The sequence below is a fragment of the Populus alba genome, chromosome 2 (genome assembly GCF_005239225.2).
Source record: "Populus alba chromosome 2, ASM523922v2, whole genome shotgun sequence".
NCBI classification, from domain to species: Eukaryota; Viridiplantae; Streptophyta; class Magnoliopsida; order Malpighiales; family Salicaceae; genus Populus; species Populus alba.
In genome coordinates this window covers 10,647,783-10,757,209 of record NC_133285.1, presented here as the reverse complement: position 1 = coordinate 10,757,209, position 109,427 = coordinate 10,647,783, and the positions used below count along the sequence as shown (strand labels likewise).

The 109,427-nt window shown below is 34.5% G+C and overlaps 12 protein-coding genes and 1 pseudogene across 35 annotated transcripts; 7 read left to right on the top strand and 6 right to left on the bottom strand.

The window, feature by feature from the left end:
* Positions 1–6,460: 6,460 nt before the first annotated feature.
* Positions 6,461–8,747, top strand: LOC118044465 (mannan endo-1,4-beta-mannosidase 4). The gene is made up of 5 exons (XM_035052749.2): positions 6,461–6,879; positions 6,979–7,173; positions 7,619–7,738; positions 8,051–8,247; positions 8,337–8,747. The coding sequence occupies exons 1-5, from the start codon at positions 6,532–6,534 to the stop codon at positions 8,689–8,691; spliced, it is 1,215 nt and encodes a 404-aa protein (XP_034908640.1). The 5' UTR covers positions 6,461–6,531; the 3' UTR covers positions 8,692–8,747.
* Positions 8,748–10,064: 1,317 nt separating this feature from the next.
* Positions 10,065–23,199, bottom strand: LOC118044464 (uncharacterized). Its single transcript, XM_035052748.2, has 19 exons — positions 22,771–23,199; positions 22,301–22,432; positions 21,736–21,807; positions 21,216–21,286; positions 21,003–21,102; positions 20,808–20,906; positions 19,418–19,544; positions 17,438–17,571; positions 17,250–17,309; positions 16,903–17,138; positions 15,701–16,130; positions 14,567–14,890; positions 13,799–14,401; positions 13,477–13,650; positions 12,994–13,224; positions 12,621–12,904; positions 11,344–11,631; positions 10,917–11,039; positions 10,065–10,521 (listed from the first exon to the last, which is right to left on the bottom strand). Exons 1-19 carry the CDS (start codon positions 22,927–22,929, stop codon positions 10,389–10,391), a joined length of 3,780 nt encoding a protein of 1,259 aa, XP_034908639.1. The 5' UTR covers positions 22,930–23,199; the 3' UTR covers positions 10,065–10,388.
* Positions 23,200–26,011: 2,812 nt separating this feature from the next.
* LOC118044462 (cathepsin B-like protease 2) lies at positions 26,012–29,212 on the bottom strand. Of its 2 annotated transcripts, XM_035052747.2 has the most exons (11): positions 29,006–29,212; positions 28,376–28,429; positions 28,212–28,292; positions 27,902–28,058; positions 27,797–27,801; positions 27,635–27,709; positions 27,432–27,557; positions 27,008–27,226; positions 26,588–26,701; positions 26,469–26,504; positions 26,012–26,378 (listed from the first exon to the last, which is right to left on the bottom strand). In XM_035052747.2, the coding sequence occupies exons 1-11, from the start codon at positions 29,075–29,077 to the stop codon at positions 26,244–26,246; spliced, it is 1,074 nt and encodes a 357-aa protein (XP_034908638.1). In that variant the 5' UTR covers positions 29,078–29,212; the 3' UTR covers positions 26,012–26,243. The 2 variants fall into 2 exon arrangements, with proteins under 2 accessions (XP_034908638.1, XP_073263877.1); XM_073407776.1 differs by lacking the exon at positions 27,797–27,801 and having other exon boundaries at positions 27,635–27,713; positions 27,850–28,058.
* Positions 29,213–30,788: 1,576 nt separating this feature from the next.
* Positions 30,789–34,248, bottom strand: LOC118044461 (cathepsin B-like protease 3). Of its 2 annotated transcripts, XM_035052746.2 has the most exons (11): positions 33,959–34,247; positions 33,197–33,250; positions 33,016–33,096; positions 32,651–32,807; positions 32,531–32,535; positions 32,367–32,441; positions 32,140–32,265; positions 31,767–31,985; positions 31,310–31,423; positions 31,180–31,215; positions 30,789–31,086 (listed from the first exon to the last, which is right to left on the bottom strand). In XM_035052746.2, exons 1-11 carry the CDS (start codon positions 34,025–34,027, stop codon positions 30,952–30,954), a joined length of 1,071 nt encoding a protein of 356 aa, XP_034908637.1. In that variant the 5' UTR covers positions 34,028–34,247; the 3' UTR covers positions 30,789–30,951. The 2 variants fall into 2 exon arrangements, with proteins under 2 accessions (XP_034908637.1, XP_073263700.1); XM_073407599.1 differs by lacking the exon at positions 32,531–32,535 and having other exon boundaries at positions 32,592–32,807; positions 33,959–34,248.
* Positions 34,249–39,155: 4,907 nt separating this feature from the next.
* On the bottom strand, positions 39,156–46,514 carry LOC118044426 (GEM-like protein 1). The gene is made up of 4 exons (XM_073407598.1): positions 46,038–46,514; positions 45,833–45,934; positions 39,904–40,178; positions 39,156–39,513 (listed from the first exon to the last, which is right to left on the bottom strand). The coding sequence occupies exons 1-4, from the start codon at positions 46,120–46,122 to the stop codon at positions 39,352–39,354; spliced, it is 624 nt and encodes a 207-aa protein (XP_073263699.1). The 5' UTR covers positions 46,123–46,514; the 3' UTR covers positions 39,156–39,351.
* Positions 46,515–51,431: 4,917 nt separating this feature from the next.
* Positions 51,432–54,615, top strand: LOC118044460 (uncharacterized). 2 transcript variants are annotated; one of them, XM_035052745.2, is made up of 2 exons: positions 51,432–51,716; positions 52,539–54,615. In XM_035052745.2, exon 2 carries the CDS (start codon positions 52,628–52,630, stop codon positions 54,461–54,463), a length of 1,836 nt encoding a protein of 611 aa, XP_034908636.1. In that variant the 5' UTR covers positions 51,432–51,716; positions 52,539–52,627; the 3' UTR covers positions 54,464–54,615. The 2 variants fall into 2 exon arrangements, with proteins under 2 accessions (XP_034908636.1, XP_034908635.1); XM_035052744.2 differs by having other exon boundaries at positions 51,433–51,749.
* Positions 54,616–56,916: 2,301 nt separating this feature from the next.
* LOC118044455 (uncharacterized) lies at positions 56,917–63,909 on the top strand. Of its 4 annotated transcripts, XM_035052736.2 has the most exons (14): positions 56,920–57,494; positions 57,599–57,913; positions 58,142–58,321; positions 58,422–58,557; positions 58,851–59,185; positions 59,912–60,041; positions 60,286–60,414; positions 60,537–60,581; positions 61,568–61,644; positions 61,949–62,045; positions 62,154–62,243; positions 62,550–62,603; positions 63,309–63,374; positions 63,452–63,909. In XM_035052736.2, the coding sequence occupies exons 1-14, from the start codon at positions 57,112–57,114 to the stop codon at positions 63,605–63,607; spliced, it is 2,193 nt and encodes a 730-aa protein (XP_034908627.1). In that variant the 5' UTR covers positions 56,920–57,111; the 3' UTR covers positions 63,608–63,909. The 4 variants fall into 4 exon arrangements, 3 of the variants coding, with proteins under 3 accessions (XP_034908629.1, XP_034908628.1, XP_034908627.1); XM_035052738.2 differs by lacking the exon at positions 63,452–63,909 and having other exon boundaries at positions 56,917–57,494; positions 63,294–63,374; XM_035052737.2 differs by lacking the exon at positions 60,286–60,414 and having other exon boundaries at positions 56,918–57,494.
* A 421-nt stretch (positions 63,910–64,330) lies between these two features.
* LOC118044459 (probable plastid-lipid-associated protein 10, chloroplastic) lies at positions 64,331–67,667 on the bottom strand. Its single transcript, XM_035052742.2, has 8 exons — positions 67,396–67,667; positions 67,174–67,287; positions 66,890–67,024; positions 66,351–66,446; positions 65,636–65,716; positions 65,348–65,434; positions 64,918–64,982; positions 64,331–64,837 (listed from the first exon to the last, which is right to left on the bottom strand). Exons 1-8 carry the CDS (start codon positions 67,555–67,557, stop codon positions 64,720–64,722), a joined length of 858 nt encoding a protein of 285 aa, XP_034908633.1. The 5' UTR covers positions 67,558–67,667; the 3' UTR covers positions 64,331–64,719.
* A 41-nt stretch (positions 67,668–67,708) lies between these two features.
* On the top strand, positions 67,709–81,708 carry LOC118044457 (uncharacterized). Of its 7 annotated transcripts, XR_004686787.2 has the most exons (11): positions 67,709–68,144; positions 68,207–68,260; positions 68,367–68,450; positions 68,632–68,757; positions 69,044–69,111; positions 69,271–69,340; positions 69,469–69,534; positions 69,609–69,689; positions 69,804–69,919; positions 81,233–81,280; positions 81,449–81,708. XR_004686787.2 is itself a non-coding variant. In XM_035052741.2 (9 exons), exons 1-9 carry the CDS (start codon positions 67,851–67,853, stop codon positions 69,843–69,845), a joined length of 882 nt encoding a protein of 293 aa, XP_034908632.1. In that variant the 5' UTR covers positions 67,709–67,850; the 3' UTR covers positions 69,846–70,285. The 7 variants fall into 7 exon arrangements, 2 of the variants coding, with proteins under 2 accessions (XP_034908632.1, XP_034908631.1); XR_004686789.2 differs by lacking the exon at positions 81,233–81,280 and having other exon boundaries at positions 81,449–81,707; XR_004686790.2 differs by lacking the exons at positions 81,233–81,280; positions 81,449–81,708 and adding an exon at positions 73,550–73,849.
* Positions 79,478–80,617, top strand: LOC118044456 (UNC93-like protein 1; annotated as a pseudogene).
* Positions 81,709–83,055: 1,347 nt separating the features above from the next.
* Positions 83,056–89,023, bottom strand: LOC118044454 (uncharacterized). 2 transcript variants are annotated; one of them, XM_035052735.2, is made up of 4 exons: positions 88,713–89,023; positions 87,142–87,695; positions 83,939–84,850; positions 83,056–83,658 (listed from the first exon to the last, which is right to left on the bottom strand). In XM_035052735.2, exons 1-4 carry the CDS (start codon positions 88,878–88,880, stop codon positions 83,373–83,375), a joined length of 1,920 nt encoding a protein of 639 aa, XP_034908626.1. In that variant the 5' UTR covers positions 88,881–89,023; the 3' UTR covers positions 83,056–83,372. The 2 variants fall into 2 exon arrangements, with proteins under 2 accessions (XP_034908626.1, XP_034908625.1); XM_035052734.2 differs by having other exon boundaries at positions 87,142–87,701; positions 88,713–89,022.
* An 812-nt stretch (positions 89,024–89,835) lies between these two features.
* On the top strand, positions 89,836–94,470 carry LOC118044453 (translocase of chloroplast 33, chloroplastic). Of its 2 annotated transcripts, none has more exons than XM_035052732.2 (8): positions 89,836–90,000; positions 90,181–90,282; positions 90,390–90,497; positions 90,599–90,723; positions 90,872–91,136; positions 93,725–93,793; positions 93,878–94,039; positions 94,141–94,470. In XM_035052732.2, exons 2-8 carry the CDS (start codon positions 90,187–90,189, stop codon positions 94,207–94,209), a joined length of 894 nt encoding a protein of 297 aa, XP_034908623.1. In that variant the 5' UTR covers positions 89,836–90,000; positions 90,181–90,186; the 3' UTR covers positions 94,210–94,470. The 2 variants fall into 2 exon arrangements, with proteins under 2 accessions (XP_034908623.1, XP_034908624.1); XM_035052733.2 differs by having other exon boundaries at positions 89,844–90,000; positions 90,151–90,282.
* A 2,112-nt stretch (positions 94,471–96,582) lies between these two features.
* On the top strand, positions 96,583–105,322 carry LOC118044452 (probable inactive purple acid phosphatase 29). 10 transcript variants are annotated; one of them, XR_012169063.1, is made up of 5 exons: positions 96,583–97,084; positions 102,072–102,466; positions 102,664–103,114; positions 103,823–104,090; positions 105,060–105,322. XR_012169063.1 is itself a non-coding variant. In XM_035052729.2 (5 exons), exons 1-5 carry the CDS (start codon positions 96,790–96,792, stop codon positions 100,043–100,045), a joined length of 1,236 nt encoding a protein of 411 aa, XP_034908620.1. In that variant the 5' UTR covers positions 96,588–96,789; the 3' UTR covers positions 100,046–100,273. The 10 variants fall into 10 exon arrangements, 5 of the variants coding, with proteins under 5 accessions (XP_034908620.1, XP_034908619.1, XP_034908621.1 ...); XR_012169062.1 differs by having other exon boundaries at positions 96,584–97,084; positions 103,823–104,004; XM_035052729.2 differs by lacking the exons at positions 102,072–102,466; positions 102,664–103,114; positions 103,823–104,090; positions 105,060–105,322 and adding exons at positions 97,331–97,725; positions 97,923–98,373; positions 98,764–98,820; positions 100,008–100,273 and having other exon boundaries at positions 96,588–97,084.
* The last annotated feature ends 4,105 nt before the right edge of the window (positions 105,323–109,427 follow it).

Sequence of the window (109,427 nt, the reverse complement as noted above, 5' to 3'; positions counted from 1 at the left end):
TTATGCACAGCGGTTCAGGTACTAATAATTATATTTAAGATAAAAAAAATATATATAATAATTCTTGTGACCTGTTTTGTTTCTGATTAAGGTCTGAAAGTATTGTTGTAAAGTAATTTAATGGAGACTGAACCATTGGGCTCCTCTAATAAGATGAAGGACAGAGAGGTTCTTAGAGAATTCCAATCACGCCAATGCAATTACAGATTAATAAACTAGATTAATATATTAATTTAATTATTTGCTAATCCTGGCAGCCCTAATCGGGTATTTTTAATTAGTAGCACAAAAACAAAATGGTAGAATAACACAAGTAGAAAAAATATTAGCAAAATAATATAATTTCATATTTATTATGTTTCTTAGTCGCAAAACACGACATGTAAAGAAATTGTGATTGAAAAAAATATATATAGTTGATGTCATGTTTGAAAACCATGATATCAATCAAACTACAAATAACCCTTAAATTAAAAACATAAATGATACTTGAACTATTTATCAAACTTTATCTAATTCATAACTCTAACTAATGCCTAAACCGTACTAACCACTAACCCATAAATGAATGAATGAAAAAAAAAAACCTAACTCTAAGCCAAACCCTAAACACTCATTAACCATAACCCAAACCTCAAACATGCAAGACACTTAATCATTAAAAACTATCACTAATCTAAATCTTAAACACTAACCCTAATTTACACTAAATAGTCATTCAAACCCTAAATCCTAACCCTAACCATAACAAATCCCTAATCTCAAACCTTAAATCCAAACTCCAAACCATTAAGCCTAAAATGTGAATTTCAAAATTAAAAACTGCAACTTATCATCAAAATTTCTTTTGGATTTACGGTGAAATAAATAATAACTATATTTTGTAGCCTATTTTATTTTTCTTGTATATAAGGTGAATTGCATAAAAACTACATTTTGTGAATATTTTTTTTCTTATAATTTATGTGGTTTTGAAGTAGCTTATAATAGAATTTCTTTTGGAATTTTGGTGAATTGCATAATAACTATAAATTTTGTCTTGCTATCATTTCATGTAAATAAATTTTTATCAAGCATATCATAATAAAAATTTATTTTGGGTTTAGGGTGAATTGCATAATAACTATAAATTTTGTTCTGCTGTCATTTCATGTAAATAAATTTTTATCAAGCATATTATAATAAGAAATTATGTTGGGTTTAGGGTGAATTGCATAATAACTACAGTTTTCTCTCTCTTTTTTTTCTTGCAATTTACTTGATTTATGACACATGTTTAATAGTTATTGGGTCTGTTAATAACGCAACACATCAATTTTCACTTCTTTTACCTGTAAATACAAAATCTCAACAATATTCAAGTTAAAACTAAACTCACCAAACTATCCTACTATCATTACATGATGACTTATAATATTTTGATTTCTAATTCTAGTATTCCAAATTAAATTTGAAAAAATATATATTTGAATTTAAACTTGACTATCCCAAAAGAATTACAAAAAAACAATATTAAAAATATATTAAAACACATAAAATAAATCTAAAATTCATAATTAACAAAATTACACAATATAAACTCATAATTAACAAAATAACACAACATTAAATATCGATAACATATAAGCAAGTTTATCTATATGCGCCCACATCGTTTGCTAGATGTGTCGGATTCATCACTAATATGGTTGCTTCCTATCCAAGAGACCTCGTTCTTGACCACAACATCATCAAGACTCAATGTCTCTTCAAAGTATGCAAGTGCAGTGTTGTAAATAGTGAGCCAACAAGATGTATAATAATATCCTTGGTTTGCTTCATCAAGATCCCGAAGCATAGAGGAAGCCTCTTGATCCTTTCGTAACAACAAGTCAATCTAATATTAATTAAATAAATGCATTGAAGGCTCCATAAATAAACATGACATTTCAACATATATTAATTCCAAAAAGTTATGATTACTTATGGTGTTTTAAATCAACTACACATATTGCTTGTATTACAAGTTTTCCTCTTAAGAAACCTGATTGAGGTCTAGTATGATGACTTGACATGTTCACTACAAGAAAATTAGGAAATATAAGCAAAAATAGTGATGAAGAATAATTTGTCGATAATTTCTAATAGAAATAATGACAAAATATTTTCCATTGATAATTTATGATGGAAATAACAACATGATAGAAAAATATAAGAAAATCAATTAAAATTCCATCGAGAATTTGATACATCACTAATACCAATGGAACTTTCATTGGTGATTTTAAATGAATTAAAACCTAACAATTCCTCCCTTGTTTCTTCTTTTTCATTTGCTAAAAAATATAGTAGCAACCCCCTCTTCAAATCTTTTTAAACTCTGACATCCTCTTGCAAATCCGATCACCCAACCCACTAGAGTCAACCAACATTTGTCAATAGCATCGGTTTTCATCTCTTGGTTTTAGTTTTTTTTTTTTATCACCACCAAGTTAGTAAACCCACCCTTTTTTTTTTTTGTGTAACTCATTTATGTTTTAAGTTAATTTATTAAAACTTGTTCGTAGTATTTGTTGTTTTCTTGTATATTTAAGTGTTTTATAGTTTTTCCCTAGATGATATTATATTAATGAATGATTTGTATGTTTAAGTTTATTTGGGATTTTGATAAATTGATTTTTATTTGTCATTTGATAAAATTAAGTTTAAATGTGTATCGTAGTTGCGTTATAATTGAAGAATTAATGGCAACTAATTATATTTTATAAATTTTATTGTTAAATTGAAAATCTAGAGAAAAATGATTTTTGTGGAATTGTTAATAATTAAATTGTATTAATTTAAGTTGAATAATTTTGGATTGAATAAATGATGGATAATTAAAATTATTTTTTATAGAATTGATAATAATTAAAATATATTAATCTAAGTTGAATAAAGTTAAATTAAATAAACTTTTAAATTTAAGCCAACCTGCCAAACCCGTGGCCCAAGCAGTGTCGTAGGTCGAACCCAGGTGGATTTAATAACTATGTTTGGGAGATTCTTACTACTCAAGAAACAAAAAGAATCTAAGAGAATCTATGCTCAAATTAAATAAAAGAAATGTCAAAATAAATCTAACATCAACTTTTTTAAAATAGTATAAAGTGTATCATTGGCAACAATAAAGTCAACATCAAATTTGCAAGTAGTTAAAGGCTTGTCATTCAAATGTAGAAGTTATGAGGCTAACAACTAACATAGAGATTCCTAAGGTTTCGCTTCAATAAAATAAAATTCTCTAGACATAACATTTTGATATGTATTTAATCATTGATATGTTTTAAAATAATACACACTCGGGATCTTAGTAGTATGAAACATACTAGTGTGCACCTTTTATATTTAAAGGATGAAGATATTGTAGCAAAAACTCAGCATGATTTACAAAAAATCCAACCCAAAGAATTTGACTAGATTATCATCTTTTGATTGGTATATGATCTTTTTAAACATGGGTTTAAGCTTGTCATTTTGAACCATTTCTTCTAGAATTTTGTATTTTTTATTGTCTACGATATCAAAACAACTTTATAATGACCACCACTTATGTTTGTACAATCAAACACTAGCTCTAACAATTGCTCTTTCTTAACTTGGAAAAAATATCTTTTCTCTTCCATTACCCTTAATGTAATGAGATGGAAAACATAGAAAACTCTCTTTTCCCCTAACATTTAGGCATTGTTGATGGTTTGTATGTCCACTAATGGGTTCCATATAACATAAAGCAAAACCACCTTTGAAGCATCGATCAGATTTATCCATTTAGAGCAAGCTCTGGTTATTGTGAGCAACACTTTTGCTTCACTATTTGCATTGTTAAAATGTTTAATTAATGTTTGATGTTCATATACTTTAAGCTTTCCATGCATGTATAATACATCTTTTCCTTGGATCCATACGAAATTTGACTTAAGCTGTTTGATTACCATGTAAAGGAGGATTATGATTAAAAGGTATTGAATTGATTTAGATGTGATGTTTCATTGCGCAATAAATTTGAACTTGTGTAGGAAATTTGTTAGTGCTCTATATTGCAATATTATATTTACATTTTTTGGATAATGTTTTATGTTTTTAAAAGATTTGTTCATTGTTCAATAATTCCACAAGTGTTTTTCTTATTGTGGTTGTGGGTTTAATGTGAGCAATTATTGGCTTGAAGATGTTTGATGTCGTTGTTGTTGTATATTTAGGTTGGCTAGGGGATTATAACAGCTAATAACAAAATAGTAAAAACACTGAAAAAATTATTAATAAAGAGCTCCATTCCATCAATAATTTTGCACCTATATCATCAGAAATTTATAGAATGTTTAGGCATATTTTACTGAATAAACAACTAGAAATTCTATTAGATATTAATTTTTGATGAACTTACTAACAAAAAATAAGCAGTAAAATCTGATTTATTAGCCCAAATAATTCGTTGATATTTCCATTGATAATAGAAGTTAGAGAAGGAATGACAATCCCTAACGAGCACCTTGTCAACAGCAGGTTTCCATAAAAAATCTCATCGATAATTAAAACACAGATTAATTTTTTTCCTAAACACTAACAGAATAATTCATCGTTGTTTTTTAATTTTCTTGTAGTGGTTGCACCCATATATCAAACCATTTATTCCTCCTCTTTAATCACAAGATGCATATTTGTAAATATCACTTATATCAATGTTAAATGACAAGTGTTATAAATAATTGAACTTCCATATCACCCAATAAGGGCAATGTAACTCAACCATCTAAGAATAAACTAACAATACCACTATTGTCTAGATATCCATTTCATTAGTGTAGACTGCAGGAGCAACTGTCAATTGATCTTTGTATGGAGTCCGCTTTACTGATAATATAAGTGTTCAAATTATAAACGTTAGTAATAGTTAAATGTTATGTTGAATTACAAAATAAATTATTTAACACATACCTAGAAAGATTGTTGTCTATTTAGCTTGCTCTGATAAAACAACATAACATGTGTGAGATTATTTTCACATCCTCTAATCCCACATCACCTAACATTACAAATAACAAATTTGATTAATTTTGAATATAGTCACAATATAGGTAATTTAATTACATACATTAACTAAATAAATGATTACTTGTGTCTTAATGATAGTGGTAGTGTAAACCCTAATTTCTGAATCATCATAATTGGCTTCATCAAAAGTTGGGGACAATCCACATGAAGATGCTCCAATGACCATCATTGTTTGAAAAACCAATAGAGTGATATTTTAAATTTATTACAAAGATTTGAAATGTAGTGCAAAATTTGTCATAATTCCATACCTGTAAAAGTAGCAAATATTTTTCAACCTGTTTTGCCCCCTTCATGCAAGGAGTGCATTATTATATGTACAAGCATGTCAGCACAATAAAGCTCCAAATATAGATAGGAATCACATCAAACTCCGAAAGAAACATTAGATAAATGAGAGGCACATAATTCTCGCTGAGATTTGTGAATAAGATATTTGACAAACATAAGCAATATGTATGCTCTAACATACTTGCAATGACTTCAAATCATCATACTAAGATTCATAAATATTTAATATAGTCAAATCATAAGTTAATGAATACTTGTACAAGAACTCATTGTCAACATGATTTAGGGGAGTATCGAGTATCATCTCAAGCTATTTCAGACTTAAGCTACCCTTTTAAATTCATTAGGAGAGGGTGCGGTTCTAAATGCACTTGCATAATTCATGAAAAGATGTTTTAGAGAGAGAAGAGGGATGATAATCGGTGTGGGTGTTTTTGTGAGGAAAGAAGAAGAAAGGCTAGGTTTAAATTTCACAACATGTTATAATTTAGAATCATGATATGTTATGTTACCGCGATCCAGAATCTCGACATCCTAGAAATGTTGTGTTTTCTTAATTGCGACAAGCATAAATTGTACTATTTTGTTAAAAAAAAAATTTAAAACAATGTTATTCTACCATACTTTTTTAATTAATAGTGTGTCCTCCTGCGAGAAGCACACCACCATTAGGTTGGACTGGAGATACATTAGTATATTATATTATATGGATTATCACAGTATGAATAATATAAACTTCCTACTACAAAAAAGCATATAATTAAACCCTTTTTTTTTTTCAATAGACAAAGAAAAGATTTAGGGCGTATTAATCTTCTTGTTCCCTTTTTCCGTAAAAAGCATATAATTAAACCTTGCACTTAAAATATCGTATCTTAATTAAAGGAATATATATTTTTCTTAAGGGGCATATATATGGTATTAACTTAGATCTTTAAATTTCTTTTGTGGGCTACGCGCTTGAATACCAATTTCAGTTTTCCTAGTGGAAAATAAAATAAAATAAACCATTCAGTTTCTTTACAGGCATGCTGCCATAGTGTCTTTAAAAACCCTACGCAATCAGCCTACCAACCCGCAGCCCGTCCCACGCACATTCCCCCCTTTCTTTTTCTTTAGTGTGTAGAACATTGACGCCAGGTCCTGCGTTTTCTAATCATCAGCAAGATGAAGTGGTTGAACAGTTTCTTTTCAATGGCCCTTTTGGTAATCTTCCACCATGGACAATATTGTTGCCAGGCTGATCAATCTTCTCCAACTCATCACTGTGTTTTTGCTAAAACAAATGGAACCCATTTTGTAGTGAACAATAAGGCTCTATACTTAAATGGCTTCAATGCATTTTGGATGATGTACATGTCATCTGATCCATCCACGAGGAGCAAAGTCACATCTGCATTCCGGCAAGCCTCCGAGTATGGCATGAATATTGCTAGAACTTGGGCTTTCAGCGATGGTGGAAATGATAAGCCCCTCCAGATTTCTCCAGGTATCTACAACGAGGACATGTTCAAGGTATACTTTTCCTCGTTTCTTGATTTTCCTACAGTTAATTCTTCTCGAGCTGTTGCATGACGAATAATTATATATGTTCTTACTATTCTTTCTTTCCAGGGATTGGACTTCGTGGTATCAGAAGCTAGGAAATATGGGATTTATCTGATACTGAGCTTGGTGAATAACTTCAAAGATTATGGGGGCAGATCACAATATGTTGAGTGGGCAAGGGAACGTGATCAGCAGTTGAGTGATGACGACGAGTTCTATACAAACTCTGTTGTCAAAGAATACTACAAGAACCATGTCGAGGTAACTCATTCATCAGCACTGTACCCTCCTTTACATTAGCCATCATCTTTCCATGGACAAATCTTCTTAATTTGTCGTTTCATTTACACAGTTATTGTCACTATTAGAATTATTAATTTATACACATCTAAAGCGTTTCTTTCAAAAGCGCATTTAATTTGATGTTAAAACATCTTCCATGTCTATTTATCTCTGTTCAAGGAAATGCATGAATGTCTCTGACTTGAGGGCATAATGTTTTCAATTACTGATAGCTAATTAAAAACAGTGGCAGATGATTAATGGATAGAATTAATGTGATTAAATTCTTGAAACAAGGTTAACCCTTTTGACTTGGTAAAACCATCGCTAGCTTATAGTGTCAGAGTCACGGTTATCTTGGTTTTAGCAACTGTTGACCCTAGCTTTCAATCTCTCTTGCCGCTAAAAAACAGTATCTGTGCAGGCAGTGCTCACGAGGATCAACTCGATAACAGGAGTTGCATATAAAGACGATCCCACCATTTTTGCATGGGAACTGATAAACGAACCTCGTTCAAATGACACTTCTGGAAAGCTAATCCAGGTATATCTAATTTCTTTCATTTCTACTCTCAAGATGATCACAGTATTAAGATCAAACAACTTATATCGAGAAAAAAAACAACCCAACAAATGACAATCTCTCTTAGGATGAAAGAAATTCATGATTCAACAGTGTAATCATTCAAAACTAGGAATGAAAGGAGCAATAGAAATGCTTGGAAGCTCACGCTATTCGCTTAATGTCACCATTGCTAATCTCCATTTGTTCCTATTTTGAGCTCTACGTGTGCGTTATGACTATATACTAAAAGGGGATAACGATGCACAGTCTCTGTTACGGTGATTATTGCAGGAATGGGTCAATGAAATGGCAGCACACGTTAAATCCATTGATAATTACCATCTTCTTCAAATAGGGCTAGAAGGGTTTTACGGTGACTCGAAGAAGGAATCAAATCCTGGCAGCTACCTCTTTGGCACTGACTTCATCTCCAACAACCAAATCCCGCAAATTGATTTTGCCACCATTCATCTCTACCCTGAGCAATGGTAATCGCCTTCTCCATCATTTACTCAGTACTGTTCTTCATCAAGAATTATAACTATTCTCGAGTCTTACTAGATTAATGCAATGGCAGGTTGCAAAACTCAAGCGAAGACGAGCAAGCTTCGTTTGTGGATAGATGGATCCAAGCCCATGTCCAAGACTCTAGTTCAGTGCTTAGAAAACCACTCGTTATAGGAGAGTTTGGCAAGTCTTCAAAGCTTCCTGGAAATAGCCTGCAGAAAAGGGACACTTATTTTGTGAAAATCTACAGCGATATATACGATAGTGTTAGAAGAGGAGGCCCATTTACTGGTGGGCTCTTCTGGCAACTCATGGCCGAGGGAATGGAGAGCTGGGGTGACGGCTACGAGGTTGTCTTGGAGGAGTCTCCCTCAACTGCCAATATCATTGATCTACAGTCTCGCAAGTTACAATCTCTCACGTAGATCTATTGCTTTTGGGACTGGAATTTACAATATTTTTGTCCATACTACATTGTATAATAAATTCACTACATCAATTAATTTTTTTTTAAACTAATTTACAGGCTGGCGTTGGTCAGATAAAAAAAAAATTTTGAACAAAAGAAAAATATTTAGGTTATTAGGAATGATTTACCATTGTTGTTAAATTCATCCCAACAACTTAATTTTAAAATCTCTCAACTTGATATTTTATATAACCCGTGTTTAAAATTAAACCTTATAAGACTTATTCCAACATGATCTAGTTGATTTGATAGATTCCAAGGCAACCCGGACATAAAGTAAAAGGCATGGTTATATTTTAAAAAATTTAAGATGATATTTTTTTTTTTACGTATTGAGAAATTAACATATTAAATCGAGTTAAGTTTCATAATTTTATCTACCAAACTTATGACCCGAGTCATGAACTTCATTGGGCTTATAACTTTATTTTTTTAAACTATTTTTTATTTAATTATATAATAATAGAAATATATACTTGTAAAATTAAGTACAAACCAAATGTTAGAATATTTATTTAAAACTGTAATAATTTTATAAAAAACAAACTGAATCAAATTATAAAGATTAATTTAAAATTAATTAAATATTAATGGATAAAATTTAAAATAAAATAAAATAAAATAAAAACCTCAATATAGGCCTACCACCATTGAATTGAATGATGAAATTTTAGAATAAAATAAAGGAGAAAACAGATTGAAAAAAAAAAAAAAAAGGGAATTGAAGGAAAAAAAGAATGAAAGGTTCATGTGATCTGTTTCACTGTACAGCTTTACCCCAATTGTTTAAATGTATAGTGCAGAATAATTCTTGTCACCGTTTTCATAACGGCCAGAATCATCGCATTAAAATCTTGCGAATTTGTTCTTTGAACAGAAATATCTCGAGGTTTTGAGCTGAGTGATCCGCCCATGTGAAATCACTCTCTCAACTTACTAAGATTGTATTTACACTTTAAAATATTTCTTTACCTTTAAATAATTTTTTTTATTTTAAAAAAATTATTTTAATATCAATACATTAAAACAATTTAAAAACACTAAAAATAAATTAATTTAAATAAAAAAAAAAATATTTTTTAAAAAACATAATCGAAACAGGCATGCATACATGAAATAAATTACACATTTGAAAGGAATGCGTAAGGTAGTGTTTAAAGATCATCCATGTCCTTGTGCACTCTTCTAACAATAACCCATTTTTTAAAAGACGTTGGCTTTGCTTTCGTGCCGTGATAATTTTCGATATCCTTTCAATGACTTATGTTATATTAAAAAGATATCTATATCATCCAATCCATTACACAAGGCACACAATAGCAATGGAACTGAGAAAAAAACAAAAAAGCACAGGTCTATTATATTATTTTCTATATTAAACCTGTTTACCTCCCATTTCCCCTCTCAATCAAATTTCAACAAGCCAAACCTGACAAGGATCAAACATGAACAGATTTGTCATATAGAGGCCAAAGCCCCACGCCTATGTATTGTTTGTTCATGAATCAGTTCTAAGACTCGTGTTCTTTTACTGTTCTCAGCAAGCTTGCAACGGAGAGGAACAACAAGGAGTAAGAGAAGGCTATTAGCAAAGAAACTACGCATGACTAGCTGTACAAAAATACATTTGCAGAGAATCTTAAATGCCTGGAATTATTTGTCGATCCTGAGATTATTACATAGATTTCTTAGTTCAGGCCTTGAATCCATCCATGATGTGAATTTCGTTTCACTTGCTTTCGTGGAGTACAGGTATGATCTGAATGTGATCAGATTGAAGTACCTCCTGAAAAAATGTGCAGAAACAATTGGTCATAAAATGCCATACGCTCTATAGAATTGCTAGAAGGAGCCATGAAGCCACCCACTGCAGTGTTCATAAAAAAGAAATAAAAGAAATAATCGTAATAATAAAATAAAAATAAAAATAAAAATAAAGAGCATCTCTCTCGAGGGAAAACAGCCTTTCCCATAGACAGGACAATTTCAATCCAACTTGGTCCAAGTTACCAAACCATAATGGAATATCATGCAAGTGCAAAACTTGTGGCTTTCTATGTCAACTAATGAAAAGCAACAAGGACCAGGCAGATCAAGCATATCCACCAAAGGAAAAGGAGGGTTGCAACAATCTACTTAGCATACGTTCTAAGATTAAATTGCCAAGGTATATCAACTAACCTTAAAGCCTTAATGCCCATATCCAAGAGGCATGCACGGTGCTCATCGTCACTATCGGGAAACTTCCAAAGTTCCTTGATGTAATAATGAATATCATCACGCAAATGTCCTGCACCTGCACACCTTGAGAAAAAGAAGGTTGGTTTCAGCACGACAGATCAAATCATGGCAAAGGGGACCAGCTAATCAGAAAACGTAGGAAACAACTAAAACAAAACATAACTTCACACGACAAAATGACCCATAGTTGTAAGGATTTTTCATTCCAAATTGACAGAGGAGAGCAAGCCAATCAGTAACACATCGTCACCTTCTGCTTTTCCCAAAGTTATGGAGAATTATGCCTCCACGACTATCATTTAATCATGCATTTAGTTATTGCCTCTGTTTTCATATGAAGAAGGAACTAAAATAAAAATGGACATACTTTTCAATTATAATGTCAACATCTGCTTTGCTCTTCGGGCCATGAATGAGAACTCTTGTAAGACTAAGTATGTCACGGTAATCTCCCATCCTCAGTGCTTCTTCATCAGACAATTCAGAAGGTAAGTTTGCTTCAGACAAAGAAGATGAACGTCTGCTACTAACCAATGTTTGTGAAATCTTTGATGTCAACTTTGCTTCTGCATCAAGTTTAATACAAATAATTGCCATTGCATAGCCAACACCTCCAAACCCTGTGTGTGAAACAAAAAGGTAGCTCCCAGCACAGCTACAAACAAAATTTAACTAGATTTATAAAATATCTCTGCAATCAAGTACAATTTTTATAAAAAGGCTATATTTAGAATAATGCCAAAAGAATATCCCGGATAATGCCGGCAATCCTTGTACAGAACATAAATTGTGGAAAGCCCAAGTGTCAAAACTCCAATTAACACTAAATATAAAAGACATCTGCTTCCATAAACACCCAACTAAACTAAACCTCAGTACCAACCTATTTGTCATGGGCTACATAAATCAAAATCTGTTACAAGGAAATAAACTGTCGGGATGCTAAGAGTGTGTTTCCACCCAAGCACTTGCAAATAGTTTTGGAAAAGGAAGTTGCTTACTATTGTTTAACTCAAAAAGATAGTTGTCAAGAACTGCAGACTGCTTGAAGTTCTGATTTATCTAAATTCTTTGTAATACTCAGTAAAGTAACATATGCTACTAATTGACAGCTGATTGCTTTCTTTCATTATGACTTTGCCATCATTTAGAACGAACCAGATCCATCACAATCAATATCATAATGTCCAGAAACAAGGAACGGTCTCATATTTGACAAAATTGGGGGGACAACTTACATTATTGCCAAAGATCAATAAATAAGTTACCATTTCCAAAGTCTGCAAAGTAATATGTTTTACTTAAGGTTTTCAGTAACCTTTGGACTAGAAATAACAAGAACAATTGGAGAAACAAAAGGGCACAATTATGAAGTGATATCCACCATGGATGAAACAAAATTTGTAACTTGGCAGTACTACTCTTTTTTGTTATTAAAGCAGGTGCTTGAGAGAATTTTTTTTTAAAAAATGTCATTGGTGCTGCCAGAGAGACCTAAACAGCAGTCTGAACCCCAGAAAAAATAACCATCTTCCAAGTTCCACTTAATACAGTTATCAAATACTTGATAGAAACATTGCAACCACATCTATAACTAAATTGACAAATTGTGGTTAATAAGGAACAGAGAATTTCGGCACTTACTCGTCTTTACAATATTGTATTGCATCAACATCAGAAGCTAGAGCCTCCCTCTCACTGGCTAATGGAATCCTCCTATATGTCATGTCATAACCCTCATCCTTTAGACCAGCATACACTTCGGCAGGTGTCTTCACATCATCTGCAGAGATGTTCTCCCAATATCCTATGATACAGGACTGATTTGTTGCTGGATCATATTCTTCACGATGTAAAAGAAATCGACCACCAGACCGTCTAATCTCAGATACTATATCTTCTTTTAGTCGAGCCTCCATGAGTTCTAACTGCATAAAAGTTGAAAGAAAGGAAGTTAGAAACATACTTCGCTTAATAGATAGCTTTTTGAGGCAAAAGAAATTCAACGACGACGGACCACTGGACCAGTTATTCCAACATGCTTGAGTGTGTCAACAGGTTTATTTAGCTCCCTGGGGACAAATGGTGTGCCATTGATGTAAACAGCTGCTTCTTCTCTGAGATCAGTCAATATCACTTTCTGAGCCAAAGATCCTCCTATCTTGGGCTTGGCTTTCAAATATTCCAGCACCTCTTTGGCACCAGCAATCGTTGGAGTTGCCATGCTATACACAGGGTAGCCATCCACCTGATGCATAAGAAACATTGGGTTTAAAAACAGGAATTTTCATCAGAATGTAAGGACCTCTCCCTTTGTATTCACACTTTCCACAGAAACTTGTTTGTCAGTGTGTACGAGTGTGAGTTTGTGTGTCTGTGATCTGAATTAGCGAAAGGAAAATGCAAAATAAAACAAAATATATTTAAAAATAAAATAGGAGTGTCAAAAAGGATATTCCACCAAGGGTCCATCATCGATATAATCCAGATGTGGGCATACCTTGTAAACATTTGGTGCTCCATGAATTTGTATGTGGCTAGAAGTCCGCTGACCAGGAAAGAAATACATTTTGAGTATAGAACCTTTACCCAAAACCGAACCATTACGAACCCTGACAGTGGCCTCCATTACTGCATCTCCATGCTGAGATTCCTGTGGTGTTCTCAACCCCTCCTGCTTGTGATAATAATAATAATTAAAAAAAAAAAAAAACACAAATGCCGAGGTTACCATAATGATAAAGAGGAAATCCATAACATAAAGAAAAAATGCAGTCAAAAAGCCCTAGAGTTTCCGAGTCCAAAGGAATAAGAAAATATACCGGGACAGTGAAAAAACGGCCTGGCCTCAATCGAATGCTCCATTTTATTGCTTGGACTTCAGGTCTTTGATGCAACCAACTCTTAAATGTCATCCTTGATTCTCCTTGTCCACAAAACCCATCAAATGCTTCACTTCCTAGATATGCTGCAAAGGCAATTAAACGGAAGTACCTCTCCAAGTATTCAGCACCACGGCTCAATGCCACTCTCCTAACTCTTGGCTCAACATGTTGTTGATTGACCACCTTCCTGTATTGCAGAACAGCTTGGCGTATGTTCTGCAGAGCAGAACATCTATCAATAATAGCATCTAAGGCCTCTCGGCATTCCATACCATTATCAAATAATCTTGTTATCTTCCACAGCAGCAGGATATCATCAATGCCAAAAGCACGACCTTGTTCCATATCAGTTTTTACACTGCCAATGTCGAAGGTGGTTGCAGCAGTGTCACCTCCAGTTTCTTCACCGCTTGAGCTTCCACTTTCCACCTCTTCATGGTTCATATCATCAGCTAAGACTCTAATTGGTCTCCCATAATCTATTCTAAGTTTCAGAAGGCAAGCAATCACAGTGCCAGTCGTAGTCCTTCCCCTTCCCATCTGTGTTTATTAAAGTGGCATTCAGGCAAAGGACAAAAGAAAAAAAAAAAAAAGAGTTAGCACAATTTAAAAATATAAAAAACAACGGGAAGCAGTTCCATAGAAATTAATGAAGAACATCCATTCACATGTCCAACAACAGCGGTGCAAGAAAGAAATTTTAACCTGGCAATTGAAAACGAAAGCAGTATCCTTGGAAGCAGAAGCAATATTCATCGCCAAGGTGTCAAAGTCAGAACTTTTAGGAGCTTTACCATCAGTGATTGGAACACGGGCATACTTAATGGGAAAACCATCAGTGTCTAAGCATTTAAACACTTCAAGGGGGGTCTTAATAGAATCAGAATTTACATGCTCCCAGGCATCAAAGATTTGACCATCATCCGTTTCATGAATGACCATTATAGCACCTCCATAGCGTTCAGCTTCTCGCAAGATATCTTCTTTCAGTCGAGCCTCCATCCTCTCCACTCTCTCACGACCAATTCCCTGAATGTGGTCATCATAATATCGACTTTATTAAACATGGGTGAAGAGAACCATGAAAAAAAAAAGAGCAAAGTTAACACAAAATGGAAAAAAGTTGGTCCACCTCAAAATGAAATATAGCCCGATTCTAGAAAACATATGCCAGGCACAGTATCTTATGCATCCATCATATGAACATAATTAGTTAATTTTGAAACCCAAGCAGAAGTCATGAATTTTTAACAGTTCGTAAAAGCTTTTCCTCAATTATAAAAAGGAATGTATAGCAATTATCCAGAACTCCAACTAATGTTCCATCTTGACAAAATTCATGGGATTCCATCGGGGAGCCTCCCAGATGAGTGTGAGGCAAGATTATGTCTGCCTCAATGAATGATCTTTTGACATGTGTGTGCTATATCCATCAAGAAAAGAGAGCTAAGTAGCCAGTATTTACAAGGGAAATCTTTTTTAACAAGAGATCTAATAACAGACAATAAAAAATGGAAAGGTTATATTGATCTTGGTTTCTATGAATAAGATATTGAAGGACATTCATACCAGGAAAAGACTATCAAGGTCATTATTGTTAATTCATCATGGGTCAAGTTAGTCAACTAGCATCATTGCATGATCAATCCACTCCTTCTTTCAAAAACGCTTGGAATGGTTTTTCTATTCAGATAAATTATATTTGTGCGTGCTATGATGCTAATGATAGTTATTCGGTTGAATGAAAGAACTAGTAAAGATCTACTATCTGCCACATGCACCTCCACTTCAATAAGGCTGATGAGTTGGTAATCTATGTGAAAGTAAGAGAATCCTTACCGTGTATTCCAGCATGTTTTTAAATGGTCTTTCAACCTCACGGAGCACAAATGGCTCTCCATTTATGTAGATAACAGGTTCTTCTCTCATATTATGCCAGAAAACTGGGCAACCACCTTTAGAGCTGCCAATCCTCTGAATGACAGAAAGAATACCATCAATTGTAGGATTTGCAACTCCATAAACTGGAAAACCAGGAACTTCTCTAAAATTAGGTGCACCATCCACTCTCTCTGGTAAACTAGGGTTTTGACAGCCAGGACAGTGGTCACTTTTTAAAACAGTCTGACTTCCAAGAACCTCCCCATTTCTCAAGGCTGCAACTACACCCATCTCATGAGGTCGGCCATCAGTAGATTCAGCAATCCTCATTGGAGATGGCTTAGGACTCGCATATCCAAGAGCACCCATTGGGTTTCTCCTGAGCAACCTGCAACAAGGATGGTTAAAGCAAAATAAGTTCCAAATGATCTATGGTCTGCAGACATGTATTGATATATATGAGGTTGCATTCTAATTGGAAAAGAGTAGTTGACATAACTATACCAAAACCTGGACATGGAATGTAAAGCAAGTGCCAAAGTAATGGTGTTGAAATATATGTTTGACCAGATTGAGTTTGCTTGCCTGTAGATGAATCTATATACTGTTACAAATATAATAAGTAAACAAGTTTCCTGAAGAGGAGCTTAGAAAAATGATATCCTTCAGCAAAGGGTTCAGTCTCATAACTGTCCTACAAGCACCGGTTGACTTTAATTGTTATACATTTTTGTTTTTAAGTGTCCAACATAAGTATTTTATTCAAGGTTATGTGGCCTTGTAAATGTGTGATTGGGACAAACACTTTAATGTCCACAAAAAATATCAGTAGATGTTGTGCCAAGATATGACAAAAACATAGTTCAAGATAAGTAACCAAGGCGAAATGATATCACACAATAGGCTTATGGGGGAGAATATCACTGGAACACAATTTTCAGGCACATTAAACTTCCTAAGCTTACATATATAGAAACAACATATCATGGAGAAGAGATTGAAGCACCCAACAGTTTAACAAATTGGAAAGGCAACAGAATTGTCAGTACTCATGCATACAAATCACAACCTTCACTCTTTCAATTTGATATGTTAGAAACATAGAATACAAGTCTGATATTTCCATAAAACAAACCAAAACCAGCACCACATATCTTTACCTACGAATAATGCTGTAAAGTTCTGGCCGAGCTCGCATCCAGTCTGCAAAACTGCTATGACCAAAAGAACTAGAACGGAGAGCATCCCTCTCAGAGTGTATATAAACAGCAAAACATATGAGGGAGTAATATCTTTCCAAGTATTCCACAAAAAATGAAAGTGATGCCTCTCGCTTCATCTCATCCGATTGACGAAGAGTACTATTGCGATAATTGGCAATTGCTTCACGTAAGTTCTGTAGTTCAAACACTTCATTTAGGTGAAATATAATGAAAAACAGAAGCAAAATCCCATTCTTCTTACAAATATATACCTTACCAGATCAGGATATATTATAGAGCCATACCTGCATGGAGGCACACTTGTCAATGACTTTATCAACTTGTTTTTTCCCTTCAACACCACCCTAATGCATGTCACTAATTAATTAAATTTCAAAAAATGTCAAGTGCTTCCAAGGACAATGAAAGCACTAACAAAATAAATAAATACCAAAAGAGAAGTAAAAAACCAACTAAAGCTATTATTAACTACCTCCAAAACCCGGATCAAACTTCTTATGACAGCATATTCTCCCCTGAGAAGTGCCTCCTCTGAGTTTGGCAAATTTTCATTGACATTCAAACCAAAGTCAAAAATTCTCCCCACTGAATTGGTTCGCTGAATGCCTATTTTCACATGACATGATGACAAAGACAACATCAATAACTATCATGATTAAAACATTTAAACTCACACCTTTCAACAAAATCAATTACTATAAAAATTATAATTGAAATTCATTTTAAAAAGGAAAGTTTATCAACAAATCATTTGAAGCAATCTGTTTATATATCCAATCAGGGCTCGTATTTACTGGGTTCTCATCAACATATGCATGACCATTCTCTCATATTTCACACCAAAGCTGAAAAATCGCAAGGAATGCCACATTCCAACCTGATCTTAGACTGGGTAGTACTTTAAATAGTAGATAACGGATAACTTTAAAGCAACATCATTTTTCCTGTATCATTTCAAGTTCTAGTCCACCATCCTAGATTGTCAATCTATTTCTTCTCTATGTTAGCACACTGCTCTTGGCAGTTCCTAAGAAATCCCCATACAGTCAGTAGATTTTAGAATTAGAGCATAAATGATATTCTTTAAAGAACAAAATTTAAAAAGTATCCTCATCTATGACTGTATGCATATGTGGAAAGTGAAGAGATGGACTGAAAACCACACTCTCTCATATTGTGGTAAAGATAATTAATTACAGCAGTATAAGGTCAATTTGCTCCATCAAATAGGATTTCAAGTTTGAAGTATTTTAAGTAAAGGAGATCTCATATGGAGAATATGGAGATAGAATTTGCGGGAGATGACATATGAATGACAAATCAATCTGCTTTTCCATACACACAACAGCAACCAAGCCCTCAATCCCAAACTACTTGAGGTCATGGATCCTTATGCACCATTTCTAGTGACCGTACACCAAATCCACCTCAAATCTGCTCCTCAATAAATGAGGGCTCAAATTTGCCATTGCTTTATAGTAGAACCTAGGAAGAGTATTCTCTAGCATGCCATTAGAATAATTTTAACAGCATTGGAGCATGAAATCTTTTCAGTTTTTTTTTCTTGAGGAACATTTGATAAATATTCATAATCAAGTACCTTCATGCCTTTATATATCTCTTTATTGACAAATCATAAACTTTTTTAACTTATTTTAAAAAAAGAACTCAGAATTCAAGTTATCAAAGATTTAAAAATATTCACATTGAGGGAATTTTTAATTTTTAGCATAGAGAATCAACCGCAATATATCAATTTTCAATACAATGGGATGGAGAGAGCATATGCATTGTCCAAGTCTGTGGTTAGTTTGGGATTTGGAACTGTTGTAAACAGCAATGCATCTGTGCTATAAAGGCTCCTGCACATCCCAATCCTCCACATAAATGCAAGAGGCATTAACCAACTAGGTCAGGTTTACAAGTTTTGATGAAACAGATTATGAGTGGGGAGCTCTGGCTAATGTCTTTGAACAAGTTTCTCCATCTCCATATACACTTACATATCTTGGAACAAGTTTTTCCACCTACATACTTCAACCTGGTAAAAGAAGGATCTAAATTTGCTGACTTTTTAAATTGAGTTGATATGATACTAATGAAAAGGAAAACTGAAGTTATGGAACCTTCAGCCTTTTTCCCAAAAATACAATCAAAAAACAAATATAACAATGGATTGATCCTCCCTACACTGACCACCCTTACATGGAAGTACATGGAATAAAAGGAAAATCAGTGAAAACTATTCAATGAAAAGGAGAAAAAACAGCTAGAAAAAAAAAGGAGAATGGCCAACATAAAACTCATCTTATAACATTGAAATTCAACCAGACAACCAAGATCAAGAACTGAGGTAACATGCAAGATACAAGTTAAATTATGTTGAAAAGAATGCTGACAGATGGGATATTCAATAGATTGCAAGAGAAGTAGAAAAAAGAGAGCATGTTACCAGAGTCTCCATTCCGATTGAGGTATACCAAAGTTGCTATAACCATCCCAGTTGTAGTCCTTCCACGCCCCATTTGACAGTTAAATATTATATCTGTATTCAAGTCTGTCTGATAAATTCTATCAACCTGAAACAAAGAAAGCAGGCAAATGTCTTTTAGAAAAACTTAATACTGATCATACTTAAACAAACATCTGAAACAAATTTTTTGCAGAGTTGGATATCCATGGTTCATGTTTGGAACAACAGCATGCATCATTGCATTTAAACATAAAAAGGAATTTGGCAGCATATTGTTTGTAAAAAATATTCTCTCATTTGTCTTCAAAAATTGATATTTTGAAGACACAAGGTATTCTGAAATTCCACTGTTCTGACTATGATATCTTCTTTCACGTACTCGTTCAAGGTTGAGGATGCCAGATAAATTTCTCAGTAGGCATGGAGCTATGGTACAGCAGTTCATTTCCAAATTGGAATCCAGTTTCTGATAGATCCTGGTTCAGTTTAAGGCTTCAGGATAGGTAGAATTGCCATCAAGAGAAAATCTAATGTTCAAGGAGACAACAAATTGTAGGCTAGCACAAGTAGTTAAGACTTGGACTAGGGTATGGACTGGTCATGGATTCAAGTCTTCACTTGGATATTTTTTGAAATTTTAACACGCATAGACAATCATGAGTAGAGCCTCTTCCTAAAAATAAACAACACAGGCCCATATCATGTCAAGATCAGGCATGACCGAGCACAGCCTGTCCTAAGCAATGGCCCAAAGGAACTCAAAATACCCCACTAGTAAATATATGAAAAAAGAGAAGAGCAAGAGAAAGACAGTGGAGCATATCCAAATGGATTGTTATTTTCTGAAAGATATGGTGGCAAGGAAATAATTGCAATGTCCATTTCAATCAAACAGCCAACTGTACCATGTGATCCCAAATGCAGAAGTCGTTTTTAGCATACCTAACATGTGGGGTATCTGATATCTTTGCTCCTGTATGACTATAGTTCTGAAGTACTATCATTTATTAAAAGGTAACAAAGTTTTTCATATGTTTGCGGACATAAAATACAACCTTCTACACACAAATAACAACTGGACAGTCCTTGACAATCACTTTAGATTAAGGCAACAAAAGGTTGAGTTCGAAATTTTCATTTCCAAGTTATGCACTTGAATTCAACAAGGTCATAGAAACGTCGCCTAAGTTACAAGTAATCTACATGTGCATTTGATAAAAATAAGAAGTGAAGCAAAATTCCTCTGTAAACAAATAATTGATAGTTGAATTGACAAGGAATCTAACGAAACAATTATACGTGCAGTTGATTTTAAAAAAAGAAAGAAAGATTAGTAGGTTCTAAATAAGATCCCAAAGATGAAACTCACTAAGATATCAAAATCCTGCTCCTCTGGTGATTTTTCATCTGTTATAGGAACTCGTTCATAATCATACAGATGTCCTTCTAGTTGCAAATCCTCATACACCTTCACAATGGAATCAAGTTGCAACAATAAGTTAGAAAATCAGTAGATTAATTGTGTTTAGTTATTCCACAAGCAGAATAAGCTCCATGATTATGCCTCTACTGGTGTCTTCACAGAATCACATGAGACTGGTTCCCATTGGTCCACCATCTGACCATTTGGCAGTTCATCGGTAACATGTATCTTATTTCCATATCTGTAAATGAAATACGCAACTATTTATTATAGTTCAGACCAATAGTCACCTAAGGTAAAAATGAAGTATCATTAGAAACCAATGATAACACAGCATTCAGCCACAGTAAATACCTTGCAGCTTCCATCAGAATATCCTCTTTCAACCGAGCTTCCATTTCTTCAACCCTGGACCTGTTTATTCCCTGTTTGAGCACAGAAGGTCACTATCAAGTTTATACAACAAATATAAAGTAGTACTTGTTTGCATGACTGCTGTTGTCAACCATGTGAATTTACACACATACAGGTTAGTATGCAAAGGCTATGAACTGCTTGAGAGAACATATTATCTGCACTAAACATCCTCATTCACAGAAAATCAAACATGAATGAGAGATTCTGTAAACCACGTTGAATTAAATCAAACGATCCTGAATGTTAGAGAGGGAATTTGTTTTAACTGAGAAAATCCTCACATTTACATCACCAAGGAAACCATTTTAGTTTTAAAGCTACAAGAGAGCACAAAAATTCAACAATACAATACGGAAATTTTAGAAGGTAAACATGAGATACAAGTGGTAAGAAAAGATATATCAGAATAAAGTAAAAGCAAGTTGAAAAAAACAAAAATCCTTTACAAGTAGCGTACCGTATATTCAAGATTGGAGAAAGGCCTCTCCACATCACGCAAGACAAAGGGACGTCCGTTAATGTACACCAACTGTTTCAATGGAAAAAAAAAAAAAAACAATATGACAACTGTAACACGTGGATGAAGAGGATGTTTGGGGTTGTGGTGCAACATGTGTGATGATTTTTTGAAAATTGTTTTTGTTTAAAATTAATGTTTTTTATGTTTTTAAATTATTTTGATGTATTAATATTAAAGATAAATTTTTAAAAATATATATTATTTTATTATATTTTCAACTAAAATCAGTTTAAAAAAAATTGAAAGTACATTCACAAGCACCACAGGTATAAGGGGAAAAGGCCTAGAAACATCCGACAGTTATTGACATAAATTTTGACATGATTTTAATCATTATGTTGCTTCTGCTAGCATTTTCAGCACTAATTATCCATTTTAGTTAATAAAAAAATAAGCAACAAGCAATAATCATAGTCCATTGTATTAATTAAGCACAGCAGAAAGAACGACAAGGAGAAAAAAAACAGTGGGGGTGCGGGTGCATATTGGCAAATAGCAGTACCGGTTCTTCACGAAGGTTAAACCATAAAACTTGTGCTTGCTTCCCATCTTTCCGACCTCTTATGTGCTTAATAACATTACGACATCCTTCTATTGTTGGAATCGCAACACCGTGAACAGGTAACGATTCCGCCTATCAAAGCAACCACAAATAAGTCAAAAATCATAATGATGATGATAATTATTAATGACAAATTCATTAATTTAAGAGAGTATAATCAATCAAATACAGTGATCAATGCCTTTTGGTTTACAGGATCAGCAGACAAACAAGGCTCTTAAAAATATGGCCATGCTTCACTTTATAATTCTATAAGCAAGCAAGCTGTTAACGGAAAGCCCGGGGGAGGGGGATGCTTATATGAAAAAAGAGAAGGATATATGCATCTGAATCGGGGAATTTCAAATGTTTTAATCAAAATAGAAAGGGAAAGCGAGATTAGTGGTAAGAAGAAAGTGGAGAAAGAGAACCTGACGATAATTGGGAGCGCCGTCGATTTGAGGAGTTAAGCGCTTATTTTGACAGCCAGGGAAATGGTCGCTCTTAAGAATGGTCTTCTTTCCCAGCACTGATCCACCTCTCAGTTTCATCACCTTCTCTGGTTCTTTTTGTACCGCCGCCATCGACATGTCTCCTTTTTTCCTTTATATTAATCTTTTATTCTACGCTGTCATCGCTACTCTCCTCAGCTCTCTTTCTCTGTACTGCAAGCTAGTAAATAATTTGAAAATGCCAAACCCGTCCAAAATGCCCACACCACGCAACAATATTGTAGTGCCAGGCAAGGCAGCTGAATATAACAAGAGAAGAGAAGAACAGAATTCGTTGTAGAGAGAGAGAGAGAGAGAGAGGATAGGCTTTGCAAAGAGAAAGGGAAGTAGAAGGGGAGGTCATGCGAGATATAAAGAGATAGAGATATAGATCGTTTAAATAAAATATTTAATACAGAAATTTATTATTATTATTATTATTAGTAAAGAGCAAGTAACCAAGGCAACAACGACAACAAACTCACTTACTCAGGTGGTGTCATTTATGATATGATACGCCACGAATGAATTGGATTTCTTGAGTTAGTGGTTGATTTTAATATGTTTTTTTATGTAATTCATTAAAAATAATATTTTTTTATTTTAAAAAATAATTTTTTGTATCATCAAATCAAAATAATTTAAAAACAATAAAAGAAATTAATTCAAAATAAAAAAAATAATTTAGTAAAAAGTAAAGCATGACCATAAATATAAATGATATTCTAGAGTTTATTTGGGGTTGCCGTGTAATCCATTTTTTATGATTTAAAATATATATATATATATATATATATATATATATATATATATATTTTAAAATGCACTGCATGTACGCAAATACAAACGGCACCTGTTGTCTTTTTTTCGTGCTGTGTGGTCTGGTGGGGTAGAGTGAGTGAATGGAAAACTGCTCTTCAAAAGGGGCGACGCCCTGAGGTCAGGTCTAGATTTTCATCCTCTACAGAACGTGAAAGGCGTGTGTTCTTTTGATACTTCGAGATCTCTTTTCTGCTATCTGATTTGCTAGAGAGAGAGAGAGGGAAAGGGTAGGTAATTTTAGGATATTGTTTTCATTGGCTGGCGGGATGCCAAACCGCCAATCACAAGTCGCCACGTAACGCTCATATTGGTTTCGGATGATCCTGTGCCCCCTTGGAATTCTTGTTAATCTCTGTCTACTGTGTTCCTGTTGTATGGATGGAACGGACTTTATAAATAAAGAAAGCTTTCTGAAAATGATATGATAATTCAGACGTGAGGAAAGTGACAATATATCATATCAGTTATAATCCCATGGCCCTTCCCGGCAATACAGGGATTTTATTCTTATTTTTTTTATGGGAAAGAAAAGGGAAGGATTAAGGATTTTCTAGGAAGAACAAACAAGGTCCTTTGCCACGCCCAACAAGCAACTTTCATTGATTGCATAAATTAATTGAATCATAACAAAGCATATTGATGAGTCAACATTTTTTATTATAGATTTTTATAAATAAAAATCATTTTAAAAACAAAATAGGTATTAAGAGCGGACCCAATAAAAACTTAGGTATAATAGTTAATTAAGTCCAAAATAATGCAAGTCTCATAAGCATATCAGACCCAAAACATTTAGGTTTAACAATCAACTAAACCCAAAATAAAAAGTGTTTAGCAACCATACCAGATCCAAAATAACTAGGTTTGAGAGTTAATCATGTTTATGACAACATGGGTCTAGCAAATATGTTAAACTCGAAACATTTAGGTTCAACCATTACTAAGTTCTCATATTATATGCTTGATCCTAGAGTATCTTCTAAAATAAAAAAATATTAAAAGTATAACAAACCATCATGCCTTTCCCATCTAGAATAATCATTCATATTGATATAATGATTTCATTATATTTATAGGTTTATGCAAGGTCTCTTAATAAATATACTATACTTACTATCTTATTAATGATATATAACGGATATTTTTTTTTTCTATTAATGTCACCGAAAGCAAAACACTTTCCAGTTCTTTCCTTCTCTGAAAACAACAAGATTCAAGAGATATAAATGCCTCATTAATCATCTAGATAAGGGTTCAAAACTTTTATTTCTTAAGATAAATTCATAGATTTCAGAATATTAACCAACTTAAAATTCAAGAACAAATTAAAAAAATTTAAATTTTTTTTGCTTTAAATTAAATTTTTTTATATATATTTTTGAATTATATTGATATACTGATATCAAAAATAATATTTTTTTAAAAAAATTATTACAAATAATAATTCTTTAATATTTTAAAAAATAGCCACTAGTTTAATATCAAACAATCTTACCATGGGCTGTTTGCATTATCTTCTGAATGGTATTTTTGCTCTATCTTTCATCACCTATCTTTTTATAAAATAATATTAATAACAATTATTACCAGTGATAATTCGTAATCTTAAATTATCATTTGGTTGACATGATGAAGTGGAAAAACTATAATTAACTTTTGTAGATGTGGATGACACACGGCTCACAAAAAGAAACGTGCAGAAAAACAAAAGTGATATGACATGCAAAAGGCGCACTCGGACCATGATCGAGATGGTACTAGTCATCATCCTGGACATCTACACCGTTGAATGATTCGATGTCTTTACCTTTATTACATAATCGATGCTATGAAGACATGCTATCCAACAGAATCTCCTCTTCTTTCTCAGTCCTTGCTGCGCTCCACACCAACTCCGCGACCGCATTCTGATCACATGGAAAACGTTATGCCATTCGCTACAGTTAACAGCAGCATAATAAACAAGACATGGCAAGCTAGATTTTCATTCCAGACAAATAAAAACCAGAGCAATCCTCATTCCAGACACGGGAATGAAGTGCAACAACAACCAGTGTCATTCCCTTGAACAGCAATGCATCTTGCCATAGAGGAGCTTGTAAGAAATAGATTCAACTTTCTAAATCATACCTGCTGTTGTTATAGCAGCACAGCTACTATGGAGGCATTTTGCTGCTGATGAAAATATAATTCTTTCTCAAGCAATTTCATATGCTATATACCAACATAAACAGTGTCATCCCATCCTCTAAGGTGGATTACGAACCTCCTTGAGTTTTCATTGTTAACATATAGAAGCAGATTACCCAATAAACCTGGAAATGTCTAGCAGCGGATGATGGAGGCAGAAGATGGGATGTGATACACGCCAAGAAGGTGAATCTTATGTTATCAGTAAATATCAGGGGATACAATATCTACGTACTGTTTGATTCTCACACAAATAGCAAATTTCAACTAAGATAACAGTTTACATGGATGCATGTACCTGGTTTCGTCCTATGCATACAGCGAAAGCCCATTTCTAATCACAAGAATCCAATATTGATACATAAATTACAGCACTTCGAGATATAATAATTAGTCTGATATCATGCCGAAGCATCCTCACGAGCATCTATACTCACAACCTCTCTAACAAGATTCCTGGTTGAGGGCAAACCAGCAACCACATCTCCTTCAATACCACACTCATTTGTTCCCCTTCTAATCTTGAAGTAACCATCCTGTCATTTAAAAAAATTTGTGCTTCAGCATTCAAGAAGAAACATTTTGTGTTCAGTTTATTTAACGTGAGAGTTTTGACAGGAACTTACATCACCCCAGCCTCTATTCCACTGGTTGGCAAGAAGCTGCAAAAGGAGAGTAATTATAATGTCATGGAAAACTAATGGCTATTAAATCTGGGGAAAAAGAGAAAAGCAGTCCCACATACCCAATAAGCTTCCCCGTCTTCAGAAGTTCCCCAGCCAATAAGCTTAACAGCATGGCCTCCCATCATGCCGCCAGTTATGTGCTTGTAGACTCCCGATTTATAATGAGCAAAATCCTGTAAAATGGTGAGCAGTCTATTACACAATCAAATAAGACATAATTCCTATGTTTTCTGTCCTACTGCAATTGCACATAACCAATTTGTAATTATAGGCAGCTTGTGTCTTGCATATATGATTAGTAATAGTAAAAGTAGAGAAGGAGTTCCGTATTTTAAGCAACCAAAGATATCATACCCTCAGAGGTTGTTCCTCCACACAAATAAATAGTTCAAAGTTTCTTCAGAGTATTAAGTTATTCTCAACCACGTCAAAAGTTAAGCGAATGCAAGTAAAAAATAATGAAACAGGCACATTTTCACCTCATAAACAGTGAAGGCCACCTCAACTGGCCCATTCTTATAAATTTCTGCCATGATACTGTCGGGATCAGAATCAATTCTGTACGGCTTGACACCATAGTGCTTTGACTTCTTCCAGAGCTGGTTCTTATTGACACACTTCCGCGCGCACTTTGGCGTGGGATATCCAGGCTCACAACCAGGGTGAGAACAGCCAATATCATCAAAGTATGGATCACACTGCCAGATGAAAAATGTGTTCACCATTGGAATGAGTATATCAGCCATGGTCAGAAGCCATCAGACTAAAGCAATAACATTTTGTAAGACATAAGGTAATGTATATTAGGTATGGCCAAAGAGTGATAACCCTTAATTTTCTATTCAGCAACCATCATTGTTGAAAAAATCTGACTTATTAATGGGCAATGACATAAACTAGTACCTCCTCCGTAACAACACCATGGTGGACAAAGTATCTCCACGCAGAAATCGGATACCCCCCGTTACAACCACTTCCACACAAAAAGCCACAGCATGCTAAGAGATCATTGACTGACAGAGAGATGTTCTGCAATAAAACACTATAATATTTATGATGGACAGTATGAAAAAAGTCAACTTCAATCACAAAACTCGGTTACATACCATGCCATAATGGATACAAAATCGATCAGATAGCGATTCAACAGCACCAAATGCCCAGCAGGATCCACAATGACCCTGGTTTATCAAAGTCCAAACATGATGAAAACCAGTACGAATTATTTATATGATTTGATTAAAGGATAAATAGCAACATAAAGTTACCTGATCTTCAATTTGGAAATTGGTCCGCCATTTGCCATATAAAATAGAGAAGAATCAGCACCATGAAGACAACCATGAAAATTAGAAAGCAAGAAAGAAAATGACCTAGAATTTTTCCAATGGTACTGCACTGTGGCCAAGCTGTTCTGGCATCGAATTCTTCTGGCAATCTCAAGGATTTCGGATGACTTATTACAGGAATTCCCCTCAGCTCCTCTTTTGGTGTTGGTTTGACTCCAAGAAGATACTTGAATTGGGCAACCTGTGCATAAAAGATGAAATATTAGCAATTAAAAAGAAAAACACCTATATCCACCTATATGTAAATAAAAAAAAGAAAAGAAGGAAGGGAAGTCTAAGAACTATATCAATCAATTATATATAAAAAAAAATGTCCTGTCAGTTAAATACTCACAGTGTAATTGGAAAAATGATGGTTCATGGTAGCTTTCCATCCAGCTTTGGGATTTCCATTGACTTTTTTAAGTATTGAATCCTGCATTGTCGAGCAAAACCAAAAGGAGAGAAACATTCAACACAAAAGGACTTCATATAAGACCAGCTAAAGAAAGGAAGTACCTGAAGAATCCTGGAGTTCAGCTTGAGATCGGAGACTGGTTCCACTGCAATAACCTGTAGACAGTCGCATTGCTTAACCAATCCAACACTAAAATAGTAACTTCCGAAATTCAACACATAAAGACGGGACATCCAACAACGGGAGCAAAATACATTAATATCCAGAAAAAAAAAATAGTTCGCAGATTCCAATAAAATAAAAGGCCTCAAGAATATAATCAAAATTGTTCGGTAAGCAAATTGTCATGATGAAGATTTATTTCTTTATTAAAAAAAATCAATCAATTTTAGAAATCGTCTCATCCATCCTCATAATCTTCAGAGATTGAGGTTTGTTTCTCTGCAGGTGAAGATGGTGCGATTTGACATCACAATTTCTGCTTCTTCTTCTTTTTCTTCTTTTTTCTACCTCATTGTTAGGGGATACGGTCATTTGTTGTTGTTGTTTCTATGTAATCGAGAAACACAACTTAAGCTTGATCATATCTATCAGGTTCTCTAACAAGTGTAAAATCTGATATCCACCAAGATTGGAAATATAATTTTGTACAAAGATGAATATTAAAACTGAAAAGAAGATGATCGGGTTTCCCATAATTATTATTATTTTGAGAAAAAAGAAGTTTGTACCTGAGACGGAAAGGTAAAGATGGCACCGATGAGAAGCAACAGCAGAGTGGAAAAGCAGAGACTAGTTTCCATTTGCTCGTCTTCCTCTGTCGTGTCTGGCGAAGGAAGGAGAAGATAGAAATATCCGTCAGTTGTTCGGTGCCGAATAAAGATGGACCATGCGCCCTTGACCCTTCTTTTTGGATCTGGGACGCCAGCACAGATTGATTGAAAAGCCCAAAACCACACACACACTTGTATATATAACCGCTTAAAGTGCACTTGTATAATCCTCTTGAAAAAACTTAGAAAATTAAATTTTTAAAAAAATAATTTTTGCCAGTGTTTGGGCCGTTGTATTACCAAATATTACTTTGTAAGAGTTTTGGCACGTGTTGTAAATTATATTTTTTAAATTTTAAAAAAAAAATTATTAATTTTTTTTTATGTTTTTAGATCTTTATAATGTGCTGATAGCAAAAATAATTTTTTAAAAATTAAAAAAATATTTATTATTTTAATATATTTCTAAGCAAAAAATATTTTAAACCATAATCGCTATTATAATTTCAAACGAATCCTAAAAGATCATGGGGTCAATAGTTTTAATTGAGCTACATGATGAATAACTTCAATTAAGAAAATTTAAATGAGGAATAAAAAACTTTGGTTTTGAAATTTAATATTATTTTTTGTTTTGAAAAAGTAAAGGATGAAAAGATTTTTATTCTTTTATTTAATTTTGGTTTTCAATTTTCATTTATTTATTTATAGATTAATATCTATGCATATGATACCATCTAAATCACTGATCTCTTGAAATAAACTATGTTAATAGACATCTTGCACTGTAAGTAACGTGTTTGAATGGAGAGACAATATACGACCGATAACTAAAAGTACAATATCTCAAGCGGCCAAAATTGAAGTTTATGGACTAATATGACAAGATTTTCAAATCTTGGGTGACCAAGGAGAAGAATCTAAGATCTATTAGTTAGCGATGTTTGTATGGTCCCTCTATTTTCAATTTTATCTTAGTTTGGTCATTATATTATTTTGAGGAAGTTACATTAAGTCTTCTATAGTTTTTATTATTTTTTTGTTTTACTTTTTGTATTTTAAAAATTACACTTTATATTCTAAACTCTAATAGCTTTATAACACTTTCAAAGAATAATTTTTTGGCATGTGCTACTTTGTCAAAAAAAAATTAGCCAGGCATCCTACTATACAAAAATTCTTCATAGACTATATTGATTATGATACGATCCATGCAATTGTTGGACAATCATATTAGGTTTTTGATTTAATATTTTTTAATATGCAGTTTTATTTTAATAAAAATAATTTTTAATTTAACTATAGGATCAAGTTAAATTTTTATTAAAAAATTTCAGAAGTTGTACTTTATTTCAAGTTAGAAATGTAGATTTCAAAAAGACATCACGATATAAAGCATAAAATTGTTTTATGACTTTCGTTATTTGTTTTCATATTATTTGTGAACTTATACAAAGAGAGAATCCATAGATAATGTAGTTTTTGTGTTTATGTTGCATCATATAAAGGTAAGTTTATCTTCTTCTTTTTATTTTAAATTGACTAAAGATAAAATATAATTTCTCAAAACACAGAAAAACAATCAAATTATTGCAGGCTAATTTTCCCTATTATTATTGTTTTGTCCTAATGTCATTCTCCAACTCGTAATTCCTGTAATCATTTGGTCCGTTCATGATGAGCCAAAATAAGAGCGTAGACACTCTGTTATACAACAGGGATACAGTTAGAACAAAAAATAGAAGGATCAAACTATAGCATCTTTCACATATTATTTCAATCAAATTGAGTACTGTTGAAGAAAGCATCCCTCATGCAGCTGAGAGCAAACTATAGCATAATTTATCGCTAAAGCACATGATTCGAACATAAATCACATCAATTTGAAAAGGGATAATCCATGATCACGCCGAAGCATGCTCATGGGCATCGATCTTGGCAACTTCTCTGACAAGGTTCCTGGTTGAAGGCAAACCAGCAACAACATCCTCTTCAATACCACACTCATTTGTTCCTCTTTTGATTTTAAAGTAACCATCCTGTCATTCAAAATGAAATTGCAAGTTAGCGTTTGAGAAAACTTTTATGACAGTAATTCAACACGGAGAGAAATTCTGATCAAAAGAACCTACATCACCCCAGCCTCTATTCCACTGGTTAGCAAGAAGCTGCGACAAAAAGAGAGGACATCATTATACTGATATTATATGAGAAACAATGGACATTGAATCTGGAGAAAGAAATGGTTTTATTAACACATACCCAATAATCCTCCCCGTCATCAGAAGTCCCCCACCCGATAAGCTTAACAGCATGGCCTCCCATGACATCACCTGTTATGTGCTTGTAAACTCCTGATTTGTAATGAGCAAAATCCTGTACAATGGTAAACGGATTATTTCAATTAAATAAGTGTACAAGGTGTATTTCCCAGGAACATCTATCTTCATGCAATTTGCGTATAACTTTTTCTATGGGCATAATTTGCATATACTTGTATGATAAATTAATAATGCATTCGGCACGCATGAATGAAGGTGCAAGTACAGCTAAAAACGAGATTCTTATGAGATCAAGTGTTAGCAAACTCCCACTGATGTTATCCCTGCTTGTCTAAAACTCAGAATTTCTTCAACTTAATAAGCAAGCTATAGTTTAAGCACTGCAAAAGAATCAAGTGCATCAAGTGTCAGCTAAAGAGAATGAACTGAGTTTTTACCTCATAAACAGTGAAGGCCACCTCTACTGGTCCGTTCATGGAAACTTCAGCCATGATGCTGTGGGGATCAGAAGCAATTCTATATGCATTAACACTGAAGTGCTTGGACTCTGCCCAGAGCTTGTTCTTATCAGCACATTTTCTTTCACATTTTGGAGTAGGAAATCCTGGCTCGCAACCAGGGTGAGAACAGCCAATATCATCAAAGTATGGATCACACTGCCAGATGAAATTTTTGATAAAGAACATCATGATAATGGAACAGATTGGGCATGATCAAAATGGGGTGCCCTCTCAGTATCTAGTTAAGCAATCTAAACTAAGAGGAAAGATATCAAGGGTCAAGGTAGTATGCAAAGCTAGAAACTAGTACCTCCTCAGTGACAACACCAGATTGGACAAAGTATCTCCATGCATCAATTGGATAACCCCCATCACAACCATCACCACACATCCAGCCACAGCAAGCTAAGAGGTCATTGACGGATAGAGAGAGGTTCTGCAATAAAAGGACATGTGTGATTATATTGGAACAGCATAATTAGTCAATGTTTTTTGTTCAAATATAAATAACTAACTTGAATCACAAGATTAAGTTACCATGCCATAATGGATGCAAAAACGATCTGATAGCGATTCAACAGCACCAAATGCCCAACAGGATCCACAGTGACCCTGGATTATCAGATTTGAAATGTGTTGAGAACTGGTAAGGTTTATTTAGACAAAAACCAAGAGAAAGAAAGAAAAACATTTTTTTTTACCTGATCTATCATTTTGAAGTTGATCCAGCATTTGCCATACAAAGGAGCAAAGCATCAGCACCTTGAAAATTAAGTAGACAAAAACAGAGAACCATGCAATGCAAACAGGTAGCAACTGACCAAGAATTCTTCCAATGGTGCTACAATGTGGCCAAGCGGTTCTTGCATCAAATTCTTTCGGTAATTTCATGGATTTTGGATGTCTTACTAGAGGAACACCTCTTAGTTCCTTTCCGGGTGTTGGTTTGACTCCAAGAAGGTACTTGAATTCCCCAACCTGTGCAGCAAAGAAACTGGAAATGTTAACTATCAGGAATACAGGATTAGAGTAAACCTAAATATAAATGAACGAAACAATATAAAAGAGGACCTAAAACAATCTGTCTCTCACTCTCCCATGAACCAACAAGAGAAATTATTAGAAAGCACAAGAAAAATACTGAATAATTCCTCAATGACCAAGGTCTTTCCAGATGAACACTCACAGAGTAATTGGAAAATTGAGGGTTCATGGTAGCTTCCCATCCAGCATTGGGATTTTCATTGACCTTCTGAACTATTGAATCCTGAACAATCATAGTGAAAGCACAAGAAACATAAATAATTTGCAAGCAAAAGAATCATTCAAATTGCCAAAGAAAAAAAAAAATCTGCTAAACAAAACACCTGAAGGATCCTAGAATTGAGTTTGAGCTTGGAAACTGGTTCCACCGCAATAACCTGTTGACCAGATTACATTCGATAAATTCAAACTTAGAATAGTAACCTTCAAGAATCAAAACACAAAGAAAGGAAACTAGTTCAAGATAATACTGTGCAATAAACAAACATAACAACCTCCTACTCATTCGTATTCACAAGATCAAATTTTTGTATCGATTCCTCCTTTAAAGATGCTTTTATTACATGTTCTCACTTTTGCATATGTTTGACTAGTAAAGCCCCATGAAACAACTCGAACTAGAAACCAAAAATCAATAGCAGATCTAACCTCTTCATTAACTTAATCGGCGGGTTGAAAATGAAACACTTGCAGAAATATTAATAAAAAAAGTGTCTAGAAGTAAGAGATTATGGAGTTGAAAGCAATCAATCCTCAGACTGAGGCCTAGGTTTGTCCGAGGAAAGACCCGATGACTGTGCAATTAACTAACTATCAAAACTCCGTGTGTCTGTCACTGCTTCATCCATCTGTACTACAACAGATTTCCTTCTCTATTTCCATATAATCCAAAAATAGTAACTTCCACATAATCACTATCGAATTCAAATTTAACATGTTCAAAAGAGTAGTTCAATCAACCGCCAAATTTGGGAATAAAAATCCGAACAGGCACAGATGCATCTCTAGTAGAACATAAAAGGCTGAAACGTAGAAGATCGGATTTTAACATGAAGGAGAAGAGCTTGCGACTGGTAAGCAAGTACCTGAGAGTGGAAGGTAAAGAGAGCAGCGACGAGTAAGAAGAGAGTGCCATGATACAGAGCACTTGCCATTGCCTGCTTGCTGGAGAAGAGAAGAAAATGGAAATACCCACGAAGAAGTAGATAGGTACGTGACAGATGAAGAAAGCCGTGATCACTTTATGAGGGTATGTGGATGACCCTAAATATGGGAGGAAAGGTGAGAGTAAACGAGAGAATGGGAAGGTGGTGAAGAAAGCCAATCGAACTGGGGAAGCAAGGAATCTTTCTTGGCTTTTTGTGCAGCTCGGCTGCGCGCTTATGTCAACAGTGATGGCAAATGCCGTATTAAAATGATTTTTTCTAATTTTTCTAAAAACATTTTTAATATTAGTATATTAAAAAATAAAAAAAAGATTAATTTAAAAAAAAATCAATTTTTTATATAAAAACCCTCATTCCCATAAGGCTCGACGATCGGTGCCCACCGCTTGCAACTTTATCCTTTCCAGTATGGGGACGTCATCTGTTAGTTACAAGTTATGACAGGCTGTGGATGAATCCCATCCCATCTTTTTGTTAATTAATGATGTATTTTAATAATTTTTCTCTCATTCCCGGATAGATAGTGATATTCATTTTAGTTGTATGAGAAGGAAGTTAGTTAGGTGGCTCGCCGTGGGCCATTAGTTAGTTTGGATTTTTTTTTAATGTAAAAAAACAAATATTTAAAAGATGATAAATGAGCAAAAGAAATCCGAAACCTGATTAATAAAATTAGTTAATTTAATAATATAATTATAAAAAAAAATGGTATTAAAAAACAAAAAAAATTAATAACTAATAAAAAATTAAAGGTTTATTAATGTTATGAAAATATACCTTCTAAATATTTTTAAAATATCTAACGATTTTATTTGATAATAAAATAAAAGTTAAATAAAAATTGTATAATCTTAAAAGAAAAATAAAAAAAATCCAAAACTTAATTACCAGCCAAAAAAAATTGAAAGACGAACTGAAAATTAGGGCTTTTCCGCATTTTGTCTTAAAGAGGACCTAAGCTAGACAATGCTTTTCTCTTTAATTAAAAATCAATTTTAAAAAATAACAAAGAAAAAATTATTTAAGTTAGCATGCTAAATTCATGGCCCGATCATAAAATGAAGATAAGCTCGCACAAAAGAAACTAAATAAAACTATGAACGTCAACTTTCAAGCAAACTAAATTATAAAAAGATAAAAAAAATCAATTAAAAAAAATAAAAAAAATCGAGTCAATCAGGGTTAACTTAACTAACCTGTGTGGGTTAGAATATGAAATTGGGATAAACCACAAAAACAAAAGCAGAAAAATCACAAAGTTGAAGGTCCATAACCTAATATTAAATAATGAAATAAAATTTTTTTTAAAAAAAAGGCGTACAAAAAACCAAAGTTAAATTGGATTACTTTCCAAACTTTTATCACGGGCTTTGAGACTAAAATTATTCTATAAAAGGCAAATACTAAAAAATCACAAGGAAAAATCCCTAATCATCCAAAATTCAAAATAAATAGTAATTAAAGAATGAAGACCAAATTGGATACAAAAAACCAATGAAATAAAATATTGAGAGATGAAATTGAGAGAAAAATCAAGAAAATAATTAAACATAGAAAAATAGCAATAAAAAAAATAACAACCAAACTGAATATAAAAATTAAAAGAAATAAAATGATGAAGTGCGAAATTGAAAAACAACAAATCAAGAAAAAGGATTAAAACAAAAAAAAAATAACAATCTAAAGAAAGAGGAACATATTAGATGTAAAAAATTAAATGAAATAAATGTTGAGGAAAATAATTGAAAAAAAAAAATTTAAAAGTCTTAAAAGGAAAGAAATAGAAATCAAAATAACAAGGATTAAAATTGATACAAATACAAATTGAAAGGATATATTTGATTTTCGAAAGTGTTGATATAAAATCCGATATGATAAGAGAAAAAAGATAGGACAAGAAAAAAAATCCATTAAAAATCAATTATATCTTTGTCATAAACACATGCTTGATCTCCAGGAATAGAATGTTGTGAATCTTCTAATATCATTATGGAATATGGCGTTTGATTGCTAAGAAAAGACATATGCATCACCTAAAAAGCACAAGATCCTCTCACTTATTAGGATGTGTGTAGCATGTGCTTCCCACTTTTTATTTTTATTTTTATTTATTTTTGTTAAAAGACTAAAGTGACTCCTATTTAAATTGAGTGTAACTAGAAAATATAATGAAAAGACGAAGATAACCTTGGGTGATTTTTTTTGCTTTTAATGGAAATAAATTCATTTTATTGTGTAATTAAAGCGTTAAAAGACTAAAAAGCTCTTGTACCTCAGTTTTATTTTTTTTAAAAGGATATTTAAGTCATTTTATTATACACCTAAAATGTAAAAAAAATTGATTTATGGCTAATCAACATGATAATGACAAATAAATATCATGAAAAAGACATTTTCCCTAATAGCTTATTAAATGATTTTGTTTGAGATTGGAAAAACCTTTGTTTTACTATGTGAATCTATAGTAAAATATGAGTATGTGCACAATAAATCTCTTATCTCTTAATTTTTTTTTTAACTTAGTTTAACCTAATAGATAAACTTGCTAATCTATCAAATCCAAAACTTTCCTAGATTACAATGCTTTACAAATTAGTTTGGATATTAACTTGATTAAATATAGGTAACTTAAAGGATAAACGCACGATATAATTGACCACCCCAAAATCCAAATGAAAACTAGCAAAGTCAACTCTAAGCAATTGTTTTTTTTTTTTTTAGTTTTTATATAAAATAATATTATTTTATTAAAAAATGAAATGATATCATTACAAGGTTGACATAGATTGACTTGGATTAACCTAACAATCCAATATCCTAGCACTTATGCAAAATGATTAAATCAAAATTAATAAAAATAAATGATTATTATTAAAATTATAAAAATAAAAACACGAGTATTGAATGGGTTAATTGTCAATTGATAAAGAATATGACTAGATAGGCAGCACATATTATCTCATGAATTGGGTTAGATTTTTCTTAAAAAAAAAAAAAGCTCCAATCATGATGATAGTGTTTTTAAAGGAGTAAAAAGGATTCGAAACCCGAGTCATTGAGTCAAGTAGGTTCAATAAGATTAATTAATTTAATAATATGATTATAAAAAAATCAATGACAATAAAAAAATCTTATTCGATAAAAAAACAAAAATTGAATGAGAACTAGATAACCTCAAAAAAAATAATTTAAAAGCTTAATCACCAACAAATCAAACATTAAAAGAAAAATTAAAAACAAAAAAATCGATTTTAAAAAAAGACAAAAAAAACCTGACTCTAATCAACATGTCAAACTTACAACTCATTTGCGAGGCCGACATAACCCTGTACAAAATAAAATGAATAAAACTATAGAGGTCAAATTTATAGCAAACCAAATAATAAAATGCAAAATTAGAAAAATAATCAATTAAAAAAAGCGTTGAAAAAAAACCTAAGTCAACTGAAGCTAACTCAATTAACCCATAACCTAGTATAAGAGATTGAGATAACCTCATAGAAATAAAATAAAAAAAATCATGAAGCTGAAAGTCTAATAACCTAATTTTAAAGGATGAAATTAATTTTTTGTAATTAACCTAAGAAAAATATTAAAGTCAAATCAAGTCAATTTTTTGAAACTCATGATCCATGTTATGAAACTAGGTTACTTTATTGAAGACAAGTCCATAAAAATCACAAAACAAAATTCCCAACCATCCAAAATTAAAAAAAAAAAAAATCAAATAGCAATCGAAATAATAAGAATCAAATTTGGTATAAAAATTAAATAAAATAGAACAATGAGGGATGGAATTGAAAAATAACACAAATCAAGAGAAGAAAAAAAAAATAACGATCGAAAGAATGGAGACCAAATTTGGGATAAAAATTAAATGAAATAATATGATAAGGGATGAGATTGAAAAATAAAATAAATTAATAAAAAAATAATAAAAAAAGAGAGAAGACCAAATTTAATAGAGAAACAAAATTAAAGAAGGCTAAAATTGAAAAACAATTTCAATTCTATAAATTATTTCAAATATAAAAAACATAGACCAAATTCTAAGGAGAATTAAATTGAAGGGCTGATTTGATAAATTGAAGAGTTTGGTGCAGGATTCAAATGATAGAAATAAAAAAAATAGTAAAAAAAGAGAAGAAAAGTCCATCAAACACATTTCAGCACTGTCCTAAAAGCTAGTATTTGGCTAACGGGTGACCACTGCTTGAAAAGTATAGGAACCACTTATGTGTTGAAGTGTGCATGGTACACATTAACTATTTTTTTTTAATAATATTTATAATTATAAATTACTAAATTGCTTCTCAATGCACAATTATAACAAACAACAACAACAATAATAATAATACAAAAAAGCTCTGAAAGATTATTAAATTTTGCTTTTAGAAGTATTTCCAACATTTTATTATTCTTAAGAAATAAATAGACTAAAAAACTTCTGAGTGCTAATTTTTTTTAAAAGGTAATTAAATTATTTTAATATATTAAAAGAAGTGAGAAAGTGAGAAGATCATTTACCTCCACGAAATTGATAAACGAAACATTATAGAAATACTATTTTATCCTCCAATTCTCTTTTCATTGAATGTTATCTAGGAGGACAAACAATGAAATGTCAGTGCGTGCATAGAGCTCTTCTAGTTTTTTTTTTTTTAATCTGTAATTTGTTTATCTTTTACTGGACTGAGAACTTCTATTTGTGAACGGAGGAGCCTATAAAATCAAGCATGATTTTTTAAAAATAATATGTTGATGTTAAAAATGATTTTTAAAAAATAAAAAAATATCATTAACATGTATTTCGACATGAAAAACTATTTAAAAAGCAATCGTTACCATACTACCAAATACGTTCATGAAAGTTTTAGAGGCGTAAGTTCCAATATTGAATGCGGCGTTGTTTTTCCTTGGAAAGTGCATACCTCTGCTAACGTGCAAGCTCTCTGATTTATTATAGAAGGAGAAATATCAGTTCATGAGCATTTTCCCTCTTTGTAGGCGCTTTGCTAGAACGACAAAGCTTCTGGAGAAAGAAACTGGAAAGAAGGAACGAGAAAACTTCTGGACAAAGAAACTGGAAAGCAGGAAATATCAAGAAACTATACTCTCAAAACCATCAATCATCATATTAGGAGACTAGTGGGTTTCTAAGCAAATTCCCAACACGCAAGACGGACTAAAATTTTCCAGTTCAACATTCATTGCCATCGATAACCAAGCCTGTATTATTTCAGTTAATTTAAAAGCACTAATCTTCTGTCATATTTGTTAGGTATTGCCCTAGATGAGTCGCGAGACTGCTGTCAAGCCTCGCATAATTGCTTCAGTGCCTTGTCATATGATATGAACCCCATGAACCAGAACTCATGACCATCCTTTGTTACAATCTGGATGTACTTTTCGGAATGGTTCGCTCTGTTTGAAGAAGGATTCACTGCTCTCAATCGATCAAGCTGCACCACAACCTACAGATATACATGTTGTGACAGTTGAACAATATCAGAAAATACTATCTGTAAAAGGAGAATCCATCAGCTGCTTGCTAAAACTTTGAATCAAAATTATTAAGAACGGGCAACCAAATAAGAGGGCCCAGTTCAAAGTGCTCAAACAATTGTTAAAGCCTTGCAAAGAAATAGCTGTTGGGTGAGTTCAAAATTAATCATTTCTCGATTTCAAGTAGTCAACGAAACTTGTAATGATTTTGAATCGCGACGTGAGAGTTTTGTTTAAGGCTACTCAAGTAGTAGGACATGGAAAAACTCATGTTTTTCTCAAAATTTAACAGCTTAGATTGCAGAAATGAGACACCGATTAGCGAGTGCATTGCTAAGAAATGAAGTAGATGGTAATACCTTGTAATACATCCATTGCTGCTGTCCTGTGGAGGAATAATAACAGAAGGGATACTCGCTGCAAAAGGCCACCTTTTTGGAGGATACATAAAGCGTCCCGATCACAGGTCCAGTTGAAGTCGATATATAGCAAGCATATGCATTCAAGAGCTTCTCTCCGGGCAAGACCTCAAATGTCTGCTGGAACACCTTATCATGCCCTCCTTCAGCAAGTACCTTTGTCCCTTGAGCAATCCTTGCAATCGCTGCATCGGCTAGGCTAGGACTAACCTTGACTGTTGTTTTCAGAAAACAAGATTACATATTATAATCTAAACGACAGCATCCATAATTGAGAATTAGAACCAAGTAATTTGCATTACACAATAAATTGTGGCTTTTATATTTTTGGCATGGTTCTCAAAGCCAAGACATTCTATCTATTCCCTCTGTTTCCCTTTTTCTCTTCTTATTAGTCTATGTTTTTCCTCGTAGCCATTCTATGAAGACATGCCTCAACATCCAACTATCCTCACAATTCCAGAAAAAAATAAAACGAAGTTAAGAAGAGGGTTCCTCCACTTGATTTCTCGACAAAGGCCAAAAAAGCATCTTAATTTTGCAGTCAAGAACAAGCTACCTTGTCGGCTCAGCTTATATTTGATCCTATCTACAAAAGACCAGGTGAAGGATCAGCTAAGCGATCCACCCATTAATCACCGTGCTTAAGTGCTTGATTGTAAGCAGTTGGGAAATTAAAAACAAAAACAATTTACCTGGAAAAAATAACCAAGGGAACGTTCTTGTAGAAAAGAAGGAACAGAGAATATGATAACAGAGTTGCTGCTGTGGAATTTGCGGTGTAATCTTTATTATGTAATGTGTCATATATATATACAACGCAGCAGCAGAGGCGTGAGTAGAAGTGGAATAGAAGTCTATGATTACAAAGGAAACTAACAATCTAACTGTCAATATTTATCTTATAAGGACTGTTTATCTTTTTCCTAAAAGCATTGGTATAATTAATCCTTTACGTATCAGATAACTGTTGCTAACTAATCGGCTAATATTCAGCCTTCTTCCAATACTCCCCCTCAAGCTGGATCAAGGGGATTAATTGATCCAAGCTTGGACAACAGTCGGTGAAAATGAGCAGAGGTCAAGGATTTTGTGAACACATCAGCAAGTTGATCATGGCTGCGGACGTAATGAGTTTGGATAATCTGAGACTGAACTTGTTGACGAATAAAATGGCAATCAACTTCAATGTGTTTTGTTCTTTCGTGAAACACAGGATTGGCTGCAATATGCATGGCAGCTTGGTTGTCACAAAACAAGGTCATAGGGATGCTACTTGGAAAACCCAGTTCAGATAGGAGACCTTTAAGCCAAATTAACTCACAAGCAGCTGATGCCATGGCACGGTATTCAGCTTCGGCACTAGAACGTGCAATGACATGTTGTTTCTTGCTACGCCAAGAGACAAGATTACCACCAACAAACATACAATAGCCAGTGGTTGACTTGCGATCAATAGCATTGCCAGCCCAATCTGAATCACTGTATCCGGTTATCTGAGTGTGATCGTTTTTGGCCATGACAATTCCACGTCCAATAGAACCCTTCAGATAGCGTAGGATGCGCTTGACAATACTCAGATGGAAAGTAGTAGGTGCATGCATGAATTGGCTAACAAGGCTAACTGCGTAGGCTATATCAGGTCGCGTAATGGTAAGGTAAATGAGCTTACCCACAAGATGCTGGTAGTGATTAATGGATTGAAGGGGTTCACTATTTTTGGCAAGCTGCAATTTACTGTCCAATGGAGTAGGGGCAGGCTTGGCATCCATCATCTCAGCATCTTTGAGTAAATCAAGAACATACTTGCGTTGATTAAGAAATAATCCTTTATGAGAAGCTGCCATTTCTATTCCAAGAAAATACTTCAATCTGCCAAGATCTGTAATTGAAAAGTGATGTTGTAAGGTGGCTTTGAGGCGTGATATAGCCTCACTGTTATTTCCTGAAATAATAAGATCATCAACGTAGATAAGAACCACCAATGTTTCCTTAGGTCCAAGATGAACAAATAAGGATGAATCCACATTACTTCTTTTGAAATTAAGCTCTTCAAGAACAGCACTTAATTGAGCATGCCAAGCACGTGAAGACTGCTTCAAACCATAAAGTGATTTGTGAAGTCGGCACGCTAAGGTAGGATCTGAAGCTTGAGGGTGGCCAGGAGGCAATTTCATGTAGACTTCTTCCTCAAGGTTCCCATGCAAGAAGGCATTTTTTTACGTCCATCTGACACATTAACCATCCTTTGTTTACGGCAACTGATAATAAAAACACGAACAGTGTTCATCTTTGCAACAGGAGCAAAGGTTTCCTTGTAATCCACTCCAAAGGTTTGAGTAAATCCCTGAGCTACAAGACGTGCCTTATGTCTGTCAATGGTGCCATCAGATTTAAACTTTGTTTTATACACCCATCGGCTGCCAACAACATGTTTTCCTTTGGGAAGTTTGACAATACTCCAGGTTTGATTCTGAGCAAGAGCTAGGAGTTCATCATTCATGGCATGTTTCCATTCATCTTGAGTATTAGCTTCCTGAAAATTTCGTGGCTCTTGAACATTAGATATAGCAGAAAGATATGCAGTATGATCAGGGGAGAGTTGTTCATATGTAAGGGAATTTGAAATAGGATGTCTTGCTGCAAATGTGACAAAATCTTGCATTTTAATTGGCGGAGCACGATTACGAACTGGATTTTTACGAGTCTGTGGCAAAGGAATAACATGAGTCTCCAATTCAGATTGCTTATTTAGGGAATCACCCTCAAGATTAGCCATAATAGGATTAGCAACCCTTGTGCTAGAAGAAGGTCCTGTAGTAGACACAGGGATACTGCTATCGGGATTTGCATTGGGTTCAGAGTCTTCATGATCTTTTTCAGATTCTGAAATAATTTGACCGAAGCTCTCTGTACCTGAGGGCTCATCAATGGTTGATGATGGGGTGTTGCTAGTCGCGGGAGGTAAGATTGAGGGAGATACCGTGTCTGCAGGAGCTGGATATGGAAGAGGAAAAATATCTTTTGAAGATGTCTCCTGATTTTTCTCATCATAGTATGGAATAGTTTCTTCAAATTGAACATCTCTTGATATGAATAGTTTCCGGGAATGAGGGTGATAGCATTTATATCCCTTCTTGGTTGAAGAATATCCCAGGAAAATACACTTAGCGGCCCTTGCGTCAAGTTTATCACGATTTGAAGCCTGAATATGCACAAAAACATGTGCAACCGAACACCTTTAAATGTGATATATCAGGTGATTGTTTCTGCAAAACTTCAAGTGGTGATTTAAAAAACAACACTCGGCTAGGTAGCCGATTAATAATATATGCAGCAGATAATACTCCTTGAGACCAAAAAGTTTTGGGAACATGCATTTGTATCATCAAGGCTCGAGTTTTTTTCTAGCAGATCTCTATTTTTGCGTTCAGCTACCCCATTTTGTTGGGGTGTACCAACACAGCTAGACTGATGTAAAATGCCATGAGAAGCTAGATACTGTGTCATTTTTTGAGACATGTATTCGGTGCCATTATCAGATCTAAGAATTTTAAGTTTCTTAGAAAATTGAGTTATGACTAGCATATGAAAATCCTTAAAAACATCAATAACCTCACTTTTGAATTTTAAAAGATATATCCATGTTACACGAGAAAAATCATCAACGAAAGTAACAAAATACTTGTAGCCATCAAAGGATTCAATAGTTGGTCCCCAAACATCAGAGTGTACAAGTTCAAACATCTCATTTGCTCTAGACATAGAGGGTGAAAAGGGCAGTCTGGTGGATTTTGATAGATGACATGTATCACAAGTGATGTTTCTAGCATCTAGACTGGGCATTAATTTTGTAAGAACATTCTCGGAAGGATGGGCTAAACGTTGATGCCATAAAACTTGATCCTGACTAAGGGAAGAAAGAGCAGAAATTTGAGGACGTTTAGAATCATTTGAAAAATAATAAAGCCCTTGAAAAAAGAAACCTTCACCAATCATCCTCTCGGTGGCGCGGTCCTGAAAAAGAACTCGGTGAGAATCAAATATAACACGACAATTTAGTGTTTTGGTGACCTTGCCAATGGAAAGCAATTGGAATGGAAAAGATGGAACATATAAAACCAAAGACTCAATATTTTCAGAGAGCAACTTAATTTTCCCTTTACCTTCGACAGGGACATGTTTTCCATTTGCAACAGAAATATGCGTTGGAGTAGTGATTTTTTCGAAAAGGTGTAAGCTAGTCATTTTTATTTGTTATGTGATCAGAGGCACCCGAATCAATGACCCAAAAATTATGTACAGTACTAGCAACTAAAGCAGTTTTAAAAGCAGTCAAAATACCTTCTAAATTCTCTTGGGATAGATGATCAGAGTTTGCCAGGAAACCAGCAAACTTACCAAGAATAGCTGTAGAATCAGAATTGCTTGAGGCTGTCAAGCTAGCATCACCCTTTTCCTTAAGATAATTGGCAAAATCATTAAGAAGAGCAGACGGGTTGGTAGAAAAGTTCACTACATTACTTGGAGAAGAATCATCAGTAGAGCGAGCAGCAATGTGAGCTTTATATCCATAACCCTTTTGAAGCCCCTTTTCCTTTTCAAAGTCAGGTTTTAATTCTGGATGAAGAATCCAACACCGCCCGATTGTGTGTCCAAGATTATGACAATGAGTGCACTTCAAATCTGGTCGTTTTCCTTTGTAAGATTTATTACTTTTCATCTGTCTGGTAACTGCGTATGCACGGGTTTCTGGCAAGGTGATTCTTGGCTCTGGATTCATGATTTTTCTGCGAGCTTCCTCTCGCTGTATTGTAGCACATACATTTGCAAGGGATGGAAGATCAGAGTTCATTAGAATTCGACTTCGAAGGTCTTCATAATCTGGACCAAGACTGGATAGTAATTGGAATATCTTGTCTTCCTCATCTCGTTTTTTCAATACTGCAATATCAACAGTAAGAGGTCGATATAATGCAAGTTCACTCCACATACCTTTTAGAATTCCAAGTAGTTGCACATAAGTCTTGCCATCTTGCTGCAGATTAGCAAGATCTCTTTTGATTTGAAAAACACGAGCTGCATTGTTTTGATTTCCATACATCTCCTTCACAGCCTCCCATAGGTCCATTGAAGATTCTGAATAACTAAAAATTTCAGCAATATTATTCTCCATAGAATTAAGTAACCAAGACATGACAAGTTGATCCTTGCATTGCCATGCTTCATAGTTCTGCGAGGAAGGGTCAGGGGTCTTGATATGGCCATTAACATAGCCAAGTTTGGACCTTCCACCAAGAGCAATTGTTACAGCTCTTGACCAAGGAAGATAGTTGAGTTCATTCAACAAAACTGAACCAAGACGTTGGTTTGTATTACTTTGTTCTCCTTCTGATGTGTTAGAATATATGTTGATGTCATCAGCACCAATATATTTAGAAGAGTCTTCCATAGAAAACTTTAAGTGAAATGCAGGTCAATCGAAACCTGCTCTGATACCATGTAGAAAAGAAGGAACAGAGAATATGATAACAGAGTTGCTGCTGTGGAATTTGCGGTGTAATCTTTATTATGTAATGTGTCATATATATATACAACGCAGCAGCAGAGGCGTGAGTAGAAGTGGAATAGAAGTCTATGATTACAAAGGAAACTAACAATCTAACTGTCAATATTTATCTTATAAGGACTGTTTATCTTTTTCCTAAAAGCATTGGTATAATTAATCCTTTACGTATCAGATAACTGTTGCTAACTAATCGGCTAATATTCAGCCTTCTTCCAATAGTTCTCCTACTTATTTATCTGTTTACATCAGACAAGCTCACAGTGATTGAAGGTAACATGAAGAGGGGAAAGGAAAACTCACGGTGATGCCAGATATTATCAGCATAAACCTCTGCTTTCCTAGTGGCAAGCTCAACCGTTTTCCCACACCGATTCAAAGCATCACGTATCTTCCCCGTCGATCCTGAAAGAAAGCATACCAAAATATAATATAAACAATTTAGATTACAAGTAAAAACAAACACCATAAAGGCATTCATGAACTCTAAACTCGAGATCAGACTTACTGTTGCCATTTGTCCCGTATCCATTAGTAGTAGCCGGAGGAACAGTCGCGGACTGGAGGTAAGGATTGTTGTTGCTGTAGTCCATGTTGTGTTGAGGATGCGGATGGGGATTCACTGTGTTGCCTCGGTGTTGCAGTGGTGTATAAATTATAAGGCAGCGAGACAGGTTCCTCACTTTTCCTCTCCACCGCCCAAACGTCACTTCAGTTTTAGCTCCACGCCATTATTCTCGATGGGAACATGCATGGTCGGCCGATTTATTATAGTCCGCCTGTAAATATAATAACAGTAAACCGAATACAGTTATTCTTCCTGTCTTGGGTCAAAGTCGTTGGCTTTAGGAACATGAACTCAGTCGGACAGAATTATGATAATAGCGATGGTATCTTTTTTCGGCAAAAGCCAGTGTGAAAATGAAATTATGCTCTTGCTTCTTGGTTGTGGAGCGAGTTGAAATTCGGTTGACTCGATTCATCTTCGGGGGATATTGTTCTTAAGCTGTAAATGTGATCCTATCGAATTTATTCGCATAATCATGAACGGAATATATGTTAATTAATTATATTGTGAAGAGGGAAGCTTTCGGTTGGATAAGCTTGTGATGACATTGTTGAGAAAGGATTCGTATTTCTACTTGGTCTAGGATCTCTGAATACAGAGAATTAAGCTCTTATTCGTGTCACCAAGTAATGAAAACTACAGTTACTTTACCTAACAAAAAAATATATTATCAGAGAAAAATATATACATGATAACTTTGATTTCACACATGAAAAAAAATTCAGAAAAGTATCTGCTAAAACTTGCCAATAAAAAAAATATACTCCACCTAATAAAAAAATGTTTTAGAAGATTTGGTTCTAGCAATCTGCATATTGCTTCATTAAAAAATATATTCTCAAATTATATGTAGACATGTATATACATGGCAAAAGAAATATAGAAAAAAACAATTTTAAGTTTAAGTCGATCAATATAGGGATAAAGGTTGTTAAAATCACGATTTGACTCATAAAATCGTATAATTTTACAAGCTAATATAGATTTAATGAGCTAAATCGTTTATAAAACTCAAAATAGGTAAAATTAGATGAAATCACATAAAATCACGATTTCACCATCAATTTAATAATTACATCACATAAAATAAAATTGCGATTGCTATTACAGTATCCAGCAACTATTAGCATTTCTTATTGCTATTACAAAACAAAAGCAAAAATTGCAAAATCATGATTCTTTCATACTTTCAATGTTCAACTTTTATAAATAAATTGAAATTGAAATCCCTAAATTTCTAAATCTTCAGTCTTTTTAATTTTTTTCTTTTAGCCTTTCACGGTCCAACAATCAACCACCACTAATAGCCTTTTTCTTTTTTATTTTCCATCGTCAATGGTGTCCTCTTCTTTTTTTATTTGCTAGATAAAAAAAGAATTTATATTTAAAATTCTTATTTGAGTAGTTAATTAAAATCCTTATTGAACTAACATTTAAAATCCTTTGTTGGAATAGGTGCTTAGTAGGTTAAATACTCGAGTGTTTGTGTTTTTAACAATTGGATTTCAATAATTTCTAATTAACTAGTTAGATTAGGATTATATATACATTTTCTTTTTTAATGTAGGAAATATTTCACTATCTCGACAATCCCTCCTTATGATAACCTATATTTCAAAATAAATAATTTCTTCTTTTTAACACAATATATCTTCTTGCTGGCTAAAGTATTTATTACTCGGTGCATCTAGCTTATTTATCCAATTATAATTTTTTTAGACAGATCAGAGTCTGTTCATACATTTGGATAAATAATGAACTAATCTTAACATTTCCTTCACATTGTTGATCTAGTCGGTCAATATTCATTTAGCCCATGGAGGCTATTAAGAAGAGAGTTGACATTGCTATATATTGTAAAAAAAAATCAATTAATTCAATAACTTAAGTTGTTAAATGAGATTTCAAGATATAATTTCTATTATTATCTAACACACTTCTCAAATGAAAGCTATTTGGGCTTAAAACTTGCACGAGTTCATATTGTCTAGTTTTTAATTTTTATCAAATAAACAGAAATGATAAGATTTGAACTTGTGATTACATAGTTATCAAAGTTCTGATATCATGCATGTTAAAGAATCATTTTAATCCAATTACTTAAAATATTAAATAAAATCTCATAATATAATTTATATTATTTTCTAACATGTATTATGTGTAAACTTGCTGCTGTTTTAAGTCTTTTCTACTGCTCCTGAAAAAAGCATGCACAACAGAAACAAAACTCTCTTTATAGCAGTGAAAATCATAGCAACCTTCAAGAACGAGTCAGCCTTCTTCAAATGTAACAACAACAGAAAAACACAGCAACAAGAATTTCAAAACGCAGCATCGGCAATTCCAAAATATAATAGAAATTCCGGCAGTAGGAGTCACATAAAACAATAATCTCCACGCCAGCAGAGCGCCTTCTGTGTAGCAAGAAAAAAACAACAGCATTGGTGCATCAAAGTCCCTTTTAAGACAACAATTCAACCTTTAAAACATAACGGTAATAGGTACCTTCTATATCAATAGATAAACTTTCAATATCGGCAAAAAACAACCTTCAATTCTCTCTTTACAATGACAACAATAACTCCGATAAAAATAATTAAATCATGACTTCCTGGTGGTCATTATGATCATTAGAGAATGTTAATGACAAATCCTTTAAGGTGCAAGGAGTGTTGAAAAGTCATTTTTAAAGGAATACTTGATCGATCATTTGGAACAAAATTACGATTGTGCGAAAAAGAAAAATGGAAGGGCAAAGATTAAATATTTAAAAACAAAAAATTATCTTTTTCAATTAATTCAATGGATCAATTTTAGAAACCTTTCTTTGCAAAGACATCTATAAGGATATTTGAGATTTCATGAAAAAGATGTATTAAAATACTATTAAGGGTATGTTTGAAATTATAATAGCTTTTATAGTTGTGATTTGAAAAAAGTAATTTTTAGTTGAGATTGATTTAGTAAAATATATGTTTGGTTAAGAATTTTTTTCAAATTAAGGTTATAAAATAACTAAAAAAGACATATATTAATATTAATGGTTTTTAATTGAAATATTGTAGATTTAACTACTGTTATTATATCATGAAATAAACGATACTTTTTATAAAGTATTTTTTTATTGTTTCATTAAACTACCTGTAATTTCATTACGTATGAAATTTATATGGTAAGAACTACAGTTTTCATGGTTTCCCGAGCATGCAACAATATTAAGTAAAATATTATTAGGAATAAAATTGGGATTGCGATCAAATTTTGTAAATGCTATGTTATCATGTGATCTTCTTCTAATATAATTATATAGTGCCACTGAATAATATTAAATACTAGTTTTTTTTTTTGCATAAAACACAATATCTGAGAAATTTTATTGGATTTTTTTATTTTACTGGGTTGAACCCGGCCCAACGTATTTAGATTTGGGTCTGACCTAGTCCGATTCATGAATGGTGGAGAGTGAATTAATTCACTCTTCACTGTTCACTTTGCAGAACACTGGAGATGGGGAAATGTAGCCGAAGAAGGAGAAGGAGAAGAAGAAGGAGAAGAGCAGACTATCCTATATGGTTTTTCACTCTCCACTATTCACTTTGCAGAACACTGGAGATGGGGAAATGCAGCTGAAGAAGGAGAAAGAGAAGGAGAAGGAGAAGAGCAGGCTACCCTGCGCGGTTTTCTCCCTTTTGATGGTGCTATTGCTATTGTCGACAATGACTTAAGGTAGTTCTTATGGCGACGAAGAAGAAAGTAGGCGGTGGTGCCCCTTTTTCTTCCTGCGTTGGCCTCTGTTAAACCTTTCTTTTTTGTTTATGTTTCATCCCCCCACATTACTCTTTGTTCTGGAAAAGCTAAGGTGAGCTGCTGTATACAAAGCTCAACTTTGTTACTTTTGTTAAACCTCAGGTACAGCCTCAATTTATAATGAGTTCTACCGAAACAAAACCATGTTTTACCTTAACCAAACATATATTTTTGTGGCTCAATCTTAACTTCACATGTAACAGCATTACCGAACATGTACTAGGGCAAAGAGGCAAATTTCGAGCACTTTATATATAATTTGAATTATTTAGGATAAATATGAGAAAGTCGATTATATACTACTTTTCATTTTCCATGAATAATGACAATTGTTAACAAAATATGAATTTGCAATGATAAGAATATTAATAAACTCGATCATTGACACTGAAATCTAATTATATTATTTGTTTATTAGAGAAATATAAGGATAAAAAGAAGTAATCTTTACTAATTTCATATAATAATTAATTTTTTACCTTGTATATATAGGTGGTCAATAACAAAAAAAAAAAATATAAGCAACAAAATAGTGTGTTTTCACATAAAAGATTTGGAGATAATTTGTTTTTTAATTTTTAATGAAAAGAAAGACTTTCCGAGAATAATCATTTAATGTTATAAAAATAAAATTTTTTGATATATTGATTTTAGAAATAATTTATTTTAAAAAATGTTATTTTAATATATTTATAAATAAAAAAATAATTTTAATAAATAATTTTTTCAACACTCACAAACACTCCGAAAAAAAACAAAAAACCCAATTATTACTTCAGTTATGCTTTGCTAGAAAGGTGAAACAGTTTAACAAAAGCCCCAGTTTCCTTTATCTCAATTTTGACTATCCAATCATGATGTGACGTGATCTTGAGAATATTAATGAGAATCTTCTTCCACCGTAAATATCAACCTTGCACCATTTTGCGATGGCTTATTCGTAATTTGATTTTTTATATGAGAACTCTTTTAATATTTGGAGGTATATGGGAACACAGTTAAAATTTTATTCCTTTAAAATTTATATTTTTTTTGGTTAAAAATTAATTTTTTAAATTATTTTGATATATTAATTTTAACAATAATTTAAAATTAAAAAATATTATTTTAATATATTTTTAAATAAATATATGAATTTTTAAATCACTGTCATTATTATAATCCTAAACATACCATTCCTCCCGGTTTATATAATCATTGAAGCTTCATTTTCTTAGGCAGTGTTTGGTAAAAAAAATAAATTTTTAAAAATATATATTAATATATTTTTGAACAAGAAATCTTTTTAAGAAAAACCTGTTAGAAATTGAAATGTAAATTCTACCAGTAGAAGAATCACCAAGTAGGCCCTTCAATGGCCACTCATCAGAAGGGTCTGGGACCTCTGACCCGTGACTCCTTACCGGTCGCAAATAAAATCACGGGGTGGGGGGGCAACCGGCCTGCAGTTTAGGCTGTTAACGATAAATGAGCTGCTAGGATTATATGAAACTATGAAAGCAAATTAGTTAGAGATTTAAGAGTGACATTGCTGTTTCAGATAATTATGGCAAGGGCCTTGGTCTTTTCCGATACACCCAATGTACGCTGTACATATACATTACACACTACAGTAGAAAGGCCAAGAAGCCAAAAAAGAAAAAAACCAAAAAGAGGAATAAGTTGGGCAGGAGAGAAAGACAGCGATGCCAGGCTAAATATCCTAACCCCAAGATCGAAAATGGGACTCTTGCCCATTTTGGGTCTCCGTTTTAACAGATTTCAACTGATATAGAAAGACACAGAAAAACCCATTTTCCAGCTCCATTTCAGGTGCTTTGTTGCTTCTCTGTATGCCCTTTTAAGGTTTGATGCTCCCCCACTGTTTTTTCTTTTTCCTCGTTTATTTGGTCTCTGTTGATGGTCTTGGCTAGTTCCCTTGTTCGAGTGATAATGATCAGTTGATGGTTTTGGGTAATTGGCTGGGAAGGTTGCTGTTTGATTGTTGGGTTTGATCCACTAATTATTCTGTTGCATCCTATTTTGCGAGTTTATATATATATATAGATACACGAGGAAGAAGCATTTTCTGTTTGGTTGCTTGGTTTCAATCACCTTTCTTTGCCGGTTTCTGAAGATTGGATTCTCCAAAATTTGTGTTGCTTGTGATCTGGGTTAGACCCGGTTTCATGCCAATGAAATCTGGTAATATGGTGGAGATGTACTGTACATTGGAATGTGCAGAGGCATTTGCTTGTGTACATGTATTGTCAATTTGTTCTTATATAAGAATACATAGGATATGTGATTCTAGTAAAGCAATCATGGACTGAAATATCAACTATAGCAGCAAGCAATGTAGAAGGTAACATGAGATGTGTCATATTTCATCATGGACTGAAATATCAACTAAAGCAATCGTGTTTTTGCATATTACTCAACCACTTCTTCTTCTTCTTCTTCTTTTGGGTGCTTCAATGGAAGAAAATACAGATTTTTTCGCATTTTGAAGTTCTTAATTTAGAATATTCTCTCTCTTTTGTTTGTGAAGTTTGATGAATTATTTCTTAGGTTCTGTCATAAGGGGTTTAAATTTTAAGGAATTCTCATTTAAATTGTGTTGATTTTGATGACTACGGTCCATCTTCTCTTCAGGGGCATTACTTCTGGTCATTAAGTTTCGCATTTGGGATTTGATATGTTCCTGTAACTAAAGGATTGTCCTCACATCACTTTCTGTATCAATGGGCATACAGAAGATTTGCCATCGGAGTTCAAGTTCTGATAAAGTTTCTTGCTCCTTCAGTGGTGAAGTCAAGCAGATGAGAGAAAACCCAGTTTTGGGTGCAGACTCAGGGAATGATTCAGATGATTGTGAACTTGCTGAATTGAACTGTGAGCTTGGTATGGTGGAAGGTCAGCGTTGCAGCATACCATATGAGCTCTATGATCTTCCAGATTTGAGGGAAATATTATCTCTAGACACATGGAATTTGTGTTTAACAGAGGAAGAAAGGTTCAACCTGTCAGCTTACCTTCCAGATATGGACCACGAGACATTTTGCCTGACTATGAAGGAGCTTTTTGATGGTACTGAACTATATTTTGGGAATCCACTAGATAAATTTTTGAAAAGATTGAAAGCTGGATTCTACCCTCCAAAGGTGGCTTGCTTCAGAGAAGGTTTGCAGTTTCTACAAAGGAAGCAGCATTATCATTCTCTGAGAGCTTACCATGACAGGATGATACAAACGTTTATAAACATGAGAATGTTATGGGATCAGTATGGAATGAGTCCTGGAATTGAGGAAAAGATTTCTGTGTGGAAAAACAGGAGAAAACAAAAGAGCGTCAATGTGCTTGATCTTAATGAATCTCCCAAGGATGATCATCTATTAAATGAGGTGGACAACTTGGAAACAAAAGTGATGAAGCTAGTGGAAAGTGAGGGTTCAGCAAAAGAAAGATCACCCTTTCTGTGTACCAACAGGACAAAAATTGTAGCTCCATACTGCAGACCGAAGGGAGTTTTAAAGATGAAGGCATCTGGAAAAGATTCATTCCGTAATCACAATTCAAAGATGGTTGTGGCTGACTCCTCGGGACAACGTCGATCATTGCCCAGGGGAGTGTTGAAAATAGTACCTAAAGCTCCTCCACTTCACCTGGAACAATCAGACATTGTGCCAAGAGGAGTGCAATCAAACTTTCCAGCCAGGACTCATGGCATGCGGGATTTTAAGTTTTCTCCTTTGCCAGCATCTGTATGCTTTCAGAATGCAGGTAGCCTGTATGAATATCCATTTCTAAGGAAAAAGGTTGATGGTGACAGAGTTCATTCAACTCTGGACCAACCTCAGTTTCTAATAGATCCGCAGGAAATTGTTAGAGTAACCCAAAATCTCCCCGAAAGCTCTACAAGAAATGTGAAACCAGAATCGCTTCCAACTTTAGATGAAAATTCTGTTGTGGTAAAACACAAATTATTTGGAGTTGATATGGGAAGGTTTCCAAATAAGGAATGCAAGTCATCCTTGGATACAGAGGGTGCAAGGCCATATACCTTTGGTGGTGAAAATCTGGGGGCAAATGTGGACAGAGAATCTAATGACTCTTTCCTGAAATCCTTAGAATCATTCCCATTTCGTATCCAATATCATGGAGGGGAGCAGTGTGTGGCACCATTAAAAGAAGAGCATCTCACAATCTATCCAAGAATTCCAGAAGTGGTTCCTGCAATTTCAGATGCTGGCAATGATAAGCATGAAACGTTAATGGAGTCTTCTTCACGCCAAAAGAATGGTGAGAATGATGTCAGTGTCAGAAAATCAGGGAAGCTATCGAGTAAATCCAGTGTCTCAGTGGCATTCAAGGATCAAAAGTTACTGCCTTTGACGTACAAGCGAAGGAAAGTTCTAGCTAAGGCCAACTCATTAAACTTTGGTAAGTCACTAACAGCAGATGCTAATCTGAAGTCTGCAATTACAAAAGAATCAGATCAAGATTTTAGGGAGGGTGTGAAAACTGTGAAGATAAAATTAATGGGGTTGAAAGATATGCCCTTGAACAGGGAACCTTGAACAACATTAAATGTAGTAGGTACTTTTTAGTACCAATTTTCTTTGTGCTTTTCACAAAATTACTCTCTAGTGTATGCTTTTCAAGATGTGTAAATCGAAGTATAGTAGTGAAAAAAAAGGTTCCTATCTTCATGATAATCCCATTGCAAACATATTCACGAGTCTGCTACCAACATACCATAGGCATGGGCATGCATATGTAGTAAATACTTTCACATTGACTTTTCAAGTTACAGTAGTGATGTTCTAGCATATCTTCAGACGATTCCATCGCCAAATAAATATTTCCTTTCTATCTGGTTTATAGCTCTGGTACCAACTAACATTTCCAGATTGACCTTGTCTAAACTGGCTGAGAAGGTGATATGCATTTGAAATATTTTAGTTTTCATATCCTGTTTCTGTTTCATGTCATTGCTCAGGATTCTTTGACATGATTGTAGTCAGTTTTCCCTGCCTCCTCGAACCAGATTGGCTGAACATTTTGATAACTCCAATATCTGGTTTAATGTGGACTGTGAAGATAGTTTTATTATGGTTGTATGATTCTTTGCCTCCAGAAATCTCTTTCTACATCAATCTAGTGAATTATGAGAATAATGAACTTCTTTTGAAATCAATATAGGCTGCATTTGCTGTTGTTTCATTTCAATGTCAATGTACGTCAAGGTTTCTGCTAGATCTGGAAAGTGGTCGCGTGAGAGCATTTCTTGTAAGTTTATTTTCAAGCTGTGTAAGTCAGTATATCCTCTCGTCCTGATCAAAGTACAACTCGTCTCCTCGCACTCCCTGGTAATGATAGGGATGCTAATTGGGGCAAGGTTTTTCAAGAGTACTAGTGCAAACTTTGTTTGTATGACTTGGTCAATCTCTGTTAGACAGCATCCTCCACAGGACTTGTCCGTAGGCTGGATTTTGTCTACCTGAAATTGAATATGTGCAGCTTCAAGTTTTACACTGCATGATCCCCCAGAAAGAGAAGGATAATAACTGGTTTTCTGTTTTTTTTTTTTTATTTGGAAGTTGAATTTGAGAAGTGTTTATGTTGCAGCAGAATAAGTTCTCATGAATGCATTGGTCCATTAGAGACAAGGTGGTGTTTTTGATTGAGTTTCAATCTACATCAAAATTTAATTTTTTTCGGATATTGAAAATATATTTTTTTAAAAAATAAAAATATTATTTTAATATATTTCCATATAAAAAAACATAATAAAAAGTATCTTCCACTTTCATGTGTTTTGGAATGCCCTACAGTGTTTCAGAACAGCTATCCTTAATGTAATTTTCATGATTTCACCTGATTTCTGCTGTCAACAACTGCTAATAGATGCCTCAAATAGGCTGTCAACATTAAAAGTAGGGCTTTTAATTTTTTTTCGTTCTCTGACTGCAACTGCAAGTCTGCAGTGTTGAACGTCACAATACAACCGAGTTGGCAAGGGGTGCTCTCTTATCTTGCCTAACGTGGTGTTTCACAAACCAAGCAAAGGCCTGAACCTCGGTCAATTTGCTTGTTCTTAACGCTTTGTTTGCTATTAAAAAAAATTTAACTTTGTTTTCAAAAAAATATTTTCTTAAAAATTTTAAATAAAAAATACTTTTCAAAAATTATTAAAATTTTTAAAATATCATATTATTTATTAAATATATCAATTTTAGTTCTCAAATTTTTTATTGCTATATATATTTTGTTTGAATATTTATTTTTCAATTTATTTTTTAAAATTTAATTTTTATATTAACTTTGGTCCTCATTTTTTATAATTGTTATTTATTTTTTTCTTATTATTTTTTTATTGAAATTTTTTATCTATCAAATTTGATTCTCATTCCTTTGATTGTCATTTATTTTATTTGAAATAATTTAAGAAATGTTAATTATTATTATTTAAATTTTTTTATTTTTTATTTTTTTTAGATTTGATCTCTGTTATTTTGATTATTATTTATTTTATTTGAGATAATTTATGAAATTTATATATTTTTTTCAATTTCATTCTCATTCAACTTTTTAATTTGTAAGATTTGTTTCTTATTATTTTAATAAACTTGAGAAAAATAAAACATTAATAAGTTATTTTTCAGTTCATTTTTCATAACATAACTAAACACTGGAAAATATTTTTCAATTTATTTTCCATTACACTACCAAACATCATAAAATAATTCATTTTTTAAAAGAAAATTACTTTCCAGCAAACAAACGGGCCTAAATAAATTTACCAAGATGTTTTGACAAAAGGATTATTATTATTATTAAGTACAAGAGGAATCAAAAAATCAGATTTTGTTTGTTTGATAATTAGGGTTCCATTTCCTTACTAATGGTGGGCTTAGAAAGTAAGATCCACGAGGATTAACGTTTTACACACAGATTCTGGTTGTGATCAATAAACGACAGCAAGCCCGAATCACCTTATCCAGCCAGGAATGGATTGCGGGCAAAGAGGTTTGGTTAGGAAAGCACCCACGCGTGTGCGCCACATACTTCCAACCGTTAAAATTTCCCTTCTCTCACAACCATCCAACCAACCGCCATTTCCCTCCATCTTCTTGTACCTTTTAGTAAAGTACCATTACTCCGTTTCACTTGTCATGTAAAAATCAAAGCCACCGAAAGCAACGATAGCGGAGGTTGGCTATCCATGTTATCTCTTCCTAATTTCACCGGTGGCACCACCGCTCTGTCATCTCCACGTTCGTTGGCGCCACCTCGCTCTCGCCATTCGGTGTTTAAGAAGGTTACTGTTACCTCCAGATATCCTTGCTGTTGCTCTTCTTTGAGACTTCAGGAATTATCAATTCAGGAGCCTTTAGAAGAATCGAGGGAGATCTTTAGATTACAAACACAGAATGATGAAAATGATCCTGTTCCAAGAGACCAAGAAGAAGAGAGAGGGATTTCTAAAATACAAGTGAGCAGGGAGAAACACATACCCGTTTCCAAGGCAGAGCTTTTGGATGCTGTTTTATTGAAGTTATTCGACTCTCAAGATGATGATGCTAATCAGTTCCTTCTTCTTTCTTCGTGAGTGAATTACACTGCCTCAGTTGATTGCTTTTTTTTTTTTTCCCTTAATAATTATTATTATTTCTCAACTAATCTTCAATTTTATGATGGATTAATTGCAGGTGTTTGGACTCTATTCTACACGCAGAACACAAAAGTATTTTAGAGGAAATGAGGACAGATTACTCACTTACTCATTCCATTGATGATGAAGCGACAAGTGATGAGAAATCAGGTAGTTCAGATGGAAGAGAGGCGGCTGACAGGGAAAATCCTGGCTCAGTTAGCAATAAGATCAACGGAAACGGGAGCGTGGGGAACTTAGAAGAGGAGACTGAAGTTGATAGACCATTGCATTTTGATTATGGTCTAGACTTGAGAAACTTTTTAAGTTCTCCAGTAACAAACGCCAAGAGATGTTCTAATGGAGAGTGCAGGTCTGTTGCAGGCTATTCTTAATTAAAACATTTTTTAAAACGGTCAAAATTAACATGATTTGCAGAAAAGATTTTCTTCAGTCTCCATATATTTATGGATTAGAGTCCCATGATCTATACGTTTAGGATTGTCAGTTAATTTTTTGGTTTTAACATTTATGTTGCTATTTCATCCTTTATCCTGTCTTGTGTCTGTGTGTGTAATTCCTTTTGCAAAATTGCTTGTAGACTTGCTGTTGCCACCCGCTTCCAGCGTTCTTTTATGCAACTTCTTAATAATGCTCAGTTTCAAGAACTATCAGCTGGGGATTTGATGCTGACATCTGCCTTGAACTCAGATTACCTCCTTACTTTGCCAGTATACGTGGACTGGAAGAAAGCATCTGAATCCAATGCAATAATCTTCAGGTTTTTGTGTATTAGTTTCAGTTAGAGTGCTGCAGCAGTCAGTATTCCGGTATACAAAATATTTGCAATCTGCTTACTTCTAAGGTGATATTCCTTACAGGAGGGGCTATGCAACTGAGAGGCAGAAAGGTCTGCTAATTGTTGAAAAGTTGGATTACGTTCAGTCCAGGCTTCTGCAGGGTATTTTCTTCCTTATATCAAAACCAGTGGGGAAAGTTGGCATATGGATAAAAGAGGTCGTTGCCTTTCCCATGAATTCTCTGATAGTATTTTAAAAACCAACTGCATGATGTGTGAATCGATGAAGAATTGATAAAATTGGTCAAATATTCCTTTTATTTTCTCTGATATTGAGGGGCAAAACCAAAAATCTTGATTTCCAAACTTGTTGGGCAGTTAATCTTTGAAGGAAGTCAGTCAAAGATTGTGTAAACGCAGTTGCAGTTCTGCAAGAGTTATCTCCATTAAGTGGTTTCTACTTTGTTATTTTGTTGCCATAATTCAGCTCACTAAGTGTTCCTTGGGACAGGCTATTAGAAATGCTTTTGAGAGCCATGAAGTACAAGATTGGATTAAGAAAATGACACCTTGGCTTGAGCAACTGTCACTTTTTCAGCAATCGTATTTTAGTAATGAACAAGCTTCTGATAATCCACCGGAGATTGACCAACTATCAGATACTGAACTTCCAATTTGGCTAGCAGCACAGAGGGCGGTAAGTCGGTATGAAGGTTTTCTGTCACCTGTTGGACCCCGTGGAAGGCTCTTCAGGAAGTTGCTCACATGGATTGGATTTCTACCTCCTTTGCCGGAAAAGCCATTTGAACTTGACAGTTATAGTAATGCTTCTGAACCTCGTTTAAGGTTTGTAGAATTTGAATTTTCTCTCTCTTCTTACAGTAGCCATCTTCTACTGCGTATGAGCTTACGTTTTTTCCCATTTTCGTTCTGCTGTGTGGAAAAAATTGTCTGAAGTTAGCTAAGAGTAATTGGCATGACTGAGTGCGCAATGCTATTAACGTATGAGGAAAAGTATGATGCTTTAGTACCAAACTAGCTTCATTACTACTTGTCACAAATTTAGCTATCCTTTTGGTTTAAGTGATTGACTGTAACTTGACTCTGCATGAATCTTGCCTGTTTAACACCATGGGCTTGTCTCGCAAAAACAGCTATCCATTGATATTATGTGAATTTAAATGACTTCTGGGTTCTGATAGGGGTAAGCTACTAGATGTAGGCTTTATATTGCCAAGTAATTTGGACAAACAGAACAATAATCAAAATACAATTTGAATTTCTATGCTTCACAAGATTCTATCATCATTAAACAAGAAAGGCCATTAGAAAGTATTTGACTGCAGTCTTCGAACAGCTGTAGATGAATTCAGGCTGGTGCCTCAAGATTAGAAATTTTCTTGAGGTTGTTGAATCATTAAAGCCAATTTGGAAAATAAATGCCATTTTACGTGACATCCATGGTATCTTTTGTACGTTCCACGAGGATTTGACTATCTATTTTAGTAGGACGTAGTTTATGATTGACATTATCACCTGAATGGTCAAGTAATTGAAGATCTTTTCACTCAGGCCGATTTTCTTATCAAGGATATCACTTAGTGATATATGGAGACCTGCTACAAGAAAATACTGCAGAAACAATATTTGGAAAATGCTAAAGACTTCCTTTTCCATACTACTTTCTCAGTCAGTCCTCCAGGTAATCACTTTTTCCCCCTTCTTATCGATTGCTTTTGTTATGTAGTATTTTGTAAGGATAGATGTTTAAGCCTTAGCATCTACCAAAAACATGAAGATTTTTAAGCTATATCATCTCTTGCCCATGTGCAAGAGCAAGAACATTGTAAATAAAAATGAAGTATTGCTGGTAAATATGTTTCTATGATATCCTTAATGAAATTCAGATTTTTATTATTCCTCAACCTTTGCATGTTCCTGATTAGGAACCTGCATTTCAAGAATTAATTTTGCTTTATACCACGGAAACAAGTGATAGCAATCCTAAAGATAAAGCTGAGGTTCCAGCATTGGAGCTAAAGATCTATGAGAGAATTCCCATTCCCGATTTACCGGTAAATACCTCTGACACTGCAATATCTGTTGATGCTTTCTCGCATTTTGTTCTAGTTTCTTGAGTTACTGATGATTCAACTGTTTGCATATGATTTTCACATTGTAATTAAACAATTTGTAGGTTGTTTTTCCACACAAAAAGCTGTCTTTCCGTATCATTGACACGGTATGTGCAGGTTTAATCCCTCTTTTACATATTATAGAGTTTCTAAAACAAAAATATGAATACTATCTACTGAAGCTTTTCAAAGCAGCAGCCTGTGTTTATTCTAGTATTATCTGGTATCATGCTTGTGTTACTCTAGCAGACCGATATTTGATATTACTTGTTGCCATTGATTATGTTTTCCTATCCTTATAATTATTCTTTTTACAGAAAGGTGTTGTGGATGTTGATTTACTAGCATGGTTGAATATGCTGAGTTCTTTCTCCTAAATTTTGTGTGTAAATGAGAGTGACAGCCCTTTAACCTGCTGAAAGTCTGAATCCACCTTAAATTAACAACAGTTCTCCCCTTAAATGTTGTGTGTGCATAAATGAGAGGAACTCTGTTTAGCATTCTGTCATAGCATATTATCTTGTTAATACCGTAATTGACTTAGTAAATAGACTTCTCAATGGTTGAAGAAAGCTGAATAGCCTTGATTAACTCTATCATCTTGCTGATGCTGAGTTTCACAGCTACTACATTATTTTTCAATACATAAGCTGATATGGGTATATGGAAACTGATTGAAGTGCTACTGTGCTTACGCAGAGTAGAGTTGACATTTTGGCCCTAACTCATTTCCCTTATCTTTCTGGATGAGTTACATTAAACATTGGGATTTCCGTGCGGGGTGACTGCTGTCCTAGCATAGCAGGTTTGCTGTAGAAAAGCATTACTTCATTCACATTTGGAGATAAAAGGTTATTCTGAAATGTACTTGATGTGTCCCGTCTCTACTAGAAAGAGAAGTGTATGTTGATGTGGATGCTCAAAACACCATGTAAAATTATGTGAGGCAGTTGATGGGCCTTTGTCTGTTGACTGGATGTAATTTATTGGTTGAGCCAAATGACTAACATATTCTAGATGTGCTTATGGATTTTACTCCATGAAGCCATCCTTTCAAATAATAGCTTCTTGACCAACTATTGTGGATCTGTAGGTACGCTTGGATGCAGCTACGATATTGGGACTTTTGGCATACTTCATAAACTACAAATTTGAGATCTTATCTTCCCCGTATGTGTGTTTTTGGTGGTCATATGATTGTTTTTTGAAATGGTAGCATTTGGCGCAAAAGTTAAATGTGGATCTAAAGGTGCAATTATGTTTTGTGATGTGCGAGTTCATAGTGTGGGTTGATGAAAAGGAACATGAATTCAATATCCATTTTCGTAGTGTCTGCCGCACGTCATAATTCTATAAAACAACCTCCCCCACCCCCTCTCTTTCTAATCAGTGGCAGTGCTTGAAGTTTTTTAATACTTTTTTTGAAGTTGGATTCATATAATCTTGATAGCATATAATTTCCTATGCAATGCAGATCGGCAATATTTCTTGATGTAGTTGCTATCACTGCTCTGATAATATATGTGACTCGTGTGGCTTTGGGTTACAAACAGACATGGGATAGATATCAAGTCAGTTTTCTGTGCAATTTCCAAGATTATTATCATCTAAATTTTACAAGTACATATAATATATGCTGAGAGATAGTTATAATTTCTTAAAGGAATCTTTTATTACAGCTGCTGGTTAACAAAACGCTTTACGAGAAAACACTGGCAAGTGGCTTTGGCTCAGTTCATTTCCTTCTCGATGCTTCTGAACAGCAGCAAGTGAGAAACTCTTTCGATATTCCTTTTTTATGCTTTCCATAAATGCAGACATAAAATAGCACTTAGAGCAGTTGATATTCTAGTTTCTTGTTATTTTAGTGGTATACGAATGTGAGAATTCGATTCACAAATTGATTTCAACTATAGAAGAATTATTTGAAGTCTTTGAATTACTGCTGCTCTTTTTGTTCCCTCGTCATTTGGTCAATGAGCTCGGCTTGCATAGTATTCTATAATACAATGTGTTTTGTATTTTCCTAGTGTTCTTATTTAATTTTTCATTTCTCTGAAAACTACTAAATGCAGTATAAGGAAGCCATATTGGCATACGCGATCCTGCTTAAAGAAACAAATGGACAGGTCTGCCCATCCTATCCCTTCTTAAGTTTTCCATGTTGAATTTATGCATACATTTTAATCCTGTCAGCTTTTTGCATTTGATCATTGTGTGGTAGAAGTAGAATTAGTACTCTAGGGGGTATAGGATTTGGTGTTGGAGTATTCTGAGTTGCTTGATGGTGTTTCTATCTTATCCCATTTTTAATTGGATGAGTGAGGACAGTACACATGGATGCATAAACCAACTTTATTTACCATGAATATTTCGTACAAGAACAAAAGTGAAGTTCAGTGCAGCATAATGAGATCATCTGCACTAATAAAGGGCAAGTTAATTGCCATTCCTGGAAAAGCACACATGGATTCAGTGTTTGCTGATTTATTGACTAGAGATTTCCGCAATGATGAATCAAGAAACCTAGTCTTTTATAGCATTTTGAGAAATTTTATATGATCTAAAACCTGTGCTGTGCTTTTTGATATTTTTGGTTTTAGCATTGTTTAGGCTCATCTAGGAATTGGCATTTAATATTTCTATCTGGAATTCTCATAGCAGATACAATTCCTTGCCTATCATCACGGCACATGCAGCCTTTTTTTAGAACAGTTCTTGCGTTAAGCAAAAAAACAGGAGGAGCATTTCTTGCCTTTGAGCATAGAATTTCTTTTATTTCCTTGAACATTTTCCTATTGTTTAGAGAAAAACCATAGTTCTAATTACTGCAGGTTGCTTGTCACCGAAGTGTTGGAGATGAATGCGAGAGATTTATGTTCGATGTGTTTAAAGTAAAGGTAAACATATGAGTCTAGTATTATTTAGCAAAGCCGATAACCGGTGTTAATTGCTTAATTGGTCGGAATGAATGCAGGTTGAAATGCCAGTTGAAGAAGCAATGAATACTTTGATTAGGCTAGGCCTTGTTATAGAAACACCCGTTGATGGAAGAGGAACCAGGTTGCAGGCTGTTCCTTGTGAAAAGGCGCATAAGATTCTTAAAGAACGCTGGAATAGTTTGCTTTGTTAGTTATAGTGAAGTCAAATCCAAGGTTTCATTTTGAGAAGAGTACTTACTACACCTGGATAATTGGTGGAGATTATCCGTTGAAGCCATTGTACACTTCATCAGGTAGTTTATAGGCAGTTGCAGGGCTTTTTCTTCTTCTCTTGCGATTTTCAAAATGTTCTCTCAATAAATTTCTTAAAAGAGAAGAAATCAAAGAGAAGGCCTAACATGAAAAGAGAAAGGATTAGTACCTGCATTTTCGATAATTAGGTTTTGTTTGTTCTACTTGAAGCTTGTATCAAATTAGTTTGGTTTAAACTTAATCCAATGTGTGGTAATGCATGTTGACCACAATCATTTCTTTGTTTTACCAAAGAGAAGCAGTCCAGGCACTTGCTTTAAACAATTTTACAACTCATCTGGAGAGGGGAGGGGATTTGGTGCCTCTGTTCCATGGCCGTCCCTTGCATCTTGCTATTCACTGCCAGATTTAATTGATCGATATAGACATTTTCTTTTAAGCTTTCCACAAGTTCAACTGATTGCACAGACTACCGTGAAGCATTGCCTAAAATTTCAAGCATTACTGCTGTTACTCTGGGTCTCCTCCACACAAAACTTGGGAAGATGGGAAATGCTAACGTGGTTATCGTAGATATTTCAAGTATAATTCCCTGCATTTCCCGATAAACTTGGAGCCGCTGGGACAAGCATTGTATGAACAAAAACATGGAAGGCGACACCTTCAAACACAAAAACTTCTGTGTAGATTTGTATCCCTCCGAGCAGTTTTCAAATCTCGGCAGTGATATATTCGAATGTTATTGCGGTGAAAATTTAAACCAAAATGTACAACAAGTAAATAAATGAAATATGGATACATGTACTAGAAGAGCAGTATACAGCTGAGCTATGGAAGGTTACTTTATTGCCTGCGGGGAAGAGGGGGAGAAAGTAATGGTCTGGGGGATCCATTGTTTCTAAATCCTTGCAGCCATTGGACTATCAGTCTCTTGCTTTGTGGCTCTCATCTCCCGTGCCACTCATTCCCCATCTTGCCACTTCCAAATCAAGTTTTTGATTTGTAGTTTTGTGTATGCCCGGTAGTAAATAAGACAAGCAAGGGTTGTCCCTCACAAGTCAAGAGGCTGAGCTCTGGTAAAGACAAAAACTCCACCACCTCCTACGGCACGCCCCAAAAGCATATTGCGATCGAGATAGGAGAGGTAATATAGGCCTCCCACTGATCGCCTGAAATTCAAGCATGTTTCAAAATTCACGCGAGCAAATTGGAAAACTTCAATGGAACATATATATATAACAAACTGTACCTCCCTGGGTCTCCTGGGTTTCTTACAGGAACATGAGCTTTGAAAGTGCGGATAAACTGTAGGATCTGTTCAGAAGGATTCAAAGGATGACTCTTGTTAAGACAGAATACCATGATTTTCTGTTACAAATCACTAAATTACACGTGTTGGTTTAGAACCAGATAACCCAAGGCAAGCATCCATAGAGTAGAAGCATGGTAGAGATGTATGTGACAGTGAAAAAGGCACACATCGTGAATAAAACTTTTCTGTAATATAAGCTTGATGAGAAGATATGTTTGATGGTTGAATATTCAGAGAAAATTAAGCTTCAGCATCTAGCTGATGGTAGCAATATGATTTTGGGACCTCGGCATCAGACTTATCAGGTGGTATGCAATGCTAAAAATTAAACAGCACAATCTGGAATTAAAGATCAAGGTTCATTCACCTGCAGACTAAGAAATGAACGGGGTAGCAGTGCCGGAGCTATTAAAGCTTGCAACTCTTCACTGATTCTAATATTTTGAATGCTTATCTGCCAGAAATGATGGCAGTTTCAAACAATAAATGAGAATTAAGATTTAATATAGAGGATTCTAAACTAGTAAAGTGATCACGGGGAAAGGAAGAGTCAAGTGGTCTTAAAGTTACTCTTCCCAATGTAGGAGCTAATTAATTCATTAACATCAGAAAGACAGCAGATAAAAAATACGCCAAGATATTTTTAGAAGCTGACCTCTTCAAACTGAAGATAGATGTTGCGTGCAGAAACAACATTAAATTTTGCGGAAACAAGGAGAGTAGCACCTTCTTGTTCCTGCAGAGCATTAAAATCACAAAATGAATTAGAAGAAAATATGTCCTCCGAAGAATCTGGCAAGCATTCTTAAAAAGTACAGTCTATGATCTTCAACAGAGAAATGGCTTTTTGGTCTCAAGTAGTTTTAGTTCTTTTAGCATCTCTTACTGTTTTTCTTTTTTGATCTTTTGGAGAAAAATCCCCATTCAACTAATGCTCCTAGTTCCTATTCCATTCTTCATGGATTCTACTCCCCCCTGACATTTCAGTCATTTTTTCACTCATATGGCATGCACCCACATGTTACAAAGAGATCCTCAATTCCTCAATTTTTAAGTGAAGATAAATTTATCATTTTTTTCTCTCAGGAAAACAAGAAGATTCTCATTAAAGGAAGCCAAGAACAATAAAGAAACAATTGGTTCCCAAATTTAACTAGACAGCAAATCAATGAATCTATTAACAAATATTATGCTGGTTGGGATAGCAATTTCAGATCCAGAATTGAAGCATAAAGAAGCTAATTCAGAAGTAGACAGGCATTGTCAGGGATACAGCGCTTGACCAATTTGCTTGTTTAAAATGTCAGTAGCCGTAGACCTAGTTGAGAAACATTCAAGACAAATGCAGCAAAGGAAATGCAGAAGCTCACCTCTAACAATGTTGGGATACTCCACTGAACAACATTGCGAATGACACCACCATCAGACTGATCTCTACATTCAAATTTCTGGAAGATCTGCCCAACCTACCCTTACATTTATAGATAAAATAATAACGATGATGGAAGAAAAAAACATTACCTGGTAACCCAAATAAAAAGTACAACAAAAGCTGAAGAGAGAAAGCAAAAAAACTAACCCATCAAGGAGTCGAAGATGATGTTTAAGAAATAGGATTCATGTACAAATAGCCAAACTACATAAATTGTGGCAACTAGATACATGAAAGCCAAATCAAAAGATAAAATCCCACAAGTAGAAAGGCTTCAAGAAATTATCTTGTTCTACGTTTGTCAACAAATACCACCACCAAGTCTCTTCCACCACAATTTCATGATTAGAAAGGAATGAACACGGCTATTTTATAGAAAAATAATAAATGGGATAAAAAAAAGATGATAAATTTGAGCAGAAACTGTGTTGCTATCAATAGAAAAGTTTTATAACGAGAAGCTTTCATTTTTACCACCTGAAAGAAGGGAAACCTTGCAGCAGATTCAAAGAGAACAAGGACATCAGGGGCAGAGGTGTACTGTAGGCGCCATGTGCCATCCAGCCGCACCATGTCAACTGACTCACCCATGTTGTATCCTTCCAAGCTCACCTGCCACAGTGATATTAGAAACAATAAATACATTTATTTTTATAATCACCAAAACCTTTTCTTTTCAGTACAAGCAGAGAGAGGGCAAGTTAACAATATCCCAACAGAGAGAAATAAAAAAGAAAAAGAAAAAACCGAGAGAGACAGACTAGAGCCTCCTCAATAGAAGAGCGTTGATCAGGAGTGGTAACAAGCCCTCGTTGCGTGTCTTGGACCAATCTCAACAAATCATTTTTTTTGTTCTCAATCTCAAATTCAGATACCTAAAAAGAATTCAGAATCAGAAAATGTACGTTGTACAGTACCAAACATCATCAGCATCATGATTCAGGACGAGATAAGAAAAAGAAGAAAGAAGAGAAGGTGGCCACCCGAGCAGTGATATCAGTAGCTACAGTTGCTGAACATGAAAAGTTTCTTCGAACGGTGAAATTTCTTCTAGTGGCAGCGTTACAAGTAAAAGGGTTAATAATTTTGAAAATGGGTCTCTTTCCAGTTGCAGGATACAACGAAGTAGCAAAAGTCATGTTCATTTCTTCACCGGATTATAGGCCTGGAAGCTTGCAATATCCTGTTATGTTATCTCCCCCGTCTTTCAATTCCTCACCTTTTGCTTTGCTCTTGATGGTGGTGGAAAATAAATTGAGCAGTTGGCTTTAAACGACAATCATGATATACACATGACATGTCGTCTGATGTCGGTTAAAACGACAGAGTAAGTTGTACTGTGCTTCTGGGTTAAAAAAGAGGAGGAGCGGGGGCCGAAGACCCGACCCGAGCCCGCCTGGAGTCTCTCACTCTCTCCCTCACCGGACTTGAAATCGAAATGGCGAGCAACTTGGTGCTTTATCGGTGCTCTTTGTTATCATATCAATACACCAGTGCTGCCACTATTATCGTAGGGAGAAGAATAGTAGCAATTTCTGGAAATGGATTTAGGGCTTGTAAACCGATTCGTCTAGCCAGAAATTATTGCTCCTGCTCCTGCCCCAACCCCAACCCCAACCCCAACGACTCCGCGTTTGTAGTTGCAAATGACGAAAAGTACGGCAACAAACAGATCATAAGTCTAACTCCTCGCCTTTATGACTACATCCTCTCCAACGTTAGAGAGCCTGAGGTATTAATTAGTTAATTTCTATTATTACTTTGTGCTCATTTTTAATATTTGATTTTACTCAGATTTTAAGGCAACTTCGAGAAGAGACTGCTTCTATGCGAGGTAGCCAGATGCAGGTAGGTATGGTACCGAATCAGTTATATTGAAATTGGCAATATCATTTTTGTATATGGCTTGAAATCGATTTTTTTTTCTTTTTTAATTTCCTATTCTATTCTACAGGTATCTCCTGACCAGGCGCAACTGCTTGCCATGCTTGTCCAGATTCTTGGTGCGAAACGCTGTATTGAACTTGGTGTTTACACCGTATGTTGTTGTTACATTTCTCTTTCTAATTTCATTTGGATTTTGCCCTTCCTGCTTCAATCAACATTGCAGCAATCGTTATATAATTGTTTGGAGCATAGTGATGTCTGATGTAATGTTGATTTACTGATATTCTGTATGTTGGAATTGCAGTAATTGTTATATGATTGTTTCTGTTCAGGGATATTCGTCGTTGGCAGTTGCTTTAGTACTGCCAGATTCTGCTTGTTTAGTTGCCTGTGAAAGAGATGCTAAGTCTCTAGAGGTTGCAAAAAAGTATTATGAGCTAGCTGGTGTTTCCCACAAGGTAGGAATTACATTTGATGCCATCATTTCTCTCTTACAGAGCTGTAAAATTATTTGAATAATTTGGTTACATGGTCTACAGCAGTGAGGCATGCTGTGATATAGTAGAGATGTCATTTGAAAACTCAAAAGACTAGTTCTCTTTTTGATGAGTACAGTTTGCTGTATTTGTTGAGTTAGATCACCTGGTCCGTTCTTTCTGCTACTAGCTCTATCACCCGCATATTTTCTAGTCTTAGCACTACCATCTATTACTCGATAAGTCCAACAGTTCCATTTTAAATTAGGTTGATGTGAAGCATGGAATGGCAGCGGACATCCTAAAATCATTGATTCTGAATGGTGAATCCTGCAGGTAATGTCATAAGCCAGTGCTTTTATCACGCTCCTTTCCTTTCATGGGGACCAGGAGGCAACATTTTCTGTTTCAATAAATTCTTCTTGGTAGTTTTTCCAATACCAGGGGGCTCTCAAGATAACGTGATTAACATTTTTATGTAGTTTCTTTCTGCAGCTATGATTTTGCATTTGTTGATGCCGAGAAGAGAATGAATCAGGAGTATTTTGAATTGCTATTACAACTGGTAAGATCCACGTGATGATGAAAGCAGAATTTCCTCTATCCATTTCCACATATAAGCTGACCTTTTCTTGCAAAATCCCTCCATAAAGTTTGTGCAGCAGTTTGTAAGAGTTCTTGGTCTTATTGCAGGTTAGGGTTGATGGTGTCATTGTCATTGACAATGTTCTTTGGCATGGCAAAGTTGCTGACCCGCTGGTGAATTATTGTATATGAGTTATAGAATCTATCCCCTTGAATTAAATTTACTTACGATAGTATTATTTTTTTAGCAGGTAAATGATGCTAAGACGGTTAGCATCAGAAGTTTCAATAAAAATATAATGGAGGATCCACGCGTCAGCATCAGTATGGTACGTAAATGGAATTTGTGTTTCGTTTTTTAATTCTGGAAAAAAAAAAAACCATATGATCAGCTTTCACCAGTCACTTTTACAACTCTAAAGTCCAAGCATTTGGGATGACAGGTACCTATCGGAGATGGCATGACAATCTGCCGGAAGAGATGACTTTTTCACAGGCTGACAGTGATTTTTCAAAAGCTGTAACAGATTGATCAGCGCCACAAGAAGGCAAAAATGAGGTTATTTCTTTGACAATTAACTTGCATATTGGTTAAGCATTGAGTTCTAAGTTGGTATGATGATGAACAGGCCTGGGAATGTGATTCCATTATGATTGACAAATTTGAAATGCAAATCTGCACTTAACATGGTATCTGCACATGCTCCTTGAAAATTCTTGCTCCTGTTGCAGAAAAAATCAACTGTTATTGCAATTAGATGATACAGAAATTGTTGGACACATTGATTTTCTTTTTAACTGTAATAAAAATGTTATCAACGCAACGAGGAGAAATTATATGGCATGATTGGATGCTGTATGACACTTTGCTTTATAGTGAATATCCAGCCTTTAGCTGCTCATCAAAACGTAAATTGCTTACTCTGCTTTTAGTCAGCGTGTAAAATCTCTGTGAGCTTCCTTCTCTATCAGCCGATTTTTCCTTCCATGCACCGAAGTGATGTTTCGTTGAAAAGCTCTATGCTCTATAGTACCTGAGAGTGGATTAATAAATGTTTCTTAAAGTGTTTTTTATCTAGAAAATAATTTTTTTTATTTTTTTAAAATTATTTTATCATCAATACATCAAAAACAATCTGAAATATATATAAAAAAATTAAATTTTTATAAAATATAGTTTGCATCCATTTCCAAACGGTGCCTTAAGACATATGGCCAGTGATTCTAGATCCCCTCCTGTTATTGTCTGATTGTTAGACTCAAACTGGAGGCAGAAAATTTTCAACTGCATAGCGCCTCAAAAACATGAAAGAAGAGGTACAAAGAAAGCGGTATTGATGTGCCCGAGGAAGAGGTGCAATTATAATAAATGTGTTGATTTAGTGTTGGGATAAAAAAAAATTATAATGCAAAAAATAAAAAGAACATTTTTATTTATATTTAAAAAAAAATATGAATTGAAAAGCCAATATATATTTAATAAAATAAATAAATAATTATATATATTAATAAATGTAAAAATAATTGTTAATGCTAAATTGAATGTGAGATTTCAAATTAATTTTTAACATAATAGAAAAATAAATTAATGTTGCTAGTGTATTTTATTGTATCATGAGTTTTTTAATAGAGAAATGTAAAGATACTGGTTATGTTAAATGAAATAAATTTAAAAATGTATAAATAAAAAAAACAAAGAACTGCTAATACTGGTTAAATGCTAAAATAAAAGGTTAATCTTTCTCATGAACAGAAGATTTATAAGTTTCTATTTTTATTTTTATTTAATTTTACTTTTTATCTTAGATGTTATTTTTTTGTTAAAAAAACAAATAATTTTTATTTTTATAAACACATCATGCAAATTGTAAAGAAAAAAAATAAAAATATATATATACTAAAAAAAAAAAAAGAGATGGTATTAATTTAAATAATATATATATATATATATATATATAAAGAAGGGTATAATTAAAATTAAAAAAAATCAAAATTAAAAAAAATATATAAGAGAGGGTAAGACAAACTTTTATTTATTTATTTGGCAAAAAGGGTGGATTGTATTTTTATATAAAAATATTGAAGGCAAATGTCATGTTATCTATCCACCTTCCTGGTTTCTGATCACTGGACATGTAATTAGAAAATCAGACCAAGGTTTTTTTATTAAAAAAATGCAATTTCAACCTATTTTTAGATTAAAAAAAAAAAACACAATAAACATCTTCATGGTCTCGGGCACAAGTGCCTTTTTTTATTTTTTTTTTCTTGAAGTTGATGGGCTAGACAACAAGTTGTTTGTCTTATTTTTTACCAGAAAAGTAGACAACACGCTGTATATAATTGCCTAGAATAAGGCTATTGTGGTGGCCGGAAAAACAAGCTTTTGTTTTTTCAACTCAAAAACTTATTTTCAACCCACTTTTAACTCAAAATATCTATAAAACACTATTGAAACCTTGTTTAATCAGTCTATGTCATGGCCATCAAAAAAACAAAAAACACCCTAAAACCCATAATCAATCCGAAACCAAAAATCAAATATATTTTTAAGATGTTTTCAAGGTTAAAAAAAAATCTCTTATTATATGAAACAATTTGACACAAAAATCAATTGTTTTAGTTGTCAGAATAATCTCCAATGTCAATTGTTTCTCTCTAAGCTAGAATTCAGTGACCCCCTCTCTTCTTACTAAAAAAGGACTAAAAATAAAAATAAAATATGGTACCAAAATATAATATCTAAAAATTATAGGGATCGATTATCGAGTAGCTTAAAAAGATGGGAGGATTAAAATGAACTTTTCAAATAAATTGCAGAGGTGCCACCTATATTACCCGTGTTTTTTACTTAAGCTGTCTTTCTTTCAATTCAACCCTCAGCCCCCAAAAACAAGCAATTAGGCTCCGGTTTGGGTTAAAAAGGCTCAATTGTACAAAACAAAAGTTTAAGGAGTAAATTGAAATTGTTTAAAAATCTCACTATTAAAATCTACAGTAAAATATGAAAGGATGAATAATAAAATGGCTACAATAAGCCCCATGCTTTATAGTTTTCTTATAATTTGGTAACAAAAAGATGCAACAAAAAAAGAAAAAAGAGTTTGATGACTAATACCTTATTTGTTTGTTGTAAAGTAATATTTGTTTTGAAAGTAATTTATATGGAAAGAGAGTGTGTGTGTGTAAAACCATTTAACCACTTAAAATAAATGATATATAAAAAATGTAATTGTGAATTTTTTTTGTTATATCATATATTTATATATAGTTTATTTTATAAAATATAAATATAAATATACATATACATATAAATTTCTTAATATAATATTATAGACATATAACCTTGTTAAATATTTTTTTAAGTAAATTTCATTTCTAAAACCTCAAAATAATTTTTTAAATTAATGAAAAAGCCAAATTAGTTAATGGTAGTAATTAAAATTTTATTTTGTATAAGTTTGTGAAAAGAGAAAGATTTCGTGGAGGGTGTATTAATTTGTATAAAATTTATTTTATATGTTGAAAAAAAAAAGTGTTTTCGATAATTAAGAAGAGAAAAACACTTCCCTAGGGAAATAAATAAATATATATTTGGAAAATAATTTCTATACTGAAAAATTATATATATATATATATATATATATTTATATAATTAAAAATATATATATCATATTCTTCAAGTGGAAATTATTTATTGAGTTGGAACCTTTTATGCATAAGATTAGTAAAGTAATCATTACCTTAAGATTTTATTGAAAAAAATTGGATAAATTATGGTTGAAAAAGAAATATATGTGGAGGGAATATGATTGAAAGAGAGAATTTGTAGAGAATAAAATTGAAAGAGACGTAAATCTTCAATATATAGAAAATGTCTTTTCTGTCAAAAAAACGAATCTTACCATCACACCAAGCTTGGAAAAAAGGCCTAAAATGCAATAAAATAAAATAAAATAATTACTACCCCAATAGCAAACCACAAGAAGAGCTATGGTGGCATGGTGAACAATATTTTCACCAAGTATTTTAGTTTCTGTCAATTAATAATTGATATAGGTTCTAGATAAGGTGTGACTGTAATATTACTAGCTGACAGCTTTGAACACCAATATAGCAATGGCATTCGGAAAGCACCATCTCCAGTGTCGCAGCCTCAATTCGATAATGTTTTCCTCCACTGCAACAGAAATGGCTGCCTATTTTTGCATGGGAAGAGAAAAGCAACAACAAGGCAGAAATGGATCTTGTGTGTATAACGACAGGGTACATGAAGTTATTAACGTTTCAAATCAATTATACTCTTTGTTTTCTTTCTAAACACGAAGAATCATGCTCGACCAAAAACAGAACTCCGTCGTGTTTGTTTGCATTTACACGCGTTCATTTATGGGCATGTACCTGTAGCTTCGAATGGTGTCGTTTCTTAATTTAGAGCTCAACGGGTCAGACAGACGTGGGATCTATGTTTGTGTCTTCTTGTCTTAAACTTCCAGACATTTTTTGTCAGTTTGTCACTGTCCTTCAATAAAAGCCAGATGCATAATTAAGTTGCTGGGAGGTCGGCAATGTAAAATTGAAACAAGAACAATGGCTAGTGCAAATCATCCCTTCGAAACACAGAGAGCTAGTTATTTGACCATGCAAATGTTCCATCGTAGAAAGCAAGGCTCCTCTGCTAAGAAAACGCCATCAATTCATCCCGTGTGACCGAAGTGCCATCCTTGTCAAATCAGTTTCTCATATAACATTCTTCTGCCTCTCAAGAAATTGTTGCAGCAAATTTATTTAATGCTGCAGAAGCAGAGAAAGAAGAAGAGAACGAATTTCTTGTTTCAGAGAAAAAGAAGAATTATACGTTTCTTTGAAAGGCTGCAATCTTCATGCAATATTTTCTCTTATATTTTTGTACTACTTCTCAGATTACATGGATATATATATATACACAAAGTTTAACTAACTTCTGTTAACTAATACACATAAACTAACTTCTGTTAACTAACTCTAACGAACTTAACAGTATATAACTAACTTTATATGTATAGCAGCCATAAGTTACAGTGTAAGTAATGAAAGAATGATGAGGCTGCTTTAAGCTTCTGTGTGAGGTGAGTCGTCTGCATCTGCATGTGTTGCTTGCTCTGCAAGCTGTGGAGGGTGCATGTCGTCTGCTAGGTTCCAATATCCCCCCTCAAGATGAGAATGGATATTAATCATTCTCATCTTGATAAGTAGAGGATGAAGCATGTGAGAACCAAGAGGTTTAATGAGAGCATCTGCTAATTGAAATTTGGAAGGAATGTGAATGATGGTAAGGAGTCCCTCTTGCAATTTCTCACGGACAAGATGACAGTCAAGTTAAATATGTTTGGTGCGTTCATGATGAACAGGACTGTAAGCGATTTCTGAGGCTGGTTTACTGTCAGTATAGAGTGATGCAGGCTGAGAGTGAGGTATGTGGAAATCGGCCAATAAATAAGTCAGCCATTGTATTTCACACGATGTAGTAGCCAAGGCCCGATATTCAGCCTCTGCTGAGGACCTGCTCACAGTAGGTTGTTTCTTGGATTTCCAGGATATTAGTGATTCTTCAAGAAAGACTAGATAGCCAGTAACACTTTGACGAGTGTCAATGCAACCTCCCCAATCACTGTCAGAGTAAGCTTTTAAATGAAGAGTAGAATCAGCTCTGAGAAGTAATCCTTGACCTGGTGTTGCTTTGATGTACCGAAGAACTCTCTCAGCTGCTTGCATATGCAGAGTATGAGGATTTGACATAAATTGGCTAAGAGTTTGGATGGCATAGGACAAGTCTGGTCATGTGAGTGTAAGATAGAGAAGTCTGCCAATAAGTCGACGAAAAGATGCAGGATCAGTTAAGGGAGGGCTAGTATCATGTGTACTGAGTTTTAGTGTGGATTCCATTGGAAAAGTGACAGGTTTAGCACCAGAAAAACCACTGTCTGTAAGGATGTCTAAGGCATATTTTCGTTGGCAAAGAACAATGTCTTTAGTGGATCTAGCAACTTCAATGCCAAGGAAGTATTTAAGGTTTCCTAAATCTTTGATAGGGAAGGTCGTGCGAAGGTATTGTTTGACTGTGTTGAGTGCTGTAAGAGTGTTGGAGGCGATGATAACATCATCAACATAGATGAGGACTGCAATGAAGTCGGTGGTAGATTGTAGGATGAAGAGGCTAGAATCTGATTTGGCTTGTAGAAAACCGAAGTGTAGTAGAGATGCAGAAAGCTTGGAAAACCATTGTCTTGAAGCCTGTTTAAGACCATAGATGCTCTTTTTGAGTTTGCAGACTCTAGAATCGTTGGGATTGGAGTAACCAGGTGGCAATTGCATATAGACTTCCTCATGTAGATCACCATGTAAGAAGGCATTGTCTACATCAAGTTGGTGTAAATGCCAATTTTTTACTGCAGCAATGGTGAGAAAAACTCGTACTGTTGTGATTTTTGCTACAGGAGAGAAGGTGTCGAAGAAATCAATTCCTTCTTGTTATGTGTATCCTTTTGCTATCAAACGTGCCTTATATCTTTCAACCTGTCCATCAGCCTGAAATTTCACTTTGTAGATCCACTTACATCTAATGACAGATTTATTTGGTGGGAGAATTACTAAGTCCCATGTTTTGTTTTACTCAAGAGCTATGATTTCATTTGTCATAGCATGTTGCCAATGAGGGATAGAGCTAGCTTGTTTGTAAGTTTTGGGTTCAAAAACAGATGAAACAGAAGAAGTGAAAGCACATTGTGGTAAAGATAATTGAGATGTAGACAAGAAAGAAAAAATAGAGTGAGGCTTACCAGGAAGGGAGCAATGGGAAGAGGCTGGAGTTGCTGAAGCAATCTGTGCTATATTTCCACAATAATATTGTTTTAAGTAATTTGGTGGATTTTTAGTTCTTTCAGACCTTCGAAGATGGGAAGAAGTATGAGGAGTCAGGGGAGAAGTGTGTGGAACAGAAGGTTGGATAGGAAAAGTTTCAGGAACAACTAAATTATGTTGAGTTGATTGTGGTGGTATACAAGGAAAGGAGTCAAAAATTTATGGATAGTCGGGAAACACAAATGGTGTATGGACTTTGTTTGGAATAAAAGGAAATGTGGATTCATGAAAAACAACATTGCGAGACACAAAGGTTTTGTAGGTGGATAAGTCAAGCACTTTGTATCCTTTAATGTGTGGAGGGTATCCAAGAAAAATGCATTTCGTGGCTCTTGGATGAAATTTGCCTCTATTGTGTGTGATTGTGCTAGCAAAACATAAACATCCGAATACCCTTAAGTAATTGTAATGTGGTGGTTTGTGATACAGAACCTGATAAGGTGTTTGATTTTTTAGTATGAGGGAAGGAGTGCGATTGATTAGGTGATGGCTGTAAGTTAAAGGTAGCTGAGATTGAAACATAAGAGATCTGGCGACATTTAGCAGGTGTTGGTGTTTTCTTTCAACCCGTCCATTCTATTCAGGTGTTTCTATACAAGTTAATAGATGAATGATGCCATGTTGTTGGTAAAAAGAAGGCATATTAAACTCTTGTCCATTATCTGATTGGAGAGTTTGAATCTTGGTGTTAAATTGAGTATGAACATAGGCCAGAAAGTTGGTAATAAGATTTCTTGTTTCAGATTTAGTTTGCATTAAAAATAACCAAGTAAATCTACTGTAATCATCTACAATGGTAAGGAAGAATTGATAACCAGAATAGGAGGGAATAGAGAATGGTCCCTAAATGTCAATGTGGACTAACTGAAAAGCTGCTACAGATTGATTAACAGATAAAGAAAAGGGCAAACGTTTTTGTTTAGCTAGAGGGAAAATTTCACAAATAGAATTGTTGCTGATAGTAACAGAAGGATCAATGTTATTTAAAAGATTGATTTTGGAGGTAGGGATTTGGCCTAAACGTAAATGCCAGAGATTAGTTGCAACAGCATAGGATTTGATTGTGGATCTAGGGGGTGAGCCTTTGGGAATGTGATCAGGGGGTTTATGAAGATTGTATAGACCAGATTCAGCTTCAGCAAGCCCAATCATCTTCCATTTGCTTAGATCCTGCAGGATACATTTCGTATGAAGAAAAAATAAGCCAACTGTGTTATTAGCAGTTAATCTTGAAACAGAAATCAGATTAATGTTAAAAGCAGGAACATAAAGTGCATTGTGTAAAATGATGTCAGGAGAGAATTTAACCGTCCCAGTAAAGATAATTGGAACATGTTGACCATTTGGCAGATGAACTTTGGACTGAGTTTTCGGTAGAATGATGGATTCGAAAAGAAAAGGACTACAGATCATGTGATCTGTGGCTCCAGTATCAAGAATCCATGAAAATCTGTTCTGAGGTGAAGATGTTGTATGACATGAAAAAGCTATACCTGATGTAGATACTTCTTTAACAGTGTTATTGATCTTGGAGTTGGAAATGTTGTTTGCTAGAATGAGTAGATTCTGCATCTGTTCTTGAGAGAAAACAATGTTAGGAGTGTCAAGATTTAGCTCCAAGACAGCAGTATTATGTGCAGTGGGTATTCTTTGAAAGTTTTTGCTAGTCTGTAGCATGGTGGCAAATCTTTTCCCTCTTGGTCCCTTCCATCCAGGAAGGTATCTGATAATTTGAAAACATTTATCAATGAGATGTCCAGGATATCCACAATGGGAGCAGGTGGCCTCAGTTTTTCCTTTTTGTTTGGCAAAACGTGTAGTGTATGTGGAGCCTGATCTGAAATTTTGATTGTGGTATTGTGCAGCAATCATTTCTTGTGAATCAATTGGAATTCCTACTGCATTTGTTAGGGATCTCTGACTTTCCTCTTGGAGAAGCAGGGAAAAAACTCTGCTCATAGATGGCAAAGGAGTTTGGAGCAATAATTGGCTTTTAACTGCTGAGTAAGAATCATGAAGGCTAACCAAAAATTTCATAACAAAATCTGATTGTTGTTGATCTGTTAAATGCTTAAAGATGTTGCATGAGCATGAATCAAGAATTCCACATTTGCAGCTTGGGATTGGGCGATAACTGATATATTCATCCCATAGTGCCTTGAATTCACTGAAATACTCAGTGACAGATTTTGAATTCTGTGAAATGGAACTCAAAGATTTTTCTAAACTAAAAACCCTTGGTCCATCACTTCTAAGATATCTTGTTCGTAGTTCTTCCCAGATGTCGAATGCTGTTGTGAAGTAAAGAAGGCTGCTGCGAATTTCTTTGGCGATTGAATTCATCAACCATGACAGAACTAGATTGTTTGATATCAGCCATGCCACATAAAGTGATTGATTGTTGGTGTTCGGTTGAATTAAAGAACCATCAATGAAGGCGATCTTGTTTTTCACTGTTAAGGCAATTGCTATGGATCTACTCCATGCAATATAATTTTCACCAGTGAAAACTTCAGAAACCAGAAGTGCACCAGGATTATCAGAGGGGTGAAGGTAGTAGCAGCTGGAAGAATCATCTGAAAGATTGAGAGTAGTGGTATTGGCTGAGTCTTTGTGTGCTGTAGAAGCATTTTCTTCAAGATGGTTAGACATTTTGAAGTTTTGAAGAAATCAAGAAGTTGATGGCAGAAAGTTTTCTATTGGATTTTGAGAAAGAAAAAAAATGTGCATCTTTCTTGATGAAGATAAAAGAAGAGTTTTATATTAGAAATCAAGCTCTGATACCATGAAGAAATTGTTGCAGCAAATTTATTTCAGCAAATTTATTTAATGCTGCAGAAGCAGAGAAAGAAGAAGAGAACGAATTTCTTGTTTTAGAGAAAAAGAAGAATTATACGTTTCTTTGAAAGGCTGCAATCTTCATGCAATATTTTCTCTTATATTTTTGTACTACTTCTCAGATTACATGGATACATATATATATACACAAAGTTTAACTAACTTGTGTTAACTAATACACATAAACTAACTTCTGTTAACTAACTCTAACGAACTTAACAGTATATAACTAACTTTATATGTATAGCAGCCATAAGTTACAGTGTAAGTAATGAAAGAATGATGAGGCTGCTTTAGGCTCTTGTGTGAGGTGAGTCGTTTGCATCTGCATGTGTTGCTTGCTCTGCAAGCTGTGGAGGGTGCATGTCGTCTGCTAGGTTCCAATAGCCTCCCTGCTCTCTTTGAACAGTGTGATTAACCAAGGGAATATGGGAGCCGGAGGAGATGAAGCTGCAGCAGTCAAAGTGCAAGGAAGGTCTTCTCTTTTCAGGTTCAACTCAACCTCTTGTCCAGGTCAGCTTGATAGGTCTGGTCTGTTTCCGCTGCCCGGGAATGTTCAATGCCCTCGCTGGCATGGGAGGCGGTGGTCAGGTCAAGGCAACTGCAGCAAATAATGCCACCACTGCCCTCTAAACTACCTTCTCCATTTTTTGAATCCTTGGCGGGGGCATCTATAATATATTCGGTCCACGTCTCATCCTTGCTGATGGCTGCTCCACTCCTGTCCTTCATTCAGGCTCTTTCTTTATTACAATCACTACCGTGATCAGACTTTTGCCATTGTTGCTGGTGCTGTGCTTCGCGTTGGTGCAGGTCCTGATCTTTGGGCTGGACAAGGAGCTATCATGATGACCTGAGGGGCATCTACATCTCTCTCTTTTGGACCCTTTCATACTGAACTACCATCGGCTCGAGACCGTGTCAATGACAAGACCTACATAGCCATTCATTTGTTTCATGGCTGCTGGAGCCCTCCTTTCGTTCAGAATATTGCATCCAAGTCATGTAGTGAGGGATGATGGCACCCACTGCACCAACTCAAAGTACTCTAATGCTGTTTCCACTGAGGCTGTTGAGATCGTGAAGCTCTTTCCTAATTGGAAGATGCTTCTCATTGTCCAACTGAGGGTTGAACAATGTCTGCGGTGCCCAAATGTTGGGATCAGCTACAATGGGATCGATATGTTTTTGACTTCAGTCTCAAGAGCCGGATGACAAGGGGTTCCGTTGGAATCGGGAATGTCGCTTTTTGTTGTATACTTCAGCTATAGATTGCTGGATGCCATATTTCAAAGCATGGTGTATTAGGTGAGAAGAGTTTTGGCCGACGAATTTGAGATCCTTAGACTATAGTTTTGAAACCCGAACCGGCCTGGTGAGTCTACTCGGGACCCGGCCAACCCGGGTTTGGAACCGGTCCGGGTCCAAGTAAAAACCTGCTAAGGAGTTGGCTCGGCGAAACCTGGTCGACCCGGGAAAACCCGGCTAAGACCAACCTTTATATATATATATATATATATATATATATATACACACACACACACACACACACACATAGCCAAAAACGACATTATTCATTGTGGCCTTTTAAAATATCAAAAGTTTTGACTCAAAACGATGTAGATGAAGGATGAAGGATGCAAAATTGTAGACAGAGATAACAAGAAAAAGCAATTTCAATCACATAGCTCTTGTGCCCGTAATACACCTCCACCCCAAACACGGCATACCCTTTGTAGTGATCCTTACTCGTTCCTGTAGATTCCATTGAAGATAACATCCCTGGTTTTGATCAGATCTTGCATCAAGACATGATTGGAAAAGCCCCTCTTCAAAGTTCTATACGTGAATATCAACATTGTTGTTGATGCACGATTGTTGTTGTTTTCTATTTTGATACCATGTGTTCTCTCTCTCTCTCTAAGATTTTCTTTTTCTCAATACCTTCTATTCTCAATTTAAAGAGAATGTCTATTTGTGATTGATTTAAAAAAAATATTTATTTGTGGTTGGAAAGCAGATTGACGAGTGAAGGATAAGAGAGGAGAATTGTATTTATTAAAGTTTTTCTTTGATTTTATTTTGGGTTGATTTATTGAAGTTTTTATTTGATTTTTTTTGTGGATTGACCTAGGTTTACCGGGATCAACCCATCTGATCCATGATCCGATCATTAGATCAAGTTGGGTTTCAAAACTATATCTTAGACAATAGTTTTCTTTGCTGTCTCCCATGATAGCTAGCGTAAAAAACAAACTATCCTTGGTGGTACCCATAAAATAGAGTAAAAACTGACTCTTGTTAAATTGAATGTGCCTTCCCCTCATGAACCAAACCATATGCTTTTCAGGGACAGCGGGTTCTACAATGGAGTGCAGGGTCTGCAGTAGCTTGGCAGGTTGATGACAAGCGGAAGGTTTCCTTGCTTCCTAGTTTGGCAACAAAAAGGTAGTCCAGCTCAGGATAAATAGGGCAAAATCAGAGAGGAGTTATTGTTTAAAATTTTATAAAGCACAACCACATAATTCATATCTCCACCTGAGAAAGATTCCAGATGGATCGGCTGAAGTTAGCTGATGTGTTCTTGGACCCACCACGACCTCAACCAACCCAAGCATAGTTTTTGAAGTGATTGACCCGGTCCAAGGCAAGACATGGGTTTTAATTGAGCAATCAGGTCATTTAATGTCAATTCCTATTTTTTTGCAAAACCAAATGACATTATTTTTGTTAAAAATAATAAATAATTAATGAGTTGTAATTAGCTTTTTGACTAATCTTGTTAAATGAACTCGTGTTTTTAATTGGGTTACCCAAGTTTCTTTCTTCTCCTAATTTTTTTTTAACTTAGCTCAATTTTAGTCTTGAATTAGACGGTACCAAGTTTTTAAAACTATGACCCAAGGACATCACAATTTTAACTAGTCAACAACTTGAATTTTTTTTTTCTTTTTACTTTTGTTTAAAACATCTTTTTATATAATTAAAAACACAATAGTTTTGAGAAAAAAATTATATAAAAAAAAATAAAAAGATCGAATTCCCTAAGTTATAGAATGATATATTGAATCACTCAAATTTAACCAGATTAATTACATGAATGATCCTAATAAAAATATAATCCAGTTAGAGTTTGGATTAATAACTCTTTATATCTAACACATCAAATTAATCCGAGTTTTATGAATTATAGATTTTTTTTTTTTGCCTCAATCATTTTTATTTTTAAAATATTCTAACCACTTCTATTTTAATATTTCACTTTAAAATAAAATAATATTAAAAAAACACAAAGTCAACAAATTCTTAGAAGATATTTGAGAATGTAATAGTAATTATAATTCAAATTTTTTTTTTTCTTTGAAACATATTAAAATAATATATTTTTTTTATCTTTTAAAAATTACTTTTAATATTAACGTATTAAAATGATTTGAAAACATAAAAAAAATATTAATTTTAAATATAAAATTAAATTAAAAAACAAAACAAGATTTCAATTATATCCCAGCTTTAGCCAACCAACTTGTAAATGACGAGGTAATCATTACACTGTCAAAAAACAATTATTACTATTTTTAAAATATAAAACTAAATTCAAATATTTGAAAACTAACAAGCTTGTTTTATACATAAAATAATATTTAATTATACAATAAATAATCTTAAATATTTTAAAATTAATTAACCTTGATTATTTCATTTCAAGTATATTACATCTCAACAGTATGGCTCTATTTAATAGTTTTAATTACTAAAAAAAAATTATTTAATGTCTTATTATTATTTTCATATGTTTTTTTTTTTACAATATTTGTATAATTTCTAGAGAAAGAACTTTTTCTTAAGCAATTCATCAAATTTATTATAGAAAATGTTTGATTTATATATAAAAAAAAAACTATTCAAGTTATATATTTAATAATAATTTTAGTTCAAATAATTTTACTAATGGAATAACACAACAATTTATTATCAATATCATATCAGTAAGAACACCAAGGCCAAACACTTAAAAGTACACGAGCGCTCCAATTTCCCACAAGGATAATTTGTGCAAACATGATGCCTGTTCTCAGCGGAAGAGTGTTTTAATTCTGCTCTACAAAAGGAATTGCGGTGCGTCGACACTCGGTCATGTTTTGAGAATGGTTTGCTCTTATATTCACATCAAACAGCAGGAATTCATTTGCTGACCCATGCCAAAAAATATCTGCGTTTCAGACGTATGATGCCAGTTATTTTCTCCCTTTTAAAGAGAGAACATTGCTAATTCAATCGTCGTCTTGTTCATGTCCATCAACTTGGTTCTCCTCATTGCCTCCTTCGTCCCCTCTACCCCCATAATTAACCCATGGCAACATAGATTCAAACAAGACTGCCAACGCATTGCGATTAGCAACGTCGCGTGGAGCAGGGCCACCATCAAGTGGGTTGGCAATTGGTCCCCCATTTTGCTCTGCCTCTCTCATCCTTGGATCAACCATGAAGTTTTGCAGGTTCTCAGGTGGAAGTGTTGGAACTGTATCAGAGAAGTCTGAAACCAGCAAATGGCCATACCTATAATTAAACAAACTGTATCAAGTTCTGCAACAACATCAAGTACAGCAATCATCGGGCGCAAGGGATCTATCTCAGTCCAGTTCCAATGATAATTCTGCAGACCCTCAAATCAGCACACAAGCATAAACTTGATTCACTCATCTGTGGGGCGCGGATTATAATAACAATAAATAACATCATTTCTTGGGACAAAACAACAATAACAACAATCATTAACAGCTACTAATAGGTGGTTAGAGCGAAATATAGGAACAAGTCCATAATTCAAAACACTTACTCATTGTTCTCAGATGAAAAGGCCTCTTTTCTCACACAAGCCCAATCCTTGGCATCACTGCTACTATGTTCTAGAGTTTCAATCACTTGTAAAGCACTGTTCCGAAGCAATTTTTGCAGGTCTGGAAGCCTCCATATGATATAACTTCTCTCTACATATATATTAATCAGATGATCCAAGGATGCAGACCCTGTTTTCTCTGATTGAAAAAAGGCATGCTTTAGTATATTTGTCCATGCCTGATCTTTCAAAGGTACCTTGGCTACTAACTTCTTGAGGACTGACGGGTGGAGCATCAAAGCCTGCTTCATCAAATCAGCTGAACTAGACTTTGTAGCACTAGTATCATCATCTTTTGATGGTTCCTCACGCTCAAGATAAAACCGACAAATGGCAAGAGAATATGAGAAGTTTGGGAACAACCATAAGGAGTTATCACTTTTATAGTCTTCAGAAAACCATTCCAACCACGCATACACTTCTGCCCTCAAAGCAAAGTAATCAACACAGAACATGGCCCCCATTGGATCATCTAAATCCAATGAAAGTAAAAGTTTGCAAACCTCAAGGGCAGAACGATGACAACCACGCCTGTCCAAGTTTTTCATGTGAGTGAAAAGTGTTGTAAACATTGGCTTGTTTGTTTCATGGTTGATCTTCAACTGGCAATTTGCCTGCAAGGGGGTGAACGTGGGGTGCCATGCACATTCCAAGGCATATAAACTCTTTGCAATAGCATCAGCTGACATTTGATGCTCACCCAAAAATTTGAAATAGTCTGCCATTGTTATAAGTGAATCTAGGTGATAAGGGTGGTATAATAGAATGCTTGCTATGCCATTCAGATCTTGAATAGCTTTGGCAGCTTCAAATGCCCTCTGTGCTTGATCATAGTAAGAAGAGTGAACATACCTGCATAAATAAAACAACACAGAATCAGGACATGCATGAAGAATCAAAGCTCACAACAAAAGATCTTCACCAACAAATGATATATAGAAGATAGGTGAGAAGATAAAGAAGAAATGAAGGAAAATCCTATTTGGAAATGAGTTTGAATGAGATATATTAGCTTTTTTTACATGAGAATTAAAACATTGTAGTTTCACTGATAGGCAGAGACGCAATAATTCCTCAAGAAAACACAAGAAAGCATTGCAATTCAAGTAACTGATAGATATAATAGAAAAGAACCATATTTAGCAGCCCATGTAGAATATGAACACATCTTGTGCAGAATAAAAATGCTTTACACAGATTTCAGAATAAGTTCACAAATACAAATGATAATGCTGTTTCTGCAGCCAGTCTGCAAAAGGCAAAAAAAATTTTTGGAAAAGATTAATGTATTAAAACAAGAAGAGGTCCAAATTAAGAGGGGTTAACCTCCCGGGATACAAGAAAAAAGGGGAAACGAATTCAAGAAAGGAAAAGGAAATAAAAAAACAGAAAGACAAAGGGAGTTACACTAAGGCTAGCTGACTTGAAACCAAAAGCCAACTCTTTAGATTCAATTACAGGGGGAAGAAGTGGCAGGAAGCTATGGCTCTTGCAGGTCCCATGAATCTCGGATAGAAGCTGGGAGCGTACATTTGTGATCATAGCTTATCAGGTGAATTCGGATTAGTTGGATGATGTCCTCACTTAGGGACTGAGGTGGCTGGAAATGTTGGCAGAAGATACGGTTGTTTCGTTCCTAGCATATGAAATACACTGAGGTGAACAGGATAAGGCGAGCTAGCAGATGGGTGATTTCATGACGAGTTTAGAATTGGAGGAGGCCCACTAGAGAAGCTGATGCCAAGGGATGTTAGGCCATTGCACTTCAGACTTGCTGGTCACGGCTCCCCAAACTGTGCTGGAATAAGAATATTAGTGGTCATGGATTTCAATGTCCATTCCACATAGAATGCATGCTGTGTTTGTTATGCTCCCCACGGTGTGTAGCCTATCTATAGTGCAAAGGCGCCCCTGAGAAGCATGCCAAAGGATGAAGGATTGATGAGGGATATTTTTTTTAAACCATAGTAAATGGTGAATGGTATTTGCAGGTCTAGTCTCTCGAAGCAACTCCCAAGCTGAATCTATGGTGAATTGTCCGGAGGGATTCCCTTTCCAGACGTGGTGATCTTCCATGTGGGGTCCTGGCTGAAAAGGAATGGCGTTCCAAATTGCTTGAAAGGCTTGGATACTGCTTGGAAAGTTCCAGCCATCCTCCATCCTCTTTGATGATCCCTGAGACCTTTGCATTCCAGAGTGACCTTGTAAGTGAGAGTTCCGAAGGGGGGGGGGATGTCATTTATCCTTTTCCCATCTGGAAGCCAGTAATCAAACCAAAGAGAGGTTGTATTCCCATTGCCAATGCATGTCGTAAATTTCCCTCTGCACCAGTCCCTACTTTGAAGAATCTTCCTCCAAGACCAAGAGGGGTTGGATGTCATTTATCCTTTTCCCATCTGGAAGCCAGTAATCAAACCAAAGAGAGGTTGTATTCCCATTGCCAATGCATGTCGTAAATTTCCCTCTGCACCAGTCCCTACTTTGAAGAATCTTCCTCCAAGACCAAGAGGGTTGGTGGGGATGTTAAGTTGCCAGAAGGATCTCCCTCGAAGTAAGGTGGTGTGAACCCATGTTGCCCATATTGAATGCTTGTCTGTTAGAATACACCATGTGTTTCATGGTGGCAGCTCTATTCCATGTTTTGAGACTTTTAAGACCAAGGCCTCCTTCCTTCAGGAGGTAGCAGATTGAGGACCAAGCTACCTTGGCTCCCATCAGGATGAGGGAGGTTCCTTTCCATAAGGCTGCTTGCAACTAGACAGTCCGCTAAAGTGTCCTAGTTATCATTGAACATTTCAAAGTCTCATAAGGTAGGTTAAAGCCATAAGACCATCACTTCATCCCCCAACATGCCCCGTCCTCACTCCCATAGAAAAAAAATCCTTGAAAGACACCAAAAATTATGAATCTTGATAACCAATTTAAACCCACGACTAAAATGAAAAATCCCCATGTGAATGCTACAATTCACAAGCAAGAGTCCCCAAAAGGCAAACAAGAATAAGGAATTTACATTCAATACGAGTCAATGAAGAAACTACCAGTGATGTTTTAATTTCATAACAGATGCATAACCTGGGACATAAAGCAGAAAAATGGAGAATTAATGCCGACAATATCTAGAAAGCAAGGATATTCATTACCTAAAATGATGGTATCCGTCCTTAGTTTCCAAAAACTCCATGGATAACGATCCATCCCAACGAGGCCAATGTTCTAATGGAGAGACTAGAATTGTCTTTCTAGTATGATGGGCTCCACGTCTGCCGCCACGAACCCGTCTAGAAATGCTGTCTTGATTGCTTTTCTCAAATGATTTCACCACCTTAGAACCAAAAATTCTCCGTAACTCATTCTCAGGATTCAAACATTTGGGATCCAGTTGCAAGGTGGGAGGTGCACATTGTTTAACAAATCCTGCACAAAGTTTTGATGTTTCTGGTTTGGTTTTGGTGGGGCCCAGCTTATGTCTTGAAGAATTTGCATCCAAGGATAAAAAATCTAATGTATCATCCAAAGGTTCTTCAACTTTATTTGTAATTGAAGTCAAACCAGCCTTGCATTTCTTTTTCTTCTTCTTCTTCTTTGATTTCTGATTGGAAGTTGAAATGGCACCCGTCATGCTTTTCATCACAGACAGTTCCTGTGTGTGATCTTTACCAACTACCATTTCATCTGCAATTTCTGGCTCATCCTCCTGCAGCTGAAACCAAACATTAGCAACTGACAATAAATGGAAAGTAGATATTCCACACTTTCCTTTCACAACCATTAGTGCTGCTTTTGATTTAAGCAATTAGATCTTTTAAGGAATCATACTTGAGAACAATGTAAGATGATGAACAACAATTACATAAACAAATCTGCCAGGTAAGCTTGAAAATACACCGTTAACGGATCTTCTTCTGCAATATCAAATGTTCTTCAAAATTTCACATGCACGCACCAATTTCCTTGTTATCTCACTAAGTTTTCACACTCCAGAGCAATTCGACCATTGAGCAAAGCACAAGATAAGTAGTGTAAAATATCAGATAAAAAGATGGTTGGAAAAGAATGCAACGGATCCTAAGAAAACTGAACAGAATGCTTAGAAAGACCAAGTAATAATCCTTCATAAGAAGACAAAAATACATAATTCTGGGCAGCTGAATGGGAACCGAATGTAAAGAATGCTATGAAAACTGAACTGGTCGTAGAGGCTTCCATGAAAAACTGAATTGAACGCTAAGAATGCCATGCAAACTAAAGCTATTGCAAAAGAACAGATCAACTGCATTGCACATACTGTCATAAAAAAAGCATGGGCATGTTTTTTAGTCTCGGTTTTTCAGCTAGCTACATGGTTTATGGGTTCATAGAAAAGCAGTGCCTCTTGGTGTTGCATTACTACTGTATGTTTTAAAATCTCAAAACGACTCAAGTTCATAAGAGACTGCCAGACTGAATATAATTTTACAAAGGGCCAATTTTTACACAACAATACATCATATGTAGGTATTGGAAGCTCACATATAAACTTAAAAGAGAATATTATATATTGGGGCACCTTCCAAACACTGAATACCCGTTATATAAGACATCGTAAGCAACCTAAAAAAATGAAGGAAATAAACAAAAAAGCAGCAGCAATATTCGTCTTGAAGTATAGGTATCTTTCTGGTTTTGATCAGTTAATTTCTGTACAGTAAGAGCGAGGACTGAGGAATAAAACCTGATCAACGTCATCATCATTGAGAAGGTCAAATGGGTTTACTGCAGGGCGATTTTCCGAATCAGGAGATTCAGCTGCTTCTTCTTCTTCTTCTTCATCCTCCACATGATGCTGTTGCTGCTGTAGTTCTTGTTCTTTCAGGAATTTCTTCAGTAACCTACCTGACATTCTGTCTTCTTTTTTGCGTCTGTAAAAATATCAGAGAATTTGATTGGATTCCTTCTTTTCAGACAATAGGGATTGGGATTTCTGTCCTCCTCGAAGCTTGATAATGGCGGTGGAGACGACGATTTTCCTTGATTAAGAGCATCGGGCCCTTGCCTAAATGTTTTTATAAATTTTAGGCTTTAGCCCGTCAAAGCATCTTCTCTTTTTTCTGTTTGGGCCTTTCGTGGACCTGGAATCCTTTTTTATTTCACTGGATAGTTGACTTGTGGCATGAAGCCCGTGTGTTATAGAATTTGTAAACATAATATGAAAATAATTACTCTTATTTATTCCCCCTCGAATTTGATTTAACTAGTTATTATATTGGTTTTTTTTTTAAATAATAATATTTTAATTTAACTAAAAAAAAGGCTGAGAAACACAGACAAAACAATATAATTATTTTGAAGCTGATATAACGAAAAAGAAGAAGATAATTACCATAAATTTAGTGTTGATAAGTATAAATAAAATAAGTATGATTCAGTGTACGTAAAGTTCATTGGCTTGCTGTTAATTTTTGTCATTAATAAATAGAAAAAAAGATATTTTTATCATTTTACAAGCATGTTCTTTTTTTAAAAAAAATGTACATTAATCGTTTTTCTTAAATAATATTTGTAAAGAGAGAATTTGAATATAAACCTATTTATTTTGACGTTTTAAAAAAAAATTGAAAAGTTTTTTTTTTATTTTAAATTAATTTTTTTATATATTTTAAAATTACTTTGATGTTTTAATATTAAAAATAAATTTTTAAAAATAAAAAATATTATTTTATTAAAAAGTAATAACCGGTAGCATAATAGCAAGCAGTCGCTACTCGCTACATGTACAGAACTAAGGGCAGCATTAGGATCTTAAACCTTGAGTCAAACATAAAGCCAAGAAGAAAATCCCAAAACCAAACCAAAAGAAAGGGAAAAAAACAAAATGTTTAGGATTCGGCTTGATAAGGTAATCCATTACACTGCACTGTACAAAAGCAAAGCAAAGCAAAGCCCAATCCCTTCTCTTTCTCTTTCTCTTTCTCCTTCTCCATCTCTGTTTCTCTTCCGCAGTTAGGCGACATATTCAGGAGGTGATATACTTACTCCCTCCCTCCCTCTCTCTCTCTCTCTCCCTCCCCTTTATTATTTTTTATTTTAGAAATAATCTCTGGGGTTTAGGATTGAGGGTTTAGTCTACAATTTTATTTCCTTTTTTCTACTAACGTTGACAATAATTTCAGCTTCTTTTTCTTTCCTTGGGGTCAATTTAGGCATCAATGGGGTCTGTACTTCGTGAATGGATAGGGTTTCAGCAATTCCCTACTGCTACTCAATCCAAACTTGTAGAATTGTTTGCCAAGTTAAAGGAAGAGGTTCAGACTCTCTATCTTTTTGCTGTTTCAATTCAAAATATTTGTTCCATTTCGTCGTTTCTGTTTTCGTAATTTATTTATTTTCTTGGACTATTTTGTAATTGCAGGGTGTTGATAAACTGACCATACTTGTTATGGGCAAAGGAGGAGTTGGGAAATCTTCCACTGTTAATTCTCTTTTTGGAGAGCGAGCGGTCAATGTTAGCTCTTTCCAGGTAACCAATTTCCTGTGAATTTTAGGGCCAAGGGCAGCTTGTGGTCTTTGTATGCTCCATATATTTATATATGGCTGATAATAACAATGCTTGCATTACAGTCAGAGGGGTTCAGACCTGTTATGGTTTCACGCAACCGGGCTGGATTCACGTTAAACATCATTGACACTCCGGGCCTTGTGGAAGGCGGTTATGTCAGTTACCAAGCTCTGGACATGATTAAACGGTTCGTACTACTAGAACCGCATATGTGGTTCACTCGGATTCCTATGAAAACATTACTCCTGTGGTTCTTTATCCTGGAATTCCTGTATTAAAGATGTGGTGACCGTACATTAATTTGACTTTAGGTTCTGGTTTGTCTGCTAATGTAGGTTTCTTTTGAATAAGACTATACATGTTTTGCTCTATGTTGATCGCCTGGATGCATATAGAGTGGATGACTTGGACAAGCAGATAATTGGTGCAATATCTGACAGTTTTGGAAAAGAAATATGGAGTAAAAGTTTGCTTGTCCTCACTCATGCCCAACTCTCCCCACCAGACGATCTAAGTTATGATGTCTTTTGTGCTCGAAGATCAGAGGCTGTGTTGAAGACCATTCGTATGGGAGCACGGATTAGGAAACGAGACTTTGAGGTAAATTGTTTCTTCTAACTTGTTGTTTTTCTCCCTTCTTCTAGTTTTTTTTCTTTAACTTTACTGGCAACAGCTTCTAATTGGTATTCTGAATGTGCAACAATATTCTGATCAAATGATAAGTGCATAATTTGCTGCATATGCATGTTGATAATCTGTTGCAAATAGCAGGGTGATTTGGGTTTTTTTTCATAGACGTTATTCCTTCTAAAATAAATAGCTCCCCTCTCTCAGATACACATTCTTATGCTAATGAATAGTGCTGTAGACCTCTGTTTTTAATGCTATAGATCTTATAACCTCTTAAGAAACTTAAGGTTCATGATGCGCTGGTTCAAGAGACACTGTGACTTGCTTTTTTTAGAAATTAATGGGGAAGCATATCTTCATTTTTCTATCCACCATGTTAAAAACTTACCATGGGTTTTTGCAACTTTCTCCTGTTCAATTGTACACATTTGGCTGACAAATGAAAAGGAATGCTAAAAATGGAGGTTTGTTGTTTTGCTTTGGTCAAATCATTCTTTTTTTTCTGCATTGTCAATTATTTACTGCTCGTAGCACCATTCAGATCTTCAAATATGGTTCGCATACTTTAAAAAATGAACTTTGTTATTCAAGGAAGTAAACAAAATGGTAAAATAACCTTCAATTCATTGAGCATGTTTTCAGATATCCTCTTCCATTTTCACTTCTCTTTAATATCCAACACTTGAATTGCTTGGAAAATTATTTCAAATTCATTTCCTTCAACCATGACATCCTTGTTTGAAGCTGGGGACTATCATGGTAGTTGAAGCTGGTACATTTTGTAGAGGACTGAGTGGGGAATTAGTGAAGGGAGGCTGTCAAATGTGTTAAATTTAAACCAAAGTAGATGGTATTTTTATCCTAATCAGTAATAACCTTGGTGCCTGTCGGTGAAAGTCATGTTCTATTTCTGATCGCACTGGGGGGGCGGGGGCGGCTAGAGCATTCAGGGTACAAGCTCCAAAGTAAGGCCAGGACATGGTTTTTTCTGTTGATGGACTTTTTTTATATAAATCTGAAGAGAGACTGTTATATTCTCCCATAAAAAAGGATCCATGGGTAGTATCATAGGGGGTCCATCTTTCATGTGAACGAGGGTGTACTACACCAAGAGTATCTAGTATTCTCATATCTGACAAATTGGATGTCTTGGGATTTTTTGTGCTGGTATACAAGGAGATTTGATTTAGGTAGGAGCTTGAGGAAATTATGGAGAGTTCAGAATTGATTTTTTCTGGTGCTTCAAAGCAAAGGAAGAGATGAGGTTCGTAAGGAAATTGAGAACCTCATGAATATCAAGTTCGAGAGTGGTGGGAAGAAGAGTTGCGTGATGGTGGCTTATGTGATGCAGTTAACCAAGCCCTTCCCCCCTTTGTCTGCATTATCACTGTTGAAGTCAGTTGGAAAACACTTAGCAATCATCCCAGTTTCTTGTATCTCACAAACCAAGGGACACCATGAAATTTCTACTTGTTTCCTTTAATGCACAAAGTGATTCTGGACTCTTTTTCTTTTTTTCCTGCTTTGTCTTCTTTAATTTCATCCAAATTTTCTGTGGAGTTCCTCTGCATCCTTTTAAAGTATTATCAAGGATATCCTAAGGGAGAATTTATTTTTTATTTGTTATTTTTATTTATTTATTTATTTATTGCTTTGCAATGTTTTATCTTTTGGATTGTCAAATATTCTCAAGTATGAAAAATGGCATTTCATGAGTTATGGTGGAGTTTCGGCAAGATTGTAGGGCACCATTTCTAGTACTTTATGTTTGCTTATAGATTTGTATTGGGAAAGAAGTGATTATGTATGATTTTACTCCAAGAGAGGAAAAATAAGCAAATCTGATTAGAAAATTAGATAAGCTGGAGTAACTTCTCACCTTTATTCAAGCCAATTGATGGCTTGAAAGCATGTCATTATCTGTGGAAAAGGTAAACTCTCCCTTTCCAAATAATTTCTTCATCCTGGATCTGAAGTCTATAAATGAGGGTTATTTACATCGTCTTTGAAAAGGTGGTGCTACTCAAGCTATAACTAATGCTTGAAATATTGTGTTGTTGTGTGATCTCTATTTTCAGAATTCTGTGAATTGATTGAGAGAACTTTTTTACTTCAAAAGTTGTATATTACAGTGTTGGATGCATGGGATTGAGATATACTCATTTTAGTGACTAAGCACTTATTAATTTGGAGTTGAAGAGGGTGTTACCAAAATGAAACTAGTTTTGTGGTTCATGAGTGAACTGCATTCTTCATGGGACATTTAATGTCCTGTAATTGCGTTTGGAAATCAACTTCATTGATAAAATGGAGATCCATCTTCATTTTTATTTTCCTTTCCGAGAATTATCTTTGTTATAGTTTTGAGGAGGCATTATGGGAAATAAATTAATTTTCCAGTTCATGAGATAATTGATAGCCTGTAATTGCATTTGAAGATCAATCTCTATGGAACATGTGAAAATAGAATATGAGCATTTGTTTATTTATTTTTGGGGGTTCTATTTTAGTGTGATTGTTTACATAATCAATCATTCACTTGCTTTTGATGCTTCTAGGATTCTGCTATTCCAGTTGGTTTAGTTGAGAACAGTGGGAGATGCAACAAAAATGAGAATGATGAAAAGGTTCACTCCTTATTCTCTGAGTTTGTGACAATTTATTCATTTGTTCAAGTGGTTTATTGTGAATTGCTTAATTTTGAGTTGCAGATTCTCCCCAACGGGGATGCTTGGATTCCAAGCCTGGTAAAAGAGATCATTTTGGTTGCAACAAATGGGAAGAAAGCTCTTGTAGTTGATGAGAAGTTGGTTAGTGGGTCTGAGTCAAATGACAGGGGAAAGATATTTATTCCACTTATTTTAGGGATTCAGGTAAAAACTTATCATGTGATCTAACTCCTGTATTCTTTTGTGGTAGAGCCAGTTCATATAATCAATTTCATTTGTGTTAATTTTTTTTTCCCATGTTGCAGTGGCTTCTTGTGAAATGGATTCAACGAGAAATAAAAAAAGATATTGCAAAAGGCGGCAAGTATCTTTAGTACTGTTTGGTTGCATTCAAATCAATTGCAAGTTGTTATGTGGCTCTTTAATGGTCTCTTCTTCCTTCTTTCCCTACCTTTTTGTATTCATTTCCTTTTTGTGTTCTTGCATCTTCACCGTTTTTGAATACCTGTGTCATTTGTACCTGTGTGTTGGTGTTTTGAGTTGTTCTTAGGGACAGAATATGAGTGAAAGGAGGCTCTTGTTCTTCAACTAACCATATGCTTTTCCTGTTTAATGTTTTTTTTCCTTGCTTTTTATTCAGCTTTCGTTCATAATCTTTTCCATTTAATTTAGGTCTTTCAAAGTTTCAATCTATCCTTTACATGTGTAGATTATATATATTACCTATCAGAGTGGTATTTCGATGCCCTTTCTGTGGAAGTAGAAGTGCCTGATGTTGTTGCTCCGCAAATAGATATCTTTCTTTATCCATTTGCTCATTTTGAATCCATGCGGTGGTAGTGTTATGAGCACAAATGTGTTAGCATATAATCTCTAAGATGCCATTCTCTACCAACCTATACATGCTAGAAGAAGTTGATTTCTCCGACCTATGCCATGCTAAGGAAAATATTTCTACCTCTTCAAAATGTGGTCCCTGTGGCGTGCTTTAAGTTCCATTAAAAATGTTTAGAGCATCCATTGGTTGTGAGTTTGTGATTATGGTCACTTCACTCCTGGCGTGGCAGCCAACATTTGAAAGCTGTTTGCTATCTTTCTGCGGAGATTACGGGAGGTAGGGAGGCGGAACCAAAGGATTGGTTTCGAGAGTGTTTCTTAATGAGATGTACCGCCCGCGATGCACCTTGTAAACAAACACAATATCTCTTCGGGGGACCAGAGCAGTGAAGGTTTTTATATCCGGCTGAAAGTAGCCTGCTCCCTCACGGTGGTTGTGGGTAGATGGCCTGCGTTGGACCCGGTTAGAGAACAACTTGGATCTAAATACAGGTCCGTGAATATCTATTAATGAAAAAGAAAAAGAATCCATAGATTTCAAGGTCTTTTGACATTGTCAACGCAGCGGATTTTTTATTTTTAATCTCCACATCAAAGCTGTTGCATCAATAATGGCTGCGTCAATAATGATAGCTTGATGTTTTTCTTCTTCTTGGACTTTGAAATTAATCAATGATCAACACAACCAGTATTGAAAACTGAAAAGCACTTTGTCAGTTAATATTATTTTGGTGTTTGGTCCAGGAGCCTCGTTACATGTGCAACCAAATCTCATGTCAAGATCCGTTTCGGCAACGACAACAATTATACTGTCTTGGACTGTTTTAGTCTTTTAGAGATGCTGTTTCGAAGGTTTTTTTTTATTTAAAAATAATTTTATTTTTATTTTTTAAAATTTAATTTTGATATTAGTATATCAAAATAATATAAAAATATTAAAAAATAATTTTAAACAAAATTAAATTTTAAAAAAATAATATTTCATCCACCAAACACCCCTGAATTCATATTAAAACTAATATTTAAAACAATCATTAGATATTAAAGTAATTTATTGTTTTAAAAAAAATATAACTATATTTGGTATTGTGGTTAAATTTTTTTTTGCTTGAATTATAATATTAAAATAATTTTTATTTTTAATATTAACATATTAAAATTATAAAAAAAATTAATTAAATAATTTTAAAGTGAAATCCAAAAATAAAAATTACAGAATTTCTAAACATTCATTTAAAGTTAAAAAAAGAGCATCACGTTGCTGTAGATGTCGTAAATAAATAAAGGGCTAATTACAATATTACTACATTATCTTTTCCTTTTTTTTAATCTAATATATGAAATTTAATATTTTTTATTTAAATACATTGATTTTTTCAAAATTTCCAAATAAGTGTTTCAGCCTATCTTTCATTATTTTTTCTATTAGTTGATAACTCATCATTTAACTTTAAAGGTTATAGTAATTATTTTTTAAAATATTTTTTATTTAAAAATATATTAAAATAATTTATAAAAATTTTATTTTTAATATCAAAATATCTAAACTTAAAAAAAATTAATTTAAAATTAAAAAATATATATTTTTTTTAATTATTTTTAAAAATATAAAAACAAACACGATCAAAATTACTATTTATTTTTTATTTTTTATTTTATTTTAATAAAATACATTAACATTTTTTTTATTATTCATCATGTTTTTAATGTTTCGATCAAATACTTTTTTTGAATTAATCGTAGAGTTCACAAAATTAAGATCTAAATAAAATAATATTTGAGTAAAAGAGCTAGAACATAAAACAGTCCCTGTCCTCCATCTCGCGTTGCCCAAAAATCCTGTTTCATTCTAACACAAATATTTTTTTAGGAAAAAAAAAAAGACACCCTTCATTGACCACGCAAACAGGAAAGGAATGTCCTTTTGGGCACTATTAAATATTTGATTTTAATAAGAAGATGATCAGTATGTGAAGCTTCCTTTGTCTTGAATGTGACTTTGACTTGCAGACTTTAGCTCGAGGTTACACGCCAAACTAGACTCACTCTCCCTATATATATAGCTGGAAGACAAATCTGAAGGCATCGGGTTTGCTGATTTTAAGTAGATAACAACGATGGCGAAGAAGAGCACACCAAGTATTTCACTCTCCCACTTTTGGGGGGTTGTGGTTTTTTCTCTCTGCTTCTTCGTTCCAAAATCTGTGTTGGGTGAGAAAAAAGAGCTGCGATTTAGAAAAAATGGAGAGTTCAAGATACTGCAAGTGGCAGATATGCACTTTGCGGATGGCAAGACCACGTCTTGCCTCAATGTGTTCCCAAATCAGATGCCTTCTTGCTCTGACCTCAACACCACTGCCTTTGTTGAGCGCATGATTCAAGCTGAGAAGCCCGATTTTATTGTTTTCACTGGTACCCCTTTCCTTTTCTAAGTCCTAGTTATGTTCTTGGCTCTGATTTTATTTTTTTTTGTTTTATATATGATTGTTATTCTCAAATTTGGATATAACAACAAAACCCAGTTGTTAATTTGTTTACCGAAGCATGTTTCCTGATTTGGTAACAGTATATATGGCATGTAGTGGGTAAGCTCTAACAAGTATGCTCCTTTCACAATCTGAGCATTAATGGAAGTATTGTTGGCACTTTGGGAAACAGGGGATAACATTTATGGCCCTGATGCCACGGATGCTGCAGAATCACTGAGTGCTGCCTTTCAGCCTGCAATTGCATCAAACATCCCGTGGGCTGCTGTTTTGGGGAACCATGACCAAGAATCCACTTTGTCAAGGGAAGGGGTCATGAAACATATTGTTGGCCTTAAGAATACTCTCTCTCAAGTCAATCCTGCGGAGGTACACATCATTGATGGTTTTGGGAACTATAACCTGGAGATTGGCGGGGTTAAAGGTTCACGATTCGAAAATAAATCAGCTCTTAATCTTTATTTCCTTGATAGCGGAGGCTACTCCACAGTCCGGGCAATCCGTGGCTATGGCTGGATTAAACCCTTGCAGCAGCTTTGGTTCCAACGCACCTCTACGAAGCTTCGGGTAATAACACCGCTCTTTTATACGGTTGAAGTAATTTGTAGGTCACTGTATGATTTACTTCCATCATTTATCAGTAAAAAGAATCACTAGTTTGTCTACACAGAAGTAGAATCTACATTATGCATAGTTATAACTTCTAAAAGGTGCATTAGCTTAATTATTAGCTGTTGAATTCCCATTTTTCCCTTTCCATTCAGAGAGCATACACGAGACAGCCAGAGGCTCAGAAAGGACCTGCACCTGGGCTGGTGTACTTTCACATCCCATTGCCTGAGTTTGCTAGTTTTGATTCATCAAACTTCACAGGAGTGAGACAAGAAGGCATTAGCTCTGCTTCTGTGAACTCGGGCTTCTTCACAACCATGGTAGAAGCTGGGGATGTGAAAGCTGTTTTCACCGGACATGATCATCTCAATGACTTCTGTGGTAAGCTTACTGGTATACAACTTTGTTACGCTGGGGGTTTTGGATACCATGCCTATGGGAAGGCAGGGTGGTCAAGGAGGGCAAGGGTGGTGTTGGCATCTTTGGAAAAGACAGAGCAAGGAAGTTGGGGAGCTGTCAAATCTATCAAAACATGGAAGCGCCTTGATGATGAACACCTTACCACTGTTGATGGTCAGGTCCTTTGGAGCAAGAGGCATGCAGGTAAGTGCTTGCTGAACAACCCTTAAGTAGTCATCTGTACATGTTTTAAACTTTACTAGGCATACAATGGATAGCATCTCTTAAGGACATCCATGCATATGAAAGGCTGTGTAGTTAAATATCAAGGACCGTAATCTACAACCCATAAATATAGAAAATTTAGCATATGAATGGATGCACGAAGCTCATTGAAAGTTTAGGCTGCTATTACTTGTGCACATTACCAATCCATTTCCTGTTAATAAGAAGCTTAAAATCCTGATGATTCTTCATATAAATATGATAGAGAAAATGTATTATTAGATAGAATGACTTATTCAATTGTCAGAATTGTCTACTAACACTATGAGTTAAGACCAAATTATTTTTGTTGTCATTCTTTTGTTACAGATGTTTCGTATTTAAGCAACAATGTACATAAGACATTGGAAATGCGTGCAGTGCTAGGTTGTTCACTTTTGCTTTATGCTGCAAAAAACCATGCTTGATTTCTCTCTGCCCCGTTCACTTGATTATGAAAAGATATATCCCAGGAACATGGTTTCCCCTGCTCAATCTCATTTCATACCAAAGTGAGGCACATGTTCTCCTTTTTACATCACTTGCCATGTGTTTCTCTGATGTCAGTAACTGTTGTTAGAGAAAATTAGGAGAGAAGGTAGGAAGGGAACTCTAACTTGTATTATATTACTCTCAAATGAGAGGAAGTCCCTATGGACTTGGACTTGTATTACAATACACTCAACACATATATTTATACTAGTGTATGGATAATTCTAGACACTTAATAGGATAACAACATCATTAATACTTATATATACTCGTTGCAGAAGTAAAATGACACTTGATGTAGACTTCAAAATTAATTCCAACACCCCCTTAATTTTAAAAATCTCATAATCCTTGAAATTTAAAAATGTGTTGCCGATTCTTGCAAACCTTCTTATTCTTGTTACCATTTCCCCTGGCACACAATCATTGCCTTGTTGTAGGCTTGTATCTACTGTCTCATTATAGTTGGTTAGAAGACTACGTTGCTGCCATAATTTCCTTTTTCTTACATCTTCATCTTGAGCATCTCTTCAATCTCTTTGCTTTAGCAATTGTATTTGTCTTAACATGGCTACTCTTACTCATTTTTCTCCTCTTGTCATTATTGCCACATTTCATTAGTCAAACATCTCTCTTTCAAGATTTGGTTTTTCAAGTGACCTTTGTATTTGCCCAACTCTTCATCAGATTGCTGCCTTCCATCACGGCTCTCTGTCCATTTTCCATCGATTTTAGCTAGAGCTCTCTCTTCTTTTCTTCATATGGGGTCTCTCTTGTACCACCTCATCTCTTATATAAGAACCTGTCAACCCTCACCTAGCCTTTCTTGGCTTCTTCTGCGTTTCTCTTTATGGACTAGGATTTCAATATTCTCAACACTTACATTTATACTAGTCTATGGATAATTCTAGATACTTAATGGGATAACCATATCATTAATACTTGTACTTGCACCTATAAGAATTAAAAAGACACATTGGAATTAACTCGCAAATGTTTTGTTGCTCAGGAGGCGATGCGTTCCTGTTTTCTGTTTCATGCCATCCCTTGTTTGTTTACCCCTTTTGATTTCCTTTGAACAGGAGCCCGTAGAAAGAAACATGTTGGCAGCCCTGAGTAACGAGCACATGAGGTGGCTTAACACCGAGGAAGTAAGAAGCGGAAATGTTTCACATATTTGTCCTTATTAATCGATTTTGATATACGTGTCCTCGAAGTAAATGTAAACAGTGAAGGCAATTACATCAGACAATAATGGATAATCATATTTTAGGAAGGTTCTGTAATTCTTCTAAAAAATTTTCTAAAATTTTATAATAAAATATTGGGTATTTTTGTTTATTAACAATTTTTTTAGAGAGATAAAAAAAAAAAAAAAAAAAGCCAAAATAACAGTTTTAAAAAAATTATTAACGAAATAGCATAGTTTGATAATGTTTTGATTGGAAAACACGAGAATTTAGCGTTTGGTAATGAGGTTGCATCTGTGTTTTAAATAAAACCCAGATGCAACCTGTTTGATAAATAAAAAAAGTAATTTACTATTTATGGGTCCTACACTGTTTTTGTGTTCAAAACACCGAGTAAAGAAAAGCAACGAATCCTGCTTACTGCGCACTTCATGCTAATTAGCATGAATAGTGGATAGTCAAGCTCAACTGTGGATAGTCAAGCTCCACTATTCATGCTAATTAAAGCTTCACTGTTAATTAGCATGAACAGTGGAGCTTGACTATCCACTGTTCTTGCTAATTAATCCATTAGGTTCTCTTATTTATTTAGAAAAGAAACAAAAAACCACTCTTGTAAATATTTTTTATTACGGTTAAAAGAAATAGTGTAGCATGCTACACTGTTAATTAGCATGAACAGTGGAGCATGATTATCCACTGTTCTTGCTAATTAATCCATTAGGTTCTCCTATTTGTTCAAAAAAGAAATGAAAGATCACTCTTGTAAATATTTTTTATTACAGTTAAAAGGAATAGTGTAGCATGCTACACTGTTCACGTGAACAGTGTAGCCAGCTACATTGTTCCGGCCGGACCAGTTCCAAGATTAAAATATATTGAACCTTGTCTAACTCAGTAAAATAAAAAATAAAAATTATGTTTTATTTTTTTATTTTTTTATTTTTTAATTGTGTTTTATTCAAAAAAAAACTAGTGTTTAATATTATTCAATGACACTATATAAATTAGATAAAGATCGTTTGATGACGTAACATTTGCAAAATTTAATCGCAATTCCAATTTTTTTCCTGATTATATTTTACCTGATGTTGTTATGTGCTTAAGAAACAAAAAAAATTATAGTCCTTGTCAAATGTATTTCATACATAGTGGAATTGTAGATAGTTTAATGGAATAATAAAAAATATTTTATATAAAATATTATTTATTTCATAATGTAATAACAATAGTTAAATCTATAATATTTAAATTAAAAACCATCAATATTAATAATAATTTTAAAAAATTATTTTATAACCTCAATTTCAAAAGCATTATTAATCAAACACATTAAACTACTTTTTGCTCAACCTCAATTTTAATCACAGTTTTAACCAAACATCTATTTTTTCAAACCAACCTCAATTAAAAGTACTTTTTATAAAATAACTTTTTTAAAACCACAACCACAACAGCTACCGTAATACCAAATACAAGAAAACATATGGGAGTCGAAGACATTGACCTTTTGAATTATTTCTTAATTACTGATGATTTTTTTCTACACCGATGGATTGAAAACGAAATTGAAGGAATTGCAGTGGGGATGGCCGAAACTCTGTCTACTTGCTCTGACCTCAACACCTCTGCCTTTGTTGAGCGCATGATTCAAGCTGAGAAGCCTGATTTTATTGTTTTCACTGGTACCCCTTATACTCTTATTTACCCTTTCCTTTTCTAATTCCTAGTTATGTTCTTGGTTCTGATTTTTTTGTTTTTTTTTTGGTGGTCTATATATGATTGTTATTCTGAAATTTGGATATAACCAAGAAAACCAATTGTTAATTTGTTTACCGAAGCATGTTTCCTGATTTGGTAACAGTATATATGGCTTGTAGTGGGTAAGCTCTAACAAGTATGCTCCTTCCACAATCTGAGCATTAATGGAAGTATTGTTGGCACTTTGGGAAACAGGGGATAACATTTTTGGCTTTGATGCCACGGATGCTGCAAAATCACTGAGTGCTGCCTTTCAGCCTGCAATTGCATCAAACATCCCGTGGGCTGCTATTTTGGGGAACCATGACCAAGAATCCACTTTGTCAAGGGAAGGGGTTATGAAACATATTGCTGGCCTTAAGAATACTCTCTCTCAAGTCAATCCTGCGGAGGTACACATCATTGATGGTTTTGGGAACTATAACCTGGAGATTGGCGGGGTTAAAGGTTCACGATTTGAAAATAAATCAGCTCTTAATCTTTATTTCCTTGATAGCGGAGACTACTCCACAGTTCCGGCAATCACTGGCTATGGTTGGATTAAACCCTCTCAGCAGCTTTGGTTCCAACGCACCTCTGCGAAGCTTCGGGTAATAACACCGCTCTTTTATACGGTTGAAGTAATTTGTAGGTCACTGTATGATTTACTTCCATCATTTATCAGTAAAAAGAATCACTAGTGTGTCTACACACAAGTAGAATCTACATTATGCATAGTTTTAACTTCTAAAAGGTGCATTAGCTTAATTATTAGCTGTTGAATTCCCATTTTTCCCTTTCCATTCAGAGAGCATACACGAGACAGCCAGAGGCTCAGAAAGGACCTGCACCTGGGCTGGTGTACTTTCACATCCCATTGCCCGAGTTTGCTAGTTTTGATTCATCAAACTTCACAGGAGTGAGACAAGAAGGCATTAGCTCTGCTTCTGTGAACTCGGGCTTCTTCACAACCATGGTAGAAGCTGGGGATGTGAAAGCTGTTTTCACCGGACATGATCATCTCAATGACTTCTGTGGTGCGCTTACTGGTATACAACTTTGTTATGCTGGGGGTTTTGGATACCATGCCTATGGGAAGGCAGGGTGGTCAAGGAGGGCGAGGGTGGTGTTGGCATCTTTGGAAAAGACAGAGCAAGGAAGTTGGGGAGCTGTCAAGTCTATCAAAACATGGAAGCGCCTAGATGATGAACACCTTACCACTGTAGATGGTCAGGTCCTTTGGAGCAAGAGCCATGCAGGTAAGTGCTTGCTGTACAACCCTCAAGTAGTCATCTGTACATGTTTTAAACTTTACTAGGCATACAATGGATAGTATCTCTTAAGGACATCCATGCAGAGCATGTCACCAAGAACTAGTAGGACCTGCAAAATTGAAGCTTTCTTCTTTGTATGTTGGCATATCGGTGCCTTTTGCTTTCTTGCATGTGTTCTGGCAAAGAATTGAAACCAATTAAATTACTCAAGATCAATGACCTGCACTGCTGGCTGATACTAATTTGTGTTCATCTTTTTATCAAAATGTTCTTTGTTAACTTGCCATTTCCAATTGATATTAAGTTTCATATTTCTCATCCTTGAATTACTGTATTGCATGGTGTAGTTAATTGTCACTACCATGATCTTCTTGCCCATGACTTTAGACAATTTAGCACATGAAAGGCTGTGTAGTTAAATATCAAGGACCATAATCTACAACCCATAAATATAGAAAATTTTGCATATGAGTGGATGCACGAAGCTCATTGAAAGTTTAGGCTGATATTACTTGTGCACATTACCCAATCCATTTCCTGTTAATAAGAAGCTTAAAATCCTGATGATTCTTCATATAAATATGATAGAGAAAATGTTCCTATTGGATAGAATGACTTATTCAATTGTCAGAATTCTCTACTAACACTATGAGTTACGACCAAATTATTTTTGTTGTCATTCTTTTGTTACAGATGTTTCGTATTTAAGCAACAATGTACATAAGACCTTGGAAATGCGTGCAGTGCTAGTCTGTTCACTTTTGCTTTATGCTGCAAAAAACCATGCTTGATTTCTCTCTGCCCCGTTCACTTGATTATGAAAAGATATATCCCAGGAACATTGTTTCCCCTGCTCTATCTCATTTCATACCAAAGTGAGGCACATGTTCTCCTTTTTACATCACTTGCCATGTGTTTCTCTGATGTCAGTAACTGTTGTTAGAGAACATTAGGAGAGAAGGTAGGAAGGGAACTCTAACTTGTATTATATTACTCTCAAATGAGAGGAAGTCCCTATGGACTTGGACTTGTATTACAATACACTCAACACATATATTTATACTAGTGTATGGATAATTCTAGACACTTAATAGGATAACAATATCATTAATACTTATATATACTCGTTGCAGAAGTAAAAAGACACTTGATGTAGACTTCAAAATTAATTCCAACACCCCCTAAATTTTAAAAATCTCACAATCCTTGAAATTTAAAAATGTGTTGCCGATTCTTGCAAACCTTCTTATTCTTGTTACCATTTCCCCTGGCACACAATCATTGCCTTGTTGTAGGCTTGTATCTACTGTCTCATTATAGTTGGTTAGAAGACTACGTTGCTGCCATAATTTCCTTTTTCTTACATCTTCATCTTGAGCATCTCTTCAATCTCTTTGCTTTAGCAATTATATTTGTCTTAACATGGCTACTCTTAGTCATTTTTCTCCTCTTGTCATTATTGCCACATTTCATTAGTCAAACATCTCTCTTTCAAGATTTGGTTTTTCAAGTGACCTTTGTATTTGCCCAGCTCTTCATCAGATTGCTGCCTTCCATCACGGCTCCCTGTACATTTTCCATCCCTTTTAGCTAGAGCTCTCTCTTCTTTTCTTCATATGGGGTCTCTCTTGTACCACCTCATCTCTTATATAAGAACCTGTCAACCTTCACCTAGACTTTCTTGGCATCTTCTGTGTTTCTCTTTATGGACTAGGATTACAATATTCTCAACACTTACATTTATACTAGTCTATGGATAATTCTAGATACTTAATGGGATAACCATATCATTAATACTTATACTTGCACCTATAAGAATTAAAAAGACATTGGAATTAACTCGCAAATGTTTTGTTGGAGGCGATGCGTTCCTGTTTTCTGTTTCATGTCATCCCTTGTTTGTTGACTCCTTTTCATTTCCTTTGAACAGGAGCCCGTAGAAAGAAACAGGTTGGCAGCCCTGAGTAACGAGCACATGAGATGGCTTAACACCGAGGAAGCAAGAAGCGGAGATGTTTCACATATTTGTAACCTTATTCATCGATTTTGATATACGTGTCCTCGAAGTAAATGTAAACAGTGAAGGTAATTACATCAGATAATAATGGATAATCATGTTTTAGGAAGGTTCTGTAATTCTTCTAAAAAAATTTCTAAAATTTTATCATAAAATATGGGGTATTTTTGTTTATTAACACTGTATTTTTATAGAGAGAAAAAAAAAAAGCCAAAATAACAGTTTTAAAAAATTATTAACGAAATAGCATAGTTTGATAATGTTTTGATTGGAAAACACGAGATTTAAAGTTGGAAAACATCTGGGAGTCGAAGACATTGACCTTTTGAATTATTTCTTCTTAATTACTGATGATTTTTTTTCTACACCGATGGATTGAAAACGAAATTGAAGGAATTGCAGTGGGGATGGCCGAAACTCTGTCAAATGTCATCCTTCTCAAACATCTGGTTGAACTCATTCAGTCCTTTTTAGTGATATTCAGTCATAAATCATATAGAATGTATTAAAAATGCTGCAGAAAATATTGTGAATTCTGTGAAAATTGCTGCGGAGAAGGTGTCGAAGGACTAAAGCCTTCGGTTGAGAAACCGCCTTAGTGAAACCTGCAACTGTATCATATAAGGGTGAAGCTCGATAATCTCTTGATGCTACAAATAAAAGGTTACAAGGAACTGTGCTGGGATATTAATATCAATATTAATATCAACACCTACTACTACTACTACTATTATCATCATCATTAATATTAATATTAATATTATTATTGTTTTTTTTTTTATTATTATCTTAGTTATAATAATTAGTTATTATCTTAGTTATAGGGTAGGAGAAGAAGAATAATAATGATGATAATAAAAATACTAATAAATAATAGTAGTAATAATAGAAATAATAATGATAATAATCATAAAAATAATAACATTATCAATTGTTATTATTACTACCAATAACAATAATATTAAAAGCAACAAAGATGATGATAATGATGAAAATCATTTTTTATATTACTATTTTAAAAAAATTGTGTAGTTTATTTTATTATTTAATATTTATTTTATTAAAAATCAAATCTCACTTTTTAGATAGAGTGTGACAACTCTAATGAATGACTCATATATTTAAAAAATCAACATATTTGTTTTTTTAAAAAAATTATAATTTTTTTATTTTTATTAAGTTATTTCAATTTTATAATTTGTAGAGCATGTTTAACAAAATATCTCTTGTTAACTTAACTTTAATCAACCTTTGTTACAATCTTATCGTAACTAATTTTTTATGTCATTATTTTATCCCATTTAAATACTTGAATTTTATTTTATTTTTAAATAATACAGCCTCGCGGTAAAACTAGGCATCGAGGCTAGTTCTATTCTATCACTAATTATGGAAGTGAGTGTGTTTGGTATTGTGGTAGCTATTGTGATTGTGATTTGAAAAAAAAATTATTTTATAAAAAATACTTTTAGTTGAGATTGGTTTGAAAAAATATATGTTTGGTTAAAACTGTGGTTGAAATTGAAGTTGAACAAAAAATAGTTTAATGTGTTTTGGTTAAAAGAATGTTTTTCAAATTGAGGTTATAAAAATAATATATATATATATATATATATATATATATATATATATATATATATTGATGATTATTAATTTAAATATTGTAGATTTAACTACTATTATTACATCATGAAATAAATAATATTGATATCAAATAATTTTTTATTATTCCATTAAATTATATGCAATTTCATCATGTACGAAATCTATCCAACAAGGACTATATTTTCCCATGGTTTCTTAAGTGCGCAACAACAAAAACTGAATTTTTTACGTCATCAAACGATCTCCTTCTAATTTTTTGAATTAAACACAATTACAAATAAAAAATAAAAACTGAATTTTTTTAACTGGGTCGGACCCGGCAAGAACATAATTGGGCTTGCAATCAAATTCTGTAAATGCTACGTCATCAAGCGATCTCCTTTTAATTTATGTAATGTTATTAAATAATGTTAAACACTAATTTTTTCAAGTAAAAAATATAATTTAAAAAAATAATTTTTTTAATGTAAGTAGTTATTCACCTAGCACTGTTCACGTGAACAGTGCCAAGGTGAAATATATTTATCTGGGTACTGTTCACTTTAATGAATCACATTAAAGTAAACAGTGAATTATATTCACCTGGACACTATTTACTCCAGGTAAACAGTGCCTAAGTGAATTATATTCAGCTGGTTGCAGATATACATGGCCCCACATAAAAATCAGATAAGTTTTTATGTTACTAAATTTCATGTTTATGCGGTCAGCTTTAAAAGCAGAAGCTACCGCGTAAACAAACACCCACTAAAAATTTCATTCCATTAATGAAATCAAATCAAATAAAATTTATTACTTGGAAATCAATTCAACTTCACAGCCTTTTAATCCTTTCAAACAAGAATAAGGTGGCAGTAATGTCAAGATGCAGAACAACAACCGGACAACTAAGACATTCATGTTTTGGATTCCCAAAGGATACCCCGAAACCAAACACATTACACCACGCAAGAACCCCTTTATCAACATCTTCATCTTATCAATCGATGTAAATTAATTTTTATTTTTAAAAAATTAAACCAATCAAAACGCTCAGTTTAAATCGATTTTAGTTTTTTTTTTTAAATTTATTTTAGTTATTTTTTTTATCAAAACCAAACCAAATTAAAAATAATTATACCTAATCATTACTCAGCAACCAAGAAAGCACTTACAAACAGGTAAGGGGAAATTGAGGATCTCCTTGCCGAATCCCTTTAGAGCCAGCAAATACGTACACAAATTGCCATTAATAGAAATGGAGAAAGGACTAGCCGCACATGCTCTAGTCCAATTCACACACTGCATAGGCAGTCCCCTAGCCTATATATTGTCTTTCAAGTACTAAATGTTGAGGTATTGTCATTTTCTTCTAAAGGTTTCATGATTCCCTTTGCTATATTGTTCTAACATGTCATTACTCGTGGGAAGTAGCTTTCCTCCCTCTTAAGCAAGGTGCTGTTGCTCAACTTCTCTAACATTCTTGAACGGCGCGTGACCCGAGTTTTAATGACTTGTGAGAAGCTAATGGCGTGCATGAGCTGTGTCAAATCCCTATCAGCAGTTTGGTGAGGTCCCTCATTTTGAACCCGTGAACCTGTCAAATATTGACCTCATCGATAAAACTAAAACTAATCTGTAAAATCAGAGAACAACGGAATAGAGGTAACAAAATCCCTTATGGTTATGGATGAAGCTCACATTTCTTATAATGCCGTAATGCAAGGATGTGTAATGGACAGCTAGCACAAGCTTGAAACTAGGGACCCTTCTCTTTTTCTTTTATGGGTTTCTAGCAGTAGATTCTTTCTTTTTGATCACCTAGTTTTAAAAACAGGTGTTGCTTCACAGAACGGCGAGTCCCTCAAAAATCATATCCATCAAGAGCAAGGGAATGCTGCTGGGCACTCTTCTGCTCTGCATAATCCCTAGTAACAGGAAACGTTTTAACAATTGAAAAGAGGGTCTAAACTGATCGATGTTCTTGATTTTTGTGACTTAGGCAATGCTGATGTTTCAAATCCGAGAAAACCTATTTGTCTAGAAACATATCGTGTTTGCTCGATCAACTTAAAAAGAAAACTAGAAAGTTGAAACAGATGTCTTTTCTACATACTAGATATGGAAATCTTATTGAATTCCCAGTGGAGAAGACATCAAATAGATCTTGGTCTCTTGCTCTTTCCCTGTCAGTTCTGTCTATCAGTTGCCATCTCAGGAAAGCATCCGAGTCCCTCAACTCTTGCGGAACATGGAGGGCTGGTCGTGTGAGTTGAAGGCTCGCCAATGGTAGCAGCAGCCCGGCGGTGTAGTTAATATAGATGGCCTTATACTTTGAGGCTTATCCGGCTGAAAGTAGCCTGCTCCCTCACGGTGGTTGTGGGTAGATGGCCTGCGTTGGACCCGGTTAGAGAACAACTTGGATCTAAATACAGGTCCGTGAATATCTATTAATGAAAAAGAAAAAGAATCCAGAGATTTCAAGGTCCTTTGACATTGTCAACGCAGCGGACTTTTTATTTTTAATCTCCACATCAAAGCTGTTGTATCAATAATGGTTGTATTAATAATGATTGCTTGATGTTTTTCTTCTTTTTGGACTTGGAAATGAATCCATGATCGAACACAACCAGTCTTGAAAAGGACTTTGCCAGTTAATTTTATTTTTGTGTTTGGTCCATGAGCCTCGTTACATGT

Excerpts from the sequence above, each read along its gene's own strand:
- LOC118044465 (XM_035052749.2), top strand. The coding sequence starts at position 6,532 with ATGAAGTGGTTGAACAGTTTCTTTTCAATGGCCCTTTTGGTAATCTTC. Across the intron at positions 6,880-6,978 it reads ACAACGAGGACATGTTCAAG|GGATTGGACTTCGTGGTATC; the intron begins GTATACTTTTCC and ends CTTTCTTTCCAG. Across the intron at positions 7,739-8,050 it reads CTTCTGGAAAGCTAATCCAG|GAATGGGTCAATGAAATGGC; the intron begins GTATATCTAATT and ends TGATTATTGCAG.
- LOC118044464 (XM_035052748.2), bottom strand. The coding sequence starts at position 22,929 with ATGTCGATGGCGGCGGTACAAAAAGAACCAGAGAAGGTGATGAAACTG. Across the intron at positions 14,891-15,700 it reads AAAACATGCTGGAATACACG|GGAATTGGTCGTGAGAGAGT; the intron begins GTAAGGATTCTC and ends GACCACATTCAG. Across the intron at positions 14,402-14,566 it reads CTTTCGTTTTCAATTGCCAG|ATGGGAAGGGGAAGGACTAC; the intron begins GTTAAAATTTCT and ends TAATAAACACAG.
- LOC118044462 (XM_073407776.1), bottom strand. The coding sequence starts at position 29,077 with ATGGAAACTAGTCTCTGCTTTTCCACTCTGCTGTTGCTTCTCATCGGT. Across the intron at positions 28,430-29,005 it reads TCTTTACCTTTCCGTCTCAG|GTTATTGCAGTGGAACCAGT; the intron begins GTACAAACTTCT and ends GACTGTCTACAG. Across the intron at positions 27,558-27,634 it reads TTTGTATCCATTATGGCATG|AACATCTCTCTGTCAGTCAA; the intron begins GTATGTAACCGA and ends GTTTTATTGCAG.
- LOC118044461 (XM_073407599.1), bottom strand. The coding sequence starts at position 34,027 with ATGGCAAGTGCTCTGTATCATGGCACTCTCTTCTTACTCGTCGCTGCT. Across the intron at positions 32,808-33,015 it reads CTCAATTTTCCAATTACTCT|GTTGGGGAATTCAAGTACCT; the intron begins GTGAGTGTTCAT and ends TTTGCTGCACAG. Across the intron at positions 31,216-31,309 it reads ATGACGGGGAGGATTATTGG|CTTCTTGCTAACCAGTGGAA; the intron begins GTATGTGTTAAT and ends TTTTTGTCGCAG.
- LOC118044426 (XM_073407598.1), bottom strand. The coding sequence starts at position 46,122 with ATGGACTACAGCAACAACAATCCTTACCTCCAGTCCGCGACTGTTCCT. Across the intron at positions 45,935-46,037 it reads ATACGGGACAAATGGCAACA|GATCGACGGGGAAGATACGT; the intron begins GTAAGTCTGATC and ends GCTTTCTTTCAG. Across the intron at positions 40,179-45,832 it reads TGATAATATCTGGCATCACC|TCAAGGTTAGTCCTAGCCTA; the intron begins GTGAGTTTTCCT and ends TGAAAACAACAG.
- LOC118044460 (XM_035052745.2), top strand. The coding sequence starts at position 52,628 with ATGGGCATACAGAAGATTTGCCATCGGAGTTCAAGTTCTGATAAAGTT.
- LOC118044455 (XM_035052736.2), top strand. The coding sequence starts at position 57,112 with ATGTTATCTCTTCCTAATTTCACCGGTGGCACCACCGCTCTGTCATCT. Across the intron at positions 62,046-62,153 it reads AGACATGGGATAGATATCAA|CTGCTGGTTAACAAAACGCT; the intron begins GTCAGTTTTCTG and ends CTTTTATTACAG. Across the intron at positions 63,375-63,451 it reads TCGATGTGTTTAAAGTAAAG|GTTGAAATGCCAGTTGAAGA; the intron begins GTAAACATATGA and ends GAATGAATGCAG.
- LOC118044459 (XM_035052742.2), bottom strand. The coding sequence starts at position 67,557 with ATGAACATGACTTTTGCTACTTCGTTGTATCCTGCAACTGGAAAGAGA. Across the intron at positions 65,435-65,635 it reads TCTATCTTCAGTTTGAAGAG|ATAAGCATTCAAAATATTAG; the intron begins GTCAGCTTCTAA and ends CATTTCTGGCAG. Across the intron at positions 64,983-65,347 it reads GTTCATTTCTTAGTCTGCAG|ATCCTACAGTTTATCCGCAC; the intron begins GTGAATGAACCT and ends CCTTCTGAACAG.
- LOC118044457 (XM_035052740.2), top strand. The coding sequence starts at position 67,851 with ATGGCGAGCAACTTGGTGCTTTATCGGTGCTCTTTGTTATCATATCAA. Across the intron at positions 68,758-69,043 it reads TAGCTGGTGTTTCCCACAAG|GTTGATGTGAAGCATGGAAT; the intron begins GTAGGAATTACA and ends ATTTTAAATTAG. Across the intron at positions 69,341-69,468 it reads TTGAATTGCTATTACAACTG|GTTAGGGTTGATGGTGTCAT; the intron begins GTAAGATCCACG and ends GTCTTATTGCAG.
- LOC118044454 (XM_035052734.2), bottom strand. The coding sequence starts at position 88,880 with ATGTCAGGTAGGTTACTGAAGAAATTCCTGAAAGAACAAGAACTACAG. Across the intron at positions 87,702-88,712 it reads ATGATGATGACGTTGATCAG|CTGCAGGAGGATGAGCCAGA; the intron begins GTTTTATTCCTC and ends GTTTGGTTTCAG. Across the intron at positions 84,851-87,141 it reads GACGGATACCATCATTTTAG|GTATGTTCACTCTTCTTACT; the intron begins GTAATGAATATC and ends TTATTTATGCAG.
- LOC118044453 (XM_035052732.2), top strand. The coding sequence starts at position 90,187 with ATGGGGTCTGTACTTCGTGAATGGATAGGGTTTCAGCAATTCCCTACT. Across the intron at positions 90,724-90,871 it reads GCTCTGGACATGATTAAACG|GTTTCTTTTGAATAAGACTA; the intron begins GTTCGTACTACT and ends CTGCTAATGTAG. Across the intron at positions 91,137-93,724 it reads TTAGGAAACGAGACTTTGAG|GATTCTGCTATTCCAGTTGG; the intron begins GTAAATTGTTTC and ends TGATGCTTCTAG.
- LOC118044452 (XM_035052728.2), top strand. The coding sequence starts at position 96,790 with ATGGCGAAGAAGAGCACACCAAGTATTTCACTCTCCCACTTTTGGGGG. Across the intron at positions 97,085-97,330 it reads CGATTTTATTGTTTTCACTG|GGGATAACATTTATGGCCCT; the intron begins GTACCCCTTTCC and ends TTTGGGAAACAG. Across the intron at positions 97,726-97,922 it reads GCACCTCTACGAAGCTTCGG|AGAGCATACACGAGACAGCC; the intron begins GTAATAACACCG and ends CTTTCCATTCAG.